A 144,179-nucleotide genomic window follows, 5' to 3' on the forward strand; every position below is an offset into this window, starting at 1 on the left:
TATCAATGGACACTTAGGTTGGTTCCATATCTTGGGTATTGTAAATAATGCTGCAGTGAACATAGGGATGCATATGTCTTTTTTAATTAATGTTTTGGTTTTCTTCAGCTAAATAATCAGAAGAGGAGTTTATGGGTTCTTCTTTGTCTCTTGTTATAGCCTTTGTTTTGAAGTTCATTTTGTCTGACATAAGTATTGCTACACCAGCTTTTTAAAAAAAATTTATTGGGGGATATAGGGGGACAGTGTGTTTCTCCAGTACCCATCAGCTCCAAGTAGTTGTCCTTCAATCTAGTTGTGGAGGGCACAGCTCAGCTCCAATTCCAGTCACAGTTTTCAATCTTTAGTTGCATGGCATGCAGACCACCATCCCATGTGGGAATTGAACAAGCAACCTTGTTGTTAAGAGCTCACGTTCTAACCAACTGAGCCATCCAGCTGCCCCTCTGGAAGCTCAGCAGCAGCTTATTATCTTCAATGTAGCTGTGGAGGGCACAGCTCACTGGCCCATGTGGGAATCAAACTGGCAATCCTGTTGTTCAGAGCTCACACTTTAATCAACTGAGCCATCTGGTCGCCCTACACCAACTTTTTTGTTGTTTCCATTTGCATGAAATATCTTTTTCTATCCCTTTACTTTCGCTCTGTGTATCTTTTGATCTGAGTGAGTCTCTTGTAGGCAGCATATGTACTGGTCTTATTTTGCTATCCATTGAGTAACCCTATGTCTTTTGATTGGAGCATTTAATACATTTATATTTAAAGTAATTATTGATAGGTGTGTAGTTATTTCCATTTTATTATTCTTATTTTTTCTTCTTCTTAAAGAAGTCCAATTAACATTAGTTGTAATGCTGGTTTGGTGGTGAAGAACTCCTTTAGCTTTTTCTTGTCTGGGATAGATTTTGTTTTTTTCTTATTTTGTTTTGAAATTTTAGGTTGTGAGATCGGTCCAAGATGGTGGGTTAGGTAAACACTTTGCTTACTGCATCCCAGGATCACACCAAAATTACAAGTAAATGATAGAACAATCAACCTCAAGAATCATCTGAAGACTAGCTGAACAGAATCCCTGTAACTCAGGATATAAAGAAGAGGTCATATCGAGACTAGTAGGAAGGGTGGAGATGCAAAGTGGGCTGACGCTAAACCCACAGATAGTGGTTGACCTTACAAGGCACACCTCAGTGGCAGAGGTCTCCCAGAAGAAAAAGGGGTCCAAGCCCTACACTGGGGTCCCCAGCCCAAGTGTCATGGGCCAGGAAGAAGAGTTTGCACAATATCTGACAGTGAAAATCAGCAGCGTCTCTCTCTTCCCATTCTGGTGAGATGAAAGGCAGCTGAAAACTTAGATGCCCTCTTAAAGAGGCTGCACCAGACTCACTCACTAGCAAATACTCACCTGGTCTCTGATGGGGGGGGGGTGGCACAAGACACACCAGAGTCATATAGGGAAAGACTGAGTTTTGTGGCTATGGGAGGAGGGCTAGAAGGGGAGGAGTCATTATCCCTGTATGGAGCCTAACTCACACATAGCCTACACGAGGGTGCCATCTTTTCCATGCTGAACCCTCCTGCAAAGGGCCAAATCTGAGACTGCATTGATCTGGTGAAATCTGCACATGTGCACAATTTGTGTAATGGCATGGGTCCCTGTCCCACACAGCTGGTGCTGCATTGCTCAAGGCACTCTGGGTAGCTGAATGGCCAGCTGTCCACTGGCCTATTATAGCAGTGGACAGCCCACAGTGGTCCAGGAACTGTTGGTGTTGAGCAGTGACACAAAATCAGTGTCACAGCCTCTCGTGGGCAACTCTCAGGGATCTGCGAGACTGAGGCAAGCAGTGGCTGACTGCAGTGTTCTCATGACAATTTGCAGTGTGGTTACAGGCTAGGCATTGCCCCAAAGTGAGTGGTGGCTGGCTATGGTATTCTCAGGTTGCTTTACAAAGTGGTAACAGGCAAGGCACTGGCACAAAACCTGAATCTGCATTAACTTTGTAAAAACCATGGGCAATGCCTCGTGACTCCCTGGTCCCTTATTCCACACAGCTAGTGCTGCTTTGTTGTGGGCAGTCTCAAATCCAGGTCAACTAACCTGGCCTGTGCACCTGAGGAGGCTATTTCAATGGCTGAGCCTTATGAATAGCAAACATGTGTCAGTAGGCCTAGGAGCCCTGATACTTTTCCGAAGCTGCTAAAGGCTCAATACTGGTGGAAGCTGACCTGAGTTCTAAAATGAGGCCTCCCTCACACATTTCCAGGTCCAGCATAGGCAGCAGTTAACCACATAGAGCTTCGTGGCTCTTACCACCACAGGCAAGGCTGAAATTGGCCCTCATGGGAGACCCTCATAAGAGACACCAGAAACAACACTCACAAAGGACAGCTTCAGATCACAGCAGAGCACAATTTGGTTAGCCCCACAAGCAGCACACCCAAAGGGTGGTCTCCACATGGAGATCCATGGGAGTGAATCCCTCTCTGAGGGGGTCAGCCCCTAAAATCAGTTCACATACTGTGGGCATAGCCAATCCTCAAAGTCAGTCAGCTTGAGAAGCATTTCCACCAACTGTTGTGCCAAAAGCAATCAAAGCTCAGCTATAACAAAGGAACACACTCAAGGGACACTCCTGGAACACACGCATGGGAGATGAGGGAGACTACACCATTGTACTACAAAAGACACATAATATATAAGGCCACGCAGCAAAGACTGAGAGACAGAGGAAATCTACCTAATAAATAGCAGCAAACACAGAGAGGCAGCCAGAATGAGAAAATAAAGAAATATATCTAAAATAAAAGAACAGGAGAAATTCCAGAAATAGAACTAAATGAAATGGAGGCAAATAACCAACCAGTGACAGAGTTTAAAACACTGATTATAAAAACGCTTAAAGAACTTAACGAGAATTTAAAAAAAAAGATATGGCAAGCATAAAGAAGGACATAGAAACCATAAAAAAGGACAAATCAAAAATAAAGAATACAATAACTACAATGAAGAATACAATAGTTGTCCAAGGAGCTTCTCCCAGCTGGGGGACCTCCAGTAAAGTGACACTCCTGGCCCTTGCCCCACCTGATTAGTGCATCTGTAAGAAGGACCTGAACATGTTAAGACCTGAAGTTGGGGTTGGGAGTAAGTTCGGTTTAAAAGAGTATTAGCAAGAGTGACGTCATAGGAATGGCAGCAGCGGGGCACACTTTTTGAGATCTCTTCCGGATCTTATCACAAACGGGACATATAACCCATCAAATGAATCTCTGCTCATCACGCAGAACAGCTAAGAGACTCGTGCAAGGAGTACTTGCAGGGCCCAGCTTAAGAGGCACAAGATTCAACATATCCAGAGGCCAACTCCAGACCAAACCAGAGTACTACCGGGTTTGACCTACAAGTGACACACCCAGAGGGAATTCTTTACAGGCACAAGAGCCAATAGAGGCCAAACCGTATTTAAACGATCAAAATTCATGCAGCAGAACACCCTGCGGTGGGCAGAGCCAAGTCTCACAACTAGTCAGCCTAGGAATTAACCCCACCCACTCACAAGTGAAAAGCAATTGAAGATCTTCTTTAACAGGACAATATACACAACACAAGAGTCACCTGTGGAGAACACGAGAGGAGAAGAACGAAGTAGTGCAAGTCAAATATAAAGGACACATACTACATAAGATAACCCAGCAAGAACTAAGAACTCTAGGGGATCTACCTAATACATCGAAGCAAACACAGAGAATCAGCCAGAATAGGGAAACAAAGAAACATGTCCCAAATAAAAGAACAGAAGAAACCTCCAGAAATGGAACCAAATGAAACAGAGGTAACCAACCTACCAGAGACAGAGTTCAGAACACTGATGATAAGAATGTTTAAGGAGCTTAGAGATGACATAAAGAAGGATGTAGAAATCATAATGAACAACCAATTAGAAATAAAGAACACAATTACCGAAATAAAGAACTCACTTGAAGGAATAAACAGCAGGTTAGATGAAGCAGAGGATCAAATCAGAGACTTAGAAGACAAGTAAGCAGAGATCACCCAAACAGAACAACAGAAAGAAAAAAGAATAAAAAACAATGAAGATAGTTTAAGAGATCTCTGGGATAACATCAAGCACAATAACATGCACATCATAGGAATACCAGAAGGTGAAAAGAAGAAGCAAGGAATTGAGAACATATTTGAAGTAATAATATCCGAAAACTTCCCTAACCTGATGAATGAATCCAACATACAAGACCAGGAAGTGCAGAGAGTTCCAATCAGGATAAACCCAAACAGGTCCACACCAAGACACATTATAGTTAAAATGGCAAAGGTGAAAGACAAAGAGAGAATCCTAAAAGCAGCAAGAGAAAGACAGAGGGTTACATACAAGGGAACTCACATAAGACTATCAAATGACTTTTCTACAGAAACATTGAAGTCAAGGAGGGAGTGGCAGGAGATACTCAAAGTGATGGAAAACAAAGGTCTACAACCTAGATTGCTTTATCCAGCAAGGCTATCACTTAAAGTTGATGGAGAGATAAAGAGCTTCCCAGAAAAGAATAAGTTAAAGGAACTTATTACCACCAAGCAACATTGCAAGAAATACTAAAATGACTTCTATAAATAAAAGAAAGATGAAAACAATCTAACTACAAATTTTAAAATGGCAATAACTATGTACCTATCAAAAATCACTTTAAATGTAAATGGATTAAATGCTCCAATCAAGAGACATAGGGTGGCTGAGTGGATAAGAAAGACCCTTGTATATGCTGTAGACAAGAGACTCACCTCAGATCAAAAGACACACAGAGGCTTAAAGTGAAGGGTTGGAGTAAGATATTTCACTCAAATGGAAATGAGGAAAAAGCTGGAGTTGCAATACTTATATCTGACAAAATAGACTTTAAAATGGAGAACACATTAAAAGACAAAGATGGGCACTATATAGTAATAAAGGGATCAATTTGACAAGAGGACATAACCCTAGTAAACATCTATGCACCCAACATAGGAGCACCTAAATATAAAAAACAGATATTGACTGACATAAAGACAGAGATCAACAGTAACACTATCATAGTAAGGGACTTCAACACACCTCTGAAAACAAGGGACAGGTCTTCCAGACAGATAATCAATATGGAAACAACAGCCTTAAATGATACATTGGACTAATTGGATTTAATCGATATTTTCAGAGCATTTCACTCCAATGCTCCAAAATACACGTTCTTCTCAAGTGCACATGGAACATTCTCCAAGATAGACCATACGTTAGGCCACAAAACAAGTCTTGATAAATTTAAGAAAATTGAAATCATACCAGTTGTCTTCTCTGACCACAGTGCTATGAAATTAGAAATGAACTACAGGAAAAAAACTGGAAGACACACAAATTCATGGAGGCTTAATAACATGTTACTAAATAATGAATGGGTCAAGCAGGAGATCAAGGAAGAAATCAAAAGATATATCGAGACAAACAAAAATGAAAACGCGATGACCCAAAATCTATGGGATGCCGCCAAAGCCATCCTAAGAGGGAAATTCATAGCATTGCAGGCCTACCTTAAGAAACAAGAAACATCACTAATCAACAGTTTATCTTCACATTGAAGGGATCTGGAAAAAGAACAGCAAAATAAGCCCAAAGGCTGTACAAGGAAGGAGATAATAAAGATCAGAGCGAGAATAAATGAAATAGAAACCAGAAAAACAATACAAAAGATCAATGAATCCAAGAGTTGGTTCTTAGAAAAGATAAACAAAATGGACAAACCTTTAGCCAGACTCTTTAAAAAAAAGAGAGAGTATGCAAATTAATAAAATCCGAAATGAAAGAGGAGAAGTGACAACAGACACCACAGAAATACATAAAATTTTAAGAAATTACTATGAGAAACTGTATGCCAACAAATTTGACAACCTGGAAGAAATGGACAGTTTTCTAGAGGCATAAAACCTTCCAAGGCTATGTCAAGAAGAAACAGAAAACCTGACTAGATTGATTACCACCAGGGAAATTGAATCAGTAGTCAACAATCTCCCAACAAACAAAAGCCCTGGACCAGATGGCTTTACAGGTGAATTTCAAAAAACGTTCAAAACAGAATTATCACCTGTTCTCCTCCAGTTCTTCCAAAAAATCCAGAAGGAAGGAAGACTCCCAAACACTTTGTACAAAGCCACTATCACCCTGATCCCAAAATCAGACAAAGACACCACAAAAAAAGAAAACTACGGGCCGATATCGCTAATGAACATAGATGCAAAAATCCTCAACAAAATATTAGTGAATAGAATTCAGCAATACATTAAAAAGATCATACACCATGATCAATTGAGATTCATCCATGGTATGCAAGTGTGGTTCCACATCCGCAAATCAATTAATGTGATATACCACATTAATAAAATGAAAAATAAAAACCACATGATCATATCAATAGATGCAGAAAAAGCATTTGATAAAATCCAGCAGCGATTTATGATAAAAACCCTTAAGAAAGTGGGAATAGAGGGATCATATCTCAATATAATAAAGGTCATGTATGATAAACCCACAGCTAACATCATACTCAATGGGGAAAAGCTAAAACCATTCCCCCTAAGATCAGGAACAAGGCAAGGTTGCCCACTTTCTCCACTTCTATTCAACATAGTGCTGGAAGTTCTAGCCACAGCAATCAGACAAGAAAAAGAAATAAAAGGCATCCAAATCAGTAAGGAGGAAGCAAAATTGTCATTATATGCAGATGATATGATACTATATATAGAGAACCCTAAAGACTTCAGCAAGAAAATATTAGAGCTGATAGATGAATTTAGTAAAGTAACAGGATACAAAACTAATATTCAGAAATCAGTAGCATTTGTATATACCAATAATAAAACATCAGAAGGAGAAATTTTAAAAAAAAGCAGTCCCATTTACAATTGTTCCAAAGACTATAAAATACCGGGGAATAAATTTAAACAAAGAAGTAAAAGATCTGTACTCAGAAAATTATAAGACGCTGAAGAAAGAAATGAAAGAAGATACAAATAGATGGAAACACATACCATGTTAATGGATAGGAAGAATTAATATAGTTAAAATGTCCATACTGCCTAAGGCAATATACATATACAATGCAATTCCTATCAAACTACCAACGACGTTTTTCACAGAAATAGAACATATAATCCTAAATATCATATGGGATCATAAAAGACCCCGGATAGGCTCAGCAATCTTGAGAAATAAGAACAAAGTAGGAGGTATAACAATATCTGACATCAAATTATACTACAAGTCTACAGTAATCAAAACAGCATGGTACTGGCAAAAAAACAAACAAACAAACAAACAAAAAAACAGACACATAGATCAATGGAACAGAATAGAGAGTCCAGAAATAAATCCATGCCTATATGGCCATTTAATCTACGACAATGGAAGTAAGAATGTATGGTGGGGTAAAGACAGTCTATTCAATAAATGGTGCTGGGAAACCTGGACAAACACATGCAAAAAAATGAAGATGGAAACCTCCTTACACCATATACAAAAATAAATTCAAAATGGCTTAAAGACTTGAATGTAAGATCTGAAACTATAAAATTCCCAGAAGGAAATATAGGAAGAAACTTCACAGACATTACCCAGAGTAAGATTTTTACTGATACATCCCCTTGTGCGAGGGAAGTAAGAGAAAAAATAAACATGTGGAATTACACCAAACAGAAAATGTTTTTCACAGCAAAGGAAAACATCAATAAAACACAACGGGACCCTACTGAATGGGAAAAGATATTTGCCAATGATATATCTGATAAGGGGTTAATATCACAAATTTATAAAAAACTCACTCAACTCAACTCCAAAAAATCAAACAACCCAATTAAAAAATGGGCAGAGGACATGAAGAGACACTTTTCTAAAAAGGACATACAGGTGGCAAACAGACATATGAAGATGTAATACAGAATTGTACACCTGAAATCTATGTAATTTTACTAACAATTGTAACCCCAATAAAAAAAAAAAAAAGAAATGCTCAACCTCACTAACCATCAGAGAAATGCAAATAAAAACCACAATGAGATACCACCCCACCCCAGTCAAAATAGCTATCATCAATAAATCAACAAACAACAAGTGCTGGCATGGATGTGGAGAAAAGGGAACGCTTGTGCACTGCTGGTGGGATTGCAGATTGGTGCAGCCACTATGGAAAACAGTATTGAGATATCTCAAAAATCTGAAAATGGAACTACCTTATGATCTAGCAATTCCACTCATAGGTATCTATCCGGAGAAATCCAAAACTCCAATTCAAAAATCTTTATGCACTCCTATGTTTATTGCAGCACTATACACATTAGCCAAGACATAGATACAACTGAAATGCCCATCGGTAGAAGACTGGATTAAGCAACTGTGGTACATTTATACAATGGAGCATTACACAGCCATGAAGAAGAAAGAAATCTTACCATTTGCAACAAAATGGATAGACCTAGAGAACATTATTTTAAGTGAAATAAGTCAGACAGAGAAAGACAAATACCATATGATCTCACTTATATGCAGAATCTAAAGCAAAGAATAAGTGAGTGAACTAATGAGAAACACTTTTGGAGACATAGAGGAAAAACTGAGGGTTGCTAGATGGGTGGGGGGTTGGAAATAAGGGGTAAGGTGAGGGGATTAGAAAACAGTCAGTAACCAGAAGATGGCCACAGGGTTTTGAAAATTAATTTGTGGAACGTAATCAATAATGTTGTAAAGATTTTTAGGGTATCCGATGGACACGTGTCCCATTTGGGAGACCACCTCAGGGATGATGTAGATGCCTGATCACTGCACTGTACACCTGAAGCTGAACAGTAATTAATGCCAAATATATATATATATATATATATATATATATATATATATATATATATATATATATGCATATACTTACAAGAAGCCGAGTACAGGATTAGGAATAGAGACAGTGGAAATGTGATGGTTCTGTGCGATGGCAGAAGGATACTGGATGGGGGGAGGGGGGTTCACACAGTGTGAGGAATATAAATGATAAACATCTAAGTATTACTTTGTCTTGTGCACCTGAAACTAATTTAAAAAATGGAACAAAAAGAATATACTAGAAGGAATCAACTGCAAATTAGATGAAGGAAAATATCAAGTCAGCGATTTTGAAAACAAGGTAGCAAAAAATATCTAATCAGAACAACAAAAAGAAAAAAGAATTAAAAAAATGAACATAGTTTAACGGACATTTGGGAAAACATAAAGAATAACAACATTCACATCATAGGAGTACCAGAAGGAGAAGAAACAAAGCAAGGGATCAAGAACCTATTTCAAGAAATAATGACTTAAAACTTTTCTAAGCTGGTAAAGGAAATAGACATACAAGCCCAGGAATCACAGATAGTCCCAAACAAGATGAACCCAAACAGACCAACACCAAGACACATCATAATTTAAATGGGAAAAGTTAAAGACAAAGAGGAAATCCTACAAGCATCAAGAGAAAGACAGTTAGTTCTTTACAAAGGAGCTCCCATAAGACTATCAGTGGATTTCTCCACAGAAACTTTGCAGGCCAGAAAAGAGTGGTAGGAAATATTCAGAGTATGAAAAACAAGGTCCTACAACCAAGAGTACTCTACCCAGCAAGGCTATCATTTAAAATTGATGGAGCGATAAAGAGCTTCCCTGACAAGAAAAAGCTAAAGGAATTCATTATATTCAAGCCAGTATTTCAAGACATGTCAAAAGAACTTCTTTAAGCAGAAGAAAGGAGAAAACAAACAACAAATAAAGATGAAATATATGAATAACAAAATGTCAATAACTAGGTACCTATCAATAGTTAAATCACTTTAAAAGTAAATGAATTACATCCTCCAATCAAAAGACATAGGTTAGCTGAGTGGAAAAGAAACCAAGACCCTTGTATATTTTGTTTACAAGAGACCCATCTCAGATCGAAAGACACACACAGACTGAAAGTAAAACGGATAGAAAAAATATTTCATGTAAATGGAAATGAAAAAAAAGCTGGAATACCAATACTTATGTCAGACAAAAATGACTTTAAAACAAAGACTATGTTAACAGGAAAATAAGGACATCACATAATAATAAAGGGATCAAGCCAACAAGAGGACATAACCCTGATAAACATTTATGCACTGAACGTGGGGGTACATAAATATATCAAGCAAATATAGACTGACATAAATGTAGAGATCAACAATAACAACCCCATAGTAGGGGAATTTAACACGCATTGACACCAATGGACAGGTCTTCCACACAGAATATCAACACAGAAACAGCGGCCTTAAATGACACACTAGACCAGATGGATTTAATTGATATATTTAGAGCATTTCACCCCAAAGTAGCAGAATACACATTCTTTTCAAGTGCACATGGAACATTTTCCAAGATAGACTACATGTTAGGGCACAAAACAAGACTCAGTAGATTTAAGATCGAAATCAAATTAAGCGTCTTCTCTGACCACAATGGTATGAAATTAGAAATCAATTACAAGGAAAATACTGGAAACCACACAAATACATCGAGGCTAAATAACGTGCTACTAAATAGTGAATGGGTCAACAATGAAATTAAGTAAGAAATCAAAAGATACCTGAGACAAATGAAAATGATAACAGAATGACCCAAAATCTATGGGACACAGCAAAAGCAGTCTTAAGGGTGAAATTCACAGCAATGCAGGGCTACCTCAAGAATCAAGGAAAATCTCAAATAAACAGTCTAGCCTTACATCTTAGGGAACTGGAAAAATAACAGCAAAAAATGCCCAAAGTGAGTACAAGAAAGGAAATAATAAAAATCAGAGCAGAAATAAATAAAACAGAGAAAAAAATAATGCAAAAATCAATGAAACCAAGAGTCAGGTCTTTGAAAATATTTTTAAAAAGTTAAGTCTTTAACCAGACTCATCAAGAAAAAAAGAGAGAGGACCCAAATAAGTAAAATCAGAAATGAAAGAGGAGAAATGACTACAGACATAACAGAAATACAAAAAAAGCTGTGAAACTACTATAAGCAACTATACACTAACAAATTGGACAATGTGAATACATGGATAAATTTCTAGAGTATACCAACTTTTATGGCCAAACAAAGAAGAAACAGAAAGTCTGAAACAATTGATTACTATTAATGAAATCGAATCAGTAATCAACAAGCTCCCAAAAAACAAAAGTCGTGGACAAGATGTCTTCACAGGTGAAATTTACCCAACATTTAAAAAAGAATTTACACCTATTCCCCTCACACTATTCCAAGAAATCCAAGAGGAGGGAAGGCTCCCAAACTCATTTTGCAAGGCCATCATTATTCTGATTCCCAAACCAGAAAAAGACACTAAAAAAAACACACGCAAAAAAAAAACTGTAGGCCTATACCCCTAATGAACAGAGATTCAAAAATCCTCAACAAAATATTAGCAAACCAAATTCAACATTACCTGAAAAAGATCATACACCATGATCAAGTGGGAGTTCTTCCTGGTATGCAAAATTGGCTCAATATCTCACATAAAACAAATGACAAATAAAAATTATATGATCACATCAATAGATGCAGGAAAAGCATTTAACAAAATCCAGGCTCCATTTATGATAAAAACTCTCAGCAAAGTGGGGATAGAAGGAACATATCTCAACATAATAAAGTCCATATATTACCAATAGCTAATATCATACTTAATGAAAAGCTAAAAACATTCCCTTTAATATCAGAAACAAAATAAGGATGCTCACTTTCACCAGTTTCATTCAACATAGTACTGGATGTTCTATCCACAGCAATCAGGGGGAAAAAAAGGAATAAAAGGCATCCAAATTTGAAAGGAGAAAGTAAAATTGTTGTTATTTGAAGATGACATGATATTACAAAGAGAGAACCCCAAAGATTCCACCAAAAGAACTACCACTATTGATAAATAAATTTAGTAGAAAACAGCAGGATACAAAATTAATACACTGTAAATCTGAAATTATCCAAATAAATTTAAAAGAAATCAAAATTAATATTCAGAAATTGGAAGCACTTTTTAAAAATTTATTGTGGTGACAATTGTTAGTAAATTTACATAGATTTCAGGTGTAGTATTCTGTATTACATCATCTATAAATCCCATTGTGTGTTCACCAACCAGAGTCAGTTCTCCTTCCATCACCATATATTTGATCCCTCTTACCCTCATCTCCCACCCCCCCACCCCCCTTACCCTTTGGTAACCACTAAACTATTGCTTGTGTCTATGAGATTTTGTTTCTCACTTGCTTGTCTTGTTCTTTTGTTGTTTTTGGTTTAAATACCACATATCAGTGAAATCATATGGTTCTCTGCTTTTTCTGTCTGACTTATTTCGAATAGCGTTATACTCTCAAAATCCATCCATGTTGTCACAAATGTTCCTATATCATCTTTTCTTACTGCCGAATAGTATTCCATTGTGTATATATACCACAAATTCTTTCTCCACTTATCTATTGAAGAACATCTTGGTTGTTTCCAGGTCTTGGTTACCGTAAATAAAGCTGCAATGAACATTGGAGCACATATGCCTTTATGAATAAATGTTTTCAGATTTCTGGGTAGATACTCAGGAGAGGGATTGCTGGTTCATATGGCAATTCCATTTTTAAATTTTTGAGGAACCTCCACACTGCTTGTCATAAGGCCTGCACTAATCTGCATTCCCACCAACAGTGTATAGCGGTTCCTTTTTCTCCATAGCCTCTCCAACACTTGTTACTATTTGTCTTGTTGATGATAGCCATTCTGACTGGGGTCAGGTGATATCTCATTGTGGTATTTATTTCCATTTCTCTGATGATTAGTGATGCTGAGCATTTTTTCATATATATATTTGCCATTTGTATGTCCTCTTTGGAGAAATGTCTCTTCAGGTCCTCTGCCCATTTTTCAATTGGGTTGCTTTTTCATTTTTGTTGTTGTTGTTGTTGAGTTTCATGAGTTCCTTGTATATTTTGGATATTAGCACCTAATCAGAGGAAGTGTTTGCAAAAATCTTCTCCCATTCAGTTGGTTGCCTCTTTATTTTGTTGATGGTTTCTTTTGCTGTGCAGAAGCTTTTAAATTTCATATAGTCCCATTCGTTTATTTTAGCTTTTACTTCCATTGCCTTTGGAGTCAAATTCATAAAATGCTTTTTGAACCCAAGGTCCATAAGTTTAGTACCTATGTTTTTCTTGTATGCAATTTATTGTGTCAGGTCTTATGCTTAAGTCTTTGATCCATTTTGAATTAATGTTGGTACATGGTGACAGATAGCAGTCCAGTTTCATTCTTTTGCACGTGGCTATCCAATTCTCCCAGCACCATTTAATGAAGAGACTGTCTTTCCTCCATTGTATGTTTTTAGCTTCTTTGTCAAAATTATCTGCCCATATTTATGTGGTATTATTTCTGGGTTCTCAATTCTATTCCATTGGTCTATGTATCTTCTTTTCTGCCAATACCATGCTGTTTGTTTATTGTAGCCCTGTAGTACATGCTAAAGTCAGGGAGTGTGATACCTCCATTATTGTTCTTTTTTCTTAAGATTGCTTGGGCTATTCGGGGACTTTTGTGGTTCCAAAGAAATCTGATGATTTTTTGTTCTATTTCTTTAAAAATTGCCTTTGGGATTTTGATGGGGATTGCATTAAATCAGTATATTGCTTGGGTAATATGGCCATTATAACTATGTGGATTCTTCCAATCTGTGAGCACGGAATGTCTTTGCATTTCTTTGTGTCTTCTTCAATTTCTTTCAAAAATGTCTTATAGTTTTCAGCATATAGGTTTTTCACATCCTTGGTTAAGTTTATTCCTAGGTATTTTATTCTTTTGCTGCAATTGCAAAAGGAATTGTTTTTTGTATTTCTTTTACTGAGATTTCATTGTTAGTAGATAGGAATGCAATGGACTTTTGTATGTTGATTTTGTAGCCAGCAACTTTACTGTATTCGTTGATTGTTTCTAATAGCTTTTTGGTGGTGTCTTTAGGGTTTTCTATATATAGCATCATGTCATCTGCAAAGACTGATAATTTAACTTCTTCATTCCCAATTTGGATGCCTTTTATTTCTTTCTCTTGCTTGATTGCTCTGGCAAGCACTTCCAACACTATGTTGAAAAGCAGAGGTGATAGGGGACAGCCCTGTCGTGTTCCTGAATGTAGAGCAAAGGGCTTCAGTTTTTCACCATTAATTATGAGATTAGCTGACGGATTGTCATATATGGCCTTTATTATGTTAAGGTATTTTCCTTCTATACATATTTTATTAAGTGTTTTAATCATAAATGGATGTTATATCTTGTCAAATGCTTTTTCTGCATCAATTGATATAATCATATGAATTTTGTCCTTTATTTTTTCTCTGTGATGTATCACTTTGATGAATTTGCAGATGTTGAACCATCCTTGAGCCCCGGAGATGAACCCCACTTGGTCGTGATGAATAATCTTTTTAATGCATTGTTGTGTTCGACTTGCTAGAATTTTGTTTAAGAATTTTGCATCTGTATTCATCGAGATATTGGTCTGAAGTATTATTTTTATGTGCTGTCCTTACCAGGTTTTGGTATCAGGGTAATGTTGGCCTCATAAAATGAGTTAGGGAGTACTGTCTCTTCTTCAATTTTTTGGAAAAGTTTGAGCAGGATTGGTATTAGATCCTCTTTGAAGGTTTGGTAGAATTCATTAATGAAGGCATCTGGTCCCGGACTTTTGCCTTTGGGAAGGTTTTCGATGACAGATTCAATTTCCTTACCGATAATCGGTCTACTTAGATTTTCCAGTTCTTCACGGTTCAGCCTGGGAGGCTATATATTTCTAAGAACTTGTCCATTTCTTCTAGGTTATTTAATTTGGTAGCATATAGTCTTTCAGAGTATTCTTGGATGATCCTTTGACATCCTGTGGTGTCTGTGATAACTTCCCCTTTTACGTTTCTGATTTTGTTAATCAGTGTCATCTCTCTTTTTATCTTTGTAAGTCTAGCCAAGGGTTTGTCAAATTTGTTAATATTTTCAAAGAACCAGCTCTTTGTCACATTAATTTTTTCTATTGTCTTTTTGTTCTCTATTTCATTTAGTTCTGCTTTAATTTTTATTTCCTTTGTTCTGCTGACCTTGGGTTTACTTGTTCTTTTTCTAGTTCTTTAAGGTGTAATATGAGGTTATTTATTTGTTAGTTTTCTTGTTTCTTGAGATAGGCCTGTAATGAGATAAATTTCCCTCTTAAAACTGCTGTCGCTGCATTCTCAAGATTTTGGTAGGATGTATTTTCATTGTCATTTGTTTCTATGTATTTTGTTTATCTCTCCTCTAATTTCTTCTTTGGCCCAGTCGTTCTTTAAAAGTATGTTGTTTAATCTCCATGTATTTATGTTTTTTCCTGCTTTCTTTTTCCAGCTGATATCCAATTTGGAAGCCTTGTGATCAGAGAATATGCTTGGTATGATTTCAATCTTCTTAAATTTGCTGAGGCTGATTTTATTTCCCAGTGTATGGTCTATCCTTGAGAATGTTCCATGTACACTAGAAAAGAATGTATAGTCTGATGTTTTAGGATGAAGTGCTCTATATATGTCATTTATGTCCATTTCACCTAATGTGTCATTTAGGGCTGCTATTTCGTTATTTATTTTCTGTTTGGATTATCTCTCCATAGCTTTCAGTGATGTATTTAAGTCCCCTAGTATAATTGTGTTCTGGTCAATTTCTCCCTTTAGTTCAGTTAGTAGTTGCTTGGTATATTTCGGTGCATCCTGATTGGGGGCATAAATATTGATGACTGTTATGTCTTCTTGTTGTATAGTCCCTTTTACCATTATGAAATGTCCATCTTTGTCTTTTGTTGTCTTTTTCACCCTGAAGTCTGTTTCATCTGATATCGGTATGGCTACACCTGATTTTCTCTGGTACCATTTGCTTGGAGTGTCAATTGCCCTTTCACTTTGAGACTATGCTTGCCCTTGTATCTGAGATGTGTGTCTTGGAGACAGCATATGGTTGGTTTTAGTTTTTTGATCCAATCTGCTACTCTGTCCTTCTGGTATGCCTATTATTCTTATAATAGGCGTTTTAATTGGTGAGTTCAGTCCATTTACATTTAGGGTGATTATTGACATGTGAGGGTTTCCTGTCATTCTATCTTTAGTTTTCTGATAACGCTGTGTCTCCATTGTTTCTTTTCCTTTTTGTTGTTGTCTATTATTTCTGTGTGGTGGTATTCTATGATGTTTCCCTCTGTTTCTTCTTTTATTACAGTATATATTTCAGTTCTGTTTTTTTGTTTGTTTGTTTTTTGTTTTTTTGTTTTTTTGTGGTTACCCTTGTTAATGCAAATGAAGTTTGATATTTAGAGTCTTACATTTTCTTTAGCATGCTTACTTTCTCCATTCCCATCCTCTGGTTCACGCCTTTACTCTCCCCCCTATTATGTTTTGGTTGCCACAAATTGTCCCTGTTTATGGTGGTCGAATAGCCTCTTTTAGTATTTCTTGTAGTGCAGGTCACGTATTCGAAAATTCCCTCAGCTTCCGTATGTCTGGAAAGTTCTTTATTCCTTCTTCAATTCTAAATGATATCTTTGCTGGATATATTATTCTTGGTTCATAATTTCTCTCTTTCAATAGTTTGAATATTTGTTTCCAGTCCCTCCTCTCTAGTAGAGTTTCTGCTGAAAAATCTGATGATAATCTAATGGGCTTTCCTTTGTAGGTTACCACCTTCTTTTCCCTGGCTGCCTTGACGATTCTTCCTTTGTCATTGATTTTTGACAACTTCAATACAATGTGCCTTGGAGAAGGCCTGTTGCGATTTATGAAATTAGTTGTTCTATTTGCTTCTTGGAATCGAGGATCCAGTTATTTCCACAAGTTTGGGAAGTTCTCATCAACAATGTGTTTGCATATGTTCTCTGTTCCCTTCTATCTTTCCTGTCCTTCTGGTATGCCTATTATTCTTATATTGCTCTTTCTACTGGAGTCAGAAAGTTCTTGTAGAATTGTTTCATTTTTTAGTCTCAAGTCTCTTTCTTCTTCCATCTGTGTAATTTCCAGGTTTCTATCTTCGATGTCATTGATTCTTTCCTCCATCTCTTCAACTCTACTACCTAAGCTGGTTATTTCATTCTTAATTTCTTCTATTGAGTTCTGTATCTCCAGAAATTCTATTTTTTTTTTTTTTTAAATTTCAATCTCTTTTGTAAAGTGCTCAGGCTGTTCTTCAATTGTGTTTCTGAGTTCATTAAACTGCCTATCTGTGTTGTCTTGCATGTTGTTGAGTTTTTTCAGAACTGCAATCTTGAATTCTCTGTCATTTAAGTCACATATTTCCATATCTTTAAGTTCCTTTTCTGGAGACTTTTCACTGTCTTTCTGAGCTGTCTGTTTGCCTTGATTATTGATGGCAATTAGTGATTTAGTATTTCTCTTCCTAGACATCTACAGGAGTAGCTTCTGCAACAGGTTGATAGGAAGAGGTCTTTCTTTTGTTTTCCAGTGCCTGTTGGTAGGATGTTTTATTTTCTCTCCAACAGCAGCCTTTTTTTCTCTCTGCAACGGTAGTGCTATGTTTTGTCTCCACTATTTCAGCTTCTCACACAATGGGGGCATTCCCTGGGAGATGGTCTTCTCCTCTGTTAATAATTCACCTGGGTCACAGGGCGCAGTGTCCCTGTGGGTATATGGAGAGCTTTTGAAGTTCCAATGCTCTTCCTGCACCAGATTCAGAGCCGTATGTTTCAGCAGTTCTGTTTACTCCTGCAGGGATCTGCCCAGATAGTTGGGGCCAGGGGCGGGGTGTGTTATGAGAGGTGGCCCAGAGCAATGGCAGCGACCACCACCACAGCCAGTCCTGCTTCCACAGCTCCTTCCCCGTTGCTGGAACTAGTTGGGTTGTGAATCTGTGTCTGTGGTCCACAGTTCTCAGAACAGCAAATATTCTGTTCTTTTGCTCTGACACTGCTACTCTTTTGCTTCCAGCAATTGGCAGATGGTGGGGGTGTTTGCTCTGGGAGGGTAGGGAGGGGGTGGCTAGTCTCAGTGCCTCAGGCTTCCGTTCTCTGCTCAGCAGTGATGGCTTAAACCACAGTTTTCAGCCTTCTCTCCTCAGTCTTTTCTCCGAGGTCTCTGCCGTGACCGTTGGGTTCAGCCATGTTACATGCTGCCCCCTACCCCCTGGGGGCCATAAGCGGAGCCCTAGCAGTCTGAGTTCTTCCCTCTCCCACAGCTGCGGTAGTTCCGAGATGCAGGGACCTCGGAGCACTGAGCTACTTCTGCGTCCTGCACTGGCTCGTGGCTCCGCCTCTGCACTTCTCCATTCCCTTCTCCCCTGCCCTCGCGATTTGCCCTCCTTTATGTGAATTCAGTAGTGGGCCTCTTCGTCTTCCCTGTCTGCTCTGCAGGGAGTCCTTTGTGGAGTTATTACTGTTCGATTAGTTGTAAATTCCAGGAGAGCTTTACAGAGGCTCACCTCATGCCGCCATTTTGATGACGTCTGCATTTTTTATACATCAACAAGGAACTATCAGAAAGAAATTAAAAAAAGCAATCCTGTTTACAATTGCATCAAAAAATAAAATGAAATACATAGGAATAAATTTAACCAAGGAAGTTAAATATCTGCACTCAGAAAATCATAGGACATTGAAGAAAGAATTTAAAGAACATACAAATAAATGGAAACATGTACTGTGCTCAATAATAGGAAGAGTTAATATAGTTAAAATGTCCGTACTACCCAAATCAATCTGTAAATTATATTCAATCCCTATCAAAATAAATACCAATGGCATTTTTCACAGAACTAGAATAAATAATTCTAAAATTTGTATGGAGCCATGAAAGACCCTGAATAGCCATGGCAATCCTTAGAAAGAAAAACAAAACTGGAGGTATCATTTGACCTGATATCAAATTATGCTACAAGGCCAAAGTAATCAAAAGAGCATGGTATTGGCATAAAAGGAGACACATAGTCCAATAGCACAGAACAGAATTGAGAACCCAGAAATAAACCCATGCCTATATGGTCATTTAATTTATGACAAAGAAAGCAAGAATTTAAATCAGGGTAAAGACAGTCTATTAAAGAAATTGTGCTGGGAAAACTGGACAGATACATACATAAAATGAAACTGGACCACCTACTTATACCATATACAAAAATAAACTCAAAATGTATTAAGAACTTAAATGTGAGACCGCAAACCGTAAAATTCCTAGAAGGAAATATAGGAAGTAAACCCTCAGGCATTACCCTTAGTAATATTTTTACTGATATATCTCCTTGAGCAAGGGAAACAAAACAAAAAATAAAGTAATGGATTACATCAAACTAAAATGTTTTTGCACAGCAAAGGAAACTTTCCACAAAATGAAAAGATATTTTACTTGAAGGGAGAAAAATATGAGGTTAATATCCAAAATTTATTTTAAAAAATAAACCCATATACTCAACACCAAGAAAACAAACAATCTAATTAAAAATGAGCAGAGGCCCTGAATAGACATTTCTCCAAAGAGGACATATAGATGGCCAATAGATACTTGAAAGATGCTCAACATCACTAGTCATTGGAGAAATACAAACAAAAACCACAATGAGATACCACTCATTCCTGTAAGAATGGCTATCACCAATAAATCAATAGACAATAGGTGTTGGCAATGATGTGGAAAAAAGGAAAGCCTTGTGCACTGTTGATGTGATTGGAAATTGGTTCAGCTTCTATGGAAAATAGTATGGAGGTTCCTTAAAAATTTTTAAATAGAATTATGTTATAACCCCGCAATTCTACTCCTAGCTGTTAATAAAAAACAAACAAACAATAAAAACCATTAATTCAAAAAAATATATGCACCCCTATGTTTACTGCAGCACTATTCACAATAACCAACATATGAAAACAATTGAAATGCACATCTATAGATGATTGGATAACGAAATTGTGGTACATTTATACAATGGAGTATTACTCTGCCATAAAAAAGGATGAAATCTTACCATTTGCAGCAACATGGATGTGCCTAGAGGATATTATGCTAAGTGAAATAAGTAAAACTGAGAAAGTCAACTACCACATGATCTCACTGATATGTGGAATCTAAAGAACAGAATAAAAAACAAACAAACAGAAATACGCTCATCAACACAGAAAACAAACTGATGGTTGCTGGATTGGAGGGGGTTTCGGGGTGAGTGAGAAAGGTAAAGAAGTTAGGAAGCACAAATTGGTATTTACAAAATAGTCACAGGTATCTGAAGTGCAGTATGGGGAATATAGTCAAAAATGTTATAAAACTGTGTATGGTGTCAGTTTTGTGCTGGACTTGATAGGGGGAATCACTTAATAAGTTGTATGGATGCCTGGCCACTGTGTAATAGCTATATATGGTGTCAGGGTCACAGACTTGTTTGGGTTATCACTTTGTGAGGTGTGTAAATGTCTAATCATTATGTGATTTTGCACACCTAATTTTTTCCTTTTTTTAATTAAAGTTTGTTGGGGTGACAATGATTAATAAAGTTACATAGGTTTCAGGTGTACTATTCTGAAATAAATTATCTATATAGCACAGTTGTACACCTGAAATTAATAATAAAAATAATTAATTAAAAATAAAATAAAACATCTTAGAAAAAAATTACAAGCTTCAAATTTCATACCTCCACAGGTGTAGAAAAAATTTACTACAGACTTACAGACAGTTCCATTTTTATACTAAAACAATAAAGCACATTTTTCTCCCAGGCCAAAAAAAATCGTAGGTTTCCTTATCTGCATTTCACTTATGCAGGAATAGAGTCTTATATGTAAATGTCATATAATATTAAGCAAAACCTCTATTTTTCTGCCAGTGCTTGTTTTTTATATATGGTACATATATTCAGCATGTATATTACTTTCATGCATGAAATATTAATTTTATAATGTTAACACTCTCCACCATGATGTAATCTTCTTTAAAATACTCTGTGGCATTTAATGGGTCCAGATCTGAGACCAAGGAACATAAAACACTTACTTACCCATTACTCAGGCAAATTTGATGGATTTAGGAGGCTATTTCAACCATTTCTACCTTCTCCCAATACTAATAGGTATTTCTGAGCCCAGTTACAGAATAGCCTGAATTTCATACTACAATAGAATCTTCATATTGGTTCAAACTATCAGTGATGACAGACTACCTCATTCCCTATTGGAATTTACCCATTGAAGACATCTGCTGACTTCTATAGATGCACAAATTAGGTAATATTATTAGGATATACTTTGCTTTCATTTTTTGCAACTACATCTTGACTTTTTTATTATTGCCACCATATAGTACATTTCTAGGAGGTGACATTAACATTTTAATCTATATGAATGAATATCTAGGAGTTTCATAGTGCACTGCCGATTAGGCCATACATTATAAAGTGTCATCTGTTTGCTCTTTCCCATTGATAGGTGATTAGTGAACAAATTTTCAACATATAACAATAACTTAGAACAAAGAATTTACTTATTATGGCCTATGTGATCAAAATAAAAAAAATATCTTTGCCTCCCACACTTCAATTTGTGTATAGTAATGTCATATATTTCCATTCCATATCTTCTTATATTAAGGCCTTTTGTGGCAAAACTCAGAATGCAACTTGACAAACTTAAGTGAAAAGAAATTTATCAAAAGGATATTGAAGGCTCACAGAATTTCTGAGAGGCTAGAAGACAGGAGGATCTGAGATAGCAAGAAGCAGGAAATGAAAATCAGAGCACCTGTTTTTGAAGAAGTGTTCACCTGTTCAGAAGCTTTTGCTTGTTTTCTAGTTTTATTGTCACGACCACATGGCTGCTATTCTGATAAATACTATATCCAAATATGCCTTTTAAATTTATTGCTTTCTCCAAAATTTAAACCCAGGGAAAGGGATTTTGTTTGGATGAGATTAAGTTAGGTGACCAACCTTCTGATTATCTCAGATCCTATAGTCACAGGCATGGAGTTGGGCAGTAGGAGAAGGGTGCACAGAAGTATTGTCACACAAAAGCTACAGATAATGGTGAAGCAGTAAATCTTCAGAAGGAAACTGGGATGGAATGAGGAAAGATTTGGCTTTTGGGAGCCAAAAAATACTCTGATCTGACAAATGTCTACTATAAACCCTCTTCCGTGTCAATTACAGGTTCCACTCACATTACCTATTGCTCACTCTTGATAATGCACATAACTTTTCCTGATATAAACTAGTCTGGTAATTTTGTATTCCTGGTAGTGATGTAGTCAATTATAATAACTTGGTTACTGGGAAGGGAATAGTCTTAAATATCAGATGCATTTCTATGGAAACATTGGGTTAGCATCCAACTTCAATGCTGTCCATATTCCTCATAGATTTTCACAAAAGATACCTCAATAAGGGCTTCACTATTCCCTAGGCATGGACCTTAGAACAGAAGACTGTCAAATCACTTCAAATTCTGTAGGTGGTGCATTCCTTTTTTTTTTTTTAAGTTTCAGGTGTACAAAACAATAGACATTTCACCCCTCACAAAGTGATAACACCCCTCCCCTAATCTATTGCCCCTCTGACATTGTATATATCTATTACAATTCCATTGACTCTATTCCCTATGCTATACTTCATATCCTATGAATATATATATATATATATATATATATATATATATATATATATATATATAATTATAGTTGACATACAATATTATTCAGCTTCAGAGGTACACTGCAAGCAGTCAAGCATCTACACCATCCATGAAGTGGTCTCCTTAATAAGACATGTGCCCATCTGACACCCTACAAAATCTTTACAACATTATTGATTCGATTCTCCAAACTGTCTTTCATATCCCCATGGCAATATTGTAATTACCAATTTATGCTGTCTAATCACTTCCACTTCTCCCTCATCTCCACACTAGCAACCATCAGTTTTTCCTCTATATCTCTGAAATTATTTCTGTTTACTTTACTCATTTATTCAGTTCTTTAGATTCCATATATAAGTGTGATCATATGGTATTTGTCTTTCTCCAACTTATTTCACTTGCATAATATTCTCTAGGTCTATCCATATCATTGCAAATGGTAAGATTTCATTCTTCTTTATGGCCAAATAATACTCCATTGTATAAATGTACCACAGTTTCTTAATCCAGTCATCTACCGATTGGCATTTCAGTTATTTCCAAGTCTTGGCTATTGTGTATAGTGCTGGAATAAATATAGGGGTGCATACATTTATTTTTTTTTCTCAAATTAGCATCTTGTATTTCTCTGGATAGATACCTAAGAGTGGAATTGCTGGGTCATAAGGCAGTTCCATTTCCAGTTGTCTGAGATACCTCCGTACTGATTTCCACAGTGGCTGCACCAATCTGCAATCACACCAACAGTGCACTAGGGATCCCTTTTTGCCACAACCTTGCCAGCACTTGTTCTTTGTTGATTTATTGATGATAGCCATTCTGACCAGAGTAAGGTGGTATCTCATTGAGGTTTTTATTTGCATTTCTCTAATGATTAGTGAGGTTAAACATTTTTTTTCATATATCTGTTGGCCATCTGTATGTCCTCTTTAGAGAAATATCTCTTCATGTCATCTACCCAGTTTTTAATTGGGTTGCTTGTTTTTTTGGTGCTGAGCTGAATGAGTGTTTTACAAATTTTGGATATTAACCCCTTATCATTAAAAATATCTGCTCCTATTCAGTAGGGTGCCTTTTGGTTTTATTTTGGTTTCCTTTGCTGTGAAAAAAACTTTTAAGTTTGATGTAATCCCATATGTTTATTTTTTTCTTTTACTTCCCTTGCCCGAGGGGATATATCAATAAAGAATATTACTCAGGGTAATGTCTGCAAATTTACTCCCTATATTTTCTTCTAGGAGTTCTATGGTTTTGTGTCTTCCATTTAAATCATTAATCCATTTGGATTTTTTTTTTCGTATATGGCATAAGGAGATGGTCCAGTTTCATTTTTGTTGCATATGTCAGCCCAGTTTTCCCAGCACCATTTATTAAATAGACTGTCTTTACCCCAGTGAAAATTCTTGCTTCCATTATCATAGATTAAATGACCATATATGAAAGTATTTATTTCTGGGCTCTATTCTCTTCCATTGATCTATGTGTCTGTTTTTATGCCAGTACCATACTGTTTTGATTACTATAGTCTTGTAGTATGATTTGATGTCAGGCATCGTGATACCTCCCACTTTGTTCTTATTTCTTAAGGTTGCCATGGCTATTCAGGGTCTTTTATGGTTCCATGTAAATTTGAGGATTATATGTTCTAGTTCTGAGAAAAATGTCGTTGGTAGTTTGATAGGATTTGCGTTGCATCTATATACTGCCTTAGGTAGTATTGACATTTTAACTAATAATTCTTCCTATCCATGAACATGGTATGTGCTTCCATTTATTTGTATCTTCTTTGATTTCTCTCTTCAGTGTCTTATAATTTTCTGAGTACAGGTCTTTTACTTCTTTGGTTAAATTTATGCCTACGTATTTTATAGTTTTTCAAGCAATTGTAAATGGGATTGATTTCTTTATTTCTCCCTCAGATTGTTTATTATTGACTATACACAAATGCAACTGCTTTCTGAATATTAATTTTGTATCCTGCTACTTTACTAAATTTGTTTATGTTTTTTTGTGGAGTCTTTGGGGTTCTCTATATATAGTATCATGTCATCTGCATATAAAGACAACTTTACTTCCTCCTTTCCAATTTCGATACTTTTTATTTCTTTTTCTTGTCTGATTGGTGCAGCTAGAACTTCCAGAACAATGCTGAATAAAATTGGTGAAAGTGAGCAGCATTGCCTTATTCTTGATCTTAAGGGGAAAGGTGATAGCCTTTCACCATTGAGTAAGATATTAGCTGTGAGTCTATCATATATGGCCTTTATTATGTTGAGATATGATACTTCTATTCCCACTTTGCTAAGGGTTTTTATCATAAATGGCTGCTGGATTTTGTCAAATGCTTTTTCTGCGTCTATTGATATGATAATATGATTTTTATTTTTCATTCTGCTAATGTGGTGTATCACATTAATTGATTTGTGGATATTGAACCAAGCTTGCATACCAGGAATGAATCACACTTAATCATGGTGTACAATCTTTTTAATGTGCTGCTGAATCCGGTTTGCAAGTATTTTGTTGAGGATTTTTGCATCTATGTTCATTAGGGATATCGGCCTGTAGCTTTCTTTTTTCGTAATGTCTTTGTCTCGTTTTGGGATCAGAGTAATAGTGGCCTTGTAAAATGGCTTTGGGAGCCTTCCTTCTTTCTTGATTTTTTTGGAATAGAGGAAAATCGGAGTTAATTCTTTTTCAAATGTTTTATAAAATTCACCTGTGAAGCCATCTGGTCCATGACTTTTGCTTGTTGGGAACTTATTGATTGCTGATTCAATTTATTTGGTAGTAATCAGTCTGTTCAGAGTTTTTGTTTCTTCTTGAGTCAGTCTTGGAAGATTGTATGATTCTAGAAATTTATCCATTTCTTCCAGATTGTCTCATTTGCTGGCAAAAAGTTGCTTGTAGTATTTTCTTAAAATTTTCTGTATCTCTCTGGTATCTGTTGTCACATCTCCTCTTTCATTTCTGATTTTATTAATTTGGGTCCTCTCCTTTTCTTAGTAAGTTTGACTAAGAGTTTGTCCATTTTGTTTATTTAAAAAAAACAAACAGCTCTTGGTTTCATTGATCTTTTGTATTGTTTTTGTTTGTTTTGGTCTCTATTTTCATTTATTTTTGCTATGATCTTTATTATTTCCTTCATTGCACTCCCTTTGGGCTTGTTTTGCTGTTCTTTTTCCAGTTCCCTTAGATGTGAAGATAGCTTGCTGATTTGAGATTTTTCTTGTTTCTTTAGATAGGCCTGCATTGCTATGAATTTCCCTCTTAGGATTGCTTTAGCTATATCCCATAGATTTTTTGGTAGCCGTGTTTTCGTTTTCGTTTGTATCGAGGTATCTTTTGATTTCTTCTGTGATCTCATTATTGACCCACTCACTGTTCAGTAACATGTTATTCAGCCTCCATGTATTTGTGCGTTTTCTGGATTTTTTCTTATAATTGATTTCTAGTTTCATAGCATTGTGATCAGGGAAGACGCTTGATATGATTTCAATCTTCTTAAATTTATTGAGACTTGTTTTGGGGCCTAGTATGTGTCTATCTTGCAAAATGTTCCCTGTGCACTTGAGAAGAATGTATATTCTGCTGCTTTTGGGTGAAATTATCTAAAAATATTGGTTAAATCCAACTGGTCAAAAGTTTCATTAAAGGCCACTGTTTCCTTGTTGATTTTCTGTCTGGAGGATCTGTCCATTGGTGACAATGGGGTGTTGAAGTCCCATAGTGCTACTGTTGATCTCTGACTTTATGTCAGTCGTAAACTGTTTTACATATTTATGAGCTCCTATGTGGAGTGCAAAGATGTTTACTAGGGTTATTTTCTCTTGTTGGATCGATCCATTTATAATTATATAGTGCCCTTCTTTGTCTTTTATTGTAGCCTTCTTTTTAAAGTCTATTTTCTTTGAAATAAGTGTTGCTACCCCAGTTTTTTTCTAGTTTCCATTTGTGTGAAATATCTTATTCCATCCCTTTATCTTCAGTCTTTGTTTGTCTTTTGATCTGAGATGTGTCTCTTGTAAACAGCATATGCATGAGTCCTGTTTTCTTATCCACTCTATGTCTTTTGATTGGAGCATTTAGCCCATTTACATTGATTATTGATAGTTAAATATTTATTGCCATTTTATTATTCATATTTCTGGTCTTCCTTTGCTAGTTTGTTTTCTGCTTTCTTCTGTTTAGAAAAACCCTTTTAACATTTCCTGCACTGGTGGTTTGGTGGTAATGAATTCCTTTAGCTTATTCTCTTCTAAGAAGCTCTTTATCTGTCCTTCAATTTTAAGTGTTAGCCTTGCTGGGTAGAGCAATCTTGGTTGTAGACCTTTGTTTTTCATCACTTTGAATATTTCTTGCCACTCCTTTCTTTCCGGCAGAGTTTCTGTAGGAAAGTCAGTTGATAGTCTTATAAGAGTTCCGTTGTATGTAAACCACTGTCTTTCTGTTGTTGCTTTTAGGATTCTCTCTTTGTCTTTAACCTTTGCTATTTTAACTACAGTGGTACCTCAGTTTTCGAACATAATCTGTTCGGGAAAACCATTCGAGTTCTGAAATGTTCGAGAACCCAGGCACGTTTTCCCCATAGAAAGTAATGCAAAATGGATTAATCCGTACCAGAATTTTAAAATCAATCCCTAAATGTGGAAATTTAGCATAAATTTTACTATCTAATGATACCATAGATCCATAAAATTTACAGCATTGTAAACCGAAATGCTCATCAATGGAGATGTTTGAAAACCGAGGTACCCCTGTATAATATATCTTGGTGTGGTCCTGTTTGGGTTCATCTTGTTTGGAACTCTCTGCACTTTCTGGGATTGTATGTCGATTTCCTTCACCAGGGTGGGGAAGTTTTTGGTCATTATATCTTCAAATATGTTCTTGATACTTTGCTCTTTCTCTTCTTCTGGTATTCCTATGATGTAAATATGGTTGCACTTGATGTTGTCCCACAGGTCTCTTAAATAAACTATTTTCATTTTTTTTATTCATTTTTCTTTTCATTGTTCAGATTGGGTGATTTCTGCTGTCTTGTCTTCTCAATCACTGATCTGATCTTCTGCTTCATCTAACTTACTGACGACTCCTTTGAGTGTGCTTTTCATTTCAGTATTGTATTCTTTAGTTCTAACTGGTTGTCTTTTATGATTTCTCTATCCTTCTTTATGTTCTCACTAAGTTCTTTAAACACTGTTGTCATCAGTATTCTAAACTCTGTCTCTGATACATTGGATGCCTCTGTTTCATTTAGTTCCATTTCTAAAGGTTTCTTCTGATCTTTTATTTGGAACATGTTTCTTTGTTTCCTCATCCTGGCTGTCACTCTGTGATTGTTTCAATGTAATAGGTAGATCACCTATGTCTCTCAGTCATTGCTGGGTGGTATTATGTAGTATGTGTTCTTTATATTCAAATTGCACAGTCTCCCTATTCTCCTGTCCTGTGTGATCCAGAGGTGTAGCTGTTGCAGTTGATCTTTAATTACTTTTGACTTGACAGAGGGTGGGATTGGCCATTGGGCTGATTAAGTGGGAGAATTAGCTCTGCTCACAGTGTATGAGCTGCTGTGTGGAGGCTGAACCCCTTAGGATGCTTGGCCCCTATGGGCTCTAGTGCCTATGGAAAATGTCCTTTGAAAATGCCGCTTGTAGGTTCAACCAGGTAGTACTCTGGTTCAGTGTGACACTGGCCTCTGGGTGCATTGTTTCTGGTGTCCCTTGGGCAGGGCTCCCACTCAGGGCTGTTTCGGCCCTGTTTGTAACTGGCCCATGGCTACCTGGTAGGTGCCTCAACACTGTATGTAGTTGGCTGCTGCCCTTGCTGGACCTGGAGTCATGTGGGGGTTGTCTCTGTGAATTGAGGCTGGCTTCCACCAATATTGGTCTTGAGGCAGTTTAGCAAAAGGTCCAGAGCCCCCTAGAACTGTTGCCACCTGACAGTTGCCTATAAGGCCTGACTATTGAAAAGAGGCTCTTTAGGAGCATGTGTCTGGTTACTTGACCTGGTGTTGAGTGTGCCCTCAGTGATGTGGCACTAGCTGGGCAGGATGCAGTTCAAGTGAGTTACAAGATGTGATTGGTGGTTTTTAAGATGTTAATGCAGATTCAGATCGTATGGCAATACCTGGCCTGTGACCCCTTTATACAGCGCCGCAAGGGCACTACAGCCAGTCTCCACATAAAGCTCACAAATTCCCAAGAGCTGCTCCTGTGTGGCTGTGGTGCAGGTTTGGAGTCACTGAACACCACGGAGGTGACCCCAGGACTCTGCAGATCATCTGTCCTTGTAAAAAATATTTTCCACAGTTTGTGGGGGTGGATCAAGTCACCCAGTCACCCAGGCACCCACAGTGCCCATGGCAATGCAGCTGTAGGTGGCTGAGGTGGTGTTACAAGTGGTTAAAGGCTGTGGTCAGTGATTTCTACAAATTCAGTGTAGTCTCAGCTCCTGGACAAGTGCTAGGCCTGTGTCCACTTCGCAAAACAAAAAAAAAGCAGGGCAAACTAACAACAAAAAATAAATACACCCCCCCACAAAAACACAATAAACAATGACCAGACAGGAGAAACAGAAACATATCAAAGGGACAAAAACAGCAGAACAAGACAGAAAAACAGTAAGCAAAGCAATAAGAAGACAAAAAAAAAAAAAAAAAGCCAAGGAAAAGACAACAACAAAAAGAAAACACGTGAAATAAAAGAAGACAAAAAGAAGAAAAAGATGAAAGAAAAAGAAAAGAAAGAAAGGATGTTTAAAAAAGGAAAAAAACTAAAAATTTAAAAAGGGAATGACATCATAGAAATGGCAGCCTGAGGTGAGCCTCCTGAAATCTCCCCTGGAATTTCCAACAAATTGAAGAACTATAATTCCACAACAGACTCCCTGCACAACAGACAGGCAAGACTAAGAAACACAAAACTGAAATCATCTGAAGGTGGGCAAACTGGGCGAGCAGGGGATGAGGAAAGTGGGAAGTGGGGAGACATGGGTCACATGGGCACAGAATGCAGACTTAGCTCAGAACTTTGATCTCCCTGCATTCCGGAGCTACCACAGCTGTGGGAGAGGGAAGAATTCCGGCTGCTAGCACTCCCCTTATGGCCTACAGTCCCGCCTGAGGGATCAGCATATAATACAGCTGAACTCAATGCTCACTGCAGAGACCATACAGCAAAGAGTGAAGGTAGAAGGGGCAAAACAGTGGTTTAAGCACTCACTGTCAAACAGAGGACAGAAGACATAGGCACTAAGTCTAGCCGTCCCCTCCCTGCCCTACCAGAGATTACCCCACCCCCACATACCCAGTGCTAGAAGCAGAATGGTAGCAGTGTCAAATCAAAAGAATAGAATATTTATTTTTCTGAGAACTGTGGCCAACAGCCATGGACTTGCAGCCCACTAGTTCTGGCGAAATGGAGGGAGCCCTGGGTGCTGTGCTGGTGGTAACCACCATTGTCCAGAGCCACCTCTCACAGCCCACTATGTGCCCACCCCCACCTGTCTGGGTGGAGCCCTTCAGGGGTCAACAGAGCCTCTGAAACACACAGGCTTCAAATCTGGTGCAGGAAGAGCTTCGGAACATCAGAAGCTTTCCACATCCCCGAACGGAGGCAGTGCCCTGAGAACCGGGCAACCTGCTCACAGAGAAGAAGCCCACCTTCCAGTGAATCCCCCCATTGTGTGAGACGCTGGAACAGTGCAGAGAAAATATTACATGATAGCATGAGAGAGAATAAAGGCTGCAGTTAGAGAGAAAATAAAATAGTCTACCAACACCTACTAGAAAGCAAAAGAAAGACCTCTTCCTATCAACCTGTTGCAGTACTCCTGTAGCTGCCAAGGAAGAGAAATAATAATTCACTAATTGCCATGAATAATCAAGGTAATAAGGCATCGCAGAAAGAAAATGAAGTCTCCAGAAAACGAATTTAAAAACATGGAAATATGTGACTTAAATGACAGAGAATTCAAGATTGCAGTTCTGAAAAAACTCAATGAGATGCAAGAAAACTCAGACATGCAGTTTAATGAACTCAGAAACACAAGCAAAGAACAACATGAATATTTTACCAAAAAGATTGACATTTTTAAAAAGAATCAAATACAATTCTAGAGATTAAGAACTCACTCAATAAAAGAAATGAAGAATGAAATAGCCAGGTTAGGTAACAGAGCTGACCAGATGGAGGAAAGAATCAGTGACATTGAAGATAGAAATCTGGAAATGACACAGATAGAAGAAGAGAGGGACTTTAGAGTTAAAAGCAATGAAAGGACTATACAAGAACATTTTGAATCCATTAGAAAGAGCAATATAAGAATAATCAGAATACCAGAAGGAGAAGAAAGAGAGAAGGGAACAGAGAGTATATTCAAACAAATAGTCAATGAGAACTTCCCAAACTTGTGGAAAGAACTGGATCCTCGAATCCAAGAAGCAAATAGAACATCTAATTACCTCTACCCCAACAGGCCTTCTCCAAGGCACCTTGTATTGAAGCTATCAAAATTATACAACAAAGAAAGAATCCTCAAGGCAGCCAGGGAAAAAAGACAGTAACCAACTAAGTAAAGCCTTTTAGGTTATCATCAGGTTTTTTAGCAGACACTCTACAAGCCAGAATGGAAAGGAACCACATATTCAAACTATTGAAAGAGCGAATTTATGAGGCAAGAATAATATATTTAGCAATGATATATTTTAGATACAAATGAAATAAAGACCTTTCCAGACATACAGAAACTGAAGGAATTTTCCAACACCCAACCTGCACTACAAGTAATACTACAGGAGGCTATTCGACCAGCACAAATAGGGATAATTTGTGACAACAAAAATATAAAAGGGGAGAGAGGAAAGGTGTGAACTGGCACAAAGGAATGGAGAAAGTAAGCATATGAAAGAAAATAGAATACTCTAAATATTAAACTTTCTTTTACATAAACTTAATGGCAACCACTCATAATAAAAAAGGAAACAGAGGGAAAAATCATAGAATACCTCCACACAGAAATAATAGACTGCAACAAAATACAAAGGAGCAATGGAGACACAGTCTACCAGAAAACTAAAGATAGAATGATAGGAAATCTTCATATATCAATAATCACCGTAAATGTAAATGGACAGAACTCAGTGATAAAAAGGCACAGATGGGTTAAAAAAACTAAACCCAATCATGTTCTGCGTCCAAGAGAAACATCTCAGCTACAAGGAAAAATATAGATTCAAAGTGAAAGGGTGGAAATTGACACTTAAAGCAAATGGTATTCAGAGAAAATGAGATGTAATTATACTTATATCAGATGAAACAGACTTAAGGATAAAAAAGGTGACAAGAGACAAAGATGTACATTTCATAATGATAACACCATAATGATATACAACAAGAAGACATAAAAGTCATCAATGTTTATGGCCCCAATCAGGATGCACCAAAACATACAAAGTCACTACTAACAGAACTAAAGGGAGAAATTGACCAAAACACAATTATAGTAGGGGACATCAATACATCATAGACAGCTGTGGATAGATCATACAAACAGGAAACAAATAAAGAAATATCACCCTAAATGACACATTAGATGAAATAAACACAAGTATTGACATTTATACAGCACTTCATCCTACAACATCAGACTATACATTCTTTTCTAGTGTACATGGAACATTCTCAAGGATAGACCATATATTGGGACATAAATCTAGCCTCAGCAAATTTAAGAAGACTGAAATCATACCCATGCATATTCTCTCATCACAAGGCTTTGAAATTGAATGTCAACTGCAAAAAGAAAGCAGAAAAAAAACACAAATACTTTGAGATTAAACAACATACTTTTAAAGAACAACTGGGTCAAAGAAGAATAGGAAAGAGATCAAAAGATACATAGAAACAAATGAGAATAAAAATACATCCTATCAAAATTTTTGGAATGCAACGAAAGCAGTTTTAATATGGAAATTGATATCGTTAGAGGCCTATCTCAAGAAACAAGAAAAATCCGAGATACATAACCTCACATTACACCTTAAAAAACTAGAAAAAGAAGAACAAATGAAACCCAAAATCAGCAGAAGGAATGGAGTAATAAAAATCTGAACAGAACTAAGTGAAATAGAGAACAAAAAGACAATAGAAAAAATTAATGTGACAAAGAGATGGTTCTTTGAAAAGATTAACAAGATTGACAAAACCTTGGCTAGACTCACTAAGATAAAAAGAGAAAAAACCTAAGTAAACAAAATATGAAATGAGAGAGGGGAAGTTATCAAGGATGCCACAGAAATACAAAGTATCATCCAAGAATACTATGAAGGACTCTATGCCACCAAATTCAATAACCTAGAAGAAACAGACAAGTTCTTAGAAACATATAGCCTTCTAAGGCTGAATCATGAAGAATTGGAAAATCTAAATAGACCGATCACCAGTAAGGAAATTGAATCAGTCATTAGAAACCTCCCAAAAAGGAACAAAACCGGGATCAGAGGGCTTCACTAGCTAATTCTACCCAACATTCAAAGAGGATCTAATACCTCTCCTACTCAAACTCTTCCAAAAAGTTGAAGAAGAGACAATACTACCTAAGTCATTTTACAAGGCCAACATTACTGTGATTCAAAAACCTGGTAACCATAGCACAAAAAAGAAAATTAAAGACCAATATCTCTGATGATTACACATGCAAAAATCCTAAATAACATTGTAGCAAATTGAATGCAACAATTCATTAAAAAGATTATACATCACAACCAAGTGGGGTTCATTTCCGTGGTACAATGATGGTTCAACATATGCAAATCAATCAATGTGATACATCATATAAACAAAATAAAGGACACAAATCATATGATTATATCAATAGACCCAGAAAAAGCATTTGATAAGATACAACATTCATTTATGATTAAAAAACTTAATAAAGTAGGCATAGAAGGAAAATACCTTAACATAACAAAAGCCATATATGACAAACACTTAGCAAATATCTTAATTAATGGTGAAAAACTGAAGCACTTTGCTCTACTTTCAGGAGGAACATGACAGGGCTGTCCCCTATCACCTCTGGTTTTCAACACAGTATTGGAAGTCCTCACCAGAACAATCAGGCAAGAGAAAGAAATAAAAGGCATCCAAATAGGAAATGACAGTGTTAAATTGTCACTTTTTTCAGATGACATAATGCTATACAGAGAAAACCCTAAAGAATCCACCAAAAAGCTATTAGAAACAATAAACAAATACAGTAATGTTACCGACTACAAAATCAACGTGCAAAATTCCACTGCATTCCTATATACTAACAATGAAATCTCAAAAATAAATAAAAACAAAACAAAACATTTTTTGCCATTGTAACAAAAAGAATAAAGTACCTAGGAATGAACTACACCTGCATGTGAAAGACCTATATACTGAAAACTATAAGACATTTTTAAAAGAAATGGAAGAAATGGGAAGATATTTCATGTTCATTGTTTGGAAGAATCAACATAATTAAAATGGCCATATTACCCAAAGCAATATACAGATTTAATGCAATCCCCATCAAAATCCCAATGGCATTTTTAAAAGAAATAGAACAAAAAATCATCAGATTTGTATGGAACCACAAAAGACTCTGAATAGCCAAAGCTATCCTAAGAAAAAAGAACAATGCTGGAGGTATCACACGCCCAGATTTCATCTTACTACAGGGCAACAATAATCAAAACAATATGGTATTGTCAGAAAAACAGACACACAGACCCACGGAATAGAATTGAGAACCCAGAAATAAACCCACATGTAGACAGATAATTTCAACAAAGAAGCCAAAAACATACAATGGAGAAAAGACAGCCTCTTCAATTAATGGTCCGGGAGAATTGGAAAGGCACGCATAAAATAATGAAACTAGACTGCTATCTGTCACCATGTACCAAGATTAACTGAAAATTCATCAAAGACCTAAACATAAGACCTGAAACAATAAACTGCATAGAAGAAAACATAGGTACTAAACTTATTGACCTTGGGTTCAAAGAGCATTTTATGAATTTGACTTCAAAGGCAAGGGAAGTAAAACCTAAAATAAATGAATGGGACTATATCAAACTAAAAAGCTCCTGCACAACAAAGAAACCATGGACAAAATAAAGAGACAACGAACCAAATGGGAGAAGATTTTTGCAAACAAAACCACTCATAAGGGACTAATATTCAAAATATATGAGGAACTCATACAACTCAACAACAACAACAAAAAAAACCCCTATTAAAAAATAGTCATAGAACCTGAAGAGACATTTCACCAAAGAGGACATATAAATGGCAAATAGACATATGAAAAAATGCTCAACATCACTAATCATCAGAGAAATGCAAATAAAAACCACAATGAGATATCACCTCACCCCAGTTACAATGGCTATCATCAACAATACAAATAGTAACAAGTGTTGGAGAGGCTGTGGAGAAAAAGGCACCCTCATATACTGTTGGTGGGAATGCAGACTGGTGCAGACGCTATGGAAGGCAGTGTGGAGGTTCCTCAAAAAATTAAAAATAGGATTTCCATATGGCCCAGCAATCACTTTCCTGCGTATCTCCCCCAAAAATCTGAAAACCTTTATCTGTAAAGATATATGTGCTCCAATGTTCATTACAACTTTATTTACATTGGCCAAGACATGGAAATAACCAAAGTGTCTGTTGACAATTGGATAAAGAAGTTGTGGTATACGTACACAATGGAATCGTATTTGGCCATATGATGAAATCTTTACATTTATGACAACATGAATGGATCTTGAGATTATAATACTAAGTGAAATGAGTCATACAGAAAACGTAGAGAATCATATGATTTCATTGATATGTGCTGTATAAAAGTGAAAACAACAAATAACAAGACAAACAAATGAAAAACCAAAAACTCATAGACACAGACAATAGTTTAGTGATTACCAGACAGTAAGCGGGGAGGGGATGGTAGATGAGAGTAAAGGGAGTCAAATATACCATGATGGAAAGAGAACTGACTCTGTGTGGTTAACACACAATGTGATATATATAGATGATATACATTACAGAATTGTACACCTGAAACCTGTGAAACTTTACTAACAATTGTCTCCCCAATAAACTTTAATTAATAAAAGTATTTGACAAAATTCAACACCACTTTATGAAAAAAACTATTTTAAATTGTTAAAACAATGTATTTTATGTATTGTGTATTTTACCGGAAGAAAATTTTTTTAATGAGCAAAAAAATAAAATAAATAAGTAAAAAAAAGATGTGGGAAGAAAAAAGTGAAGGACTGAAAAAAAAAAAAAAAGCACCAAAAAACAGGAAAAAGACTCTGAGCCCACTTTAATCTGAAGGCCGCTTGCTCAGCAATAGAGTCTCTGGGCGACTGCACCAGTTGTGTTGAGGGGAAGGGCCGAGCCCACCGTGTGCTGGTCTCCCTCTCAGACTCACAGTGAGCTGCCCACAATTGGCTGCTGTGGGCTCTGGGGGCATACTCACCACCAAAAATCCCCACAGGTTGCTGCGGGCTGTCTGCCGCTGCAAAAACCCTCCGTGGCCTGTGGAGGTGGGGGCCAGGCACCAGGGTCCCAAAGTGTCCCTGGCAATGCAGCTCTAGGTGGGTGGGAAAGGCCCCCAGGGCACCACGGGGTGTGGTGAATGGCCCCCACCAAGTCGGAGCAGTGAGAGCTCCTGCACCGGCAACCAGCGTGCACAAATGCGCCAGGAATGCCTTGGCCAGATTGTGCTGCCGCATGACTCCCAGCCTAATACTCTCAGGAAAATTCTAAGTCTCTGCCAGTCCCAGTCAACAGTCCACGGATCAGGCAGAGTCGCCGACAGCCAAGCACCACCCTGGCAACGCTGCACAGGCAGTGCATAGAGTGTATAGACCCCAGGCAGAGTGCTCGCACTCCCGCATCTCAATCAGGAGCCTGCTGGAGCCGGAGTGCACCTGACAGACGTCTTCCTTGCACAGCGGAACAAGCCATATGCAGATCCAGGACCCAAGGCAGCATGCGCGCGCGCACAAGCGCAAGCTTGAGCCAATTTCACCAGACCAATGTGGTCCCGAACCTGACCCTCTGTGGGAGGGCTTAACCCTGAAAAAAATGGCAGCCTCCTGTACACCAGTCCTGTGTAAGCTCCACACAGGTGGAACAATGATCCCCAAACCACCAGTTCCCATGCCACAGGTATTCAGCTCAGCCCTTTTCCATAGCCTTCTTGGCCCCCACCCACAGAGCCACTCCCTCTGCCAACGACCAGGTGAATGCTTGCCAGTGAGTGAGTCCTTGTGCTGGCTCCACAGGAGGGCAACTGGGTCTCTAGTAGTTCTCTGCCCCACCAAGCTGAGCAAGGAGAGTCCTCACTGATTTCTACTGCCAGCTATCGTGTAACTCCTCCTCCCAGCATAGGAACTCTGGGCTGAGGAGCCCAGCGTGGGGCCGGAGGGTCCGACCCCCAACAGAGGAAGCTTCTGCTACTGAGGTGCCCCTGGCAAGGTTCTCCCTCTCTCCATGGGCCTGGAGTTAGCCTGCCTCACAGCTCCACCCCTCCTACCAGTCTCGTCGTGGTGGCCTCTTTTTTAAATCCTTAGTTTAGAGGTTTAGTTTAGCTAGTGTTCAGAGGAATTCGAAGGTTGGATGTTGTATAAATTATTTGTAATTTTAGTATGATCCTGGGAGACAGTTGGCACAGCCCCTGTCTATTCTGCTATCTTAGCTCCTCCGTCTAGGTGGTGCATTCTTTAAACTGTATCTAAGTGTCACTTAGAAATGGTAATGCTTCAAAAAGAGATGTCACTTTTTTTTTACAATGTGTTAAAAAGAACAATGAACGGCCCAGTGATCTATTTACTTCCTCATATTCTGTCCTGATTTCCATTCTTTCCTCACCTTTGCTTGGATTTCAGTACAGCTTTGACTTTATCCTTAATAAAATGATTTAAAAACTAATTTAGGCTGGAATTTGGATTCCTAGGTTTGGTTCCTCTTTGCTTCTTAAAATCATTAAATACATCACTCAATTCCTTATTTCATCTATTTCAGACCATTTGAGGTATAGTAATTTCATTATTTTCCTGACTTATAATTCCACCCTCTTCTGTACTTCAGGCCAGTCCAGAGCCCTTCCTCTTGGCCAAGGTGTGTCAAGAAGTTTCTTTCAGTTGCCCTTAAAAGTAACTAATTGATCTTATCTGTATACACCATGTTTATGTCAATTCTAATCGTTTGCTGCCCTCTAGTGGCCAATGCTTGCTTAACTTCACTTGAGACCTACCGGTATCTATCTATCTATCTATCTATCTATCTATCTATCTATCTATCTATCTATCTATCTATCTATCATCTATCTATCTATCTAATTTATCGATCCTTGCAGGTCTTCCAAAGAAAGAGAAGAGACATAAACCCTAGAAGACACATGAACTCAGGTACTTTTTAAAAAAATCATTCAAAATTTAGAATAAATATTATTTACAATCTTTGGTGGAACAGAACCATTAGCTCTGCTGATGTAGATTTTTTGTTTTGCTTACTTATAAGAAAGCAGAAAAATTTTGACATAGAATTGAATTCTGTTGTATTTTAGTAGCTTACTTTAATAGTCTTAAGAATATTGGGGTACACAAGGTGCGATTAAAACATATGGTGAATGTTTAAATAAAAAAAATTACAGTAAAAGTCACCTTGCCAATAACCAGTTCTGGAAGTCCTCTTTCATGAGCATCTTTAGTTGCGCTGTCATGGGTAACTCAATGTTCTGAATCATTTTGACTTTGGGGAAGTCAGAAGTTGCGTGGTGTCAGATCCAGTGAACAAGGTGGATGAGGACACACCATAATGTTTTTATTTGACAGAAATTGCTATATCAGAAGCGATGTGTGATATGGAGCCCTTCTGTTGCAATCAACAAGTACAGTGAATGCTGCTGCCGAGTGCCATCCAATGGAAAGGGAGGATTCTTCAATACAGGAAGAGTATGTTGAACCTTAGTAACAGTGTGTGAGAATTTCCAACTTGTTCAGTGCAGTCAGTCGGGTATGAGCTACAGTTGAAAGAAGGTGTGTTTGAAGTGTGCCGTAAATCACCCACCATCATGACAATGCTCTGTGTCACACATTGCTTCTGGTATATGGTAATTTCTATCAAATAAAAACATTACGGTGTATCTTTATCCACCTTATTCATTGGACCTGGCACTGTGCGATTTCTGGCTCTTCCCCAAAGTCAAAATGATTCAGGACATCAAGGCAGCCATGACAGCACAACTAAAGACACTCACAAAACAGGACTTCCAGAACTGCTTTAGAAAGTGACAAGAAAGATGGGATAAATGTGTTTGAAGCAATGGGGAGTATTCTGAGAGGGATTAATGGCAATGTATTTTTTACTGTAATAAATTGTTTTTTATTTAAACATTCACCATATTGTTTGATCACACCTTGTATAACAATATATATAAAGTAAACAAAACAAAGGTTAACTTCATCCATGTTCCTACCAATATATTATTACTTGTATTTTACTTGTACTATTACTACTACTACTACCACTACTACTATTAGGTTGGTGCAAAAGTAATTGCATTTTAAAGGTTAAAAATAATTGCAAAAAACGTAATTACTTTTGCACCAATACTACTACTACTACTACTACCACCAATACAACTACTATACTATTACTACCACTATATTAACCTAATAGTAATAGCAATTAGCATATAAGAAGTCTTAACTTTATACTAAGACAATGTGCTAATTACATATATCTCATGTAGTCCTCAAAAGAACCCTTTGAGCTAGATACTATTATTAGCCCTGAATCACAGATGAAGAAATAAAAGCTTAGAGTACTTAGATGTCTTGTCTGTGTTTCATAGCTCATTAGGGACAAGTTTGGTATATGAGTACAAGCAATCTATTTCCAGAGTCCAAACTCTTAACTCCTAACTCATCCATTGAGGATAACGGTGCCTCAGTAGGAAAGGTGGTGCATTAAAAGAAATCCCATAAAACTTGTAAATCTTGGAAATGATTTATAAAGTACATTTACTACCTTCTTGCTTCTCCTCTTCCTTCTTTCTTCTTCATCTTTTTTTTATTCATTTATTTTTTATAATGCCAGGGATTGACTTGAAAATCTCAGTGGAATGGAGCCTGGTTATCACTATCTCCACATTTGCTTTCAAAGTCTCCACATCTATACAGAGAATTATTAAAGAATACCATGAACAACTATATGCCAACAAATTGGACTACCTAGAAAAAATAGGTTAATTTCTAGAAGCATACAACCTTGTAACACGGGGTGTCATGCAGGGTCTCAGCTCCCGCTCCCCACACAAGAACACAGGATATGGTGAGGCCAAAAAGGAATACCCATGAGCCATAGGTAGGGGAGTCATACCACTATAGTCTCACTGGAGGCTGGATTCACATGACGTGCGACCTACTGTTCGCTTTTCTGCCAACCGACGGACTCTGCTGACTGCAATCCGCCACCCTAACTGCAATCTATGCTTGCCAGCCACCATCTTCTTGCTAGCCCCCATTTTTTTCTGCTAGCATAGCCACAGCAGTTATATTAGTGGCCAATGGCTCACTGGTTACAGCTGATGGCCAACTAGCCACAGCTGATGGCCATCCAATCACAGTTGATGGCCATTTACTACCTGAGCCAGCACCTTTCCATGTGAGGCCGAGAGCCTGGAAACTGCACTCCTGGCTCTGTCCCCACAAACCTTCAAAGACTAAACCAAGAAAAATTAGAAAATCTAAATAGACCAATTACTAACAATAAAATAGAAGCAGTAATTATAATGATAATAATAATAATAATAATAATAATAATAATAATAATAAAACAAAATTCCAGGACCTGATGACTAAACAAGTGAACTCTACCAAACATTACCCTTCTTAAACTATTCCAAAAAATGGAAGGGGAAGAAATAGTTCCAAACTTATTTTAGAAAGCCAGTATTAATGGATGTCAGAAACATGGTGGCATGAGTAGTCTCCCTTGACCTCTCCTTTTGAAGTTACAACAATTGAATGGCTATAATTCAACAAAGGATTCCTTGTGTAACACACAAACACATTTGAGAGATTCGCACATCAAAACATTTTAAGATGGACAAATCAGGGTGTAAAGGGGAGGAGGGAAGTGAGAAGAGCAGAGACAGGTGCTGCAGACACAACCCAGATCTCACTGCAAGTCCCAGAAAAGGGGAGGATTCAGGCTGCACGTGTATTCTCTGTGGCTCTGAGCACTCTTGCCTGAGTGATCAGCACATAATATGGCTGAACCCAGCAATTGGGCCAGAAACCTTAGGGGAGAGACTATATACAGAAACGTGACAGCTGTGGTCTAGCAACCCTCACTGCCAGCAGAAAACAAAGCCACAGAGACTGGCTACCTCCCCCCACTCTCCCAGAGCTAACAATGGACCCCAGAAAAATCTCTAGCAGTGAGTGTTGGGTAAAGAGCAGAATATGTACAGGTCTGAGAACTGTAGATAGGTCCTCAATGGCAGATGTGGCTAATCCCAGTGACAAGGGTGGAAAATTAGAGGTGAGGCAGCCGAAGTCTAGCAGTTGCCATTACTGAGAGGAGAATAAAGCCTGTAACACACTAGTGACCGCTCCCAGCCCACCCCACCCCCCAAACTTTTGCCGCTGATCACAGCCAGGGCACCACAGACAGCTCAGGCAGTGCATCGCTGCTTCTGGCACCAGGGGCAGCACTGGGATTTTAGGGCCTCAGAAACCCATTGCCCACCACATTTTCCCAATGGTTTGGTGCCTTGAGACTGAGGCAGCCTAGTCACAGAGGAGATGGCCACCTCCCCAGGGAACATAAGGCATCTTCCACCATGAGGAGCCAGAACAAAGTAAGAGAAAATAAACACTCCAGTGACATCAGAAACATGGTGGCATGAGGGGTGCTCCTTGAAATCTCTCCCCTAGAATTCACAACAAATTGAACAGCTATGATTCAACAAAGGAACCCTGTGTAACACACAAGCACATCTCAGAGATCCATGCATTGAAACAGCTGAAGGTGGGCAAATCAGGGAGAACAAGGGAGGAGGTAAGTAGAGGTGCAGAGATGCAGGCCACAGGATGCAGGCCAGAGCACACTGCTGTCCCAGGAGAGGAAAGGAGAGGATTGAGACTGCAGGTGCACTTTCTGCAGCCTACAATTCTGCCTGAAGTGTCAGCATAAAATATGGCTGAACCCTGAGATTGGGGCAGAAACCACAGAGTTTCTGAATACAGAAGCGTAGGAACTATGGTTAAGCCCACACTGCCAGGCAGAAAACAAAGACACAGAGCCTGGCTACCTCCTGTCACCTTCCAGAGCTCACCTGCTCACACCTTCCCTGTGTTAGAAGCGGGACCCACAAGAAACTGTAGCAGTGTTGGATTAAAGAGCAGAATATCTATAGCCCTAAGAACTGGAGAGGCAGTCCCGGAGCAGCAGACTCATAGCACGGCTAATAACGATGACAGGAAAGGAGCTGTAGGGGCCAGACAGCTGTGGCCTGGAAGTCACCAACTCTCAGAGCCGAAAACACACCTGCTCTTTCTCCCAGCCCACCGTGTCTCCACCTTTCTAGGCTGATCTCTGTGGGGGCACCCAGGGCTGCTGAGACACACAAGCTCTGCATTGGGCTGCAGGGTCATCACTGGAATTCCAGAGGCTCAGAACCCAGCACATCCTCCCATGGGGGAGGTGCCATGAGAGGCGACCTGATCACAGAGGAGAAGCCAACTACCCAGAAAACCTCTCATCACTCAAGAAGCTAGAACACTGCAAAAGGAAATAAAATGCTGCAGGCTGAGAGAAAATAAAATGTTCCAGTGCCACCTACTGAAAAGCAAAAGAAAGACCTCTTCATATCAACTTGCTGCAGAATCCACTCCTGCTGATGCCCAGGAAGAGAAATAATCATTCATTAATTGCTATGTATGAATAACCAAGGTAACAAGGAAGCTTAGAAAGAAAATGAAAAAAAATCTACAGCAAATAAACTTAAAGTCATGGAAATATGAGACATAAATGACAGAGAATTCAAGATTGCAGTCCTGAAAAAATTCAATGAGCTGAAAGAAAACTCAGATAGGCAATTTAATAAACTCAGAAACAAAATCAATGAACAAAATGAATACTTCACTAAAGAGATTGAAATTTAAAAGAAAACACACCAATGAAATAGACATTCTGGAGATGAAGAACTAAATAGAAGAAATGAAGAATGAAATAGCCAGCTTAGGTAATAGAGCTGACCAGATGGAGGAAAGAATTATGATATTGGAGATGGAAATCTGGAAATGACCCAGATGGAAGAAGAGACAGACCTGAGAGTTAAAAGAAATGAAAGAAATCTATAAGAACTTTCTGACTCCATCAGAAAGAGCTTGTGGGGACAGAGTCCCAGAGAGCAATTTCCAGGCTCTTTGCCTCACATGGAAGGATGCTGGCTCGGGTAGTAGGTGGCCATCAGCTCTGACTGGTTGGCCATCAGCTGTTACCAGTTAGCGAATTAGCCACTGATATAACTGCCGTGGCTGTGTTAGTTAGTTGGTTGGTTGGTTGGTTGGTTGGTTGGTTGGTTGGTTGGTTCATTGGCAGGCAGAAAAGTGGACGGCGGATTGCAGATCGTGTGGCTCCTACTTCCTGTGTGACTCGCCTGGCTGCCAGAAAGACTGGGTGCAGGGAGACCCCTTGTTGGGGTACTGGTGGATGTTTGTTTTTGTGTCTCCAACACAGCCACCAGCGAGAATATAGTGGTATGACTCCCCTATCTATGGCTCCGTGGGAGTTCCTTTTTGGCCTCACCATATCCTGCGTTCTTATGTGGGGAGTGGAAGCTGAGACCCCACATGACACCCTGCATGTCAGAGCTCTATAAGAATAATGTGTATAAAAGGAGAAGAGAGGGAGAAGAGAACAGAGACTTTATTCAAAGAAGTAGTCAATGAGAACTTCCCAAACCTATGGAAAGAATTGGATCCTCAAATTCAAGAAGCAAACAGATCACCTACCATGTTTCCCTTAAAATAAAACTGGGTCTTATATTAATTTTTGCTCCAAAAGATGCATTTGGGCTTATGTTCAGGGGATGTCATCCTGAAAAACCATGCTAGGGCTTGTTTTCAGATTAGGTCTTATTTTTGGGGAAACACGGTAATTACCTCAATCCCAACAAACTTCTCCAAGGCACATTACATAGAAGCTGTCAAAAATTAATGGCAAAGAAAGAATAGTCAAGGCACCCAGGCAAAAGAAGACAGTAACCTATACAGGAAAGCCCATTAGATTATTATCAGACCTTTCAGCAGAAACTCTACAAGCCAACAGGGACTGGAAAAGATATTCAAATTATTGAATGAGAGAGATTACCAGCCAAGAATAATATATCCAGCAAAGGTATCCTTCAGATTTAAAGGAAGAATACAGACCTTTCCAGATATACAGAAGCAGAGGGATGTTTCCAGCACAAGGTCTGCTTTTCAGGCAATACTGAAAGAGGCTATTTGACCTGACATAAAAACTCAAAAGAATACAAAAAAACATGAAGAGGATTACTGTGGGGACAGAGCCCTGAGAGCAGTTTCCAGGCTCTCGGCCTCACGTGGGGCGGTGCTGACTCGGGTAGTAGATGGCCATCGTTTGTGGCTAGTTGGCTGTCATCTGTAGCCAGTTAGACAATTGACCCCTGATACAGCTGCCTGTTGTGCTGGTTGGTGAGTTGAGTAGAGTCGAGGGAAGTCAGAGTCGGTCAGTTGGCAGAAAAGCAGACAGCAGGTCACACGTCCTGTGAATCCAGCCTCCAGTGAGACTATAGTGGTATGATTCCCCTACCTATGGTGCCATGGGTGTTCCTTTTTGGCCTCACCATATCCTGTATTCTTGTGTGAGGAGCAGGAGCTGAGACCCCGCAGGCCGCCATGCATGAAAAATGGCGCAGCGAGCAGGGTGTGGTGTCGGCCAAAACTCTCCAGAATGTACCGGAGCAGTTTACATGTATAAAAGCTCAGTTTCATAAGCAGGGTATGGTGCCGGCCAAAACCTACCAAAGCATGGTGGAATGGTTTGTGTGTGTGAAAGCCCAGCTTCGGGAGGCCCATGAGGAGCGACACCAGAAACTAGAGGCGCGGTCTGCCTGAGAGACTCAAGACTCCAGCTGGCACACCACGTTCTTGGCCACGGAAAGCGTTGCCGTCCTTTTGGTAATCTGCTGCGGCCTTAGGTTCTGAGGGTTGTGGACATCTTACACAGAGGCCTCCACCCACTCAGACACCTGGTACGGTGAGCAGGATTCCGACCAGGTAGGAACAGTGTCTGACTCTGGGCAGGAGGACATGTGGCCCCCACACAGTGTGTGGTGTTCCGTGGCCACTGTTCTCAGGAGTTGGACCCCCAAGGAGGGGTGGGAGGACATGGATGGCTCTCCGGCCAGTGTGGAGAGGGCCCTGCAAGCTCTGGCTGAGCGGTTGCTGGAGGAGGAGAAGGCTACAGCCAGCCATATGGGCTGGCTGTTCCTCACTGCCTTGAGTCTCAACACGGAAAATGCGCTTAATGAAATGGCCCAGGTGCTGGACGAGGTGTCCCGGTTGGAAGCGCTGGAAGCTTGGGTCCGCCTGTTAGAAGAGGGGCCCCATAGTGGAGATTCTCAGGCAGAGGCGGAGTAAGCGAGTGGAGACAATGCAGCTCCCAATCCCCAAGCCAGGCCAATCTTGAAGCACAGGGTAAAATGTGAGCAACCTTTGGGCCCCGGGGGCATTGCTGCCGGCAACCCAGCTGTGACTGAGTTTACAACCTACCCCCCATACACTCCCACTGAGTTGCAGGAGCTGGGGAGGCGGTACAGACAGAGCCCTGGAGAGCCAGTCTCCGCTTGGCTACTATGTTTATGGGATGAGGGAGCAGACAAGATTCTCTGCTCCCCAGGCGAGATGGAAAAGCTAGCCTTCGTGACAGTGCATCCGTCCCTGCGACAAAGGTTACAGACTGCCATAGGTTGACCCACGACCAGGGCAACCATTCTCTAATGGAGTGGCTCACTGCTGCGGTACACACAATATGGGGACAGGCTGGCGAGCTGCCAGACACTGTGAGTGAATGGCAGTCATATACAGAACTTACGTAAATCAACAGTGAAATGGGTATGAGATATGCTATTTTTTTTTCAAGGTGCCAAAATATGTATACACATTTTTTTTAAATTAAAGTTTTTTGGGGTGACTATTGTTAGTAGTTACATAGATTTCAGGTGTACAATTCTGTATTACATCATCCATAAATCCTATTGTGTGTTCACCACCCAGAGACAGTTCTCCTTCCATCACCATATATTTGATCCCCTTTATCCTCATCAACCACCCTCCTCCCCCCTTACCCTCTGATAACCACTAAACTATTGTCTGTGTCTATGAGATTTTGTTTCTCATTTGTTTGTCTTGTTCTTTTGTTGTTTTTGGTTTATATACCACATATCAGTGAAATAATATGGTTCTCTGCTTTTTCAGTCTGACTTATTTCGCTCAGCACTATAATCTCAAGATCCATCCATGTTGTCACAAATGGTCCTATTTCATCTTTTCTTACCGCCAAGTAGTATTCCATTGTGTATATATACCACAACTTCTTTATCCATTCATCTATCGAAGGACATTTTGGTTGTTTGCATGTCTTGGCCACCGTAAAAAAAAGCTGCAATGAACATTGGAGCACACGTGTCTTTATGGATAAATGTTTTCAGATTTTTGGGGTAGATACCCAGGAGAGGGATTGCTGGGTCATATGGTAATTCTATTCGTAATTTTTTGAGGAACCTCCACACTGCCTTCCATAACGGCTGCACCAGTCTGCATTCCCACCAACAGTGTATGAGGGTTCCTTTTTCTCCACAACCTGTCCAACACTTGTTACTATTTGTCTTGTTGATGATAGCCATTCTAACTGGGGTGAGGTGATATCTCATTGTGGTTTTGATTTGCATTTCTCTGATGATGAATGATGTTGAACATTTTTTCATATGTCTGTTTGCCATTTGTATGTCCTCTTTGGAGAAATGTCTCTTCAGGTCCTCTGCCCATTTTTCTATTTGGTTGTTTGTTTTTTTGTTATTGAGTTGTATCAGTTCCTTGTATATTTTCAATATTAGCCCCTTGTGGGAAGCACTGTTTGCAAAAATCTTCTTCCATTCAGTTGGTTGCCTCTTTATTTTTTTGATGCTCTCTTTTCCTGTGCAGAAGCTTTCAAGTTTCATGTAGTCCCATTCATTTATTTCAGCTTTTACTTCTTTGCCTTTGGAGTCAAATTCATAAAATGTTCTTGAACCCAAGAACCATAAGTTTAGTACCTATGTTTTCTTCTATGCAGTTTATTGTTTCAGGTCTTATGCTTAAGTCTTTGATCTATTTTGAATTAATTTTGGTACATGATCACAAATAGCACTCCAGGTTCATTCTTTTGCATGTAGCTTTCCAATTCTGCCAGCACCATTTATTGAAGAGGCTGTTTTATCTCTATTGTATGTTTTTTGCTTTTTTGTCAAAAATTATCTGTCCGTATTTATGTGGTTTTATTTCTGTGTTCTCAATTCTATTCCATTGGTCTATGTGTCTGTTTTTGTATACACATTTTAAGAAAGGAAAAATTGTATTAAAATTGTAATATTCAATACATACTGATAACAAAAGATGAATACAAGTCATGTTTGACTTCTGTAATTACAAGAGGTGCTCAGAATGGTTACCATCAGTGTCCAGACATTTCTGAGTATGGTGATTCTAACTACTGCTTGAGTACTAATATAGGTCTTTTGTAAAGACAAAGTTGCATAATGTGAACTTTCAAAAAGCTGGAGATACCTGTTTATAATATAGCATCATTAACTATAGTCACTATGCTGTACATTAGAACTTTATAACTTATTCACCTTGCATAACTGAAGCTTTGTACCCTTAATCAATATCATCTCATTTTTCCTTCCCCTTAGCCCCTGGAAACCACCACTCTACTCTCTGTTTCCATGAGTTTGACTATTTTACATTATACAGATAAATGGTATATCATGTAGTATTTGTCTTTCTGTTTCTTTCTTATTCCACTTAACATAATGTCTTCCAGTTCTATCTATGTGGTCACAAATGACAATGTTTCTCTTTTAAAGAGTGAATAATATTCCACTGTGTGTGTATCTTGACTACTATAAATACCACTGAAATTAACTCCTATCTGTTTTTTTTAAGTCCATCATAAGCATCACAGTTTCCAAGTATTCTTCCTGATCTCTTCCACCTGTCTGATCTATATGCCTATTCTCTTTTTTCATATAGCACCAGTGAATATCTCTACTTGCACTATAGGATTTTTTTAAATCATGACACATACTCTATATTGTACTTTGTGTACTATATTCTTCATGTTCATTTGTTTAAGTGGTGAACTCCTTGAGAAAAGAGGTTTTGTCTTACTTGATATTCAGTTTTCAAGTCCTCATATAGAATAGGTGCTTAAAAAATGTTATGAAGGGACTTGGGAGGAAAAATGGCAGCGTGAGGTGAGCCTCTGTAAAGCTCCCCTGGAATTTACAATGGATCGAACAACAAAAACTCCACAAAGGACTCCCTGCACAGCAGACAGGCAAGACGAAGAGGCCGACTGCCGAAATCACCTACAGGTGGGAGATTCACGAAAGTGGGGGGAGGAGGAAAGGGAGAAGAGCAGAGACGGAGCCGCATGGGTGCAGGACGCAGACCTAGTTCAGTGCTCTGAGCTTGCTGCATCCCGAAACTACCGCAGCTGCGGGAGAGGGAAAAACTTGGACTGCTAGGGCTCCACTTATGGCCCACAGGGCTGAGGGGGCAGCATATAACATGGCTCAACCCAACACTCACGGCAGAGACCTCGGAAAAAAGACTGAGGGAAGAAGGCTGAAAATGGTGGTTTAAGCCCACACTGCCAAGCAGAGAACGGAAGCCTTAGGCACTGAGACTAGCCGCCCCCTCCCTACCCTCCCAGAGCTCGCCCAGCCCCCACCTGCCCGGTGCTAGAAGCGGAACAGTAGCAGTGTCAGATCAAAAGAACAGAATATTTGCTGTTCTGAGAACTGTGGACCGCAGACACAAATTCGCAGCCCAACTAGTTCGGGCAAAGGAGAGGGAGCTGTGGAAGCAGGACCAGCTGTGGTGGTGGTCACCGCCATTGCTCTGGGCCACCTCTCACAACTCATCCTGCCCCTGGCCCCACCTATCGGGGCGGATCCCTGCAGGAGTAAACAGAATGGCTGAAACATTCGGGTTCTGAATCTGGAGCCGGAAGAGCTTTGGAACACCAAAGCTTTCCACATACCCACCAGGACACTGCGCCCTGTGACCTAGACGAACTATTAACAGAGGAGAAGCCCATCTCAAAGGGAATCACCCCATTGTGTGAGAAGCTGGAATAGTGCAGAGAAAACATAGCACTACCGTATGGGAGAAGAAAAATGAGCTGCAGTCGGAGAAAAAATAAACCATTCTACCAACAAGTATTGGAAAACAAAAGAAAGACCGCTTCCTATTAACCTGTTGCAGAAGCCACTACTGTAGATGTCTAGGAAGAGAAATAATAAATCAGTAATTGCCATGAATAACCAAGGCAACAAGATAGCTCAGAAAGAAAGTGAAAAATCTCCAGAAAAGGCACTTAAAGATACAGAAATATGTGACTTAAATGACAGAGAATTCAAGATTGCAGTTCTGAAAAAACTCAATGAGATACAAGAAAACACAGATAGGCAGTTAAATGAACTCAGAAACTCAATCAAAGAACAGCATGAGCGTTTTACGAAAGAGATTGAAATTTTAAAAAAGAACCAAATAGAATTTCTGGAGATTAAGAACTCAATAGAAGAAATTAAGAATGAAATAGCCAGCTTAGGTAGTAGAGTTGACCAGATGGAGGAAAGAATCAGTGACATCAAAGATAGAAACCTGGAAATTACACGGATGGAAGAAGAAAGAGACTTGAGACTTCAAAGAAATGAAAGAACTCTACAAGAACTTTCTGACTCCATCAGGAAGAGCAATATAAGAATAATGGGCATACCAGAAGGAGAAGAAAGAGAGAAGGGAACAGAGAATATATTCAAACAAATTGTTGATGAGAACTTCCCAAACTTGTGGACAGAACTGGACCCTCGAATCCAAGAAGAAAATAGAACACCTAGTTACCTCAATCCCAACAGGCCTTCTCCAAGGCACATTGTATTGAAGCTGTCTAAAATCAACGACAAAGAAAGAATCCTCAAGGCAGCCAGGGAAAAGAAGACGGTAACTTACAAAGGAAAGCCCATTAGATTATCATCAGATTTTTCAGCAGAAACTCTACAAGCCAGGAGGGAGTGGAACCAAATATTAAAACTATTGAAAGAGAGAAATCATGAGCCAAGAATAATATATCCAGCAAAGATATCCTTTAGATATGAAGGAGGAATAAAGACCTTTCCAGACATACAGAAGCTGAGGGAATTTTCTAATACACGACCTGCACTACAAGAAATACTAAAGGAGGCTATTCGACCACCATCAACAGGGACAATTTGTGGGAACCAAAACTCAAAAAGGGGGAGAGTAAAGGCCTGAACCGGAATATGGGAATGGAGAAAGTAAGCGTGCTGAAGAAAATGGAATACTCTAAATATCAAACTTTCTTTTACATAAACTTAAGGGTAACCACTGAAAAACATCCAGAACTGAAATATATACTGTAATAAAAGAAGAAACAGAGGGAAACATCATAGAATACCACCACACAGAAATAATAGTCAACAACAAAAAGGCAAAGAAACAATGGAGACACAGCATTACCAGAAAACGAAAGATAGAATGACACGAAATCCTCCATATCAATAATCACCCTAAATGTAAATGGACTGACCTCACCAATAAAAGGCCCAGAGTAGCAGACTGGATCAAAAAACTAAACCCAACTATATGCTGTCTCCAAGAGACACATCTCAGCTACAAGGACAAGCATAGACTCAAAGTGAAAGGGTGGAAATTGAGACTCCAAGCAAATGGTACCCAGAGAACATCAGGTGTAGCCATAATGATATCAGATGAAACAGACTTCAAAGTGAAAAAAATAACAAGAGACAAAGATGGACATTTCATGATGGTGATGGGGACTGTACAAGAAGAAGACATAACAGGCATTAATATTTATGCCCCCAATCAGGGAGCACCGAAATATACCAAGCAGTTACTAACAGAACTAAAGGGACAAATTGACCAAAACACAATTATACCAGGGGACATAATACATCATTGACAACTATGGATAGATCATCCAAACAGAAAATAAATAACAAAATAGCAGCCCTAAATGACACATTAGATGAAATGGACATAGTTGACATTTATAGAGCACTTCATCCTAAATCATCAGACTATACATTCTTTTCTAGTGTACACGGAACATTCTCAAGGATAGATCATATATTGGGACATAAATTCAGTCTCAGCAAATTTAAGAAGATTGAAATCATACCAAGCATATTCTCTGACAACAAGACTTTGAAATTGAATATCAACTGCAAAAAGAAAGCGGGAAAAAACACAAATACACGGAGATTAAACAACATACTTTTAAAGAATGACTGGGTCAAAGAAGAAGTTAGAGGAGAGATCAAAAAACATATAGAGACAAATGACAATGACAATACATCCTACCAAAATGTTTGGGATGCACAGAAAGCAGTTTTAAGACAGAAATTTATCTCATTACAGGCCTATCTCAAGAAACAAGAAAAATCCCTAATAGTAACTTCATGTTACACCTTAAAGAACTAGAAAAAGAAGAACAAGTAAAACCCAAGGTCAGCAGAAGAAAGGAAATGAGAAAAATTAGAGCAGAACTAAATGAAATAGAGAATAAAAAGACATTAGAAAAAATTAATGTGACAAAGAGCTGGTTCTTTCAAAAGATTAACAAAATTGACAAACTCTTGGCTAGGCTCACTAAGATAAAAAGAGAGAAGACACTGACTAACAAAATCAGAAACGAAAAAGGGGAAGTTATCACGGACACCACAGAAATACAAAGGATCATCCAAGAATACTATGAAGGACTATATGCCACCAAATTCAATAACCTAGAATAAATGGACAAGTTCTTAAAAACATATAGCCTTCCAAGGCTGAACCATGAAGAACTGGAAAATCTAAACAGACCGATCACCAGTAACGAAATTGAATCATTCATCCAAAAACTTCCCAAAAGCAAAAGTCCGGGACCAGATGGCTTCACTAGTGAATTCTATGAAACCTTCAAAAAGGATCTAATACCAATCCTGCTCAAACTCTTCCAAAAAATTGAAGAAGAGGAAGTACTCCCAAACTCATTTTATGAGGCCAACATTATCCTGATACCAAACCCTGGTAAGGACAGCACAAACAAAGAAAACTACAGACCAGTATCTCTGATGAATACCTAGCAAATCGAATACAACAATGCATTAAAAAGATTATTCATCACGACCAAGTGGGATTCATCCCCGGGGCACAAGGATGATTCAACATCCGCAAATCCATCAATGTGATACATCACATAAACAAAATAAAGGACAAAAATCATATGATTATATCAATAGCATTTGATAATATACAACATCCATTTATGATTAAAACACTTAATAAATAGGTATAGAAGGAAAATACCTTAACATAATAAGGCCATATATGACAAGCCCTTTGCTAATCTCTAATTAATGGTGAAAAACTGAAGCCCTTTGCTCTATGTTCAGGAACACGACAGGGCTGTCCCCTATCACCTCTGCTTTTCAACGTAGTGTTGGAAGTCCTTACCAGAGCAATCAGGCAAGAGAAAGAAATAAAAGGCTTCTAAATTGGGAATGAAGAAGTTAAATTATCAGTCTTTGCAGATGACATGATGCTATATATAGAAAACCCTAAAGACTCCACCAAAAAGCTATTAGAAACAATCAACGAATACAGTAAATTTCCTGGCTACAAAATCAACGTACAAAAGTCCATTGCTTTCCTATATACTAACAATGAAATCTCAGAAAAAGAAATACAAAAAACAATTCCTTTTGCAATTGCAGCAAAAAGAATAAAATACCTAGGAAAAAACTTAACCAAGGATGTGAAAGACCTATATGCTGAAAACTATAAGACATTTTTGAAAGAAATTGAAGAAGACACAAAGAAATGGAAAGACATTCCGTGCTCATGGATTGAAAGAATCAACATATTTAAAATGACCATATTACCAAAGCAATATACAGATTCAATGCAATCCCCATCAAAATCCCAATGGCATATTTTAAAGAAGTAGAACAAAAAATCATCAGATTTGTTTGGAATGACAAAAGACCCCAAATAGCCAAAGCAATCTTAAGAAAAAAGAACAATACTGGAGGTATCACACTTCCTGACTTTGGCTTGTACTACAGGGCTACAATAATCAAAACAGCATGGTATTGGCAGAAAAACAGACACATAGACCAATGGAATAGAATTGAGAACCCAGAAATAAAACCACATAAATATGGACAGATAATTTTTGACAAAGAAGCTAAAAACATACAATGGAGCAAAGACAGCCTCTTCAATAAATGGTGCTGGGAGAATTGGAAAGCCACGTGCAAAAGAATGAAACTGGACTGCTATTTGTCACCATGTACCAAAGTTAATTCAAAATGGATCAAAGACTTAAGCATAAGACCTGACACAATAAACTGCATAGAGGAAAACATAAGTACTAAACTTATGGACCTTGGGTTCAAAGAGCATTTTATGAATTTAACTCCAAATGCAATGGAAGTAAAAGCTGAAATAAACGAATGGGACTATATCAAACATAAAAGCTTCTGCACAGCAAAAGAAACCATCAACAAAATAAAGAAGCCACCAACTGAATGGGAGAAGATTTTTGCAAACAGTGCCTCCAATAAGGGGCTAATATCTAGAATATACAAGAACTCATGCAACTCAACAACATAAAAACAAACAACCCAATTGAAAAATGGGCAGAGGAATTGAAGAGACATTTCTCCAAAGAGGACATACAAATGGCAAATAGACATATGAAAAAATGCTCAACATCACTAATCATCCGAGAAATGCAAATCAAAACCACAATGAGATATCACCTCACCCCAGTCAGAATGGCTATCATCAACAAGACAAATATTTACAAGTGTTGGAAAGGCTGTGGAGAAAAAGGAACCCTCATACACTGTTGGCAGACTCGTGCAGCCGCTATGGAAGGCAGTGTGTATGTTTCTCAAAAAATTACCAATAGATATGTGGTTGCCAGAGGGTAAGGGGGGTGGGGGGTGGGGGGTGGGAGATGAGGGTAAGGGGTATCGAATATATGGTGATGGAAGGAGAACTGACTCTGGGTGATGACCACGCAATGGGATTTATGGATGATGTAATACATCATTGTACACCTGAAATCTATGTAATTTTACTAACAATTGTCACCCCAAAAAATTTAATAAAATAAAAATAAATAAATAAAAAATAAAAATAAAAAAAAAGAATTGCCATATGACCCAGCAATCTCTCTCCTGGGTATCTACCCAAAAAATCTGAAAACATTTATACATAAAGACACGTGTGCTCCAATGTTCATTGCATCTTTGTTTGCGGTGGCCAAGACATGGAAACAACCAAAATATCCTTCGATAGATGAATGCATAAAGAAGTTGTGGTATATATACACAATGGAATACTATCTGGCAGTAAGAAAAGATGATATAGGAACATTTGTGACAACATGGATGGATCTTGAGAGTGTAATGCTGAGCGAAATAAGTCAGACAGAATAAGCAGAGAACCATGTGATTTTACTGATATGTGGTATATAAACCAAAAACAACAAAAGAACAAGACAAACAAATGAGAAACAGAAACTTATAGACACAGACAATAGTTTAGTGGTTACCAGAGTGTAAGGGGGTGGGTGGTGGGAGATGAGGGTAAGGGGGATCGAATATATGGTGATGGAAGGAGAACTGATTCTGGGTGGTGAACACACAATGGGATTTATAGATGATGTAATACAGAATTGTACACCTGAAATCTATGTAATTTTACTAACAATTGTCACCCCAATAAATTTAAAAAATAAATTATGAAAAAGAATTCGAGTTTCAAGAAACGAAAAAAATAAGAAAAAATATGTTATGAAGATGCAGAAAGATAGAGATAGAGCAAAGTAAATTGAGATAGAGGGATAAACGGAGGGGGAAAGAATGGAGGAAGGGTGAGAAAGTGAGTGAGCTGAACGGTGGAAAAATGTAGCTAAAAGCAGAAATTAAGAGTGGAGATAAAGGCTGGAATGCAAACTGTAAAGCAGGCAAAAGGGAGGAAGGGACGAAGGGAGGAAGGGACGAAGGAAGGAAGGAAGAAAGGAAGTAAGGAAAGGATGGAAGGAAGAAAAGAAGGAAAGAGAAAGTAATCCCTGAGAAAGCATAGAGAGCTTTTGCTTTGATTAAAAATATATAAATGAGTAGTGTTTAGGGAGTATATTCTGGAATTCTAAAAAAAAAAAAGTCACTTCAAGAGACAAAATAAAAATTTTATTACTTAATCAGTCATCACCTCATGCATAAAACTGTAAGGAACCCTTGCAGTGGAATATGACCATTGCTAATAGCTGCTTGTTCTTTGTAGTGACTTATTCTTTTACATGTGTACTAAGTTTTTGCAGTTTAAAAGTCTTCATTTTCATGTCAGTGTGCTTATAGAACATAATCAAACTCCTTAATTAAAACAGACAAAAATAAACACACAGTATTATCCTTTTTTTCTGTTGTGAGTAAATAGTAATTTAATGCAAAAGACTCTGCCATTTTACATTTTCCAGAGCTTTCATTCATTCTTGGTTAGTAATTACAAATGGCTTATAAATAAACACTTGGGATGATTTCCTAAATGTTTGGTATTTACTTACAAAGCTGATACTTCCATCACTAGGTTACTTAAGTGATTTTGAAAGATTGTGTACAGGTTAATTTTACAATGTATTTGAAGTTTGTAATCCTGCTTAAATACACAAAAATAGGAAGGATTAACAAACTGCTGCTTGTAGGCCAAGAGAAGACAGAGCTAAGGGCAATCAAGACAGAGCCTATTAGAATCATAAAATCAATTGGTCAAAAAGTGGAAGACTGTCAACAAAAATAACATGTTATGGACCCTCAAAGCTTTCTGTTTATGCTAGAGGAAGCCTAAAATAATCCGTGGTTTTTGATGCTTGATTTAGTTTTCCACAAGCCTAATTAACACCAGAATAAGTTTGCTGCCACTATAGTTTATTGCTGAGACTGAAAAATGCTTGTTGTTTCTTTGTCTCCTGTACAGAAAGACTGGCAGCAATAATGTAATGACACATTTAATAACACTGAAAGCAATGTAGTAATATTCATGTGCAGAAATATGTGGGCTATTTTAATACTTTTTAGAAAGTCAATTTTCTAATGAACAAAAAGTTCTCTGGAAACAACTAAGCCATCTCATGTTCTATCTGGGTGTGTCCACTTTTTTGTTATAAAATGCAATTTTTAAAATATTTTTTTTCAATTACACTTGTTTGTTTAAAATTGCATTTTATAAATACCAATTTGTTGTAAAATTCAATTTAAACAATCCTTACCTAAAGATGGGACTCCTTTGCTTCAGCAAGACTGAATATGATGGCAACTTCTCTGAATTTGGTACCAAGTGTCAGTAATCTCTTCAATGAAAAATATATGAGAAAATTTAATTCAAGGATCTTTGTTTAGAACAATGCAGTGAGTAAGTGAATTGTGACACTCTCTCTTTTCCAACTCAATCTTTTATGTTTCAGTTTTTCCAACACCAGAAAAAATGCCTTAATCCCTCCTCTGGAGTTGTTGATATATATTATAAATCAAGGTCAAGTTGAAATCATGCTACTTATTTGCTTTTCTTTGGATCTTCAAATTCTGTGCAAGAGGTCATAGGTACACAATAAAACAGAAGATGTTTGTTTACATATGTGAACAAACTGGCAGCCAGATTTTCATCTTGCTTCCTAAATGTTCTCTCTTAACTTCAAAGATTGCTTGATATGTCTAGATATATGCAGGAAGGTAAAGCTGAATAAGAACTCAGTATGAAAGGATAGGATAATTGATGCATTGAATGAGTTATGACATATATCAGGAAGGTATAGTCAACTCTCAAATGTCATGCTTAATAGAGATATGAGGTTTGAATAACACAATCTAAAAAAGAATTATTTCAAACTATGATTTATATAAACATACATACAAAAAGAAATATACAACAGTATCTTTCTTTTTGGCCCCTCTCGGCCTAGCCTTTTCCAGTGGCCAGGGCATAAACAACTCTTCAAACAACCATAGTAAACAGGAGGGTAATTTCTCCTTGCTATTATTTATTCAACTAGTCAACTTTTAGCCTGAACTAACCTGATCCATCCAAAGTTGAAAATTTTCCTATTCCTTCCCAAATTCCTTTTCTGAGAAGTGTCAGAATATGCAGATCCCATTCCCTCAGACCTGTATACTTCAAATTCCTCGGCATGGCATGGTAAATCAAGAAAATCATAACTGAAAAAATCTCTAAGTTCATTTGACTTCTTCCCTTTCCACGGGAGATGTTGCTTAATCCAAAGATTGATACATAATGAATTCTTAAAGAATTCAAAGTAAAAGATAATAGCCACCTCAGTTGTCTGTTCAGTAGCTTACAACGTCTCTCTGTGCTCCAAAATTCAATTTGAGTTAAGCTGCCATAATCTGTGGATAGCACTCTTTAGGTTTATTCTCAAAACAAACTGGAAACAAATGCCTTGGAAAGCAATAAACAAACAAGGATGATTAGATCTTTAAAAATAGCTTGGATGTAGATCCTAACCCAAGCCATTGTAGTATGTTACTAAGATGACCTCCAAAAGATTACACTCTTTAGCATACATGTCACCTTCTTTACTATTTTACTCTTAGTAAATAGTTTTCTTTCTTAAAATTTTTTAAAAATATTTTTTGAGTCATAGCTTATAGATAGAAACTTGGACAGATATTAAATTTACAACTCAATGGAAGTTTACCACCCAGATAAGGAGAGAAAAGACTTCCAGCACCGTAAAGGCTCCCTTATGCCTCCTCATAGTCAGTATCCTCAGGTAACCATTATTCTATGAGTTTCTGTTTCTCATTTGTTTGTCTTGTTTTTTTGTTGTATTCTAACATTAATCAAGATGGATAATGTTTTTTCTCAAATTTAATTTTATATACATGGAATCACATAGTATTTAGTCTTTTGTGCCTGACTTCTTTTACTTGTGATGATGTCTATGAAATTAATCTATGCTGTTGCATGTATCATTAGTTAATTCTTTTTCATTACTTTCTTGACTGTGGTCTAAATCTATTGCTAAAAAGTTTGTAAATTACAACATCATTTCAATACATCAGACATCTAATTGAAAATAGAAAATTTGACTTCACAATATTAATCATACCCTGTTTAGTCCATTGTATCAATGTTACTGTTATCATAAAATTAAGACAGTCTCAAAAAGGAATGTCTGTTTTATGAATATATCAGAAATGGCTAATGGTTTTCTAATAAAAAAGAACATCCCATTTTGAGGCTGTGTCCATTGTTTAATAATGGTATTATTAATATAGTTGGGTAAGCAGGCTGTTATTCAAATTTTCATGTAATAGCTTCCATTTTTCAATTAGATTCCCAATGTATTGAAATGTCATGATTTATGAACTCTGCCTTTCATTCTCCCTCTGAAAATCTCATTATTAAGAAGTCAGTTGTTTGTCTTGTTCTTTTGTTGTTTTTGGTTTATATACCACATATCAGTGAAATCACATGGTTTTCTGCTTTTTCTGTCTGACTTGTTTCGCTCAGCATTACTCTCTCAAGATCCATCCATGTTGTCACAAATGTTCCTATATCATCTTTTCTTACTGCCGAATAGTATTCCATTGTGTATATATACCACAACTTCTTTATCCATTCATCTATCGAAGGACATTTTGGTTGTTTCCATGTCTTGGCCACCGTAAACAAAGCTGCAATGAACATTGGAGCACACGTGTCTTTATCTCTAAATGTTTTCAGATTTTTGGGTAGATACCCAGGAGAGGGATTGCTGGGTCATATGGCAATTCTATTCGTAATTCTTTGAGGAACCTCCACACTGCCTTCCATAACGGCTGCACCAGTCTGCATTCCCACCAACAGTGTATGAGGGTTCCTTTTTCTCCACAGCCTCTCCAACATTTGTTATTATTTGTCTTGTTGATGATAGCCATTCTGACTGGGGTGAGGTGATATCACATTGTGGTTTTGATTTGCATTTCTCTGATGATTAGTGATGTTGAGCATTTTTTCATATGTCTATTTGCCATTTCTATGTCCTCTTTGGAGAAATGTCTCTTCAAGTCCTCTGCCCATTTTTCAATTGGGTTGTTTGTTTTTTTGTTGTTGAGTTGCATGAGTTCCTTGTATATTCTGGATATTAGCCCCTTATCGGAGGCACTATTTGCAAAAATCTTCTCCCATTCAGTTGGTGGCCTCTTTGTTTTGTCAAAGGTTTCTTTTGCTGTGCAGAAGCTTTTAAGTTTCATAAAGTCCCATTCATTTATTTTAGCTTTTACTTCCATTGCCTTTGGAGTCAAGTTCATAAAATTCTCTTTGAACCCAAGGTCCATAAGTTTAGTACCTATGTTTTCTTCTATGCAGTTTATTGTGCCAGGTCTTATGCTTAAGTTTTGATCCATTTTGAATTAACTTTGGTACATGGTGACAAATAGCAGTCCAGTTTCATTCTTTTGCACGTGGCTATCCAATTCTCCCAGCACCATTTATTGAAGAGGCTGTCTTTGCTCCATTGTATGTTTTTAGCTTCTTTGTCAAAAATTATCTGTCCATATTTATGTGGTTTTATTTCTGGGTTCTCAATTCTATTCCATTGGTCTATGTGTCTGTTTTTCTGCCAATACCATGCTGTTTTGATTATTGTAGCCATGTAGTACAAGCCAAAGTCAGGAAGTGTGATACCTCCAGTATTGTTCTTTTTTCTTAAGATTGCGTTGGCTATTCGGGGTCTTTTGTCATTCCAAACAAATCTGATGATTTTTTGTTCTATTTCTTTAAAATATGCCATTGGGATTTTGATGGGGATTGCATTGAATCTGTATATTGCTTTGGGTAATATGGCCATTTTAAATATGTTGATTCTTCCAATCCATGAGCACGGAATGTCTGTCCATTTCATTGTGTCTTCTTCAATTTCTTTCAAAAATGTCTCATAGTTTTCAGCATATAGGTCTTTCACATCCTTGGTTAAGTTTTTTTCCTAGGTATTTTATTCTTTTTGCTGCAATTGCAAAAGGAATTGTTTTTTGTATTTCTTTTTCTGAGATTTCATTGTTAGTATATAGGAAAGCAATGGACTTTTGTACGTTGATTTTGTAGCCAGGAAATTTACTGTATTCGTTGATTGTTTCTAATAGCTTTTTGGTGGAGTCTTTAGGGTTTTCTATATATAGCATCATGTCATCTGCAAAGACTGATAATTTAACTTCTTCATTCCCAATTTAGAAACCTTTTATTTCTTTCTCTTGCCTGATTGCTCTGGTAAGGACTTCCAACACTACGTTGAAAAGCAGAGGTGATAGGGGACAGCCCTGTCGTGTTCCTGAACATAGAGCAAAGGGCTTCAGTTTTTCACCATTAATTAGAGATTAGCAGAGGGCTTGTCATATATGGCCTTATTATGTTAAGGTATTTTCCTTCTATACCTATTTATTAAGTGTTTTAATCATAAATGGATGTTGTATATTGTCAAATGCTATTGATATAATCATATGATTTTTGTCCTTTATTTTGTTTATGTGATGTATCACATTGATGGATTTGCGGATGTTGAATCATCCTTGTGCCCCGGGGATGAATCCCACTTGGTCGTGATGAATAATCTTTTTAATGCATTGTTCTATTCGATTTGCTAGAATTTTATTTAGGATTTTTCAATCGGTATTCATCAGAGATACTGGTCTGTAGTTTTCTTTGTTTGTGCTGTCCTTACCAGGGTTTGGTATGAGGGTAATGTTGGCCTCATAAAATGAGTTGGGGAGTACTGTCCCTTCTTCATTTTTTTGGAAGAGTTTTAGCAGGATTGGTATTAGATCCTCTTTGAAGGTTTGGTAGAATTCACTAGTGAAGCCATCTGGTCCCGGACTTTTGCTTTTGGGAAGGTTTTGGATGACTGATTCAATTTCGTTACTGATGATCGGTCTGTTTAGATTTTCCAGTTCTTCCTGGTTCAGCCTTGGAAGGCTATATGTTTCTAAGAACTTGTCCATTTCTTCTAGGTTATTGAATTTGGTGGCATAGAGTCCTTTATAGTATTCTTGGATGATCCTTTGTATTTCTGTGGTGTCCGTGATAACTTCCCCTTTTTCGTTTCTGATTTTGTTAATTAGTGTCTTCTCTCTTTTTATCTTAGTGAGTCTAGCCAAGAGTTTGTCTATTTTGTTAATCTTTTGAAAGAACCAGTTCTTTGTCATATTAATTTTTTCTATTGTCTTTTTGTTCTCTATTTCATTTAGTTCTTCTCTAATGTTTGTTATTTCCTTTCTTCTGCTGACCTTGAGTTTTACTTGTTCTTCTTTTTCTAGTTCTTTAAAGTGTAACATGAGGTTATTTATTTGGGAGTTTTCTTGTTTCTTGAGATAAGCCTGCTATGAGAAAATTTCCGTCTTAAAACTGCTTTCGCTGCATCCCAAACATTTTGTTAGGATGTATTTTCATTGTCATTTGTTCTATGTATCTTCTGATCTCTCCTCTAACTTCTTCTTTGACACAGTCGATCTTTAAGAGTATGTTGTTTAATCTCCATGTATCTGTGTTTTTTCCCGCTTTCTTTTAGCTGTTGACATCCAATTTCAAAGCCTTGTGATCAGAGAATATGCTTGGTATGATTTCAATCTTCTTAAATTTGCTGAGGCTGATTTTTTGTCCCAACATATGGTCTATCCTTGAGAATGATCCGTGCACACTAGCAAAGAATGTATAGTCTGATGTTTTAGGATGAAGTGCTCTATAAATGTCAATTATGTCCATTTCATCTAATGTGTCATTTAGGGCTGCTATTTTGTTATTTATTTTCTGTTTGGATGATCTATCCATAGCTGTCAATGATGTATTTAAGTCCCCTAGTATAATTGTGTTTTGGTCAATTTCTCCCTTTAGTTCTGTTGGTAGTTGCTTGGTGTATTTCGGTGCTCCCTGATTGGGGTCATAAATATTGATGACTGTTACGTCTTCTTGTTGTACAGTCCCGTTAACCATTATGAAATGTCCATCTTTGTCTTTTGTTATCTTTTTCACCTTGAAGTCTGTTTCATCTGATATCATTATGGCTACACCTGATTTTCTCTGAGTAACATTTGCTTGGAGTGTCAATTTCTACCCTTTCACTTTGAGTCTATGCCTGACCTTGTAGCTGAGATGTGTCTCTTGGAGACAGCATATGGTTGGGTTTAGTTTTTTGATCCAATCTGCTACTTTGTGCCTTTTTATTGGTGACGTCAGTCCGTTTGCATTTAGGGTGATTATTCATATGTGAGGATTTCCTGTCATTCTATCTTTAGTTTTCTGGTAAGGTTGTGTCTCCATTGTTTCTTTGCCTTTATGTTGTTGTCTGTTATTTCTGTGTAGTTGTATTCTATGATGTTTCCCTCTGTTTCTTCTTTTATTACAGTACATATTTAAGTTCTGGATTTTCTTTGAGTGGTTACCCTTAAGTTTATGTAAAACAATGTTTGATATTTAGAGTATTCCATTTTCTTCAGCTCGCTTACTTTCTCCTTTCCCTTATTCTGGTTCAGGCCTTTACTCTCCCCCTTTTTGAGTTTTGGTTGCCACAAATTGTCCCTGTTGATGGCCTCCATTAGTATTTCTTGTATTTCAGGTCGTGTATTAGAAAATTCCCTCAGCTTCTGTATGTCTGGAAAGGTCTTTATTCCTCCTTCATATCTAAAGGATATCTTTGCCGGATATATTATTCTTGGCTCATGATTTCTCTCTTTCAATAGTTTGAATATTTGGTTCCACTCCCTCCTGGCTTGTAGAGTTTCTGCTAAGAAATCTCGTGATAATCTAACGGGCTTTCCTTTGTAGGTTACCGTCTTCTCTTCCCTGGCTGCCTTGAGTATTCTTTCTTTGTCATTGATTTTTAGAAAGCTTCAGTACAATATTCCTTGGAGAAGGCCTGTTGTGATTGAGGTAATTAGGTCTTCTATTTGCGTCTTGGATTTGAGGGTACAGTTCTGTCCACAAGTTTGGGAAGTTCTCATCGACAATTTGTTTGAATATATTCTCTGTTCCCTTCTCTCTTTCTTCTCCTTCTGGTATGCCCATTATTCTTATATTGCTCTTTCTGATGGAGTCAGAAAGTTCTTGTAGATTTCTTTCATTTCTTTGAAGGCTCAAGTCTCTTTCTTCTTCCATCCGTGTAATTTCCAGGTTTCTATCTTCAATGTCACTGATTCTTTCCTCCATCTGGTCAACTCTACTACCTAAGCTGGTTATTTCATTCTTAATTTCTTGTATTGAGTTCTTAATCTCCAGAAATTCTAGTTGGTTCTTTTTTAAAATTACAATCTCTTTCGTAAAATGTTCATGCTCTTCTTTGATTGTGTTTCTGAGTTCATTTAACTGCCTATCTGTGTTTTCTTGCATCTTGTTGAGTTCTTTCTGAACTGCAATCTTGAATTGTCTGTCATTTACGTCATATATTTCTGTATCTTTAAGTGCCTTTTCTGGAGATTTTTCACTTTCTTTCTGAGCTATCTTGTTGCCTTGGTTATTCATGGCAATTACTGGTTTGCTATTTCTCTTCCTAGACATGTACAGGAGTGGCTTCTGCAACAGGTTAATAGGAAGCGGTCTTTCTTTTGTTTTCCAGTACTTGTTGTTAGAATGTTTTATTTTTTCTCCAAGTGCAGCTTATTTTTCTTCTCCCACACAGTAGTGCTATGTTTTCTCTGCACTATTCCAGCTTCTCACACAATGGGGGCATTCCCTGGAAGACTGGCTTCTCCTCTGTCAATAGTTCGTCTACGTCACAGGGCACAGTGTCCTAGTGGGTATGTGGAGAGCTTTTGATGTTCCAAAGCTCTTCTTGCTCCAGATTCAGAGCCAGTATGTTTCAGCAGTTCTGTTTACTCCTGCAGGTATCCGCCCAGATAGGGGGGTCAGGGGCGGGGTGAGTTGTGAGAGGTGGCTCAGAGCAATGGTGGCGACTACTACCAAAGCTGGTCCTGCTTCCACAGCTTCCTCCTCTTTGCCAGAACTAGTTGGGCTGCGAATTTGTGTCTGCGGTCCATAGTTCTCAGAACAGCAAATATTGTGTTATTTTGATCTGATACTACTACTCTTCCGCTTCTATCACCGTGCAGTTGGGGGCTGGGTGAGCTCTAGGAGGGTAGGGAGATGGCGGCTAGTCTCAGTGCCTAAGGCTTTTGTTCTCTGCTCAGCAGTGAAGGCTTAAACCACTGTTTTCAGCCTTCTTCCCTCAGTGTTTTCTCTGAGGTCTCTGCCGTGAGCATTGGGTTCAGCCATGTTATATGCTGCCCCCTCAGCCCTGTGGGCCATAAGTGGAGCCCTAGCAGTCCGAGTTCTTCCCTTTCCCGCAGCTGCGGTAGTTCCGGGATGCAGAGAGCTCGGAGCACTGAGCTAGGTGTGCGTCCTGTGCCCGCTCGTCTCTGTCTCCGCACTTCTCCCTTTCCTCCTCCTCCGCTCACGCAATTCGCCCACCTGTTGGTTACTTCGGTAGTCGGCCTGTTCGTCTTGCCTGTCTGCTGTGCAGGGAGTCCTTTGTGGAGTTTTTGTTGTTCGATTCATTGTAAATTCCAGGGGAGCTTTACAGAGGCTCACCTCATGCTGCCATTTTTCCTCCACTCTCCTATCACTACAATTATTAACATAAAACCCACTGCCCTCTTCCAGTACCAAACACCACCCTTTGTATGACCTGCCCTAATCACAGTTGTACTTCTTCTACTATCCCTTCCCGTCCTAGCCTCCGGAATCACTATGCTACTAAACGACTGCAACCTAAACACCACCATATATATATATGTATATATGTATGTGTATATATATATGTGTATATATGTATGTGTATGTATATATGTATGTATGTGTATATATATATATATATGTATGTGTATATATATGTATGTATATGTGTATAAATTGTATGTACATATATATTAAACTATATTAAATTATAGTTTTATAGTTGATGTTCAGTATTATTGAGCTTCAGCTTCATTTGTACACTACAGTGTTCAGGCATCTACACTGTCCGTGAAATGGACTCCCTAATAAGACAGTTGTCCACCCTAGAAAATCTTTACAACATTATTGATTATATTCCCCAACAGTCTTTTGTATCCCCTTGTCAATCTTGAGGTTACCAATTTATGCTTTCTAATCCCCTCACCTTCTCCCTCATCCCCACCCACCTCCCATCTAACTACCCTCAGTTATTTTTCTATATCTCTGAGATATTTCTGATCAGTTTGCTCATTCTATTCTTTAGATTCCATATATAAGTGAAATCATATTGTATTTGTCTTTCTCCATCTGACTTATTTCACTTAGCATAATGTTCTCTAGTGCCATCCATATGACTGCAAATGGTAAGATTTCATTCTTCTTTATGCTGCATAATACTCCACTGTATAAATGTACCACAGTTTCTTAATCAAGTCATCTACTGATGGGCATTTCAGTTGTTTCCATGTCTTGGCTATTGTGAATACCACTGTAATAAACATAGGGGTGCATATATTTTTCAAATTAGTGTTTTTGATTTCTTTGGTAGATACCTAAGAGTGGAATGCTAGGTCATAAGGTAGTTCCATTTCCAGTTTTCTGAGATACCTCCATACTGATTTCCATAGTGGCTGCACCAAAGTGCAATCCCACCAACAGTGCACCAGGGTTCCCTTTCCTCCATATCCTCGCCAGCACTTGTTGTTTGTTTATTTAGTGATGACAGCCATTCTGAATTTGTCATTAATTTTGGACAGCTTCAATACAATGTGCCTTGGGAGGTAAGGCCTGTTGGGATTGAGATAATTAGGTGTTCTGTTTGCTTCTTGGATCCAAGGATCCAGTAGTTTCCATAAGTTTGGGAAGTTCTCATTGACTATTTGTTTGAATATACTCTCTGTTCCCTTCTCCCTTTCTTCTCCTTTTGGTATGCCCATTATTGCTCTTTCTAATGGAGTCAGAAGTTCTTGTAGAGTTCTTTCATTTCTTTTAACTCTTAAGTCTCTGTCTTCTTCCATCTGTGTCATTTCCAGATTTATATCTTCTATATCACTGATTCTTTTCTCATCTGGTCAGTTCTATTACCTAAGTTGGCTATTTCATTCTTCATTTCTTTTATTGAGTTCTTAATCTCCAGAAATTATATTTGGTTGTTTTTAAAAATTTCAATCTCTTTTGTAAAATGTTCATTTTGTTCATTGATTGTGTTTCTGAGTTCATTAAACTGCCTGTCTGTGTTTTCTTGCATCTCATTGAGTTTTTTCAGAACTTCAATCTTGAATTCTCTGTCACTTAAGTCTCATATTTCTATGTCTTTAAGTTCATTTTCTGGAGACTTTTAATTTTCTTTTTGAGCTGCATTGTTAACTAGGTTGTTCATGGCAATTAATGAATTATTATTTCTCTTCCTAGGCATCTACAGGAGTGGGTTCTGCAACAGGTTGTTAGGAAGAGGTCTTTCTTTTTGTTTTCCAGTAGGTGTTCATAGAATGTTTTATTTTTTCTCCGATTGCAGCCTTTATTCTCTCTCATGCTGTAGTGTTATATTTTCTCTGCACTGTTCCAGCTTCTCACACGACGGAGGGATTTCCTGAAAGGTTGGCTTCACCTCTGTGAGCAGGTCACCTGGGTCTCAAGGCCTTGCCTCCTTGGGGGAATGTGGAGAGCTTCTGAAGTTTCAAAACTCTTCCTGGCAAAGATTCAGGGCCTGTGTGCTTCAGCAATTCTGTTTATCCCTGTAGGGATCTACCCAGATAGGTGGGGGCAGGGGCAGCATGGGTTGTGAGAGGTAGCTCTGAGCAATGGACGCGGCCATCAGCACAGCCAATCCTGCACACGAGGCTGCCTCCCCTTCACCAGAGCTAGTTGTGCCACCAGTCCATGGCTGTGGGCTGCAGTTCTCAGAGCTGCAAATATTCTGTTTTTGTTTATTTGTTTGTTTGTTTTTATCTGACACTGTTATCATTCTACTTCTAGCACTGGGAAGGTAGGGTGGGGCGAGCTCTAGGAGGGTAGGAAGGGATCGGCTATCCTCCATACCTATGCCTTCTGTCCTCCCTTTGGTAGTGAGGGCATAAACCACTGTTTTCATCCTTCTTCCCTCAATCTTTGCTCCAAGGTCTCTGCCATGAGCATTGGGTTCAGCCGTGTTATATGCTGATCCCTCAGGTGGAATGTGTGCTATAAGCAGAGTGGTAGCAGTCTGAATTCTTCAGTCTCCTGTGATTGCAGTAGCTCTGGAATGCAGAGAACTTGGAGCTCTGAGCTCCAGTGCATCCATCTTGTGGCCCACACGTGGTCCATGTCTTTGCACTGTCCCTTTCCCTCCTCCCCTGCTTGCCTAATTTGTCCACCCATTGATGATTTCAATTGCCCATCTCTTAGTCTTGCATGTCTGCTCTGCAGGGAGTCCTTTGTGGAATTATAGCTGTTCAATTTGTTGTAACTTCCAAGGGATATTTCAAGAGGCTTGCCACCATTTCTGTGACATAATCTGTGGGTAAGTGATGTAGTTTTTACTCTCTCAGGGCAAGAGCCACCACCCATGTAGACAGCTCAACAGATATAATTTGGAGTGACACTGAAATTATTGGGTAAATATATATCTATGCCACTTTGTTAGAGAGACCATATTCAATATATGTGTGGTCCCTGAAGTTTCCAACTCAGCTTTACTCCAGAACTTTTGATTTCTGATCCTGATGAAGCTACTTCGGAATCTTTATCATCAATATTTTTTGCTAACTCCTGATATTAGTTGAAGAAACTGACTTCTTGATTATGGCTAAAACTGGGACCAAAGACTTTATAAATCACTACATCATTTCAATTCACTAGGAATCTATTTGGACAGTGGGAAATATTATATCAGCATTTCAATTGCCCTGGCTTAGCCCACTGTATCAGAACTACTATTATTGTGCCACTTGAGATAGCCTCAGAAGTGATGTTGCTTTTTTGTTGTTAGAAAACTATTTGCTATTATGTATGGCAGTTATAAAATACAGTAATAAATACCATGACATTATTCATTAAATGAACAAAGTGCTATGGGAACAGAGAAGAGTCATTATTGTAGCTAATTGGCTGTGGAGATGGCACAATAGTTGCTTCTCATTTCCTTCATTGACAGTGTACTTGGAGACTTCACAGTTTTATTTTTTTATCTTTCTCTTTAAGTAACTTATAAGTTATTTTTCAAATACTGTGTTTTCTAAAGGGAGCTTCCCCTGGAATCTCTGAGTTAAGCTACAACTTCCAGACGTTAATGTCATGGGGCTAATCAACATCACTTTTTGATTAGATGATTTGCTTTCTAACAATTTTTGGCATCTGTTTGGATGGATTTTGAACATCATCATCTCCTGCAGTGACACTTTACTCTGAAGAAAAAACCTCCAAATCACTGAAATAACTGGTATAACTTTCTATAGTGTAGATACGGCTAATATGTCTAAAACTGCATATGTTCCAAATCATGCCTTTCCTGTGTTCTACGCTTCCTGTTAGCAACAATACCTTCAATAAGAAGACATTTAAGAGAGGCATTTAAATGTAAAATAAAAGATTAGGTCATTATATATGTAATTTTCTTTTTCTGTCAAGAGGTACTATGGGAGAGCTTTTTGATGACCTTCCTATATAAAATAATTCTATGTTATGTCATCTAAGATATCATCCCAGTTGCAATATTATGACAAATAAGTGTGATCTGAAATAGCAAAAGGAAACCCATCATTAAGTTTTCAATTTTATTTTCCTGAGAATCTTGAATCTTAGAACAGTTGCCATACTCTCAATAATATATTTTCTTCAAACATTATAGTTTTAGAATGTTTGTTTACATTAGAATCACAACTAACCTCAGTTAAGGACTCCCTGATATTTTCTTGAATCGAAGATAGAATCATTTTCAACATATGAATTGTAGAAAGCAGTCTGACTGACATGAACATGTATAAAATGCTTAAGGATAGACTTTCAATATACAAGATTTTGCAGTTAGGAAGCTTTTGTTGCAAACAATTCAACTCAAACTCTCTTAAAATGTAAGAATTTATTGTCTTATATATTTAGAAAGTCTAGCTATAGAGGAAACATGCAGAGGTTTAATGAGAACTCCAAGGACCCTGTCAATGAGTCTATTTCCTTCTTTCTGCTATGCAGCTCACAGTGTTCTTCCAGGGCTACATAATTTTTATTTAAATTGAGAGAGAGATAGAGAAAGAGAGAGAGAGAGAGAGAGAGAGAGAGAGAGAGAGAGAGAGAGAGAATCCATTCCTCAAACTGTGGAAATCATGAGTGTTATGCTAATTGGATACCTAGTATTTCATTTAATTTAATCTCAGTATTTAATGAAATAGGATTACTCTAACTAGCCCAGACAAATCAGGGTATACCACTGGAGCTGCGGATCTATTATATTCAAATCTCTTGGCAACTATATTACCCAAAGCAATATACAGAGTCAATGAAATCACCAACACAATCCCAATGGCATTTTTAAAATAAATAGAAAAATAATCATCAGATTTGTTTGGGAATTCAAAGGACCCAGAATAGCCAAAACAATCTTAAGAAAAAAGAACAATAATGGAGGTATCACACTCCCTGACATTAGCTTGTACTACAGGGCAACAATAATCAAAACAGCATGGTATTGAAAGAAAGAAAAAAAAACACATAGACCAATGCAATAGAATTGAGAACTCAGAAATGAAACCATATAAATATGGACAGATAATTTTTGACAAAGAAGCAAAAAACATGCAATGGAGAAAATACACCCTCTTCAATAAATGGTGCTGGGAGAATTGGAAAGCCACGTGCAAAAGAATGAAACTGGACTGCTATCTGTCAGCATGTACCAAAATTAATTAAAAATGGATCAAAGACTTAAGCATAAGACCTGACAAAATAAACTACATTGAAGAAAACATAGGTACTAAACTTATGGACCTTGGATCCAAAGAGCATTTTATGAATTTGATTCCAAAGGCAAGGGAAGTGAAAGCTAAAATAAATTAATGGGACTATATCAAACTTTAAAGCTTCTGCACAGCAAAATAAACCATTGACAAAATAAAGACACAACCAACAGAACGGGAGAAGATTTTTGCAAACAGTGCCTCCGATAAGGTGCTAATATAAGAAATATACAAGGAACTCATGCAATTCAACAACAAAAAAACAAACAACCCAATTGATAAATGGGCAGAGGACCTGAAGATACATTTCTCCAAAGAGGACATACAAATGTCAAATAGACACATGAAAAAATGCTCCGACGTCATCAAAATGGCAGTGTGAGGTGAGCCTCTGTAAGCTTCCCTGGAATTTACAACTAATCGAACTACAATAACTCCACAAAGGACTCCCTGCACAGCAGACAGGCAAGACAAAAGGGCCAATATTGAATTCACCTAAAGGTGGAGGAATCCCATGAGCGGGGGGAGGGCGGAAGGGAGAAGTGTGGAGACGGAGAGGCGTTGGCAGAGGACACAGACCTAGCTCAGTGCTCTGAGCTCCCTGCATCCCTGAACTACTGCAGCTGCAGGAGAGGGAAGAACTCGGACTGCTAGGACTCCGTTTATGGCACACAGGGCTGAGGGGGCAGCATATAACATGGCTGAACCCAACGCTCACGGCAGAGACTTCGGAGAAAAGACTAAGGAAGAAGGCTGAAATCGGTGGTTTAAGCCCTCACTGTCAAGCAGAGAACTGAAGTCTTGGGCAGTGAGACCAACCGCCCCCCTCCCTACCCTCCCAGAGCTCGCCCTGCCCCCAAATGCCCAGTGCTGGTAGCCGAACAGTAGCAGTATCAGATCAAAAGTACAGAATATTTGCAGTTCTCAGAACTGGACATCAGACACACATTTGCAGCCCTACTAGTTCCCGCAAAGGGGAGGGAGCTTTGGAAGCAGGAACAGCTGTGGTGGTGCTCGCTGCCAATGCTCGGGGCCAACTCTCATGACTCACCCCGCCCCTGGCCCCACCTATTTGGGCGATCCCTGCAAGAGTAAACAGAACTGCTAAAACATATGGGCTCTGAATCTGGTGCAGGAAGAGCTTTGGAACTTCAAAAGTTCTCCGCATACCCACACGAATTGACACCCTATGACACAGGTGAACTTTTAACAGAGGAGAAGCCTGCCTTCCAAGGAATTCCCCCATTGTGTGAGAAGCTAGAATAGTGCAGAGAAAACATAACACTACAGTGTGAGAGAGAGAAAAAAGGCTACAGTCAGAGAGAAAATAAAACATTCTACAAACACGTACTAGAAAACAAATAAAGATCTTCCTATCAACCTGTTGCAGAAGCCACTCCTATAGATGTCTAGGAAGAGAGGTAATAAATCATTAATCACCATATAACCAAGGCAACAAGATAGTTCAGGAAGAAAGTGAAAAGTCGACAGAAAATGAACTTAAAGATATGGAAATGTGTGACTTAAATGACATAGAATTCAAGGTTGCAGTTCTGAAAAACTCAACGAGATGCAAGAAAACACAGAAAGGCACTTTAATGAACTCAGAAACACAATGAAAGAACAACATGAACATTTTACGAAACAGATTGAAATTTTAAAAAAGAACCAAATAGAATTTCTGGAGATTAAGAACTCAATAGAAGAAATTAAGAATGAAATAACCAGCTTAGGTAGTGGAGTTGACCAGATGGAGGAAAGAATCAGTGACATCGAAGATGGAAACCTGGAAATGACACAGATGGAAGAAAAAAGAGACTTGAGACTTCAAAGAAATGAAAGAACTCTACAAGATCTTTCTGACTCCATCAGAAAGAGCAATATAAGAATAATCGGTATACCAGAAGGAGAAGAAAGAGAGAAGGGAACAGAGAGTATATTCAAACAAATAGTCAATGAAAACTTCCTAAACTTGTGGAAAGAACTGGATCCAAGTAACAAATAGAACACCTAATTACCTTAAATGCAACAAGCCTTCTCCAAGGCACATTGTATTGAAGCTGTCTAAAATCAACGACAAAGAAAGAATCCTCTATCGTGACAACACGGATGGATCTTGAGAGTGTAATGCTGAGCGAAATAAGTCAGACAGAAAAAGCAGAGAACCATGTGATTTCACTGATATGTGGTATATAAACCAAAAACAACAAAAGAACAAGACAAACAAATGAGAAACAGAAACTCAGAGACACAGACAATAGTTTAGTGGTTACCAGAGGGTAAGTGGGGTGGGGGGGAGATAAGGGTAAGGGGGATCAAACATATGGTGATGGAAGGAGAACTGACTCTGGGTGGTGAATACATAATGGGATTTATAGATGATGTAATACAGAACTGTACACATGAAATCTGTGTAATTTTGCTAACAATTGTCACCCCAATAAATTTTAAAAATGAATTTAAAAAAAAGAAAAAATAATAGAATCCTCAAGGCATGCCAGTGAAAAGAAGATGGTAACCTACAAAGGAAAGCCCACTAGATTATCAGCAGATTTTTACATCAGAAACTCTACAAGCCAGGAGGGAGTGTAACCAAATATTCAAACTATTGAAAGAGAGAAATTATGAGCCAAGAATAATACACCCAACAAAGATATCCTTTAGATATGAAGGAGGAACAAAGACTTTTCCAGACACACAGAAGCTGAGGGAATTTTCTAATACATGAGCTGCACTACAAGAAATACTAAAGGAGGCAATTCAAGGACGATCAACAGGGATGATTTGCGGCAAACAAAACATAAAAAGGGGGAGAGTAAAGGCCTGAATCGGATTGTGGGAATGGGAAAGTAAGCACGCTGAAGAAAATGTAGTACTCTAAATATTAAACTTTCTTTTACATAACTTAATGGTAACCACTCAAAAGAAATTCAGAACAGAAATATGTACTGTAATAAAAGAAGAAACAGAGGGAAAAGTCATAGAATAACACCACACTGAAATAATAGAAAGTAAAAAAAGGAAAAGAAACAATGGAGACACATTCTTACCAGAAAACTAAAGGTAAAAAGATAGGAAATCCTCACATATCAATAATCACCCTAAATGTCAATGGACTGAACTCACCAATAAAAAGGCACAGAGTAGCAGATTCCATAAAGAAACTAAACCCAATGATATGCTGTCTCCAAGAGACATATCACAGCTACAAGGACAAGCATAGACTCAAAGAGAAAGGGTGGAAAATGACACTCCAAGCAAATGGTATCCAGAGAACACCAGGTGTAGCCATACTGATATGATATGAAAAAGGTAACAAGAGACAAAGATGGATATTTCATATTAGTAAAGGGGACTATACAACAAAAAGACATAAAAGTCATTAATATTTATGTCCCCAATCAGGGAACTTGGTATGGTTAGAGCATACCAAGCAGCTACTAATAGAAATAAAGGGAGAAATTGACCAAAACACAATTAATTATACTAGGGGACCTAAACTCATCATTGACAGCTATGGATAGATCATCCAAACAGAAAATAAATAACGAAATAGTAGCCCTAAATGACACATTAGATGAAATGGACATAATTGACATTTATAGAGCACTTCATCCTAAAACATGAGATTCTATATTTTTTTCTAGTGTACATGGAACATTCTCAAGGATAGACCATATATTGGGGCATAAAATTAACTTCAGAAAATTGAAGAAGACTTAAATCATACCATGCATATTCTCTGATCACAAGGCTTTGAAATTGGATATCAACTGCAGAAAGAAAGCAGGAAAAAGCACAAATACTTGGAGATTTAACAACATACTTTTAAAGAATGACTGGGTCAAAGAAGAAATTAGAGGCGAGATCAAAAGATACACAGAAACAAAGGAGAATGAAAATACATCCTACAAAAATTTTGGGGATGCATCGAAGGCAGTTTTAACAGGGAAATTTATATCACTACAGGCTTACTTCAAGAAACAAGAAAAATCCCAAATAAATAACCTCACGTTGCATCTTAAAGAACTAGAAAAAACAAACAAACAAAATCCCAGGTCAGCAAAAGAAAGGAAATAATAATAATCAGAGCAGAACTAAATGAAATAGAGGACAAAAAGACAATAGAAAAAATTAACGTGATAAAGAGCTGGTTCTTTGAAAAGATTAACAAAATTGACAAACTCTTGCCTAGGCTCACAATAAAAGAAGAGAGAAGACACTAATAAACAAAATCAGAAATGAAAAAGGGGAAGTTAGACACCACAGAAATACAAAGGATCATCCAAGAATACTGTGAAGGACTATATGCAAGTAAATTCAATAATCTAGAAGAATGAACAAGTTCCTAGAAACATATAGGCTGAACCTTGAGGAACTGGAAAATCTAAACAGACCGATCACCTGTAACGAAATTGAATCAGTCATCCAAAACCTTCCCAAAAGCAAAAGTCTGGGACCAGATGGCTTCGCTAGTGAATTCTCCCAAACCTTCAAAGAGGATCTAATATCAGTCCTGCTCAAACTCTTCCAAAAATTTGAAGAAGAGACAGTAGTTCCTAACTCATTTTATGAGGCCAATATTACCCTGATACCAAATCCCGGTAAGGACAACACAAAAAAAGAGAACAACAGACCAATATGTGTGATGAATACAGATGCAAAAATCCTAAACAAAATTCTAGCAAATCGAATGCAACAATGCATTAAAAACATTATTCATGACGACCAAGTGGGGTTCATCTGAGGGGCACAAGTATGTTTCAATATATGCATATCTATTAATGTGATATATCAAATAAACAAAATAAAAGACAAAAATCATAAGATTATATCAATTGATGCAGAATAGACATTTGCCAAGATACAACATCCATTTATGATTAAAACACTTAGTAAAATAGGTATAAAAGGAAAATACCTGAACATAACAAAGAACTTGTATGACAAAACCTCAACTAATATCATAATTAACAATGAAAAATAGAAGCCCTTTGCTCTATGTTCAGGAACATGACAGGGTTTCCCTATCACCTCTGCTTTTCAACATAGTGTTGGAAGTCCTTGCCAGAGCAATCATGCAAGAGAAAGAAATAAAAGGCATCCAAATTGGGAATGAAGAAGTTAAATTATCACCTTTTACAGGTTACATGATGCTATATAGAAAACCCTAAAGACTCCACCAAAAAGCTATTAGAAACAATCAACGAATACAGTAAACTTGCCGGCTACAAAATCAATGCACAAAAGTCCATTGCATTCCTATGTAATAATAATGAAATCACAGAAAAATAAATTGAAAAAGGAAAACAATTCATTTTGCAATTGCAGCAAAAAGAATAAAATATGTAGGAATAAACTTAACCAAGGATGTGAAAGACCTATATGCTATAAACTGTAAGACATTTTTAAAAGAAATTGAAGAAGACAAAAAGAAATGGAAAGACATTCCATGCTCATGGATTGAAAGAATCAACATAGTTAAAATGGCCATATTACCCAAAGTAATATACAGATTTAATGCAATCCCCATTGAAATTCCAATGGCATTTTTAAAAGAAATACAGCAAAAAATCATCAGATTTGTTTGGAACCACAAAAGACCACGAATAGCCAAAGCAATCCTAAGAAAAAAGAACAATGCTGGAGGTATCACACTCCCTGACTTTAGCTTGTACTACAGGGCAACAATAATCAAAACAGCATGGTATTGGCAGAAAAACAGACACATAGACCAATGGAATAGAATTGAGAACTCAGAAATAAAACCACATAAATATGGACAGATAATTTTTGACAAAGAAGCAAAAAACATACTATGGAGGAAAGACAGCCTCTTCAATAAATGGTGCTGGGAAAATTGGATAACCACGTGCAAAAGAATGAAACTGGACTGCTGTTTGTCACCATGTACCTAAATTAATTCAAAATGGATCAAAGACTTAAGCATAAGACCTGACACAATAAACTGCATAGAAGAAAACATAGGTACTAAACTTATGGACCTTGGGTTCAAAGAGCATTTTATGAATTTGACTCCAACGGCCATGGAAGGAAAAGCTAAAATAAACGAATGGGGCTATATGAAACTTAAAAGCTTCTGCACAGCAAAAGAAACCATTGACAAAATAAAGAGGCTACCAACTGAATGGGAGAAGATTTTTGCAAACAGTGCCTCCGATAAGGGGTTAATATTCAAAATATACAAGGAACTCATGAAACTCTACAACAACAAAAATGAACAACCCAATTAAAAAATGGGCAGAGGACCTGAGGAGACATTTCTCCGAAGAGGACATACAAATGGCAAATAGACACATGAAAAAATGCTCAACATCACTAATCATCAGAGAAATGCAAATAAAAACCACAATGAGATATCACCTCACCCCAGTCAGAATGGCTATCATCAACAAGACAAATAGTAACAAGTGTTGGAGAGGCTGTGGAGAAAAAGGAACCCTCATATACTGTTGGTGGGAATGCAGACTGGTGCAGCCACTATGGAAGGCAGTGTGGAGGTTCCTCAAAAAATTACGAATAGAATTACCCTATGACCCAGCAAACCCTCTCCTGGGTATCTACCCAAAAAATCTGAAAACATTTATACATAAAGACACGTGTGCTCCAATGTTCATTGCAGCTTTGTTTACGGTGGCCAAGACATGGAAACAACCAAAATGTCCTTCGATAGATGAATGGATAAAGAAGTTGTGGTATATATACATAATGGAATACTATTCGGCGGTAAGAAAAGATGATATAGGAACATTTGTGACAACATGGATGGATCTTGAGAGTGTAATACTGAGCGAAATACGTCAGACAGATAAAGCAGAGAACCATGTGATTTCATTGATATGTGGTATATAAACAAAAACAACAAAAGAACAAGACAAACAAATGAGAAACAGAAACTCATAGACACAGACAATAGTTTAGTGGTTACCAGATGGTAAGGGGGGTGGGGGTGGGAGATGAGGTAAGAGGGATCGAATATATGGTGATGGAAGGAGAACTGACTCTGGGTGGTGAACACACAATGGGATTTATAGATGATGTAATACAGAATTGTACACCTGAAATCTATGTAATTTTACTAACAATTGTCACCCCAATAAATTTTAAAATAAACAACCAAAAAATGAAATATATTATCCTTGTCAATTCATTTCCCCAAATAGTTTTTAACTACAATGTCCAACACAAAAGAAAAACATAATCAGATTATGAAAAAAAAACAACACAACATGAATGACCACCATCAAATCACCAGGCAATAGGACAAGTCCCACAGGTATACCATAGTAGAATTACCAGACAATTTCCATGTTTGTGGAGATAAAAATTAAAATTTCACTAAGGAACTAGAAATTATAAAAATGACTTTGCATATTTGGGAATAACCTGGAACATCTAGAACTGAAATTACAGTAACCAAAAAAACACAATGGGTAGGAGGGAATACCAAGATGGCACAGTAAGTAAACGTTATACTTACCTTCTCTCACAACCACATCAAAATTAGAACTAAACTGAATTTTTTTAAAAATTTCTTTTTCTGAGATTTCATTGTTAGTACATAGGAATGCAATGGACTTTCGTACATTGACTTTGTAGCCAGTAACTTTACTGTATTTGTTTTTTATTTCTAATATATATTTTTTTGTACTGGGGAATATTGGAGAACTGTGTGTTTTCCAGGGTCCATCAGCTCCAAGTTTTTGTCTTTCAATCTAGTTGTGGAGGGCACAGCTCAGCTCCAAGTCCAGTCGCCGTATTCAATCTTAGTTGCAGGGGGGCGCGGCCCACCATCCCATGCATAAATTGAACCAGCAACCTTTGTTGTCACACTCTAACCAACTGAGTGATCTTGCCACTCCTCCAGAAGGTCAGCGACAGCTAGTTGTCTTCAATCTAGTTGTGGAGGGCGCAGCTCCCTGGCCCATGTGCGAATCTAACCAGCAACCCTGTTGTTCAGAGCTCGCACTCTAACCAACTGAGCCATCCGGCAGCCCCTCTAATATCTTTTTGGTGGAGTCTTTAGGGTTTATATAGCATAATGTCATCTGCAAAAAGTGATATTAAACTTCTTCATTCCCAATTTGGATGCCTTTTATTTCTTCCCCTTGCCTGATAAACTTGAGCAAGGATGTGAAAGGCCTATACACTGAAAACTATAAGACATTTGTAAAGCAATTGAAGAAGACACAAAGAAATGGAAAGACGTTCTGTGTTCATGGATTGGAAGAATCAACATAGTTAAAATGGCCATATTGCCAAAAATATACCGATTTAATGCAATCCCCATCAAAATCCCAATGGCATTTTTTAAAGAAATAGAACAAAATAATCATCAGATTTGTATGGAACCACAAAAGACCCCGGATAGCCAAAGCAATCCTAAGAAAAAAGAACAATGCTGGAGGTATCACACTCCCTGACTGGAGCTTGTATCACAGGGCAACAATAAAACATCATGACATTGGCAGAAAAACAGACACATAGACCATTCTCTGAATTGAGAACCCAGAAATAAACCCCATAAATATGGACAGATAATTTTTGACAAAGAAGCAAAAAAGATACAATGGAGGAAAGACAGCCTCTTCAATAAATGGTGCTGGGAGAATTGGATAGCCATGTAGAAAAGAATGAAATTGGACTGCTCTATATCACCATGTACCAAAATTAATTCAAAATGGATCAAAGACTTAAGAATAAAACCTGAAACAATAAACTGCATAGAAGAAAACATAGGTACTAAACTTATGGATCTTGGGTTCGAAGAGCATTTTATGAATTTGACTCCAAGGGCTAGGGAAGTAAAAGCTAAAATAAATGAATGGGATTACTTCAAACTTAAAAGCTTCTGCATAGCAAAAGAACCATTGACAAAATAAAGAGGCAACTAACTAAATGGGAGAAGATTTTTGCAAACAGTGCCTTCGTTAAGGGGCTGATATCCAAAATATACATAAAATGAACTCATGCAACTCAACAACAAATAAACAAACAACCCAATTGAAAAATGGGCAGAGGACCTGAAGAGACATTTCTCCAAAAAGGACATACAAGTGGCAAAAAGACATATGAAAAAATGCTCAACATCACTAATCGTCAAAGAAATGCAAATGAAAACCACAATGAGATATCACCTCACCCCAGTTAGAATGGCTATCATCAAGACAAATAGTAACAAGTGTTGGAGAGGCTATGGAGAAAAAGGAACCCTCATACATTGTTGGTGGGAATGCAGACTGGTGCAGCCACTATGGAAGGCAGTGTGCAGGTTCCTCAAAAATTAAGAATAGAATTACCATATTACCCAGCAATCTCTCTCCTGGGTATCTACCCCAAAAATCTGAAAACATCTATCCATAAAGACATATGTGCTCCCATGTGTATTGCAGCTTTAATTATGCTGGCCAAGACATGGAAACAACCAAAGTGTCCTTCAATAGATGATTGGATAAAGAAGTTGTTAAATACTATACACAATGGAATACTATTCTGCCATAAGAAGAGATGAAATAGTACCACTTGCAACAACATGGATGGATCTTGAGATTATTATGCTGAGTGAAATAAGTCAGACAGGAAAAGTCAAGAACTATATGATTTCACTGATATGTGGTGTATAAAACTGAAAACAGCAAAATAACAAGACAAAGACATGATGAAACAAAAACTCTTAGACACAAACAATGGTTAGTGGTTTCCAGAGGGTAAGGGTGGAGGGAGGTGGTAGATGAGGGTAAAGGGGATCAAATATGTGGTGTTGGAAAGAGAACTGACTCTGGGTGGTGAACACATAATGTGATATATATAGATGATGTATTACAGAATTGTACATCAGATGGTTTTAATCTGTGTTGCCCAAAAGCTCCATCTATAGTGCTCCTCAACCTGAGATCTACTCCGTTTAGTAAACATAGCCTTTCTCCTCCTTAAATAGTTGTTTCTCACCCTATGCATCTTGACGAAGGGACATAACTTGCTAAAGGAGACATACTGCATTATTATCAAAGACTTATTTTTTTAAATTAAAATTTATTAGGGTGACAATTGTTAGTAAAGTTACTTAGGTTTCAGGTGCACAATTCTGCAATACATCATCTATATACCACATTGTGTGTTCACCACCCAGAGTCAGCCCTTTTCCATCACCATATATTTGATCTCTTTTACCCTATCAAGTACTTATTAACCAGCTTAAAGGAACTGATAAATTAGTAACTGATTTATTTCATGGTGTGCTCCCAGGAGACAAAGACTTCAAAGATCATGACTTACAACCAGGAGATTTCATCCATTGGAAAAAGCACCAATTAAAGGCTCTCTCCAACCCAATTAGAAGGGACTTCATCAGCGGACATCAGAGAGACTCCTTGAGGATAGGGAGCCACCAACATCAGAGGCAGATCACTATTGCAAGACATCGACAAGACCTGTATACCTACAAATTGATGTTGAACTTAAAAAGCATTTGTTTGATTGTCTTTATGTGTTTGCTAATAACATTAGTTATAATAATAGTTGTTCTTTGTGCTTTCTCAAAACTTGTTCTTATATAGACCAACTGCTAATGATTGTTGAAGGTATATAAAATAACTTTTGTATTATCAGAAATACTCATTATGGTTTTTCCTTTGAAATTTAAAAGAAATACCATTGCAGAAGGAAGGAAAAGAATGTGTGATTTTTAAAGAAGTTAAAAGGAAGTAGTTTGTCCTAATTAATAGGTTATTTTTGAATGAGTAAAAAGATACACACTAAGAAAGACAAAGAAAGTTATAGAAGGTTTGTGGAAAAGGAATCTTGAGAAAGTGGTTGCCAGCAATCTAGTGAAGGAGGGGTGTCTGACAAGGAGAAACACAGAATATTTTAATGAAACTATTTTGTGTGCTATTTAATGATAGATAGATTACTCTATACATGTATTAAGCACATGGAACTTTACAGCAAAATGAACATAAATAAATGAATTAAAAAATAAACTCAGGTGTGAAATTCTATATATTGCAATAAATTTAATAAAATTAAAAAAACAACAACTCAGAAGTCAGGGGTACCCAAGATGGAATGCATACTGTGACAATACTATCTATTTATATTGCAAATGTAAAGTATAACTTCACTGAAAGGAATGGGGTTAAAGAGGTGCTGATCTAAATTACTGTAAATGATTGGATTTTGAAAGACTAAAAACAAAAGGAACTGCACATAAGAAGTTGATAGAGTTGATTCTCATGAATACACAAGTTAACAATTCTGAAACTCTGGTACCTGTCATTGGAATTGAACAAATATGTAAATGGATGGAAGGCAATAGGAAAAATATTTCCTACTTTAGGAGTGGAAGGTTATAGATAAGCAAGAAGTAAAAGCTGGAATGAGCCATGTGGTACTGGATTAGAGTTGGAGATATGAGATAAATGCATATGAACTCATGTTTAACTTAATAGAGATGCAGATGAATATATGTAATTAAATATATATATATATATATATATATATATATATATATATATATATATATATATATATATATATTCATCCACACATGTATATGTACTCTGAGGTAGGGAATGTACAAGATGATCATGAAGCATCTTGTAGAACTAAAAAGTAAGAGAAAGGTAAAAAAAATACTACAATGATAAGGATATGTTAAACAGACTAAGGGTATGTTAAAGAGACAAAGAAATCAACTGAACAAGCTTCTAATAGCCACAGATGGAACAGTATGGACAAGAGTCTTTTAGTGTACTATACTTTCCACATAATTTCTTCTAATCTGTCTTTGTATTTTAATTTTGATGTTTTTTGTTATGTACATTTTTTAAAAATTTGATATATTCAAATTTATCAAGGTTTTGTTTAGTAGGTTTGGTGTTTTAACATGTTTAAATGTCTTCCCTATCATAATGTTATTAATAATGACCCGCATATTTTATTGTAATGCTTCCATGGCTTTATTTATTGAGTTTAAATCATTTGGAACTTTTGTTAATGACGTGAACAGGAACTGTGTGAGGTCCCAAAAGGCAGGGAGGACCTTGGTGTAATTGAAAAAATTAAAGAAACTCTGTCTTGTTGGAATGTAAATTAAAGAGGTAAATGGTGAGAGGTTAAGTCAGACTAGCAAACAGGAGCCAAATCAAGAAGCCATGTATCATCTGAGATTGTTTGCATGTTATATGTATTGAAAACTATAGTTGCTATATGCCTGTATGCACCTGAAATTATGTAGGATAAAAGGACACATAGATCAAGGAATATAGGAGAGAAGCAATTATTTGGGCAATTTAGTCTATAGACAAGCTGCTTCAGATATAATACATGCAATAATTGAACTGAAATGGCAGTAACGTCAGGAATATTTTTGTATCTTCATAGGTGATTCTGATACAGGCATAATAGAGAACCTCTGATTTAGTGCCTCCTCCAACTTGCATTTGCCCCTCTCGTGAATATTCCTACGCATTCTTAAAGTGTTTACTAGATGGCAACACAGTGCAAGTGGGGCAGAGAAGTGTGTATACAATTTGCTGAGTGGCAGGATCATTCGATTGCTCAGTTGTTTAAGAAGAGAAAAGCTAATGCCAAAAGATACCTGAAGGCTGTAGGTTCTTTTTCAATCTCAAGAAATATCCTGGAAGACACATACAGATAGTTATATAATTACCTTATTATATAGTCACTTCATATTTATTCAAATAATAGTTGAAAAACAACATATAGGGGATGCAACTTAGAAAATCATTAAAAACCTTCTTCCAGTTAGCGATTGTTTCCATATGATCTAAATTTGTTTTCTGTATAATAGAAAACATAATTTTATGCTGTTATTTGTTTTCTTAATTATAGATCTTTTGACCAGCATCAACTTTGTCTGGTTGGAGCTACAGATAAAACATTTTTAGAGAAATGCCTCTGTCAAGAAAGCAAATATCTTTCACAACAGAGGACCTCAGCCAGACTTGCATTTTGTAAGCCTACTCATATGGCCTTCATACTGAATCCTGCACTTTTTCCTCCTTACTTAATTTCACTTGTACCTTGGTGACTATTGTACAAAATGATCCATACATTTGAAAATTTTCATTTAATTGCCATGGAAATTTGATAATTTCATCCTAAAGGAGGGTTGAGAAAAACTCAGGAAGAGCTCCAATTACTGAAAACTGGAAAAAATTAATCTTGATTAAAGCACTTCCCCCATGAAAATAGGACCTTCTGAACTTTGCAAGGGCTGATTATGGGAGACTGTTCTTTGGGGAATGCATAACTGTACTTATTCTAGGATTTTTCAGGAATATTGAAGTGAAATAGTGGAGACATCAAAAAAGACCTTTAAAGGTGTAATTTAGTGGAATGTTGGCAGTGACTTACTTCAGTTCCTCTCTAAAATGAAGTGCCAAAATATGCAAACTACTTTCCAAAACCACGGTGACTGTAAGGAATGCCTGTCAGCTGTCATCACCAATAAGGCTTTCCATGTGGAAAAAAAAATGAACCTGGAGGATCACAGGAGATTTATTGTTCACTTAAAAACAGCATAACATATATTCATCATTAGGAATCTGGTGGGTTTCTTCGCTCTACTTAATAGGTTCAAACATAAGAACTGGGAGGAATTTGTAAATATTATATACTTGCAGTTTCTGTTATTTTCATGAATAATCATCTTTACTACATAAACCAGTAAATATAGCTTCAAATGTTAACCCAGTATTATAAATTTATTGCTTTCCATATGACACAAAAAAATGTTAATCTATTGCAGTCCTCAATGTTGAAATGAACTGAATTCATTTCATTTGATTGGAAATGTCTCCCCTTTGCTTTATAAGGCAATGAAAATACAGGAAATAAACATTTGTAATGTCTGGAGTTATTTTAAACGATTCAGCCATGGTTCAAACCTGTATTTGCATTGCGTTCTTTAATTTCAGCATCTGGCATGAGTGACAGGAAAATTTTCTATTTCAATACCAATTATATCATTTTCCACGATGTTCTTTCCAGAAAATTGGAAGCTCTACACTACTCTCATCAAGTTTAATTAATAAATGTAAATATTAACTTCTTACATTGTAAACATTTGGTATACAGAGTATGGACACGATAATACTGTTTGAATAGATTATAGTTTTTATTGACTCCAGACCCTCAATCAGTTGAAAGTATTCTGTGTAAATCCATTCTTAGTGGGCAATACAGGGTCAGGAGTGGCAGTATAACCCAGGGTGTTCTTTCAAATTGCCGGGTGTCATGGAAGATTTCAAAAAATTTTGAAAATTATGTTGGAACATGCAACTTACAGTGTACACGTTATTAGAGCTAACTGAGCAATGATCATCTTGGAAAGAAAATTTAAGATGACCCAAATTATATAAATGTAGTATAACTCTGCCATAAAAAAGAATGAAATCTTACCATTTGCAATAAAATGGATGGACCTAGAGAATATTATGCTAAGTGAAATAAGTCAGACAGAGAAAGACAAATACCATATGATCTCACTTATATGTGTAATCTAAAGAACAAGTAAACAAACAAACAAAACAGAAGTAGACTCAGAGATATAGGGAAAAAAAACCTGATGGTTGTTAGATGGGAGGGGGTTGGGGATGGGGGAGAAGATAAAGGGATTAGAAAGTACAAATTAGTAGTCACAATATAGCCACGGGGATATGAAATACAATTTGGGGAATATAATCAAAATGTTGTAAAGATTATGTAGGGTGCCAGATGGGCACTGGACTTATTAGAGAGAACACTTCATAGACTGTGTAGATACATGACCACTGCGCTATACACCTGAAGCTGAAGTTGAATAATATTGCATGTCAACTATAATTAAATACACACACACACACACACACACACACACACACACTCACTGAGGGTGCCAAAAAATGTCTACACATTTTAAGAAAGGAAAACTGTATTAAAATTGTAATACTCAATATATACCAATAACAAAAGATGAATACAAGTCACGTTTGACTTCTGCAATTACAAGAGGTGCTCAAAGTGGTTACCATCAGTGTCCAGACACTTCTGATTATGGTGAACTGCTGCTTGAGGAACATTGACCAAAACGCCCACTTGTATACATTTTTGGCACCCCCAGTATGTATGTATGTGTATATACATATGTATGTATGTGTATATTCCCTGTGTTGTACTCCACCTCCCGTGAATATATATGTACTTATATATTCACGGGATATATATGTACATATATATTCATGGGAGGTGGAGTACAACACAGGGAATATATATATTCACGGAAGGGGGAGTACAACATAGGGCATATAGTCAATGAAATTGTAACAGCTATATTCTATGTCAGAGAGGTAGTAGATGGAGGAGCTATCACTTTGTGAGGAGTATAAATGTCTAACTATTACATTGTTTTGTGCCCCTGAAACTAAAAACAAAAAATGTGCAAAAAACAGAAGACTTAAAGAGTGTTTTTCTTCTATCATGTGATATCAAAAAGCCTGTGCCTCTCCAGGACAATAAAAAGAAAGGTTATATTCATAGAACCTTAGATTTGAAAGGAACTCTAAAAGTAGAATCCACCTTCCTATTTTTAATGACTTCTTTAACATGATCATAGCTCTACTTGAACATTACTTCAATGAATAGCTCATTCTCTAAAGCAATCCATTTGACTGGATGGCATCTTTATTCAGAAGTTCCTCTTGAAGTGAGCTGAATTTGTTTCCTGGTAACTTTCCCCCAATTTATCACAATGTTTATACCCAGAACAACACACTTCCCTCTTCTACATTACAGTTCTTTAAATGTTTGGAGTCAATTTTCTTTGTCCCCTTGTGCTCGCTTTGGCAGCACATATAATAAAATTTTCTTTGTCCCTAAATATCCATTCTTCTCCAATCTATATACCCCAGGTTCCTTTAAACTTTACTCATATGATTTTAATCTCAGACCACTTATGATCCTGATCACCCCTTAAGATGTACTAATTTCTCAATGTCCCTTTTAAAACATGGCTTTAAAAGCTGAATACTTGTCTCTGAATATGGATAGTATATTATAGATTTGTCAGTGAATAGATTTTAATGTCAAACTGAACTGCCAAGTTATCATTCTATTCTATATGACTAGTTATTATGTGACATTGTTTCTGCCATTCACATGATACGCAATAATGTTAACTTAGTCAAAAAACAACTAATTCAGACCTCTGTATTTACAGAGAAAACAGCTGAAGTCAAAGAAGCTACCAGAAAAGCAGACAACCTCTGATCTCATTTTACGGGTGTAAGAGTATATATAGAAAACAACAGTTCAGAAAAGAAGGCCAACTTCAGACAGTTTCTGAGAATGACAGATCCATAATTCATCTTATGTTAACAAAGAAATTGATTTATTTTAAATGTTCTTTAGCCACTAGAAGTTAGGAAGGATAAGTGATATTTGAATAGGAAGACACCCTAGATTGTGATAATAGCAAGAACAAAGGTAATGAGTAGAGAATATGCATTGAAGACCCGACTTCATTAGAGAAAGAGCCTAAATGGGAAAGTCATGGGCAACACGACCATAAAGAGAGGTTGAGAGCAGATCTTGGGAGACCAGATACCAGCCTAAATATTTTGGACAATTCCCTGTACTTCAAGAGGCAAACATTTTTCTTAGAGCTAAGTAATGAAAAATCTGGCTGCTGATGAGGAATAATAGCAAGTCTATATTCTGTCTATCCTTTTAGTCAAGTCCATCATGGACACACCAAACATGAGAGCTTTCTCTTTTCTTTGCTTTTGCTTTCAATCAGCTGTCTGAGATCAGTTTTGCACTATTAAAGAAATATATGGCCAAATTTAAATGTGAACAGAAGTGGGGTACATCATATTTACCTGCTAAGTTAAGTCTACATATATTCTAAAAATCATTGATTTACAGAACAGAAAAAGAGCATAAAGATAGAATACAGGAAGCAAACAAAGCTCAGAGATGGTGGTGACTTGTTCAAACTGCAAGTGCTACTGGGGGTAGCTAAGGAGAGGAGATGTCTAGACTCAACATTCTTTGAACTATTAATACATAAGACTGACTATTTTGATGCAGACATTCGAGAATGACAAGAATAAGGTCAAAGAACAAAATAAATCCTCACTATTTTAAAAAGATTTTTGTTAAAATGTAACTAACATACAATATTACATTAGTTTCAGGTGTACACCGTAGCTATTCAACATTTATATACCTAAAGAACTGATCACATGATAAATCCAACAACCATCTGACACCTTATCATACTATCACAATAATATTGACTATGTTCCCCATGCTGTATATTACATCTCAATGACTTAATTGTTTTATACCTGGAAATTGGAAATCTTATTCCACTTCATCTTTTCCCCCCTTTTAAAATTTTTCAATTACAGTTGAAATTCAATATTATTTTATATTAATTTCAGGTGTACAGCATAGAAATTAGACATTTATATAATTTAAGAAGTGATCCCCCTGACTACTACACACCTGGCACTATATATAGTTATTACCATATTTTTGAATCATTTGTCTTGTAATAAAGTAGAGTTTCCCTGCTCATGAACAAAGTATTCACCTTGATCCAGGACAGGATAAAATTTAATATGTATTCTTAATAGAGTTATTCCCCTTTAGCTGCCTCTAAAGGCTCTTATAAATCATTACTACTCTCAAGCCAGACAGCATTAACACTCCTTTGTATTTCTACATGATTTCACCTTTATAAAGGACATTTATTTACCTATATGTTATCCTCACAACAATCAATCTTCTGAAGAAGAACTAATAATATTATCTCCATTTGGCAGATGTATGAATTGAAGCATAGAGCGGTTTAATAACTTTGCTCCATTCACACAGTTAATGAGAGAAAGAAGTCTGAAACCCAGGTCTGTTCATTTCCATCTCTTTGTACTTTTCATTATATCATTCCCTTGCCTTGACCATTGATAATTCTGCTACCAATAGTGATAACTATATCAGGATGGGCTATGCTATACTTCCCAACAACAACCCTAAATCTCAGTGACTTAAAACAATGCAGATTTATTTCCCACTCATACTACATATCTAACATGGATTATTGAGGGCTCTGCTTCTTATTTAGTTCATTCAGTGACCAGACTGGCAGAGGCTCTACTGTCTTGTAACTATACTATCTGGAAGGCATGATGGCCTCCTTGGTTGACAACACAGAGGAGCAGAAGGAATGAATAATTCACATCCACCATTCTAGATTTTGAAAGTGACACACATTACTTACACTTACTGTCTATGGACCAGAACTTGCAACGCAACAAATTCTAATCTAACTGCAAAAGGACTGGGAAAGGTGGAGGAGTACATGGATGTTTGGTGAGCAGTAAATGCTTCTGCCATGATAGCTAACATTTAATGAGTTTTTAATATATGCCAAACACTGTACTAAGAATGTGTCATTGCCTCATTTCATCCTTACTATACTCCTGTATTATAAATATAATAATTATACTAATGAAAGAACCAAGTTTGAGAATGACAATGGGCACAAGATTTCACAGATGGTAATTGGCAGACCCGATTCAAACTCAGATCACTCTCATTCTAGAGCCAACTGCAAGTTAATTTATTCAAGTCCAAATCCATTTCATGTGTCTTCCCTTTTGTTATTTTGAAATCCTTTGTTTGAGTGAGCTATAGCTTTCACCTACTCCCTCCCACACTTGACTCCTATTTCCACTTTATTTTCATCTTAAATGTATGAAGTATGATGAGTGAGACAAGGCAGGTGAATGAAAGATAAAGAAACCCCTTTTGTTGTATTTTCCCTCTTTTCTCACAATAATGCTGTCTCATTTATAGGAGGACCTAAAAGCAAGCAAGCAAGGGTATTTAATTGTTTGAGCCTGCTTACTGGTGATCCAATACATACCAGTTATCCCTCTTATTAGGGTTTCCTTAAATATAAAACAATTCCTAATGCTTGCTTGGTATCTTCTTTGTAAGAAGGGCCCAATGATAGTCTTTTTTTAAAAAATTAGTTTACTGGGGTGACGATTGTTAGTAAAGTTCCATAGGTTTCAAGTGTACAATTAATTCAGAATATACTTGTTGCAAGACATTTCCTTTTGTGGTTTTATACAACTAAGGTCATAAAATTACATTCAAAATTAAAGAGAAGTTAGCTCAGATATATATAGGATAATCATTTTTTTTCACAAAAAGTATTAAAATGAAAGTTTTTAGATAGCCCTGTTACTCTAAAACTCAATTAACCAGAAATTCACTTATTCCTGAAGATTCCAGGTAATTTTATGAATTGACATTTAAAACACTCATGAAACTCTGTTTAATTTGGAAAATATTGGTTTAAAAGATACATTTTACTAAATAGTATCTGACTAGTGTCTCATAGACTCATTTAGGGACTGAAAGTCACCTCCCTTATATTGCCAATGAGGATATGGGAGTCTAAGAGAAGTTATTTATTCACAATCAGGCAAATACTTAGAGGCAACACAAAGATAAGAACCTAGGCCTACTCAGACTCACCATCTAGGCTAGTTTAAAATAATAATGAATGTCAACTATAATTTTATATATATATATATATATATATATATATATATATATATATATTTACCAAAAACAGAGTACAGCATTAGGAATAGAGACAGTGGAAATATAATGGCTGTGTGCAATGTCAGAGGGGTAGTGGATGGGGGTAGGGGGGTTGTCACTGTGTGAGGGATATAAATGATAAATGTCTAACTATTACATTGTTCTGTGCACCTGAAACTAATAAAAAAGAAATAACAGAACTTTCTGGAGCTGAAGAATAGACCAAGTATTCACATTAAAACTTTTTACCAAGTAGCAGGAAAAAAACCCAAAACACTATGGACGGTGTCAAATGGGACTATATTTATAAGTGTGATCAATTCATTAAGTTATATAAATGTCTAATAACTATGTTGTACACCTGAAATGAATATAGTATTGTATGCTTACTGTAAATGAAAAATTAAAAATTATAAATAAATAAATTAATACATACATAAAAATAAAATAATAGTCATATTTATAAAATCTTCTTTCTGGAAAGTTAAAATCAAACTCTCTTAAAACACTATAAATGTTTGTATTAGGTAAGATAACACAGTTTTATTGACACATTTATAACTCATAGTCTAGAATAATTGTATTTAATATCTGTCATTGATTACCAGGAAATAGCTAAGGACCTACAAGAAACAGGTATAGAAAAACAACAGATATAGAAACATAGACTATGTTTAGAATAGCTACAATATATTCATCATTGATTAGCAACATGTGTTTACTGGGGTGGTATAGCAATTTTTAAATACATCTTTGTACTGTGTTACTTATACAGTGATCATGGAGGCTTTTATAATTAAAAAATAAAAACAGTCACAAGATTTTAAAACACAATAGTAGCTTGTATTTGTTTAAAGTCTTTTACCTGGTGATTCAATATACTTTCTTGACTTGCAAAGACAAAAAGAATAACTTCATGCCAAGCCAAAAAGAGAGTCTGTGTGTTTAAGATGTGTCACTTTATTATAACAGAGCAGTAGAATATCTGAATTGCTGTCTTAGTTGCATGAATTTGGTCATTCAGAAAGTAATCACATTATTTTTTTTCATCTGTCAACTAGGGAGAAAAATACCTTTCCTGTAAATATCATAGGTTTGTTGTATAGATTACATAATTTAATGTATGTGAAAGCTCTTGGAAAAATGAAAATTGATTTACAAATTTAAGGTGTGATTTTGTGTATTAACATACATAACCTAATACCCACTTCACATGCATCAGTATACTTATGTCAACATTTGCCCTACTCTGTAGTTTGCTGTTTTGTTCACCATAGAAATCCAAGAAGTTAGATTGTTTGTGCTAAGTTCTATAGTGAATGCCAGACAATTTTCAAGAGTTATTATTCTTTGGGTGCCTTCTATTTGCCTATGTGCCAGGTACTAAACTAGGTACTTTACATATATGTATTGTTTCATTCTTGATCTAACTCTTTGAGAGCTATATATCATCAGAGAGGTTAAGTAAATTACTCAAGGTCACACAGCTGGTAAGTAGCAGAGCCAGGATTCATATCCAGGTTTGTCAGTCTACAGAGCTCTTTCTTTTATTTTGTGTTATCTTTCAGAGATCACAGTCACCTGTTGGGGCAATGTTAACTTTCTTTTGGCATGCATACATGTATTCCAGATATTGAAGAGGTACACAATAGCATTTTTAAACTCACTTGTTTTCTCTAACAAAATAAATGGTTTTCTTCTAACATCTGTTCTGTTGACCTTGTGTCTCTGTGCTGAAAATCTTTTTTCTAACTTGCCCTTTCTATAAGGCTAAAATGTTTCTGATTGCATTTATCAGAGTCCAGAAATTTGGGGCCTTTTTGATTTTAAAGTGTTTACAAGGATAGCCTTTTCCCCTGGATTTGATTATCTCATTGACAGCAGTCAATATCCTCATGCATAAGAATGTATTTACTTATAGTCACATAAGTAATTCATTTATAAAATTGAATTATCTGACTAGGGAGATTGTGTGTTTTGATTGTGTAGCAGTCCTTCTGAAACTGACTTAAAATTGATAAAAGCCAGATGGAAAGTGGAAACAGTCCATTTCATGACTCTTTAAATGTTTAAGTTTGTTAACCCTTGCACTTCACATTTCTTTTTTGAAGTTCAGTGGTAGGGTGGAAACAATTTGTTGGTGAGTTTTTAATATGCAAAATGGACAGTAATTGCTTATAACATTCTGTACCTGGGGAAAGAGTTTGTGCTTTAGAAGAGTTTCAAAGATAACATCAATGGCTCATCCTTAAACTTTTGTTTATTGCTTCTTATTTTATTTTATTTTTCTCCATCAAAAATAGTCTTAAGGTTTATATTAAGTTTGCTATTTCCTCTTATGTGGGCAAGAGCTGATTCTTAGTATCTTCAAATTATTTTACTACATGAACATATTCATATGTTATTTGTTCAAAGCAGCACATAAACATATTTTTAATAAAATATTTATCATTTTCTTTAAATTAGTTTTTAAATGTCAGTTAATGTCATATACAGCTTTATGGATTATAACAATCCCTGCAGCAACATTCTGAGGTACGTACTATTATTACTAACACTCTCATTTTTCAAACTGAAGAAACTGAAGCTTGCTGAGTTTGCACAACTTTCCCATGATCACAAAATGAAAAAGCAGTAGAATGAGTATTTGAACTCAGACAGTCTGACTTCAGAGTCTACAATATTAACCACTACCCTATATTGCTTCTTTATTTATTAAGAAACCAGTCTAGCATGATGGTTTGATAAGCACCATACAAAGAAAACAGGCCCTTCCTCTTTTTATTCTTAATAATGGTACCATCATTTCCCCACTCTGCCTAGCACAAAACAATAAAGTCATCTCACACCTCCCTCTCATTCACACCGCATGTCTAATCACTTGTCAATATCCACAAATTTTACCTCTGCAACAACTAGTTCCATTATCTCTGCTATCATACAATTTCAAGACCTAATCATCCATCACCCCTAGATTATTACTACTTGTCTCTGTGTCCAGTAGTCTCCCAGACCAAATTATGCTACATGCCACTACCAGATATATCTTATTAGTATACAGTTATAATTATGACACTGTTCTTAAATATTCCCACTACTTTCACAATTGAGTCCAAACTACTCACCTTGACATTCAAGGTGTTCAATCATGTGGCCTCAGTGTTCCTTTCCATGTGTTTTTCTTGGTTTTCATACACATGTCCTATATTCCTAGCTAAAGAAACTAGTCCCAATTCCGTAAGCACAACCATTATTTTTTTTCTGTCTTAATGCCTTTGTTCAATACTGTACTCTCTATCTACTTCCCTTCCTTGCCATTTCTGCCTATTGATATTCTATTCAACTTTTAAAAGCACATCTCAAATTGTACTTCATTTATGATTTTGTTCCCAATCCTTACATACAGTTTGTATTTACCTCCCTCACTCATCAGATCATTTTGTACTTCCCTTTGGGTTTTTTCACATTATGAAGAGATACAGATACTTCTGCCCTTGTTTTAACTTACTTCTTAGATGGTAAAATTCTTAAGGTCAAGAGATTTGCCTTCTTAATCTTCATATACTATAGAGACTGAATCAACTTTTTTGCATTGAGTAAGTACTTCATGTTTGTTGAGCTGCATAAAGATGGCCCCTAATATCTCCTAGGAGTTCATCATCTCTGCACCAAACGGATTGTGATGTTGTGTTCTAAACCAGTGAAACAGAATAACTTAAGGTTAAAATGCAAGTACTTCTAAGTGTAGATCTTGTGGGGAGGGGAAATGGTGTTCCAGTATAGTATAAGTCAAACAATAAATAATTATTCTGTTTCTATGGGATTTCTGAGGAGTGATGTTTGTTTGACAACCTAATAAAATGGTATGAGTTCAAGTATGAAGCCAAGTAATTATATGATTCCACCAACTAAGCAATGGCCCTATATTTTATCAAGCAGATAATAAGTATGGGTGAAGTAGATCTGGTCTCAGCAAAGCTTATGTCTGGTATAAGATATGAAGGTACTCTATTCCACATCCAGGAGAACCTATATTTGCTAATCCAAAGTAGAATGGAATCTGATATTAACTGGAAAACTAACTGAATAATTGGGGCAATGATTTTTGAAGAACACTGATATGACAATCTATAATGTGTGAACTAGAGCTGGTTTATTACCAATTAATTGTTTGAGCCTGAGTCTCCTTTCTTCTCATGAAATGAGAGGGCTAGACTAAAAACAGTTCTTTCCTACATTAATCTTTCATGAATCAAATTGTTTGTATTAGTGTCTATCAAAAAGATGACACAGGTGACGTCACAGAAATGATGGCATGAGGAGTGCATTTTAAAATCTCCCCTGGAAATTACAACAAATTGAAAAGCTATAATTCAACAAAGGATTTCCTGTACAACACACACACACACACACACACACACACACACACACACTCACACATCTGAGAGACCCACATATTGAATCACCTGAAGGAGGGCAAATTGGGTGAGTGGGGGAGGAGAGAAGGGGGCAGTGCAGAGATGCAAGCTGCGGGGCTGCAGGACACAGACTGGAGCTCACTATAGTCCAGAGCTCACTGCAGTCATGGGAGAGGGAAAAATTTAGGCACAACCCCTATGACCCATGACCCTGCCCGAGGGATCAGCATATAATACAGCTAAACCCAGCACCTGCGACAGAGACCTCAGAGCAAAGACTGAATACAGAAGGGTGAGAGTGTGGGTTAAGCCGTCACTGTGCCAGGCAGAAACAGAAACAAGGACACGGAGCCTGGCTGATTCCCACACCCCACCCTCCCAGTGTTAGAAGAGGGCTCCAGAAGAAATGGTAGCAGTGTCTCATTAGAAAACAGAATATCTACAGTCCTCAGAAATGCAGCGACTGTCCCATTGACACAGACTCACAGTGCAACTAATTCCAGTGAAAGGGAAGGAACTGTAGAGGCAAGACAACTGTGGACTGGTAGTTGCCACTGCTTGGAGCCACAAAAATATGCGCCACAGTTCACAGCCCAACACACCTCCACCTTTCTGGGCAGATCACGGTGGAGGCAACCAGAGCCTCTGAGTCACACAGGCTCTGCAGGGCCAGCACTGGGATTTCAGAAGTTTAGAACTCTATACATCCTCCCATGGAGGTGGTGCCCTGAGAACCAGGTGACCTGGTCACAGACTAAAAGCCCACCTAGCAGGAAACCACCCATCATGTGAGAAGCCAGAACAATGTAAAAGAAAATATAAAGCTACAGCATTAGAGAAAATGAAAGGCTGCAGCAGGAAAGAAAATAAAACATTCTACTAATATGTACTGGAAAGCAAAAGAAAGACATCTGTATATCAATCTGCTGCAGAACCCATTCCAGTAGAGGCTCAGGATAAGAAATAATCATTCATTGATTGCCATGAATAACCAAGGTAACAAGGCAACTCAGAAAGAAAATGAAAATTCCCCAGAAAATGAACTTAAACACATGGAAATATGTGGTTTAAATTACAAAAAATTCAAGATTGCAGTTCTGAAAAAAACTCAGCGAGATGCAAGAAAACACAGCTAGGCAGTTTAATGAACTCAGAAATACAATCAAACAAGAAAATGAACATTTAACCAAAGAGATTGAAATCTTTAAAAGAACCAAACAGAATTTCTGGAGACTAAGAACTCAATAAAATAATGAAGAATGAAATAGCCAGCTTAGGCAATAGAGCTCACCAGATGGAAGAAAGAATCGGTGACATCAAAGATAGAAATCTGGAAATGACACAGATGGAAGAAGAGAGAGAATTGAGAGATAAAAGAAATGAAAGAGCTCTACAAGAACTTCCTGACTTCATCAGAAAAAACAACATAAGAATAATGGGTATAAGAGAAGGAGAAGGGAACAGAGAGTCTATTCAAAAAAATTGTCGACAAGAACTTCCCAAACTTATGGAAAGAACAGGATCCTCGAATCCAAGAGGCAAATAGAACACATAATCACCACAATCTCCACAGGCCTTCTCCAAGGCACATTGTATTGAAGCTGTCAAAAATTAATGACAAATAAAGAATCCTCAAGGTAGCCAGGGAAAAGAGGAAGTAACCTACAAAGAAAAGCCCAAAAGATTATCATCAGATTTTTCAGCAGAAACTCTGCAAGCCATGAGGGAGTAGAATCACGCATTCAAATTATTGAAAGAAAGAAATTATATGCCCAAAATATTAAATCCAGTGAAGTAATCCTTCAGACATGAAGGAGGAATAAAGACCTTTCCAGACATACAGAAGCTGAGGAAATTTTCTAGCACATGAACTGCATTACAATAAATACGGAAGGAGGTTATTCAACCTGAAACAAAAAGTCAAAAGAGTACAAAACCATGAGATGTATTACAAATAGGCAAGCAGAACAAAGAAATGGCAACCCATACACAAAATAGGACACTATATACTTAAACATAACATAAAAGGTAAAGGAGAAAACAACATTTTAAAAAGTAAAGGAAGAAAAAGACAACTTGCTACTGAAACTTAGAAATAACAACTCACAGTGTAAATAGGCATAACTTATGATAACAAAACCATAAAAGAGGAGCAAGTAAAGCTCTGAACTTGCAAAGGGAAATGGAGATGTGTCATGCTGAAGAAAAAGGACTAAGGTATATATGTAACTTTTTTTTACATAAACTTAATGGTAACAACTCAAAAAAAATCCAGAATTGAGATATATAACACACACAAAAAAGAAGAAACAGAAGGAAAAATCATAGACTACCACCATACTGAAATAACAGACAGTAACAAGAGGGCAAAGAAACAATGGAGACACCGTCCTAACAACAACAACAACAACAACAAAGATAGAATGATAAGAAATCCTCATATATCAATAATCACCCTTAATGTAGACAGACTGAACTCACCAATAAAAAGTTACAGAGTAGCAGATTGGATCAAAAAGCAAAATCCAACCAGAGCTGCCTCCAAGATATGCATCTGAGCTACAAGGACAACTATATTATAGACTCAAAGTGAAAGGGTGGAAATTGAATCTACAAGCAAATGTCAGTGAGAGAAAATCTGATATAGCCATACGCATAGAAGAAGAAACAAACTTCAGGATAAAAAAGCTAATAAAAGACAAAGACGGACATTTCATAATAATAAAGAAGACGATGAAACATAATGGCATAACACTCATTAATATATATGCCCCCAATCAGAGAGCACTGAAATATACAAAGCAACTACATACTAACAAAACTAAAGGGAGAAATTGACCAAAACACAGTTATAGTAGGAGACCTAAATACATCGTTGACAGCTATGGGTAGATCATCCAAACAGAAAATAAATAAAAAAATATAAACCCTCAATGACACATTAGATAAAATGGACACAATTAATATTTATGGAGCACTTCATCTTAGAACATCAGGCTATACATTATTTTCTAGTGTATATGGAACATTCTCAAGGATAGATCACATGTTGGGACATAAAACTAGCCTCAGCAAATTTAAGAAGATTGAAATCATGTCTAACATATTCTCTGATCACAAGGCTTTCAAATTGGATATCAACTGCAAAAAGAAACCAAGAAAAATCACAAATATGTGGAGATTAAACAGCATGCTTTTAAAGAACAGCTGAGTCAAAGAAGAAATAAGAGGAGAGATCAAAAGATACATAGAAACAGATGAGAATTAAAATACATCCTATCAAAATTATCAGGACACAGCAAAAGCAGTAATAAGAGGGAAATTTATATGATTACAGGCCTATCTCAAGAAACGAGAGCAATCGCAGATAAACAATCTAACATTACACTTTAAAGAACAAGAGAACGAAGAACAAATGAAACCCAAAGTCAGCAGAAGGAAGGAAATAATAAACATCAGAGCAGAACTAAATGAAATAGAGAACAAAAAGACAATAGAACAAATAATGCACAAAGATCTGGTTCTTTGAAAAGATTAATAAAATTGAACAAATACTTACCTAGACTCACTGAGATAAAAATAGAGACACCACAAATAAACAAAACCAGAGATGAAAAGGGAGAAGTTATCAAAGTTACCAGAGAAATACAAAGGATCATACAAGAATATTCTTAAGGACTGCATGCTACAAAATTCAATAACCTAGAAGAAAAAATCATATTCTTAGCAACATATAGCCTTCCGAGACTGACTCATGAAGAACTGTAAAATTTAAATAGGCCAAGCAACAGTAAGGAAATTGAATCAGTCATCCAAAACCTTCTCAAAAGAAAAAAGTATAGGACCAGATGGCTTCACTAGTGAATTCCACCAAACATTCAAAGAGGACCTAATACATGACCTCCTCAAACACTTCCCAAAAAATTCAGGAAGAGGCAATACTCTCTAACTCATATCATAAGGCCAACATTACATTGACACCAGAATATGGTAAGGATAACATAAAAAACAAAATTACAGACCAGTATCTCTGATGAATACAGATGCAAAAATCCTAAACAAAATTCTAGCAAACCAAATGCAGCAATGCATTAAAAAGATTATGCATCACCACCACGTGGGGTTCATCCCAGGGGCACAAATATGGTTCAACATGCAAAAATGGATCAGTGAACACCACATAAACAAAATAAAGGACAAAAATTATAAGATTATATCAATAATGCAGAAAAACTGTTTGAGAAGATACAACATCCATTTATGATTAAAACACTTAGTAAAATAGGTATAGAAGGAAAATACCTTAACATACTAAAGGCCACATATGACAAACCCTCAACTAATATCATAAGTAATGGTGAAAAACTGAAGCCCTTTGCTCTATGTTCAGGAACATGACAAGGCTGTCTTCTATCATCTCTGCTTTTCAACAGAGTATTGAAAGAACAAGCCAGAGCAACCAGGCAACAGGAAGAAATAAAAGGCATCCAAATTGGGAATGAAGAAGTTAAACTGTCACTTTTTGCAGATGGCATGATGGTATATATAGAAAACATTAAAGACGCCACCAAAAAACTATTAGAAGCAATAAACGAATACAGTAAAGTTGCCGGCTACAAAATCAATGTACAAAAGTCCATTGCATTCCTATATACTAACAATGAAATCTCATAAAATAAATTTAAAAAAACAATTCCTTTTGCCACTGCAACAAAAAGAATAAAGTACCTAGGAATAAACTTAAGCAAGGATGTGAAAGACCTATATAATGAAAACTCTAAGAAGTCTTTAAAAGAAATTGAAGAAGACATAAAGAAATTGAATGACATTTCATTTTCATGGATTGGAATAATCTACATAGCTAAAATGACCATAACGCAAAGCAATACACAGATTTAATGCAATACCCATTAAAATCCCCATGGTGTTTTTTAAAGAAATAGAACAAAAAATCACCAGATTTGTATGGAGCCACAAAAGACCCCAAACAGACAAAGCAATCCTAAGAAATAAGAATAATGCTGGAGGTATCACACTCCCTGATTATTCCCCAAAGAGGGCATAAAAATGGGCAATAGACATATGAAAAAATATTCAACATCACTATTCATCACAAAAATGCAAATAAAAACCCCAATAAGATATCACATCACACCTGTCAGAATGGCTACCATCAACAAGAAAAATAGTAACAAGAGTTAGAGAGAGTCTGGAGAAAAAAGGAACCCTCATACACTTTTGGTGGGAATGCAGATGTCTGTAGCCACTATGGAAGGCAGTGTGGAAGTGCCTCAAAAAATTAAGAATAGAATACTGCATGACCCAGTAATCCCTCTCTTGGGTATCAACCCCCAAAAATCTGAAAACATTTATCCATAAATATGTAGGTGCTCCAATGTTCATTGCAGATTTCTTTATGTTGGCCAAGACATGGAAACAACCAAATTGTCCTTTGATAGATCAATGGATAAAGAAGTTGTTGTATATAGACACAATGGAATACTATTCTGCCATAAGAAAATATAAAATAGTTCCATTTGCCACTACATGGATGGATCTTGAGATTACAATGCTAAGCGAAATAAGTCAGACAGAAAAAGCAGAGAACAATATGATTTCACTGATATGTGGTATGTAAACCAAAAACAACAAAAGAACAAGACAAACAAATAAGAAACAAAAACTCATAGACCCAGACAGTAGTTTAGTGGTTACTAGAGGGCAAAGGGCGAGGGTGGTGGTAAATGAGGTTAAAGAGGATCAAATATATGGTGATGGAAAGAGATCTGATTCTGGGTGGTGTACACACTATGTAATATATAGATGATGTATTACATAATTGTACACCTAAAATTTATGTAAGTTCGCTAACAATTGTAACCCCAATAAACTTTAATTATATACATATGTACGTATGTGTGTATATATATATATATATATATATATATATATATATATATATATATATATATACTCTCTGTTCCCTTTCTTCTCCTTCTGGTATGCCCCTTTTTCTTATATTGTTCTTTCTGATGGAGTCAGAAAGTCCTTGTAGAGTTCTTTCATTTCTTTTAACTCTAAAGTCTCTCTCTTCTTCCATCTGTGTCATTTCCAGATGTCTATCTTTGATGTCTGTGATACTTTCCTCAATCTGGTGAGCTCTATTGTCTAAGCTGGCTATTTCGTTCTTCATTTCTTTTATTGATTTCTTAATCTCCAGAAATTCTATTTGATTCTTTTAAAATATTTCAATCTCTTTAGTAAAATGTTCATTTTGTTCTTGGATTATGTTTCTGAGTTTGTTGAATCTCGTTGAGTTTTTTCAGAACTGCAATCTTGAATTCTCTGTCATTTAAGGTACATATTTCCTTGTCTTTGCGTTCATTTTCTGGAGACTCTTTCATTTTCTTTCTGAGCTGCCTTCTTACCTTGGTTACTCATGGCAATTAATGAATTATTATTATTATTATTCCTAGGCATAGTGCCATTTGTGGTAACATGGATAGATCTTGTGATTATTGTGCTAGTGAAATAACTCAAACAGAAAAAGTTGAGAACCATATGATTTCACTGGTATGTGGGATATTAACCTGAAAACTACAAAGGAACAAGACAAACAAACAAAGACACAAAATACTCATAGACATGGACAATGTTTAGTGGTTACAAAGGGTAAGGGGGAAGGAGGTGGTAGATGAGGTTAAAGGGGATCCAATATAAGGTGATATAAAAGAACTGACTCTGGGTAGTGAACACAGAATGTGATATATAGATGATGTATTACAGAATTGTACACCTGAAACCTATGTAACTTTACTAACCATTGCCACCCCGATAAACTAATATATATATATATATATATATATATATATATATGTATATGTATATGTATATGTATATGTATATGTATATGTATATGTATATGTATATATATGTATATATATGTAAAACCATCAACAAAACAAAGAGTCAACCAATCAAATGGGAGAAGATATTTGCAAACAATGCCTCCAATAAGAGGCTGAAATCCAAAATATATAAACAATTTATACAATTCAACAACAAAAAGACAAATAATCCAATTTAAATATGGGCTGAGGACAGGAACAGAAAGTTCTCCCAAGAAGACATACAAAGAGCTAACAGATCTATGAAAAAGTTCAACTTCACTAGCTATTAGGGAAATGCAAAGCAAAATTATAATGAGATATTGCTGAACTCCTCTTAAAATGGCTATCATCAACGAGACAAATATTAACAAGTGTTGGAGAGCCTCTATGGAAGGTAGTATGAAGGTTCCTCAAAAAATTAAGAATAAAATTACCGTATGACCCAGTAATGTCTCTCTTTGATATCTGCTCCAAAAATCTGAAAAGATTTATCCATAAAGATATGTATCCTCCGATGTTCACTGCAACAGTATTTATGGTAACCAAAACATGGAAATAACAAAAGTGTCCTTCAGTTGATGATTGGATAAAGAAGATGTGGTATATGTACACAATGGACTACTACTCTCCCATAAGAACAGATGAAATAGTGCCATTTGGGACTACATGGATAGATCTTGAGATTATTATGCAAAGTGAAATAAGTCAGACAGAAAATGTCGAGAACCACATGAATTCATTGATATGTGAGATATAAAACTGAAAGTAACAAAGCAACAAGACAAACAAATGAAGAAACAAAAATTCATAGATACAGACAACAATTTAGTGGTTACCAGAGGGTAAGAGGGAAAGTGGGATTGTAAAGAGGGCAAAGGGTGTCAAATATATAATAATGGAAGAAGAACTGACTGGGTGGTGAACACATAAAGCAATATATAGATGATGTATTACAGAATGGTGCACTTGAAGCCTATGTAGTTTTGTTGACCATTGTCTCCCCAATATTTTTCAATTAAAGTTTATTGGGGTGAAAATTGTTAGCAAAGTTACGTAGATTGCTGGTGTACAATTCTGTAATACATCATCTATATATCACATTATGTGTTCACCACCAAGAGTCAGTTCTCTTTCTATCACTATATATTTGATCCCCTTTACCCTCATCTACCACGCCCCTACCCCTTTAATGAATTTTAATTAAAAAAAGATGACACATAGATGCAAATTATTGTTGGGAGAGGTATTAAAATATTTGTAATAAGAGGTATTACACTATTTGTAATAATAGTAGCTAACGCTTATTATTTGCCAGCCATTTTCCAAGGTATTTTAGAAAAAATATCACAGTCAATAATCCCAGAAACCCAACAAGATTATTATTAATACAATCATTTTCACTTTACAAATGAGGGAACTGAAGTACACCCAAGTTATGTAACTTTCCAGGGCACCTCAGATAGTAAGTACGTGAAAACTGGAATTTGACCCATGGAGTTTAACTTCAGTTTGCCATCTCAACCACCAACTTGTATCATTCCTCATGCTATTCTTCCACTCTTCCTATATTTTGTGAACCCTGATAAAGAAAATAGCTACTAAAAAGTGTCCTGGTGGCTAAATGGGCTCAAATTTCAATGCAGAGCCCAGCAGCCTTTTCTAAGCAGGGACCTCTCACAGAAACTACACTTCAGGAAGAAGCCTGCACTAAGCTGCCTGCTTTCTACACTGAACCTTCTGTATCCATGCTTTTCTTGCCATCTGAGCCAACCCTTATAATGGAGTTCCTGAAATCCTACTTCAACCAATAGGACTGAGGCTTTCACCATCCAATCAGAGCTGTGCAGCTATATCTCCACTAGCATCTTCACTGACCAATTAGAGTGGCTCCATTCAGACCAACCAGGACAGTGACATTTGGACCAATCAAACTTCCAGGATTTGGAGTCCTCATTTGCATGAGGATGGACCAATCAGGGAATAGGGGCGGGGACTTCTGCCTATTTATGTCAGCTACCCTCTGGTTCCAGAGAGTGTATTTTCCTTTTCCACTAGAGACTTAAGACTGCATATCTCCAGCTGGAGGTGAAACACCGTGATAAAACATTGAATGAAGATTTATCACCAGATTGGAGCAGAACAGCACAGGGCAGAGTAGAGTGGACTGGAATATGCAGGTGGAGACACCAGAGCAGAGCAGAGCTACCTAGACAGAGAGGGGCCTGGCCCCAGGGACCCTGGCCCTAAGGCTTCCTTGCCTCAGGACTGCTCCACAGCCATGTTGCTTCATAATTGAGCTGTAACACTACCGACCTGATCCACACCCATGTTATTCTCACAACTGAGCTATATCACAATTGAATGTTCGCACTGAATAGTTTCCTTTCTCACTGCACCCTGATTGGGAATTCCTGTCAGTGTTGAATGTCAACAAATGAGAATCAGTTGGCAATATTCTAGGTACTCAAACCATCTCTCTTACTCAATAAAGTGCCTTTTCAAATCAGAGTCTCTGAATATGATGTTTTCTCTTTTTGGAAAGGTGTTCTCCTAGATTTATGACATTCTAACTTTACATATTTTTCAAGTCTCAGCATAAATATCACTTTTGCTGAGAGACCTTTTCTAATATCTCAGTCTTGATTAGGTGTCTGTCTTGTATAAAGTAAAAGGACCCTTGTATTTAATTCCTTCCTAGCATATCTCAGTCATAATACAAAGTATTATGTACCGTGTTTCCCCGAAAATAAGACCTAGCCAGACCATCATTTCTAATGTGTCTTTTGGAGCAAAAATTAATATAAGACCTGGTATATATTATATTATATTATATTATATTATATTATATTATATTATATTATATTATATTAATTATATTATATTATATTACATTATGTTATATTAAAGACCCAGTCTTATATTAAAATAAGACTGGATCTTATATTAATTTTTTGCTCCAAAAGACACGTTAGAGCTGATGATCCAGCTAGGTTTCATTTGCAGGGAAACAGTATGTATGCATATAATTATTTTCATTCCTCCCCTTCTAAAAATGTAAGGTTCACGAGCCCAGGAAATTTTATTTGTTTACAGTATCCACCGCACATAGAATGGTACCAAGCACAAAGTAGCTGCACTAAACACTTGGAGACTACATCAATAAACACATATTTGTAGGCACTACATTTGTGATCAGAGATAAACATTGATATTTCTCATTTGAGGAAAATAATTCTTGCAGTCATGATTATCTGGGTTCACAGGCAAACCTGGCAACTGTAGAGAGAACGAGGACAAATGTAGACATACTGGCCAGATGCCATTTTTAACAATACCCACACACACTTCTTCTAAAATGTGTTCAACCTTTATCAAGAGAAAATTAATTCCATTTTGCATTAAAGGCTTTTTAGCCTCCAGAGACACCTACTGAGAACAGTTTTTTTTCTTTTATTTAAGTGTATTTGGTGTACAATATATTAGTTATATTATCTTCAGGTGTACAGTACAGTGATTCAACATTTATATAATTTAAAATATGATCACCGCTCTAAGTCTAGTAATAATCTGTTACCATGCAAACTTATAACAAGATCCTCAGGAATGGGGTACAGGATAGATGCATGTCAGTGAGAAAAGAGGAAAAGGAAGGAGATGAGAGAAGATGAAACTTAAAAATACTTATTCCAAAGACAAAAGGACCATCTTACGACAAGTAACAGAAATGGCACTGGTTTTTATCCTCCCTTGTTAGAGTAACCTCCATACATCCCCATACAACAGCTGCTGAGGAAGAAGCAAACAAGATGATTGTCGCTACCAAAAACAAGTATTTTCAAGGTCATAATATTATCAGCTTGGATTTAATTGTATAATTAATATGGAGTGATTATTTTTAATTAAAACCCACGAAAGGTAGACAATGAATAATTTATTTTCATATTTATAATCTTTTACGACTACTGTAAACTTCCAGTTATATATTCAACAGTTCAAATTTTTCTAAATGTCACAATATGGTTACAAGTGTAAGAGTGTTAGAGTTATACTCTAAAGAAGTTCTTCTGAGGGTAAGTTACTAAAAAAATGACTAAAATGGATAATTAATTTTCTGATAATTGGTCAAATATTTAATAACATTGGAGAAAGCAGACACTGAATTCTGGCACACTTTTGAAAATGGTTTAAGACAGTGTTTCCTAGAATAATCTTGTTTCATTTCCACCTGGTAAGACAGCTTCCTAGACTAATCCTGTTTCATTTCCACCTGACACGTGATGCTAGATGTCAATTTTTAAAATTAAATAGCTAGATAGCATTTATAGAGTGTTTCATAATTCCTAAAGTGCTTTGATATATATTCACTAATTCAACTTAAGTTAAAATCTCATATATTGTCAGGAGCAGCAAGAATGTGCAGCATGTATTTTCACATACTGATCTCCTTAACACCAACAATTTAGGGAAGACTATACACGCAAAGTCCACCTTTGAAAAGAAAAGTATGGATGCAATTCTTTTGTAAAAAATTAAAGATTATCGGGGTAACAATTGTTAGTAAAGTTACCTTGGTTTGAGGTGTACAATTCTGTCATACATCATCTATGTATCACATTGTGTGTTCACCACCCAGAGTCAGTTCTCTTTCCGTCACCATATATTTGATCCCTTTTACCATCATCTACCACATCCTCCTTCCCACTATCCTCTGGTAACCAGTAAACCAGTAAAGCAGTAACCAGTCTGTCTCTATGAGTTTTTGTTTCTCCATTTATTCGTCTTGTTCCTTTGTTGTTTTCAGTTTTATATACCACATATCAGCGGAGTCGTATGGTTCTTGACTATTTCTGTCTGACTTATTTCACTGAGCATAACAATCTCAAGATCCAATCTCAAGTGGCAGTATTTAATCTTTTCTTTCTTATGACAGAGTAGTATTTCTTTGTGTATATATACCACATCTTGTTTTTCCAATCATCAATCGAAGGACACTTTAGTTGTTTCTGTGTCTTGGCCACCACAAATAAAGCTGCAATGAACATCGAAGTACATATATCTTTAAAGATAAATGTTTTCAGATTTTTTGGGGTATGTGCCCAGGAGAGGGGTTGCTGGGTCATATGGTAAGTCTATTCTTAATTTTTTGAGAAACCTCCACAGGCCACTTGATCAACAATCAAGAAACACTAATATTTTCAAACTCTGATAGTTACACTAAATTTCAACAAAAATTGTTGTTCTATATAAAAAACAAACCTCTAAAATATTGATATTGTGTACTCCTGAGATTTTGTAAACTAAGTATAAATTTCCCCCAGGTGCTTGGTATTTGATTTTTGTTTGTTTGTTTGTTTTCATTTAGGAAGTTAGACATTTGGTCAATTTTGAATTTTACAAATCATGTTTGTTCAACCCCATTCCATTCTCACTATTTCAGAATAATTTCTTCTCAAACTAACCAGAAGGAACTGCAAGAAAATGAGAATATTTGCCATTTTTGTCTCCTGAAAAAAAGATTATAAGAAAATAAATATATTTTAATTAAATTTATTGAGGTGACACTGGTCAAATACATAAAATCAGAAATGAAAAAGGATATGTGGTAACTGATACTACAGAAATACATAGGATTATAAAAGACTACTGTGCACAGTTATATGGCAACAAATTTCATAACCTCTAAAATCAATAAAAACCTAAATACATGTAACCTTGAATGTGTGTGCTATCATTGTGTGCTATCATTGATGTATTATAGAATTGTACACTTGAAACCTATGTAATTTTACTAGCCATGGTAACCCCAATAAATTTAATTTAAAAAATAAAAAGACCAAATCATGAAGAAATAGAAAATCTTAATAAACCTAATACTAGAAAGGAGATTAAATCAGTAACCACAAACACTTCAACATAGAAAAGATCTCAACTAGATGGCTGCACTGTAGAATTCTACAAAACATTTAAAAATAAGCAATACCAATTATTCTCAAACACTTTCAAAATATAGAAGAGAAGGAAACACTTTCAAACTAATTCTACAAGGCTAGCACCATGACTTCCCGAAAATAAGACCTAGTCAAATCATCACCTCTAATGCGTCTTTTGGAACAAAAATTAATATAAGACCCGGTCTTACATAATATAATATAATTTGGTATGATATGATATGATATGATATGATATGATATGATATGATATGATATGATACCGGGTCTTATATTAATTTTTGCTCCAAAAGACGCATTAGAGCTGATGGTACAGCTAGGTCTTATTTTCAGGGAAACACAGCATTACACTGCTGCCAAAGACATACAAAGATAGTATAAGAAAACTATAGACCAACATCCATGATGATTATTGATGCAAACATTCTCAACAAAATATCAGCAAACTGAATTCACCAACATGTTAAAAAGGATTATACACCATGATTCAGTGGGATTTATCTCTGGGATATAAGGATGTTTCAACATACCAAATCAATAAAAATGATATCCCACATTAATAGAATGAAAGATAAAATTTTTATGATCATCTCAATGGACACAGAAAAAACATGTGACAAAATACTACATTATTTCATGATGAAAATTTTTTAACAAATTGGGTATAGAAGGAACGTACTTCAGCATAATAAAGTGCATATATGGAAAACCATAGCTAACACATCATACTCAACAGTGAAAGATTGAAAACTTTTCCTTTAACATCAAAAAAAAAGACAAGCGTGCTGATTCACCACTGTTATTCAACATAGCACTGAAAGTCCTAGCTACAGTCAGGAAAGGAAAAGAAATAAAAAGCATCCAAATTAGAAAAGATGAAGTAAAAATGCCATCATTTGCAGAGGATATGATCTAATGCATAGAAAATCCCAAAGACTCACCAAGACCAAAATCCGTTGGAACTAGTTGACAAATTCAATAAAGTTGCATGATATAAATTCAACATGTAGAATTCAATGCCGTTCTATACACTAATAAAATATCTGAAAAAGAAATAAAGGAACTATTCCATTTACAATAGCATCAAAAACTATAAAATTCTTAGGAATAAATTTAATCAAGGAAGTGAAAGATCTGTACAATAAAAACTATAAGACCTTGATGAAAGAAATTGCAAAAGTAAAAACAGGAAAGGTATCTTATTATAATGGATCAGAAGAATTAATATTGTTAACATGTTCGTGTTATCAAAAGCCGTGCAAATGAAGAAACAAAAACTCATTGACACAAACAATAGTTTAGTGGTTACCAGAGGGTAAGCGGGGAGAAGGGAATCAGATGAGGGTAAAGGGGGTCAAATATATGGTGATGGAAAAAGAAATGACTCTGGGTGGTGAACACACAATATGATCTATAGATGATGTATTACGGAATTGTACACCTGAAATCTATGTAACTTTACTAATAATTGTCACCCCAACACACTTTTTTAAAAAGCCGTCTATAGAGTAAATGCAATCTCTATCAACATCCCAAGAGCTTTTTTCACAGAAATAGAAAAACTAATCCTAATATTTGTATGAAACCAGAGAGATCCTGAAGAGACAAAGCATTCCTGATAAAGAAGAACAAAGCTGGAGGCATAACAATTCTTGTTGTCAAACTATACTACAAAGCTATAGTAATTGAATCAGTATGGTGCTGGCATAAAAATAGACACAGAGATTAATTGGTCAGAATAGAAAGTCCAGAAATAAAGCCCAGCATATATGGCCAATTACTATTTGACAAGGAAGGTAAGAACAGTCAATGCAAAAAAGATAGTTTTTTCAACAACTTGTGCTGGAAAACTGAATGACCACATGCAGAATAATAAAATTGGATGCCTATCGTATACCGCTCACAAAAATAACTTCAAGTGGATTAAAAACTTAAACATAAGTAAAACTCCTGCAAAGCATAGACAAGAAGCTCCTTGACGTTGGCCTTGACAATTATTATTATTATTTTGGATATAACACCAAAAGCAGCAGCAACAAAACCAAAAATAAAAAAGTGGGACCATACCAAAATAGAAAGCTTCTGCTCAGAAAAAGAAACAATAAAAAATGAAAATGCAACCTAAAGAATTAGAGACATGGACAATGCCACAAAAAAAGGTCACGTGAGGTGAGCTTCTTGAAATCTCCCCCGGAATTTACAACACATTAAACAACTAAAATTCCACAAAGGACACTGCACAGCAGACAGGCAAGACTAAGAGGCACACAACTGAAATCACCTAAAGGTGGTCAAATCTGGCGAGTGGAGAAGGGAAGCGGGAAGTGCAGAGACGGGGGCCCTGCAAGCACAGGACACAGACCAGAGCTCGGAGCTCTGAGCTCCCTGAATTCCAGAACTACCGAAGCTGCAGGAGAGAGAAGAACTCAGACTACTTGTACTCCGCTTATGGCCCAAAGTCCTGCCTGAGGGATCAGCATATAACACGGATGAACCCAATGCTCACGGAAGAAACATCAGAGCAAAGACTGAGGGACGAAGGGTGAAAATGGTGATTGAACTCCTCACTGCCTATCAGAGAACAGAAGGCTTACGGACTGAGCCTATCCGGCCTCTCCCCACCCTCCCAGAGCTCGCCCCACCCCACCCTCCCAATGCTAGAAGGAGAACAGTAGCAGTGTCCAATAAAAATAACAGAATATTTGCAGTTCTGAGAACTGTGGGTCGCAGCCACAGATTCACAGAACAACTAGTTCCAGTGAAGGGGCGGTAGCCTTGGGTGCAGGATGGGCTGTGCTCATGGTCGAAGCCATTGCTCTGGGCCACCGCTCACAACCCACCCCATCCCTGTCCCAACCTATCTGGGTGGATCCCAGCAGGGGTAAACAGAGCTACTGAAACACACAGTCCTTGAATCTGTTGCAGGAAGAGCTTTGGAACTTCAGAAGCTCTCTACAACCCCCCATGGAGGCTGTGCCCTGATAGGCAGGTGACTTACTCAGAGAGGAAAACCCACCTTCTAGGAGATCCCTCCCCCCGCCCCCGCCAATCTGTGAGTAGCCAGAACAGTGCAGAGAAAATATAACACTTCACCATGAGAGAATAAAGGTGGCAGCAGGAAACCAAAAACTATTCTACCAACACCTACTGGAAAGCTAAAGAAAAACTTCTTTTTAACAACCTGTTGCAGAACCCAGTCCTGTAGATGCCTAGGAAAAGAAATAATAATTAATTAATTGCCATTAATAACCAAAGCAACAGGACAGTTCAGAAAGAAAATGAAAAATCTCCAGAATGTGAACTTAAGGACATGGAAATATGTCACTTAAATGACTCAGAATATAAGATTGCAGTTCTGAAAAAAAATCAACGACATGCAAGAAACCAGTCAGGTAGTTTAATAAACTAAGAAAAAGAATTGAAGAACCAAGCGAATATTTTATCAAACAGAGTGAAATTTAAAAAAAAAAAAAAAAGAACCAAATAGAATTTCTGGAGATTAAGAATGCAATAAAAGAAATAAAGAATGAAAAGAAATAAAGAAGCCAGCTTAGGTAGTAGAGTTGACCAGATGGAGAAAAGAATCAGTGACATCAAAGATAGAAATCTGTGCAATGTTTCCAAGGCACATTGTACTGAAGCTATCAAAAATTAACGACAAAGAAAGAATCCTCAAGGCAACCAGGGAAAAGAAGACGGTAACCTACATAGGAAAGCCCATTAAATTATTATCCAATTTTTCAGCAGAAACTCTACAAGACAGGACTGTGTAGAATCAAACATTCAAAACATTGAGAGAGAAATCATGAGCCAAAATAATATATTCAGCAACGATATCCTTTAGATATGAAGGAGTAATAAAGACCTTTCCAGACATAGAGAAGCTGAGAGAGTTTTCTAACACACGACCAGCACTATAAGAAATATTGAAGGAGGCCATGCGACTAGCATAAATAAGGATAATTTGTGAAAACAAAACATAAAAAGGGGGAGAGTAAGGCCTGAACCAGAATATGGGAATGGAGAAAGTAAGATTGTTGAACAAAATGGAATACTCTAAATATGAAACTTTCTTTTACATAAACTTAATGGTAACCACTCCAAAAAAAAAAAAAAAAAAAAAATCCAGAACTGGACTATATAACATAACAAAGAAGAAAAAGAGGGAAACATCATAGAATACCACCACACTGAAATAATGGACAGCAACAAAAAGGCAAAGAAACAATGGAGACACAGTCTTACCAGAAAACCAAAGAGAGAATGATAAAAATAAAAAATCCTCATGTATCAATAATCACCCTAAATGTGAATGGACTGAACTCACCAATAAAAAGGCACAGAGTAGCAGATTGGATCAAAAAACTAAACTCAGCCATATGCTGTCTCCAAGAGACACATCACAGCTACAAGGACAAATATAGACTCAAAGAGAGATGATGGAAATTGGCAATCTAAGCAAACGGTATCCAGAGAAAAGCAGGTGTACCCATACTGATATCAGATAAAAAAGACATTAGGATAAAAAGATAACAAGAGACAAAAATGGACATTTCAGAATGATAAAAAGGACTATACAACAAGAAAATATAACAGTCATCAATATTGATGTCCCCCATCAGGGAGGACCAAAATACACAAAGAACTACTAAGAGAATTAAAGGGAGAAATTGACCAAAACACAGTTATACTAGGGGACCTAAATACATCATTGACAGCTATGGACAGTCATCCAAACTGAAAATAAATAATGAAATAGCAGCCCTAAATGACACATTACATGAAATGGACATAATTGACATTTATAGAGCACTTCATCCTAAAGCATCAGAGTATACATTTTTATCTAGTGTACATGGAACATTATCAAGGATAGACCAAATACTGGGACATAAAATCAGCCTCAGCAAATTTAAGAAGATTGAAATCATACCAAGCATATTGTCTGATTACAAGTCTTTGAAATTGGATATCAACTTTAAAGAGAAAGCAGGAAAACCACAAAAATGTGGATTAAACCAAATACTTTTAAATAATGACTGGGTCAAAGAAGAAATAAGAGGAGAAGTCAAAAGATATATAGAAACAATGAGAATGAAAATACATCCTACCAAAATTTTTGGGACGCAGCGAAAGCAGTTTTAAGAGGGAAATTTATATCATTACAGGCCTATCTGAATAAACAAGAAAAATCCCAGCTAAATAACCTCATGTCACACCTTAAAGAAATAGAAAAATAAGGACAAATGAAACCCTAAGTCAACAAAAGGAAGGAAATAACAAAAATCAAGGCAGAACTAAATGAAATACAGAACAAATAATAGAAAAAATTAATGTGGTTCCTTGTAAAGATTAATAAAATTTACAAACCCTTGACTATACTCACTAAGATAAAAAGCCCAAAGACACAAACAGAAAAATCAGAAATGAAAGAAGGGAAGTTACCACAGATGCCACAGAAATACAAAGGATCATCCAAGAATACTATGAAGGAGTATATGCCCCCAAAATCAATAACCTAGAAGAAATGGACAAGTTCTTAGAAATATATAACCTTCCTAGGCTGAATCACGAAGAATTGGAAAATCTAAATAGATCGATCCCCAGTGAGGATTGAATAAGTCATCTGAAACCTTCCCAAAAATAAAAGTCCGGGACCAGATGACTTCACTAGTGAACTATACCAAACCTTCAAAGAGAATCAAATACTGGTTCTACTACAACTCTTCGAAAAAATTGAAGAGCAGACAATATTCCATAACTCATTTTATGAGGCCAACATTACCAATACCAAAACCTAGTAAGGACAACACAAAAAAAGAAAACTACAGACCAATATCTCTGATGAATACAGATGCAAAAATCCTAAACAAAATTCTAGCAAATCAAATGCAACAATGCATTAAAACGATTATATATCACAAAACACTGGGGTTCATCCCAGGGACACAAGGATGGTTCAATATACGCTAATCCATCATTGTGATATACCACATATGCAAAATAAAGAACAAAAATCATACTATTATATCAATAGATGCAAAAAATGTATTTGATAAGATACAACATCCATTTATGATTAAAACACTTAATAAAATAGGTATAGAAGGAAAATACCTTAACATAATAAAGGCCATATATGACAAACCCTCAACTAATCTCATAATTACTGGTGAAAAACGGAAGCCCTATTCTCTATGTTCAGGAACACGACAGGGCTGTACCCTATCATGTCTGCTGTTCAACATAGTATTGGAAGCCTAGTCAGAACAATCAGGCAAGAGAAAGGAAAAAAAGGCAACCAAATTGGGAATGAAGAAGTTAAATTGCCACTTTTTGCAGATGACATGATGCTACATATAGAAAACCCTGAAGACTCTATCAAAAAGCTATCAGAAGCTATAAACAGATACAGTGAAGTTGCTGGCTACAAAATCAACATAGAAAAGTCAATTGCATTCCTATGTACTAACAATGAAATCTCAGAAAAATAAATAAAAATAAACAATTCTTTTTGCAATTGCAACAAAAAGAATAAAATACCTATAAATAAAGATAAATGAGGTTGTGAAAGAACTATATGCTGAAAACTATTAAGACATTTTAAAAATAAATTGAAGAAGACACAAAGAAATGGAAAGACATTCCATGTTCATGGATTGGAAGAATCAACATAGTTAAAATGGCCATATTACACAAAGCAAAATACAGATTTAATGCAATCCCCATCAATATCCCAATGGTATTTTTTAAAACACAGAACACAAAAATTGTCAGATTTGTATGAAACCACAAAAGACCCCAAATAGACAAAGCAATCCTAAGAAAAAAGTACAATGCAAAGGTATCACACTCTCTGACACTAACTCGTACTACAGGGTAACAATAATCAAAACAGTACGGTATTGTCAGAAAAACAGACACGCAGACCAATGGAATAGAATTGAGAACCAAAAAATAAACCCACATAAATATGGACAGAAAATTTTTGACAAAAAGCCAAAAACATTCAATGGAGAAAAGACAGCCTCTTCAATAAATGGTGCTGGGAGAATTGGAAAGCCTCATGCAAAAGAATGAAACTGGACTGCTATCTGTCACCATGTACCAAAACTAATTAAAAATGGATCAAAGACTTAAGCATAAGACCTGAAACAATAAAGTGCATAGAAAGAAACATAGGTGCTAAACTTATGGATCCTGGTTTAGAAGAGGATTTTATGAATTTGACCCCAAAGGCAAGAGAAGTAAAAGCTAATATAAGTGAATGGGACTATATCAAACTAAAAAGCTTCTGCACAGCTAAAACACCATCGATAAAATAAAGAAGCAACCAACCAAATGGAAGAAGATTTTTGCAAACAATGCCTCCGATAATGGGCTAATATCCAAGTTTATAAGGAACTTGGTTACAACTCAGCAACAACAATAACAAAAACACAAACAATCTAATTAAAAAATGGGCAGAGGACCTAAAGAGACACTTCTCCAAAGATGGTATTCAAATGGCCAAGAGATATATGAAAAAATGCTCAACATCACTAATCATCAGAGAAATGCAAATAAAAATTACAATGAGCTATCTCCTCACCCCAGTTAGATTGGCTATCATCAAGATAAATAGTAACAAGTGTTGGAGAGGCTATGGAGAAAAAGGAACCCTCATACACTGTTGGTGGGAATACAGATTGGTGCAGCCACTATGGATGGCAGTGTGGAGGTTCCTCAAAAACTTTTTTTTTTTTTTTAATTTTATTTTATTAAATTTATTGGGGTGACAAGAATAGAATTACCACATGACCCAGCAATCCATCTCCTGGGGACCTATCCAAAAAATCTGAAAACATTTATCCATAAAGAAATACGTGCTCTGATGTTCGTTACAGCTTTATTTACGGTGGCCAAATCATGGAAACAACCAAACTGTCCTTGGATACATAAATGGATAAAGAAGTTGTGGTATATATACACAATGGAATGCTATTCTGCCATACGAAAAGATGAAATAGTACCATTTGCGACAACATGGATGGATCTTGAGATTATAATGCTAAGCAAAATAAGTCATACAGAAAAAATAGAGAACCATATGATTTCACTGATATGTGGTATATAAACCAAAAACAACAAAAGAACAAGACAAGCAAATGAGAAACAGAAACTCATAGACACAGACAATAGTTTAGTGGTTACCAGAGGGTAAGGGGGGTGGGGGGTTGGAGATAAGGTTAAAGGGGATCAAATATATGTAATGGAAGGAGTGCTGACTCTGAGTGGTGAACACATAATGTAAGATATAGATGATGTATTGCAGAATCATATACCTGAAATCTATGTAACTTTACTAACAATTTTAATCTCAATAAACTTTAATTAAAAAAAATAAAAAATAAAGAACGAGTGATATTATTTGCAAACTACATATCTGAGAAGGTGTTAATATACAAAATAGATAAACAACTCCTGCAACTGAATAACAAAAACAACAAAAAGTAAGCAATCCAACTAACAAATTGGTAGAGGAACTGAATAGACATTTTTCTAAAAACCAAGAAATGTCAAACAGGTGAATTAAAATATGCTGTTATTACTTATCATCAGGAAAATGCAAGTCAAAGTCACAATGAGATATCACCTCACACCTGTGAGAATGGCTATTATCTAGAAGACAAGAGATAACAAGTTGGAGAACATGTAAAGATATGGAAAGTCTTGTGCACTGTTGGTGGCAACATAAATTGGTGCAGCCACTATAGAAAACATTATGGAGGTTGCTCAAAAAATTAAAAATTCAATTACCATGTAATCCATCAATTCCACTATTTGGTATATATCCAAAAGCAATGAAAACAGGGTGTTAAAGAGATATTTGCACTCCCATATTTATTGTAGCATTATTCACAATAGCCAAATTATGGGAACAACTGAAGTGTCTGAAAATGGATGAATGGATAAATAAGATGTGAACATATATATGTGTGTGTGTGTGTGTGTGTGTGTGTGTGTGTGTGTATTGGAGAGATAGACAGACAATTAAATATCATTTACCAATAAGTTAGAAGGAAATTTTGCCTCTTGAGACTACTTGCCTGAATATGGGTGTTTTAGTAAGATAGGAAAAGACAAATACTGCATGATGTCAATTATAGACTGAAATTTAAAAATCCAAAATCAAGGATACGGAAAATGAGCAACACATGTCTGAATAACCAATGTGTCAAAGAGGAAATCAAAAAGGAAATACAAAAATACCTTGAAACAAATAAAAATGGAAGCACAATGTATCATTTTTATTTGTTTTATTTGGGGTAATTGGGGAGGTGTTGTTAAGGGTAAAAACTTCCAACTAAGAAGTAAGTCCTGAGGATCTAATTCAAAGCATTGTGATTATATACAAATATACCGTATTATAAACTTTGAGGTTCTAAGAGACATGATCTTAATTGTTTTCATCACAAATAAATAATACTTATGTGACATGATAAAGGTGTTGGCTAACAATGTTATGGTAATCATTAGGCAATATATAAATGTATCAAATCAACACATTGTACACCTTAAACTGACACAATGTTATATGTCAAATATATTTCATAAAGAAAAAGTCAAAAGGAAAATAAGTTAATGATGAGGGGGAATGGCAATTTTTAATAGTATAATCAAGGACGACCTAACTCAAAAGGTAACATTTAAACAAAAACTTGATAAAGATGAGGTAGTGATTCATGTAGATATATTGTAAAAGACTCATCCAGGCAGAAGACACACCAGTGCAAAGGACCTGAGGTGGGAGCAGGCCTAATAGTATGTTCAAGGTTTCTAAGGTGATCATTGTGGCAAGAGAAGAGTGGGTGAGAGGAAAAGGAATAGGAGATGAGATTAGAGAATTACAGTAAAAGTGGTGTGGTACATTCCCAATGTAGGCCCTTGTAGGACATCACGAACATGTGGGTTTTTACTTTTGGCGAAATGGGGAACCATTACATAGTTTGCAACAGAGAAGTGATATTGCTTAGCTTTGTTTTTTTAAAAAAACTGGCTGCTTATTGGAGAAAAGACTTCAGATGTGATATGACATAAGCAAGGAGACCAATTTGTCAGGCTACTACAATAATTTAGGTAAGAGATAATGGTGACATATACCAAGGAGGTGGTGAGAAGTGGTCAGACTGGATATATTTTGAAGATGAACTGAATGTGGGGTATGAGTATAAGAGAGGAGTCAAGGATGTATATAAGTTTTGAGACATGAGCAACAGAGGATCAAATTGCCATTAACCAAAACAAAAAAAACCTATATTTCAGGTAGAGCAAATTTTTTGGCAGGTGATAGGGTCATATGTATATTTTTGGATGTGCTAAGTTTGAGATGAGTATTAGACATCAATTGGATATATTAAGGGATATATATATATCTCCTGGGGAAGGTTTTGGTCTACATATAAAAATTTTTGTAATTGGCACAGAGATACTATTTAAATTCATGAGACTAGGTGAGATCTCCAAGTAAGGAGAGTATAGAAATAGAAGAAAAGAGAACAAAGAACTGAGCCCCAGGGTGCTCCTTATAAATGCCCTATAAATAGTAACTGATATACCTGTAGTTGGAAAACAGATGCGCCCAATTTCAAATTTTGTGTTTTTAACCAGTGAGTTATAGATCCACTACACAAATTAGGCTCTATCGCACAGATAATGATGAAGCCTCACAATTCTGTAGTAAGAGTAGTAAAATAACTCCCTTTCTCTAAAATACTGTTCGCATTTATGTACTAGATCCAAAAATAGATATAAATTGTTTCTGGATGAAAAATAAGCACAATGAAGTAGAGTGGTCATGAGCAACACTTAAAAACACGTTTTACATAATTAACTCAATAATTATTTGGAAACAGTCTCTTGTTCTAATGTTTGGCTTTTCTCATGATATTTATCTTATTTTGTATCCTATATTTATTTTATAGACACTGAAAAACCTACTAAAATAGTACTTGAACCTAACTAACATTAAGTAAATTCAGAATGATATCTGACAGCATTTTTAAATTTTTTTTCAGTTACAGTTGACATTTAATATTATTTTATATTAGTTTCAGGTTTTTCCTGATCTCAATGTGTTTAATGACTATTTTTATGTTATAATGCAATTATTTTAATGTAATAGGAATAATCTCTTAACTCAATTATCACTGAGTGTCACTTTATATCATTTAGTAATTGCTGTACCAGCAAACCTCAGCAGGGTGAGGCCTCCAACCACAAGCCATCAAGTCTGCATTCCAGCCAGCAGGAAGGATGAAGTGACAAAGAAGAAAAGGGATGAAAGTTGTGTGTCAGAGAAAGCTGCCACCCATAATTTTCACTTATAATCATTTTTCCCAGATCGTAGTCACATGACCACATCTATCTGAAAGAAAGATTGGGAAATATAGTATTTCTTCTAGACACTCAGAATAAAGGGAGTTGTAGTAAAATGAAACATGAGGAGATTAAGTAGAGGAGATAAGTAGCAATCTCTAGCACAATCAGATAATCTATAAACAGGTGACAGTAATATAAAAAAGAATAAAATGTATATGTATTCCATATAACAACATCAAATAATTGACAAAAATTGATTTAAAAAACAACCTCCATTCCCAAACTTAAACCCAATACATAACAGAACATTTGAGTTGACACAGAAAGAAAAGCTTTATTGTACTAATATAGAACTGTTTTATACTGCAATCATACTATCTTTGTGCAATATACTGTTCCTGACTCGCTTAGATTATTTAAAAACCTACATAAATTTCACTCTGTCCATGAAGCTGCCTTCTGACTCTCATAACTCCATTGCCTCTAGCACTGAATACTCTAATATAGCTTTTTACCTTGTCTTCTCAAGTTCTTTTGTATATACTTCTGGCTAAGGTAGGGCCAATCTGAGATAATAGTAGGGATTTCCTGAGCAATAAATGATCAAAATGGATATTAGTTTGGTTAATATTAAAGATTTTGGCACGATTGAGGTGCAGCAAGGGCTACAACCTTCTAGAAACACAGTACAGAGTAGCACAAGCTACTTTCCTACCAAGGTAATTTTCTAAGTAGGCCAAAATTCCTGGAGAATATGGGATCCTTAAAGCAGCACAACAATTTATCACCATACAAAATATAATTAAACAAAAACACATATACATTGTCTCACTGTGTTCTATTCTACACATTTATCAGACTCTAGAGCAGCTTTCTGAATTCACCCAAGGAGTGTCTACAAACAGATTTGCTCCAGAAGTTCTGTGTCTTGGTAGAAGCAGAAATAGAGTATAAGTCGAATGGGTAATGAGAAAAAACAACTGGGCTTGACGTTTTATACAGAGTTCAAAAGGCATTGTTTTGATTGGGCAACCAGTTCAGTAATGGGTCCTCAAATTAGTAAATACCAAGTAGGAAGAAGAGCAAAAATCATAAGTCCATGGAGTAAAGGTGAGCTGGGAATGAGATACGGTGTGCATGTATAAATGCAAAGGGCAAGAGTCCACGTTCTTGTGAATTCTGTTTAATGGCTTACTTGATGATTTGATGGCTTTTATTGGGCTAATTTCTTTCACCATTAGGCATAAACACCAGAGAGTAGATATATGCAAGATGATTCTAAGACACAGCCACACTCAGATTAGACTAGGATGATAGTGTTTTATTAGAAATTAATGCAATATTCAAGGCATGTTTACTTGGACCTTGCCGTCACCAGTTCCAATTGTACAAGTCATTAATTGTGCTGGTGGAACATTTATGCACCATCATGATTGAGATGTAGCAGAAAATAATTCACCCCATGTTCAAAATTATAACTTTTACTGATGCCTGAAGTTCTAGGCTCTGGTTTTAAATACATGTTTCTGAGAGGAAAAACAATCTGGTCTTAACTGACAGAAATGAGTTTCTAAGGCTGGTTTGGATTGAAATAACCTGAGACTACTCAGTCTTCCTCTGGGAGGAGGAGACTCTGAAAGAGAATAGGCAAAGGCTATATATAGAAAAGAAGGCAGAAATACCAAAGATAAATCTTAACTCCTTTACAATTTTGATGGCTGGTTTTAGGTATCACTACAATGAAACCAGCTGCTTTGAAGCCACTGCTAGAGAGAGCAGTTAATGATAATTTTTCTTATCAGCATATGGACACAGCCCTCTAAGAGAAAGAATGCCACCTTTGCTTAAATTTTTACACCAATTCCACTAAGTTTCTGCCAGTTCTCTTATTCAAAGTCACATTTATTTTACTACATGCAGAGCATAAACTACAAGTTTGAACATGTCTGTATAGTGCAAAGTGAGCTGAAGATTTAACAGTTAGATAGTTCAATCGAAATAACTGTAAAATTGCACAATATCTACTTCACTATCTATGATGTTGATTCATCCTAACCTGGCATGGCTAATTTGCCATGGCGAATTTAATAGACAGCTGAATCCTCCAATAATGCTCTGAAACTATGGAAAGCAGGTACTAAAGCTATATCAGCACAATGTCTGAACATCCAGGATAAGAAGGAAAAAATCATTCAACTAATTTTGTTTTGTGCTACATTAAACATTTGGGAATTGTTTTATATTTGGGTTTTTCATGTTCGTAAATGTACTGAAGATGGTAGGCCTTTCTATTGGAGAAAGAAGCATTTTTATGCATTAGAAAAAACTTTGGACTCAAAGAAAAGAGATATGGTTTTTGCCGTAGCACTGATAGTAATAAATGGAATGACTTCTGATAAGCTCCTTAACCTCTTTGAGTCTCCATTTCTTTGATTTTGCCTGCCGACTTACATCACAGGGATGTTGCAGGTATTGAATGTGGCAACAGATACAAAACCATTTTGAAAACTTGAAGGTTTAAATGCAAAGAATGCTCATGGTTTTTTTTTTTAGAATTGTATCAATACAACCTATTATGTGAAAAAAGTGAACAGGTAAATAAACTAAGTGCAAGTTTTGCATGGGCAAATATAAGTAAAAAAAACTGTAAACGTAGATTTTATATCTAAAGTGATTCCAGCTGTCATTCAATTTTTTATTAAAGTTAGTTGGCATATAATATTATGTTAGTTTCAAGTGTACAACATAATGATTCAACATTTATGTATCTTACGATGTGATCACCACACTAAGTCTAGTAACCATTTGTCACCATGCACAGTTGTCACACTATTATTGATTATATTTCCCTTCACCTTTATACTATTTCAAAGACATGGTAAGTTTCAAACTTTCACTACTAGTTTAATCCCTTGATATAAGCGCATCTTCATTACAGTTTAATAATGATCAATGGCTCAATTGCAGATTGGTTAATTCCATCCATTTTTATTAATGGCTACAATAACCACATGTAGTTCAGTTATTTCAGTCACAATGATAATCAAACTGGAGATGCCTAATTCCTAAAGCACAGCATAAATGGTATAATTTTTCTGCGCAAAAAATTTTCAATAGACTTTACCAATTAAAAGATAATGTTCAAATACCCTAGGATGGAATTAAAGGCCCAAACAACCTTTCCAATGTAATTTTTCCATTGTCCTTTATCACACAGACTATGTTCCATCTTGATCAGATTACTTCCATTTCCATAAAGTTTCCACTATTCTTGTTTCTATGACTTCGTTTGTGTCGCTTACGCCAAATGGAATGATCTTTTTCCCTAGCTTTGTTTCTCAATCTTAGCAATCCTTCAAGTTTCTGCTAAAATATTACCTCTTTCACAAACTCTTCCATAATGCCATCTAAATCTAATCTTTACTTTCTGAACTCACATAACACTGGTGCCTCTATTTTAGCACCCTTCATATTCTTCTTTATAGCACAGATATGTTTTTATAAAAATATAATTTCTCCAAATACTCAGTTCTTTCAGAGATGTGATTCCAATTCTCTTGTCATTGTATTATGCACTATGACTGTAATGGTCTATTGCATATAATAGATGTTTACTAAGCATTCATTGCTTGTCCAAGTAATATCTAAGCAATCAACTAAAAAAGTAATCAACCTTAGAAATTGGTAGACTAGTCACAAAAGTGATGAGATCTATCTAGCAACATAAATGTGAAATAAGTAAGTATTAATATTTTCATTAAGGAGACAGAAACTATAGCATATATAAATTAATTGACTGGCAACATTTAGAGATTTTCAGATAATTTTAGCATAATCAAATATTACGCAGATTAATCATCATATTCATGGACTCTTGTATATGCCCCTTTCAAATATAAAATGAGTTAAAATTTACTATGATTGAAAAGAAAATAATTTTTGCTAGAATGAAAATTATATAAAAAATAATGAAGTGGTTAAGTAAAACAGGCTTGTTTTGTATCCTGACCACACCATTTTCCAGCTATTTAACCTTAGACATGTTCAGTAACTACTAAATTTTAATTGTGTCATGGATAAAATGAGGAGACTAGTAGTAACTAACTCATGTTATTGTAGTAGGAGCAAACTAAAAACATTGTGATTTTTTTTTACACAAGGAACACAAAGTAAGAAAATTTTGTAATTCTGTAAGTTAGATTATGTACAATTCTCTACATATAAACATATGCATTCCAAAGCAGCTCTGTAGAGTAGATACTTGGGAAATTCCTGCATTCTTACAGCTATTACTCAATGCCAAGGTTTTAATATACCAAAGCTGATTATTTTGTATCATATTGTATGATCTTTTCCTCTCAGCTTTTCATGTTGGCATGAATACTATTTTCTTATTTTTCAATTTTTTGTTAGTTTCATGTGTACAAAGCAACATAGAGATTAGACATTTATATACCTCAGAAAGTGATAACCCCAGTAAGTCAATTACCCGTCTGACACTGTGCATAGTTATTGCAATATTATTGATTATATTCCCTATGCTGTACTGTATATCCCCATGACTATTTTTTTAAATTATAGTTTATATTCAATATTATTTTATATTAGTTTCAGGTGTACAGCATAGTGGTTAGACATTTATATAATTTATGGAATGATCCCCTGGATAAGTCTAGTGCTATTTTTTTCTTTTTAATGTTTAGGGTAATTTGACAAAAACTTTAAATAGATGATCATATACTAAAAATATGTTTCTTTGTTTACTGTTTTTTATTGGCCGCTTCAATTTGGCATCTGGTATAAAGAATATAGGAGGTATCTGGGAGTGATACTACTTATGGATATTACAAAGGAAATATATTTGAAAAATCAGTCTATTTGTACAACTGAGGTTTATATGTTTTTATTTAGGTTTAACATTGCAAAACTGCAACTCTTCTGAGAATCTAAAGTATGTCACTTGTAAATCAAAATTATGATATCAAGTAATAACCATGACACTGTATCTACATCCCCTACATTTAATTGGTCAGTGTGGAGTTTTAAGCCTGTACCCTATACCAATTGTTTTAGAGAATTTGGAATCTGAATGATAGCAATGATGTAGCAAAGATGTGACTCCATTGCAAATCAGGAAGAAGCCCTGTTAAAGTTATAGCTACCCAGTGCCTCTCTGTATTTGTAGGTCTTCACATGTTTTGTTTTATTATATGTTATTAATTCCATCACCAGTGCCCCCCAAAAATAAATCTTATCTCATGTGTTCAATTGTCTAAGCATAGAGTGCCATAAACCATATGGATTTCATTTGAAAGTCTTCCAAATTATGGACATCCATGTGCAACTGATAAAAGCCAATTTATTTGGTAAGAGAGGAATGAGAGGTTGCTCTCAAGTCAAGTTCAAGGAGATCACTCTATAGGTTATCTAATTATGAAACTCAAGAGAAATTACTTCATTACTACTTTATCCAGACCACAGTAATGGATATTGTAATGTAATCAATGTTCAACTATGTCAACTTTACAGCACTGGAATTAATCCATGTACATTGCAGTTCATGAAGTCATTCCTAGGTTGTAGTGATTTTTGAGGCCGACTTCATGTTTTCATGCTCAGATGATGAAGCACATAATCCTGAGAATTAATTATGCTACCATAATGCTTTAACCTTGTGATAGTAATACCTGTGTTGCATGGCATAAGCCTGTCAGACATAGACTGAGATAGCTCTCCTATAACCTGGAGATATTTTCAGTGGCAATTTGCAAGATTGTATATCAGTATATATTCGCTGTGCAGAACAGTGCAATATGCTAGTTGTTAGCTGCTTTAGAATTAGGCTAATATGTGGGGTTATTTTAGGCTTAAGGTTATATATGGCAGAAGACATAATTGTACATTATCTAACATACTGAGTCTAGGAATTTCGTATTTGAATTCTACTTTAGTCAATTTTAATTGCAGCTACAGAATTAATTGAGATTTATGATATCAAGTAGTAATGCAACTATAGTCTTGCAAGACTAGGAGGTTTTTACCATTGTGTCACCTATTTCCTTGCTTCTACTCATTCTTATCCCACACTTTCAATGTATTCTCAAAGAAGCAGATAGAGGGGACTTGTTGAAATGGGCAGCATCACTTCCATGCTTAAATCCCTTAATGGTGTCACATTATACTCCAAGTAAAACCCAAAGTCCTTATACTAACCCACATTCCTTATATGACCTTTCATCTTCCTTAATCCATTAGCTCTCTGACCTCATTTCCAATCTTCCTCCCCTCTTTCATCTTGTTCAGTTTTCTCCAAACTGCGATCTTGAATTGTCATTTAAGTCACATGTTTCCATGTCTTTTTTTTCTCTGACTATGAAATAAATATTTTTTACTATATTAGTTTGAGGTGTACAAAACAACATAATGATTACACATTTACACCTCTCAAAATGATAATCCCCCCAAGTCTACTACCCCACCAACGTCGTATATAGCTGTTACAATACATTGACTATATTCCCTATGCTATACTTTACATTCCGTGACTATAGGGTAATTTGACAAAATTATATATATATATATGACATTCAATATTATTCTATTTGAGCTTCACATGTATAGCACAGTGGTCAGGCATCTACACAATCTATGAAGTGATCCCATTGATAAGTCCCCCTGATAATTCCAGTACCCATCGACAGAATCTCTACAACATTATTGAATATATTTCGCAGACTGCATTTCACATCCCCATGACCATTTTGACTGTTTTCTAATCCCTTCACCTTCTCTCTATCCCCCAAAAGCCCTCCCATCTAGCAACAATCGTTTTTTATGTCTGTATCTCTGAGTCTATTTCTGTTTTGTTTGCTCATTTATTCTGTTCTTTAGATTCCACATATAAGTGAGATCTTATTGTATTTATCTTTCTCAATCTGACTTATTTTATTTAGAATAATTTTCTCTGGGTCCATCCATTTATGTTGTTTCAAATGGTAAAATTTCATTCTTTTTTATAGTAGAATAATACTCCATTGTATGAATGTACCACAATTTCTTTTTTTTTTTTTGTTTAGGAATAAGAATCTTTATTTTACAGATGAAGAAAATGACGAGGCTCAGAGAATTTAAGTAACTTCTCCAAGATGTACCACAATTTCTTTATCCAGTTTATTGAGGGCATTGATTCAGCCTTGGAAGATTGTATGCTTCTAGGAATTTATCCATTTCTTCCAGATTGTCTAATTTATTGGTGTATAGTTGCTTGTAGTATTTTCTCTTTTTTTTTCCTGTGGTGTCTGTAGTCACTTCTCCTCTTTCATTTCTGATTTTATTTATTTGGGTCCTCTCTCTCTCTTTTTCTTGATGAGTCTGGCTAAAGGTTTGTCAATTTTGTTTATCTTTTCCAAAAACCAGCTCTTGGTTTCATTGATTTTTTTTGTGTTGTTTTTTTTTTTTTTTTTTTTTGGTCGCTATTTCATTTATTTCCACTCTAATCTTTACTATTTCTTTTCCTGTACTCCCTTTGGGCTTATTTCGCTGCTCTTTTTCCAGTTCCCTTAGGTGTAAATATAGACTTTGATTTGAGATTTTTCTTGTTTCTTTAAGTAGGGCTGCATTGCTTTACTTTCCCTCTTAGGACTCTTTTTACTGCACCACATAGATTTTGGGTCATTGTGTTTTCACTTTCATTTGTCTCAAGGTATCTTTTGATTTCTTCCTTGATCTCATTGTTGAACCATTCATTATTTAGTAGCATGTTATTCAGTCTCCACATGTTTTTTGTGTTTTCAGGGTTTTCAGGGTTGTTTTCTTTTTATTTCTTTTTTCTTTTTTTTTTTTTGTAATTGATTTCTAGTTTCATAGCACTGTGGTCAGAGAAGACGCTTGACATTATTTCTTTTTTTTTTTTTTTTTTAATTGGGGTGACAATTGTTAGTAAAATTACATAGATTTCAGGTGTACAATTCTGTATTACATCATCTATAAATCCCATTGTGTGTTCATCACCCAGAGTCAGTTCTCCTTCCATCACCATATATTCGATCCCCCTTACCCTCATCTCCCACCCCCCACCCCCCGCCCCCCTTACCCTCTGGCAACCACTAAACTATTGTCTGTGTCTATGAGTTTCTGTTTCTCATTTGTTTGTCTTGTTCTTTTGTTGTTTTTGGTTTATATACCACATATCAGTGAAATCACATGGTTCTCTGCTTTTTATGTCTGACTTGTTTCGCTCAGCACTACTCTCTCAAGATCCATCCATGTTGTCACAAATGTTCCTATATCATCTTTTCTTACCGCCGAATAGTATTCCATTGTGTATATATACCACAACTTCTTTATCCATTCATCTATCGAAGGACATTTTGGTTGTTTCCATGTCTTGGCCACTGTAAACAAAGCTGCAATGAACATTGGAGCACACGTGTCTTTATCTCTAAATGTTTTCAGATTTTTTGGGTAGATACCCAGGAGAGGGATTGCTGGGTCATACGGCAATTCTATTCGTAATTCTTTGAGGAACCTCCACACTGCCTTCCATAACGGCTGCACCAGTCTGCATTCCCACCAACAGTGTATGAGGGTTCCTTTTTCTCCACAGCCTCTCCAACATTTGTTATTATTTGTCTTGTTGATGATAGCCATTCTGACTGGGGTGAGGTGATATCTCATTGTGGTTTAGATTTGCATTTCTCTGATGATTAGTGATGTTGAGCATTTTTTCATATATCTATTTGCCATTTGTATGTCCTCTTTGGAGAAATGTCTCTTCAAGTCCTCTGCCCATTTTTCAATTGGGTTTTTTGTTTTTTTGTTGTTGAGTAGCATGAGTTCCTTGTATATTCTGGATACTGGCCCCTTATCGGAGGCACTGTTTGCAAAAATCTTCTCACATTATTGACATTTATAGAACATTTCATTCTAGACCACCAGACTATATACATTCTTTTCTAGTGTACATGGAACATTCTCAAGGGTAGACCATACATTGAAACATAAAACTAGCCTCAGCAAATTTAAGAAGATTGAAATCATACCAAGAAGATTCTCTGATCATAAGGCTTTGAAATTGGATATCAACTGCAAAAAGAAAGCAGGAAAAGCCACAAATATGTGGAGATTAAACAACATAATTTTAAAGAATGAATGAGTCAAAGAAGAAATATATACAGAAAAAATGAGAATGAAAATACTTGCTACCAAAATTTGGGGAATACAGCGAAAAGCAGATTTAAGAGGGAATTTATATCATTACAGGCCTATCTCAAGAAACAAGAAAAATCTCAGATAAACAACCTCACATTACACTTTAAATAACTAGAAAAAAAGAACAAACGAAACCCAAGTCAGAGAAGGAAGGAAATATTAAAAATCAGAGCAGAACTAAATGAAATAGAGAACAAAAAGACAGTAGAAAAAATTAATGAAACAAAGAGCTGGTTCTTTGAAAAGATTAATAACATTGAAAAACCCTTGGGTAGATTAACTAGGATAAAAAGAGAAAAAAACATAAATAAACAAAATCAGAAATGAAAGAGGGGAATTTACCCTGGATGCCACAGAAATACAAAGGTTCATCTAAGAATACTATGAAGGATTGTATGCCACCAAATTTAATAACCAAGAAGAAATGGACATGTTCTTAGAAACATATAGCCTTCCTAGGCTGAATCACGAAGAACTGGAAAATCTAAATAACCCACCCCCATAAGGAAATTGAATCATTCATCTGAAACCTTCCCAAAAGCAAAAGTCCAGGAACAGATGGCTTCACTAGTGAATTCTACCAAGCATTCAAAGGGGATCTAATACCTGTTATCCTCAAACTCTTCCAAAAAATTGAAGAAGAGTCAATACTCCCTAAGTCATTCAATGAGGCCAACATTACCCTGATGCCAAAACCTGGTAAGGAGAACACAAAAAAAGAAAATTACAGACCAATATCTCTGATGAATACAGATGCAAAAATCCTAAACAAAATTCTGGCATATCCAATGGAACAATGCATTAAAAAGGTTAATGAACAAGTGAATTTCATCCCAGGGACACAAGGATGGTTCATTCAACATATGCAAATTGATCAATCTGGTACACCATATTAACAAAATAAAGGACAAAAATCATATGATTATATCAATAGCTGCAAAAAGCATTTGATAAAATAAAACATCCATTTATGAATAAAACACTTAATAAAATAGGTATAGATGGAAAATACCTTAGCATAATAAAGGCCATATATAACAAACCCTCAGCTAATGTCATAATTAATGGTGAAAAACTGAAGCCTTTTGCTCTACATTCAGGAACACGACAGAGCTGTCCCCTATCACCTCTGCTTTTCAGCATAATATTGAAAGTCCAACCTAGAGCAATCAGGTAAGAGAAAGAAATAAAAGGCATCAAAATTGGGGATAAAGGAGTTAAATTGTCACGTTTTGCAGATAACATGACGCTATGTATAGAAAACCCTAAAGACTCCACCAAAAAAGTTATTAGAAACAATAAATAAATACAGTAAAGTTGCCAGCTGCAAAATCAATGTAGAAAAGTCCATTGCATTCCTATATACTCCCAATGAAATCTCAGTAAAAGAATAATAAAAAAAAAATATTTTGCAATTGCAACAAAGAAATGAAATACCTAGGAATAAACTTAAGCAAGGATGTAAAAGACTTATATACTGAAAAGTATACTATTTTTTCAAAGAAATTGAAAAAGACACAAAGAAATTGAAAACACTCCGTGTTCATGAATTGGAAGAATCAACGTAGTTAAATGACATATTACCCAAAGCAATATAATGATTTAACACAATCCCCATCAAAATCTCAATGACATTTTTTAAAGAAATAGAACAAAAAACATCAGATTTGTATGGTACCGCAAAAGGCCCTGAATAGCCAAAGCTATCCTAAGAAAAAAGAACAGTGCTACAGGTGTCACACTCCCTGACTTCAGCTTGTACTACAGGGCAACAATAATGAAACCAGTATGGTATTGGCAGAAAAACAGACACACAGACAAGCAGAATAGAACTGAGAACTCAGAAATAAGCCCACATAAATATGGACAGAAAATTTTTGACAAAGAAGCCAAAATCATACAATGGAGAAAAGATAGCCTCTTCAATAAATGGTGCTGGGAGTATTGGAAAGCCAAGTGCAAAAGAATGAAACTAGACTGCTATCTGTCATCGTGTATCAAAATTGAACACATAAACATCAGACCTGAAACAATAAACTGCATAGAGGAAAACATAGGTACTAACTTATGGACCTTGGGTTCAAGGAGCATTTTGTGAACTTGACCTCAACGGCAAGGGAAATAAACCTCAAATAAATGAATGAGGCTATATCAAACTTAAAAGCTTCTTCACAGAAAAAGAAACCATTGACAAAATAAAGAGGCAAAAAAAACCAATGGGGCAAAATTTTTGCAAACATCGCCTCTGATAAGGGGCTAATATCCAAAATATACAAGAAAATTGTAGAACTCAACAACAAGAAAAACACAAGCAATCCAATTAAAAAAATGGGCAGAGGGCCTGAAGAGGCATTTCTCCAAAGAGGATATACACATGCACGATAGACATATGAAAAAATGTTCAACATCACTAATCATCAGAGAAATGCAAATAAAAACCACAATGAGATATCACCTCACCCCAGTCAGAATGGCTATCATCAACAAGACAAATAATAACAAATGTTGGAGAGGCTGTGGAGAAAAAGGAACCCTCATACACTGTTGGTGGGAATGCAGACTGGTGCAACCATTATGGAAGGCTGTTTGGAGGTTCCTCAAAAAATTACGAATAGAATTACCATATGACCCAGCAATCCCTCTCCTGGGTGTCTACCCAAAAAATCTGAAAACATTTATACATAAAGACACGTGTGCTCCAATGTTCATTGCAGCCTGTTTACGGTGGCCAATACATGGAAACAACCAAAATGTCCTTTGATAGATGAATGATAAAGAAGTTGTGCTATATATACACAATGGAATACTACTTGGCGGTAAGAAAAGATGATATAGGAATATTTGTGACACATGGATAGTCTTGAGAGTATAATGCTGAGTGAAATAAGTCAGGTAGAAAAAGCAGAGAACCATAGGATTTCACTGATGTGTGGTATATATACCAAAAACAGCAAAAGAACAAGACAAACAAATGAGAACCAAAAACTTATAGACACAAACAATAGTTTAGTGGTTACTAGAGAGTAAAAAGGGAGGGGGGAGGTAGGTGAGGGTAAAGGGTATCAAATAGATGGTGATGGAAAGAGAACTGACTCTGGGTGGTGAACACACTATGTGATTTATAGATAATGTATTACAGAATTGTACACCTGAAACCTATGTAACTTTACTAACAATTGTCACCCCAATAAACTTAAAAAAAAAATCTAAGGGAGTTGATCACTACTGGAACTGCCTTACAAAAAAGCTAAAGGGATTTTCCAAGGTTAAACAGAGAGTCTTAATTACTAAAATGAAAGCATGTGTCAGTATAAAATTCACTGGTACAGGTAAGTATGTTGCAAAATTCAGAATTACTTTAATAGAGCAGTGATGGTATATAAATACTTTAACTCTGACATAAAACTCAAGAATATTGAAAATATATACGACATTTGAGCAAGCAATATGGTGAAGGTTAAATAAAAAAATATTACAGTAAAAAACGCTTTGGAATTAATCCCCCTCAAAATACACTCCGTTGCTTTGAACACACTTATCCCATCATTCTTGCCACTTTCTGAAGCAGTTTTGGAAGTCCTCTTTCATGAATGTCTTTAGTTGCACTGTCATAGCTGCCTCGATGTCTTGAATCATTTTGACTTTGGGGAAGACCCAGACATCACATGGTGCCAGATCTGGTGAATAAGGTATATGAGGACACACCATAATGTTTTTATTGAACAGAAATTGCTTGTACAGCAGAAATGATGTGTGACACAGAGCATTGTTGTGATCGAGGATGATTTATGGCACACTTTAAAACACACCTTCTCTCAACCATAGCTCACACCTGACTGAGAGTGTCAAACAAGTTGAAACTTGTCACACATCGTTACTAAGGTTCAGTGCACCGCTTCCTGTGTTGAAGATCCCTGCCTTTCCATTGAACTTGGCAGCCACATTCACTGTATTTGTTGATTACAACTGAATCGCTCTGTGTCACACATAACTTCTGGTATATGGCAATTTCTGTCAAATAAAAACATTATGGTGTGTCCTCATTCACCTTGTTCACCAGATCTGTCACTGTGCGATTTCTGGCTCTTCCCCAAAGTCAAAATGACCATGAAAAATAAATGTTTTGAATGGATTCAGGACATCAAGACAGCCATGACAGCTCAGCTGAAGATACGAAAGAGGACTTCCAAAACTGGTTCAGAAAGTGGCAAGAACAATGGGATAAAGGTGTTCAAAGTGAGGGGAAGTATTTTGAGGGGGATTAATGGTAATGTGTCTTTTACTGTACTAGATTTTTATTTAAACATTCACCATATTGTTTGATCACACCTCATATACAATAATTTGGTAATTATAAAATATAAAACATGTAAATTATGACATCAATAATATACAATGTGGGGGAGAAGTAAAAGAGTAGAACTTTGTATGTGATTGAAGTTAAGTTGTCATCAGCTTAAAGTTGTTATGTCTATGTGATGTTTTATGTAATCCTCGTAATAATTAATTTAAATGTGAATGGATAAAACATTCCAATAAAAAGAGTAAATGATAGATTAAGAAAGAATTCAACAATAGGCTGCCTTGAAAAGACTCACTTTAGCTTTAAAGACACAAATAGCCTGCAAGTGAAGGGATGAAAAAATAATGCATGTAAATGGTAACCAAAAGATAAAAGGCATGGCTATACTAATATTAGACAAAATATACTTTAAGTCAAACACTGTCGTAAGACACAAAAAAGTTAATACATAATGGTGAAAGGGTCAAGTCAAATGGGAGATATGACAATGATATATATGCACCCAGCAGCAAAACACATAAGTATGTAAAACAAACATTGACAGCACTGAATTGAGAAGTAGATACCAATATTATCAAAACTAGTAGGAGAATTTAATACCATGCTCTCTATAATTGGTAGATCATCCAGACAGATAATATATATAATACAAAAAAGCAGAACTGAACAACACTATATATCAAAGAACATAAGAGATATAGAGAGAGAACTTTCCACCTAACAGCAGAATAATACACATTCTTTTTAAGTATACACAGAACATTATCCAAGATAGATAATCACTTATTAAGTCAAAAAACAACTCTTAACAAATTAAAAAGTTAAATAATTACAAATATATTTTCCAACCACAATGAAAGGATAGAAGAGATCAATAAGAGTAAGAAAACAGGGAAATTCAGAAATATGCAGCAACTAAACAATAAAAACTTGAACAATCACTGAGTCAAAGAGGAAATCAAAATGGAATTTTAAATATATATATATATATATATATATATATATATATATATATATATATATATATATAGAGAGAGAGAGAGAGAGAGAGAGAGAGAGAGAGAGTCAGAAATAAAAAAACAACATAGCAAAACTTATGGAATGCATTGAAAGCTATATGAAAAGTTTATAACAATAAATACCTATATTGAAAAAGAAAAGTCATTTCCAATTAACAATCTAACATTACAAATCAAGTAAGCAGAAAAAGAAGAACAAATTAAGCCCAAAGTAGCAGGGGAAAGATAATAAAGATAGAGGAAAAAGAAAGGAAATAGAGTCCTGTAAACATGGGATTTATAGATGATGTAATACAGAATTGTACACCTGAAATCTATGTAATTTTACTAACAATTGTCACCCCAATAAATTTTAAAAATAAATTTAAAAAAAAGAAAAAAAAATCAACCAAAATAAGCATTGCTTTTTTTTTTTTTGTAAAAATAAAATCAGCAAACTCTTTGCTAGACTAAGAAAAAGGACACAAGACTCATAAATAAAAATCAGAAATGAAAGGGAATATATTACAATGATTTCTCAAAATTTACAACAATCACAAGATGATTATGAACAAATATATACCAATATACTGTACAACCTAAAAAAAATGGATAAATTTCTAGAAATGTACAGCTTACCAAAACTGAATCAAGAAGACATAGAAAATCTGAACAGACCAATCATGAATAAGGAGACTGAAACAGTAATCAAGATTTTCCCAACCAAGATAAAGAAAAGCTCTGAAACAGATGTCTTCACAGGAGAATTCTACCAAACATTCAAAGAAATACCAATCCTATTTAAATACTTCCAGAAAACAGAAGAGGCAACATTTCCAAAGTAATTTCCTGAAGCTATCATCATATTGATACTACAGACAGACAAAGATATCACAAGAAAGAAACTGCAAGCCAGTACCCTTGATGAACTTAGATGCAAAAATCAATAAAATACTAGTAAATCAAATTCAATGGCACATTATAAGGATTATACACCTTTATCAAGTGAAATGTATTCCTGTAATGTAACAATGGTCAAAATATGGAAATCAATAAATGTGACTAAATAGATTAACAAAACCAAAAGAGAAATCCACATGATTATTTCAATAGGTTCAGAAAAAATCATTTTACAAAATTTCAATATAGAATCATGATAAAAACTCTCCAAAAATAGATATAGAAGGAACTTACTTCAGGACAATAAAAGCCATATATAAAATGTCCATAGCTAACGTCATAATCACTGGGAACAATTGAAAACTTCTCCTCTAAGATCCAGTGCAAGGCAAAGATGCCCATTCAGATCACTTCTACTCAACATACACAGGCAATCCTAGTCAGGGCAATTAGACACGAAAAAGCCAGAGGGTAAGGGGGGTGGGGGGTGGGGGGTGGGGGGTGGGAGATGAGGGTAAGGGGGATCGAATATATGGTGATGGAAGGAGAACTGACTCTGGGTGATGAACACACAATGGGATTTATAGATGATGTAATACAGAATTGTACACCTGAAATCTATGTAATTTTACTAACAATTGTCACCTCAATAAATTTAATTTAAAAAAAATGAGAAAAAGTAAATAGAAGAAATCTAAATTAGAAAGGAAAAAGTAAAGCTGTCTCCATTTGCAGATGACACCAGCATATACATAGAAAACCCTGTATAGTAAAAAGAAAAAAAAATATAACTAATAAAAAATTTTGATAAAGCTGCAGGATAAAAAAATCAACATATAAAACTCAGTTTCATTCTTATACACTGTCAAAAAAACTATGCAAAAAGAAAATAAGAAAACAAATCCAATTAAAATAGCAACAAAAAGAATAGAACACTTTGGAATAAACGTAACCAAAGAGTTTAAATTGTTGTACACTAATAATCATAAAACATTGTTAAAATAAATAAAAGAAGATACAATTAAATGGAAAGACATCTCATGTTCATGGATTGGAAGATTTAAATTTGTTAAAATTTCCACACTACCCAAAGGGATTTATAAATTCAATGCAATCCTTATCAAAATTTGAATGGAATTTTTCACAGAAACATATACAGCAATCCTAAAATTCATATGCAACCACAAATAACCCCAAATAGCAAAATCAATTTTGAGTAAGAACAAAACTGAAGATATCATACTTCCTCATTTCAAAATATATTACAAAGCTACAGTAATCAAAGCATTATGGTACTGGGATAAAAACACACATATAGACCAATGGAACAGAATATAGAGCCCAGAAATAAACCCACATATCTATGTTTAATCTTCAACATTGTGTCAAGAACACACAATGGGAAAAATCTTTCAATGAATTGGGTTGGGAAAACAAAATATCCACATGCAGAAAAATAAAATTATATACTTAAATCAGATTATATACAAAGAAAACCTCAAAATGGTTTAAAAAGTTAAATAAAAGACCTGAAACTGGGCGGCCTGGTGGGTCAGGCGTTTGGAGCACTGTGCTCCTAACACCTAAGGCAGCCAGTTTGATTCCCACATGGGCCAGTGAGCTGTGCCCTCTACAGCTAAGACTGTGAACAATGGCCCTCCGTGGAGCTGGGCTGCCATGAACAGTTGGAGGTCGGTGTGTGAGCTGCTGCATGCTGCCATGGGCTGCCTTGGGCTACTATGGGATGCTGTGTGCTGCTGTGTGCTACCATGAGTGGCCAGTGGCCATGCTGGACTGCAGCCAGCGTGAGTGGCTGGCAGCCAACAAGAGCTTCTGTGAGCTGCTGTGAGCAGCCGACCATCGACTGGTGACCGACTGCCTCAGCTGGGTGGAGCACAAGGCTCATAATACCAGCATGGGCCAGGGAGCTGTGCCCTACAACTAGACTGAGAAGCAATGGCTTAAACATGTATCTGGTAAGGGGTTAATATCTAAAATCAACAAGGAACTCAACCCAATGGCAAACAAATAAAAACAAAAAATCAGCAAAGGACCTGAATAGACATTTCTCAAAAGAAGGCATACAAATGTCCATCAGGTGTATGAAAAGATAATCAACATCACTAATCATCAGGGAAATGCAAATTAAATGCACAATGATATATCATCTCACACCTGTTAGAATGTCTACTATAAAAAAAATTCAAAAGGTAACAACTATTGGTAAGACTGTGGATAAAAGGGAACCATTGTACACTGTTGGTGGGCATATAAATTGGTACAGTCACTATGGAAAACAGTATGGATGTTCCTCAAAGTATTAAAAATAGAACTGCTATGTGATCCAGAAATCCTACTGTCGGGTATATATACAAAGGAAATGATGTCCCTCTCTTGAAGAGATAGCTGTACCCTCATATTTATTGCAGCATTATTCACAATATCCAAGATATGGAAATAACCTAAACGTCCACTTATGGATGAATAGATAAAGAAAATAATATACACACACACACACACAGACACACACACAATGGCATAGTCTTAGACTTAAAAGGAAGAAACGCTTTCTATTTTCAACAATATGGAGGATCCAAAGGACATTATGCTAAATGAAATAAGCCAGACACAGAAGGAGAAACACTGCATGATCTCAATTATATGTGCAATAAAAAATATAAGTGAAGAATAGAATGGTGGTTGCCAGGGGTTTGAGGAGGGTGGGAAAATGGAGATATATTGGTCAAAATAGACAAAAGTCTATTTATGAAAGATGAGTAAATTCTGTAAACCTAGTGTACAGCCTGGGACAATAGTTAATAATACTGTATTGCATCCTTGAAATTTGCCAAGAGCGTTGACCTTAATTGTTCTCACCACACACACACACACACACACACACACACACACACACACACTCACAAATTGCAACTGTGAGGTGAAGGATATTTTAATTAGTTTGATTTGATTGTAGTAATCATTTTATGGTGTATCCATATATTAACACATCACATTGTATAGATTAAACATATACAGAGGGTGCCAAAAAACATACACATTATAAGAAAGGAAAAAACTATTAAAATTTTAATACTCAATATATGCCAATAGCAAAAGATAAATACAAGTCATGTTTGACTTCTGCAATTACAAGAGGTGCTCAAAGTGGTTACCATCAGCGTCCAGACACTTCTGATTATGGCAGACTACTTCTTGAGCAACGTTGACCAAAGTGTCCACTTGTATACATTTTTTGGCACACTACAATTTTATTTGTCCATTTTACCTCAATAAAGCTAAAAAAAATTATAAAGTTACTTCACAATATACGTACTCACATGTGAGCACACACACACACACACACACACACACACACACAAACACACATACCAAGAAATCAAGTTTTCTAAAATGTTAATGGAAATTCTATTTCAATCCTAATGCTGGAATGCTTTCTCTAGAGCATAATTTCAAAATTTTCCTTCTATTCTCAATTCTGTCACTTTGCTCCCTACTCTTGGCAAATGATTTACCTATTTTTTTCTTGTTTTTGTGTATTGTATTGTAATTGTTTTCTTTAGATTCACTAGCCTGTATTTTTACTAGTGCTGGATTCAGTGTTGTTTATCATTTCTATTTTGAATAGTTATTGCAAGGGGCTTGTGGACATGCGACTCACAAAAGTGGATGAAGTAAAACTTATCTTTGGTGTTCATAGTCTGGTGAGTCTACTAGCAAAACAAAAATAATCAAGGTTTAGAGTTTCTTCTACTTGATCTGGAAGTCATTCTTTATAACAAGTCAGTCATTCAACAAACATATTGAGCCCCTACTATGCCTGTTCAATTTACTTACTAGTTTGATAGAACATGTCATGTCTTTAAAGTGCTAAAAAACAAAATGGCTTAACCAACAAGAAACATGTAGACTCTATGAAACCAAGAAAAGAAAACGAAACTCTTCTAGGGTAAACAGTAAGCAAAACAGTTTGCACTAAAAATACTAGTGTGCCATCACATCTTCAAACTAATCATCAATGAAAGGCTGTAGAAAACTTCAAAGAGAACAACATACCAGTTCTCTGCAATTAAAGTAATCTGCTCAAATTGACCCAAACCAGATATTTCCTTTAGCTAAAAAAAATTATAATTCCTACTCACTTTAATCTTCTCGTATAATGAAATCAGAGTCACTTCCACTAATAAGACTGACATTACTAAACCAACTCTAATGTAGCATTTTGATGATACAGTAACAATCACACAAAATAATTTTCCAGATGTTTCAAAGACCAACACCCCACTTGATACCAAAAAATTATTGAGGTGTTTTGCATGGATTTTTATCTAAATAAAAACAATAAAATGATTTTGAATTAAAAAGAAACTACATTTGCATCAAAACCTGCCACATCGCTTTAGTGGCAAAGTGCAGGTTTATAGATCCAAATTCCAATTCTTGTCCTGTCTACAGTCACACTTGAATCCTAATTTCTCTGCAAGAGGAAATGTGGTAGTCACGTGAAATTAAATATTCCATTCTAATGTATAAGGTATACACAGCATGGACCTCAGATCTGGCTTATCTTTAAAATGAGATCAGAGTAATATTTAGAAAGCTAGAGATATGGATGAATATTACCACTTTCATGTTTGCAGCAGATTTTAAAATTATATATACTGCATTCACAAATGGCCAGTTATAGACAAAATTATTGGTGTGTTCTCCATAAACATTATTTTACTATAACATTTTTAGTTTCCTTTTTTTGTTCCATTACGTTCGTGTCTTGGTAATGAATCCTTATAACAATTTTCACCTTGTGGAATAATTCCTTCGAAGCAAAAAACACTCTGAAAAGAAATGTTATTGTTTGTCAAACTGTCCCATGAAGTAATCAAATATTGTAAAAATTGTTATAAAGCTGGTAGATTGGTTTGACTGTAATACAGCAGTTCTAATGTAGGTTCCAATGATGCTTGAAATTTGTAATCGGTTTTTTGGTTGTATTTTAATGTATTGATGAGTTCTTTTTCCCCAGACTGTTCCAAACCCTGAATGTATGTGAAAAGCCCAATACCTAAACAACTTCAGTGTGTATAGGCTGCATAACCTCTGCTTTGTTTCACCACTTTTCTCTCCACATTCCTATCTACCAATTTCCACAATCCCCAACCACTTCATAGGTGGTAAACACTTTTGTTCAATTCTAATATCTCCTTCCAGTGTTTCTTTCTGAAATTACAAATGAATATAAATATATTCTTACCTTGCCCCTTTATTACAAAAGTTTGTGTGCAATATACACTATTACATGCATTGTTGTCTTTCACTTAATATATCTCAGATATGTTTCCATATTGGTACATAGAGAATCCCCTCATTCTTGTATATTTACATCTGCATAATACTCCATTGTATGGATGTGCTATAGTTTGTTAAATATGTTCCCTCTATATGGGCATTGGTTTTCCATATTTTTTCTGTTACAAGTCATGCTCAATGAACAAACTTTTAAATATATACAACATTTGTGTACAAAGGTATATGTGATAATTTTGAGAAGTGGATTTTCTTTTATTTCTTTCAATTAAAGTTTATTGGGGTGACAATTGTTAGTAAAATTACATAGGTTTCAAGTGTACAATTATGTAATACATCATCTAGATATTATGTTGTATGTTCACCACCCAGAGTCAGTTCTTCTTCAATCACCATATATTTGATCCCCTTTACCCTCATCTATCACTCCCCTCCCCCCTTACTCTCTGTAACCACTAAACTATTGTCTGTGTCTATGAGTTTTTATTTCTTTGTTTGTCTTGTTCCTTTGTTGTTTTCAGTTTTATATCCACATATCAGTGAAATCATATGGTTCTCTACCTGTTCAGTCTGACTTATTTAGCTTAGTGTTATAATCTCAAGATCCATCCATGTTGTCACAAATGGCACTATTTCATCTTTACTTACGACAAAATAGTACTCTATTGTGTAATATCTTTAAGGATAAATGTTTTCAGATTTTTTGGGTAGATACCCATGACAGTCTGGCTGAGCCCAGAAAGACTTGTGGTACCCTGAAAACCCTGACCATGCCCAGAAAGCCTGGATGTGCCCAGGATATTGCATCTACCTCCAGGTCCCTGACACAGGGTCCCTCGCAGAAGACAATTGTTGCAATGAACATTGGAGCACACTTGTCTTTATGGATAAATGTTTTCAGATTTTTTGGGTAGATACCCAGAGAGGGATTGATGAGGTCATATGGAAATTCTATTTATAATTTTTTGAGGAACCTCCACACTGCCTTCCATAGTGACTACACCAATCTGCATTCCCACCAACAGTACATGAGGGTTCCTTTTCCTCCACCGCCTCTCCAACACGTGTTATTATTTGTATTGTTGATGATAGCCATTCTAACTGGTGTGAGGTGATATCTCATTGTGGTTTTTATTTGCATTTATCTGATGATTAGTTATGTTGAGCATCTTTTCATATATCTATTTGCCATCTGTATGTCCTCTTTGGAGAAATGTCTCTTCAGGTCCTCTGCCCATTTTTTAATTGGATTATTTGTTTATTTGTTGTCGAGTTGTATGTGTTTCTCATATATTTTTGTTATTAGCCCCTTATTGAAGGCATTGTTTACAAAAAATGAGAAGTGGACTTTCTAAATAAAAGTAAACATGCATCTTTAACTTTGATAACTACTTCCAAAATATTCCACTTAAAAATTGTGTCATTTTATTCTCCCACTAGCATTGTATAGGAATTTTTTTCCCATTGATTTGCCTATAGAGTAGGTTGTCAAACTAAGTTTTTTGTCTCTCTAATAAGTGAAATGTGGTATCTAAGTACACAAGTAATTGTAACTGGCATTTCTCTTACTGTGCTGGTGATTGAGTGTATTTTCATAGTTTAATGGCCATTTTAATTACTTTTTCTGCATTTTCTCATTTCCTTTACCCATTTTTTCAATTAGGCTGTTGTGCCTCACTACTTGTAGAAGGAAAGAGGATTAGATCCAGCTGGACTTTAAGAAGCAGTGCCTGAATATTGCTCTCTGAAATGACCTGAGTCAACATTATATTTACCCAAACTATGCTGCTGCTGTCAGAACCCACTTTCCCAACTGACAGCGACAGCTGTGACACTTCCAGACTGTCAGCTTGTTCTGCAGCCTACCAGGATTGATGAGAAACTATGAATTTTCCTACCTTCTCTAGCTAGTGATTCTCACTTTCTTCATTTTTGGTCTTGAGAGAATGGAATGCAGTATTAAAGCCTTCTTGGATTTTTGTACAAGAAGTCTGTGTCTACACAAAAAGTCTATCTATATAAAGGGAAAATAATCTGGTTTACTCTAAAATTAGTCCTTTATCAAACTAATACATCAGCCAAAAAAAAAAATCATCAGAGTGTGAAGACTAACTCAAGTTCTTTATAGACACAAAAAGGATCTGAATGTTAACCAACCCTCTCTGAATAATAATTAATTCCTAAAAAACATATTCTACCATAATAATAAATGAGCCAGAAGGAAGTAGAGGTATGTTGTTATGAAACAAAAAATGTACTTATATATCATTTGAGTAATTAAAATCAAACTAAGAAAAGAAAAAAGACAAACACGACAAGAATAAGGCAAACAAGTGTTGTCTATTCCTGTTATTACCTTAACTCCAACTCACTCATCAATTCCTCTTAACTTCAGTTCTGCACTAACGAAGTACTTGTTACAGAAAAAGAAAAAAAACAGAATTTGAAAAAGAATTGTAGTATATCATAGAAATGGTGGCATGAGGTGAGCCTCTTCAAATCTCCCCTGGAATTTACAACAAATTGCACAGCTATAATTCTACAAAGGACTACCTGCACAGCAGACAGACAAGACTAAGGGATGTGCAATTGAAATCATTTAAAGGTGCTGAAAGTAGTGCAGGAGAGCTTTGGAACTTCAGAAGGTCTCTACATCCTCCAGCAGAGGTGGTGCATAGTGAACCAGAAGACCTGCTCACAGAGGAGAAGACCACCTACCAGGGAGCCCCCGCCCATTGTGTGAAAAGCCAGAACAGTGCAGAAAAATACAACATTACAGCATGAGAGAGAAGAAAAGGCTGCAATGGGAGAGAAAATTGAACATTCCACCAACACCTACTGGGAAACAAAAGGAAGATCTCTTTCTATCCACTTGTTGCAGAACCCACTCCTGTAGATGTGTAGGAAGAAAAATAACAATTCATTAATTGCCAAAATTAATCAAGGTAACAAGGCAGCTCACAAAGAAAATGAAAAGTGCCCAGAAAATTAACTAAAAGACATGGAAATATGGGACTAAAATAACAGAGCATTCAAGATTGCAGTTCTGAAAAAAAGCACAACGAGATGCAAGAAAACACAGAGAGGGAGTTTAATGAACTCAGAAACACAATCAAACAACAAAATGAATATTTTGCCACAGAGATTGAAATTTGAAAAAAGAACCAAATAGAATTTCTGGAGATTTAGAACGCAATTAAAAAAAAATAAGGAATGGAGTGACGTCATAGGAATGGCGGGAGCGGGGGACACTTTTTGAGTTCTCCTCCAGATCTTATCACAAACGGGACCTCTATAACCCATCAAAGGACTCTACTCATCACGCAGAACAGCTAAGAAACTCATGCAAGGATTACTTGAAGGTGGGCAAATTGGGCGAGCGGGGAAAGAGGGAAGCAAGCGGAGTGGAGACGCGGCCACATCTACGGCTGTGGGGACATGGCCTGCTTCTGTGCCGATGGAAACGCCTCCCGCATCTACGGCTGTGGAAACTCTGCCGGGATATGTGTGGCTGTGGAAACGCTGCTGGCATCCGCAGCTGCAGAGATGCAGGAGATCCCAGGACAGAACAGAGAATACAAAAGCCAGGAGGTGGGCTCTTTCCCTGCATCCCACAGCTGATCTCTCCCGCCGAGGGGGCAGCCAGTGGGGACCTAGCATGGTCAAAGGACACAAACTCCATACCTGGGCCCCTCTATCCGCTCTTCCAATCCTACCCCCACACTTCCAGAGATTTAAACTGGCCCCTGAGCAAAGGAGTAGTGTTAGATTACAGAGGATCCTTAGTGCTCAGGCATTGGGAAGATTGGCGTGCAGCTCTGACCCAGGGAAGAGGCTGGGAAGAGTGTGATTTTTGGCTGGGCTAGGAGAGAAGAGATTCCTCCACCCACAGCCACCACCTTTTCTGGCCTGCAGGAAGAGTGTGACATGGATGGGCTGGGAGAGAGAAGACCCCTCCATCCCGAGACTCCACCCTTTCCGGCCTGCCTAGGGCAGGGCAATTACAACTGCGGAGGCACTCCCAGGGAATCAACAGTAGGCAGCAGACACAGCTCTGGGCTTTCAGCAGCTCAGAAATCTCCCACAAGCCACACACACACACACACACACACACACACACACACACGGAAGAAGTGCCCTAAGACTCAGGAGAACTGGACACAAGGCTGGTGGTGCTACACTCAGTGTGCATAGGTGCAGGCAAGGGCAGAAACTGCACTGACTTTGTAGAAACTACCATCCAGACCCCTCAGCCCCACGCATCTAAATCTGCAGTCCCAACGTCACTCTGAGCACCAGGTGACCGGCTCTGCCTGCACAATACACAAAGGACTTTTTGGCACACCAGAGGACAACCTGGAGATTACTTGGTGGTCTTAAGCCAAGACAGGTGCTGCTTTTTGTTTTGTTTTGTTTTGTCTTTATATCTTTGATATCTTTCCTCTGTTGAGTGTGGGTTGTCTGTTGTTTTTATATGTGAATGTATTTGATTTTTACTTTGTTGCTGTTGTTTTTGTGCTTGGTGATTTCCTTTGTTCTGAAATTGCCCTACCAAGGCCCAGCTTAAGAGGCACAAGATTCAACACACCCAGAGGCAAACTCCAGACCAAACCAGAGTACTACCGGGTTTGACCTACAAGTGACACACCCATAGAAATTCTATACAGGCACAAGAGCCTATAGAGGCCAAACAACATTTAAGTGGTCAACCCTCATGCAACAGAACACCCTGCGGTGGGCAGAGCCAAGTCTCACAACTAATAAGCCTAGGAATAAACGCCAACCACTCACAAGCAAAAAGCAATTAAAGATCTTCTTTAACAGGACAATATACAAAACGCAAGAGTCACCTTTGCAGCACACGCAGAGGAGAAGAACGAAGTAGTGCAAGTCAAATATAAAGGACACATACTACATAAGATAACCCAGCAAGAACTAAGAACTCTAGGGGATCTACCTAATACATCGAAGCAAACACAGAGAGTCAACCAGAATGGGGAAACAAAGAAACATGTCCCAAATAAAAGAACAGAAGAAACCTCCAGAAGTGGAACCAAATGAAACAGAGGTAACCAAACTATCGGAGACAGAGTTCA

The sequence above is a fragment of the Rhinolophus sinicus genome, chromosome 18 (genome assembly GCF_057876585.1).
Source record: "Rhinolophus sinicus isolate RSI-liver-muscle chromosome 18, RSI-T2T, whole genome shotgun sequence".
Lineage (NCBI taxonomy): Eukaryota > Metazoa > Chordata > Mammalia > Chiroptera > Rhinolophidae > Rhinolophus > Rhinolophus sinicus.